The sequence below is a fragment of the Engystomops pustulosus genome, chromosome 7, assembly GCF_040894005.1.
Source record: "Engystomops pustulosus chromosome 7, aEngPut4.maternal, whole genome shotgun sequence".
NCBI lineage: Eukaryota > Metazoa > Chordata > Amphibia > Anura > Leptodactylidae > Engystomops > Engystomops pustulosus.
Window position 1 is genome coordinate 78,214,876 of NC_092417.1, and position 144,179 is coordinate 78,359,054.

At 43.2% G+C, this 144,179-nt stretch overlaps 4 protein-coding genes across 4 annotated transcripts in view; all 4 read right to left on the reverse strand.

The window, feature by feature from the left end:
- Positions 1-27,049: 27,049 nt before the first annotated feature.
- GLG1 (golgi glycoprotein 1) lies at positions 27,050-54,964 on the reverse strand. Its single transcript, XM_072117008.1, has 27 exons — positions 54,625-54,964; positions 47,086-47,118; positions 45,611-45,697; positions 45,315-45,530; positions 44,549-44,752; positions 44,331-44,402; positions 43,416-43,599; positions 39,402-39,616; positions 39,171-39,292; positions 37,973-38,074; positions 37,735-37,888; positions 37,160-37,297; positions 36,979-37,065; positions 36,630-36,692; positions 36,220-36,333; positions 36,035-36,123; positions 35,792-35,909; positions 35,586-35,678; positions 35,371-35,508; positions 35,156-35,279; positions 34,928-35,070; positions 31,662-31,763; positions 31,446-31,553; positions 31,191-31,311; positions 30,303-30,409; positions 29,177-29,340; positions 27,050-27,435 (listed from the first exon to the last, which is right to left on the reverse strand). Exons 1-27 carry the CDS (start codon positions 54,898-54,900, stop codon positions 27,414-27,416), a joined length of 3,396 nt encoding a protein of 1,131 aa, XP_071973109.1. The 5' UTR covers positions 54,901-54,964; the 3' UTR covers positions 27,050-27,413.
- Positions 54,965-66,401: 11,437 nt separating this feature from the next.
- On the reverse strand, positions 66,402-81,050 carry RFWD3 (ring finger and WD repeat domain 3). Its single transcript, XM_072117009.1, has 13 exons — positions 80,866-81,050; positions 79,881-80,243; positions 79,576-79,805; positions 78,515-78,633; positions 77,180-77,374; positions 75,920-76,011; positions 75,131-75,245; positions 74,595-74,823; positions 73,375-73,525; positions 73,112-73,288; positions 72,782-72,993; positions 72,484-72,701; positions 66,402-66,707 (listed from the first exon to the last, which is right to left on the reverse strand). The coding sequence occupies exons 2-13, from the start codon at positions 80,231-80,233 to the stop codon at positions 66,564-66,566; spliced, it is 2,235 nt and encodes a 744-aa protein (XP_071973110.1). The 5' UTR covers positions 80,234-80,243; positions 80,866-81,050; the 3' UTR covers positions 66,402-66,563.
- Positions 81,051-87,777: 6,727 nt separating this feature from the next.
- Positions 87,778-112,672, reverse strand: LOC140070460 (mixed lineage kinase domain-like protein). Its single transcript, XM_072117010.1, has 11 exons — positions 112,474-112,672; positions 102,491-102,977; positions 101,812-101,880; positions 98,323-98,506; positions 98,133-98,230; positions 93,478-93,613; positions 93,290-93,374; positions 93,047-93,192; positions 92,783-92,832; positions 92,266-92,412; positions 87,778-89,213 (listed from the first exon to the last, which is right to left on the reverse strand). Exons 2-11 carry the CDS (start codon positions 102,933-102,935, stop codon positions 89,167-89,169), a joined length of 1,407 nt encoding a protein of 468 aa, XP_071973111.1. The 5' UTR covers positions 102,936-102,977; positions 112,474-112,672; the 3' UTR covers positions 87,778-89,166.
- A 12,385-nt stretch (positions 112,673-125,057) lies between these two features.
- Positions 125,058-144,179, reverse strand: part of LOC140070461 (mixed lineage kinase domain-like protein) — a 22,066-nt gene continuing 2,944 nt past the window's right edge. The window contains exons 3-11 of the mRNA XM_072117012.1: positions 131,088-131,168; positions 130,369-130,528; positions 128,678-128,775; positions 127,933-128,068; positions 127,737-127,821; positions 127,326-127,474; positions 126,845-126,894; positions 126,638-126,763; positions 125,058-126,157 (exon numbers count right to left, since the gene is read on the reverse strand). Of these exons, the coding sequence (XP_071973113.1) occupies positions 126,111-126,157; positions 126,638-126,763; positions 126,845-126,894; positions 127,326-127,474; positions 127,737-127,821; positions 127,933-128,068; positions 128,678-128,775; positions 130,369-130,528; positions 131,088-131,168 (932 nt within the window). The 3' untranslated portion in view covers positions 125,058-126,110. The remainder of the gene's footprint in view (positions 126,158-126,637; positions 126,764-126,844; positions 126,895-127,325; positions 127,475-127,736; positions 127,822-127,932; positions 128,069-128,677; positions 128,776-130,368; positions 130,529-131,087; positions 131,169-144,179) is intronic.

Below are 144,179 nucleotides of genomic sequence, written 5' to 3' on the forward strand. Positions count from 1 at the left end.
TGAATGTACCTTTCCCTTTACTCCAGAGATAATCTTTTTGGAAAAGTCTTTGCTGGCCTCCATATCTTGGAGAATCCCCAGGGGGGTAATGACTGCCATAATGGCTTTTCGGGCACTGCTTCAGGATTGCTTAACATCTGTGGAGAAGATCGCATTCATCAGCAGACTATCTTCACCTATAACTCTGCCCTTTAGCTTGCCAAACAGGTCTATTTCACCAATATAATATCCTTTCGCTCTCACGATCCTAAAAGGCTCTTTGATACCTTTCACTCCTTATTAACACCAAAGATGCAGTCACCTGTCACAGGCCTTGGGGCTGAAGATCTGGTCACATACTTTAGAGAATAACTGTAATTTATTTTATTTTTTTTCCAACAAATCAATAGCTCTTGGGATGTAGAACAACTTTTCCTAATATCTTTGTTACCTACTGTATATTCAGCAGTTTCTTTGCTATACCCCTTAGATTATCTCCTTCCTCTGCCTGTGCTGACAAGCCCTGGAGTTCGTCCTGTAAACAAACTAGACGGGCTCCCGGGAGGGGCTGTTGCTCTCTGCTCACAGAGCATGAGGTCATGTGACCGCATGTGGTCTCTCTGTGTATTTAACAGAGCTGTATGTGTACAGGAATGTGGACATGTCTCCTACACAAAATAGGTACAAGATCTCCACTGTTCCCTATCGGTCCCTCCATCCCAATCTGTGATTCTACAGAACTTTCTCTGCGTTTCTCTTCACCTCATGCTGCTCCCCTTTCCCACCTTGTACTTGGCAGTATGAGCTCTGTTCAGGAAATCTATTAACCCTCAGTGATCACACAGCACAGGTTATACACTTCATGTAACTGTTTTACTTATGATTTATACCACTTATTACATGTTCCATGCGCCTCCATTTGATTCATTGGATTTACTTGTGGGATTGTAAATGGATTTAATGCCAAATTATTTTGATAGAGAACACAAGGCATCATTGGATCTGTGGGCAGACTGAAATGGACTCAACTTCAGGGCAAGTACAAGAAGAGCTAGGTCTCAACTCACTTTGGAAAGAAAAGGACGAGCAGCACAATATGGACATTGTTCTGTATGGGTATCACATACGATAATTTGGTAAAACCATTATAACTTTAACAGTAACAGTCAATTTTATCTTTAAAGTGTATCCGACAGGAAGTCTTCCAATCCACTCCATTAAAACCTTAGTGCACCAAGACAAATTATTTTGTTCTCCTGCTTCGCAGGGTGTATGGAGAGAGCTCACGGTGCTGGCAGTGATCGTGGCAGTCGAACTCAACTGCGGCACCTAACTCACTGTTACATGGTAAAAAATTAGATAAAAAGTGATCAGATGCTGTACAGTCCTCAAAATGGTAGCATTAAAAATGTCAAAAGTTGCAGAAAAATTACACCATCCACAGTTCCATACACTGAAATATGAAATGGTTATTAGTACCAGAACATGGCAAAATGAAATTTTTTTTTTTTTTTTGTACTGGAGGTTTTAATTTTTTTTCATTCATGAAAACATTATAAAACCTATATAAAGACATATCATTTAGGGTGCACAGTGAAAGATGTAAAATCGAAGCGTACACACAAAAAAGTTGCAAATTTATTTTTCCATCAATTTCCCTGCATTTGGAATTTTTTCCCGCTTCCCAGTACATGCATGGAATATTAAAGTAGTTATCCAGGTTTTAAAAATTACTGAGGGCCGGGCTGGGGAGGGCTATTTAAAAATAATAAACATGTACTTGCCTCGTCCGGAGCCGCTGATGTCCCGCACTGCGGCCGGTCTTCTATGTGCGCCGGTTTCATTACAGGGGCGCACAGGGAGCTTCCGGCCGGCTGGAAGCTCCCATCCAACACCATCTCTCAGTACTTAGAACGCTGAGACATAGGGACGGATGGGAGGAGCCGGCCACATTGCAGACCGGAAGCTCCCTGTGCGCGGCTTCCGTGCCCCTGTAAACAAACAGGGGCACGGATTGAAGGGACCGCGGTGCAGGACATCGGCGGCGCCGGAGGAGGCAAGTACATGTTTATTATTTTTAAATAGCCCTCCCCAGCCCAGCCCTCAGTATTATTTGAAACCCGGATAACTACTTTAACCCCTTAAGGACGCAGCCATTTTGTAGCTTAAGGCTCAGCCCGATTTTTTGGATTCTGACCTGCGTCGCTTTATATGGTTATAACTTTTGAACACTGTTACTTATCAAAACGATTCTGAGATTGTTTTTTCCCCACATGTTGTACTTCATTTTAGTGGTAAATTTTGGCTGATAAGTTTTGCGTTTACTTACAAAAAAAAAGCAAATACGATAAATTTTTTGAAAAATTTGCCATTTTCGAAATTCAAAATCATTGCGTTTTCAGGCAGATAGATTTACCACCTAAATAAGTTGCTGAATAACATTTCCCATTTGTCTACTTTACATTTTCATAATTTCTGAAATGTCTGGATAATTTATTTTGATGTCACGCGGCTTACAAAAAGAATATCGCTTTTCCGGATTTTCAGAATTGACTATTTTGGGGATAAATACAGTTTTGAATGAAATTTTACATATTTAGCATCAAAACCCCCTATATAACCAACCCATTTTCAAATCTGCACCCCTCAAGCTATCAGAAACCGCTTTTACGAAGATTGTTAACCCCTTGAGATCTTCATAGTAATTGAATCAAAATGGAGGTGAAATTTAGAATGGTCAAATTGTTCCCTTATACGTTCATTTAGCACTAAAATTTACACATTTCCAAAATATAAAAAGAGAAAACCCACCATACAATTTGTTCTACAATTTCTCCTGAGTACAAAGACCCCCCACATGTGGCCATTACTTGTGTTATGGGGGCACAGCGAGACGCAGAAGGGAAGGAGAGCCCTGCAGCTGCCAGGATTTTAGTTTCCTCATTGGCCCCTTTTGAAGGCTATAAAATTTTCGCTTTTTCGTTATTTGGGCCATGTGATGCCATTTTTTTTGCGCGATGAGATGCTTTTTCCATTGTTACCATTTTGGGGTTAGTATCACCTATTGTTGAAAATTTAGGAACTTTTTTTGAGGGCAGGAGTAGAAAAGCATCAATCCTGTACTGGATTTTTTGCTTTTTTTTTTTTTTGTGTTCACCGTATAGACTAATAATCATATTATCTTCATTCTATGGGTCGATACGATTACGGGGATACCAGACATGAATATATTTTCTTACGTTTTACTAAATTTGTCAAACAAAACCCTAATGTGGGGAAAAATCTATCATTTATGTATTGCCGTCTTCCAAGTGGCATAACATTGTTACTTTTTTGGCTACGGAGCTGGTTGATGGCTTATTTTTTGCGGGACATGTTGTACTTTGCACCAGTATCATGTCGGAGTACACATGGTTTTTTGATCACATTTTATAGCATTTTTTGTGGGATTGAATAGCTAAAAATCATAATTTTTGGAAGGTTTATAGCAGTTTTTTTTTACGGCGTTTATCGTGGGGGTTCAATAATGATTTACTTGTATTCTACGGGTTGTTACGGACGCGGTGATACTATATATGTGGGGTTTTTGTTATGATTTAGACTTTTTTGGGGTTATATGTCTCTTTATATGTTATGGGGCTTATGGGCATTTTTATTGATTTATTACTTTATTTTTTATTGAATAACATTTTTTTTTTAACTTTTTCACTTTTTCCACCATGGGAAATGACCAAGCAATCATCTGATTGCTTGTTCATGATAATACTCTGCAATAATCATGTATTGCAGAGTATTATCAGTGTCAGCCTATGCACTTGCATAGGCTGGCACTATGCCAGTAAGATGACGTCACAGACGCCATCTTACTGGCAGTGCCTGCAGGCTGTGCTGGGGACCAGATCGGACCCCAGCACATCCATAGCAGCGATCGGTGCCCCCCGAAAACGGTTCGGGGGGGCCGATCGTGGGGGAAAGACACCCCAGAGACATGTTAGATGCCGCGGTCGTGCTGACCGCGGCATTTAACGGGTTACACACCCGCGATCGGAGCCGACTCCGATCGCGGGTGTTACACTGGGGTGCCGGCTATTAGTTACAGCCGGCACCCCGTGTTTCCCCATGCCGGTTCGGCTCTGATCCAGAGCCGAGCCGGCATAAGCGCCGTGGCGGATATATCCGCCACTGAGCGCTAAGTCACTGCGCTCCGTGGCGGATATATCCGCCACGGAGCGTGAAGGGGTTAAATACCGTCACTATGAAGTGTTGTTTGTTACGCAGAAAACAAGCTCTCACACAGCTCTTTACATGGAAATATAAAAAATGTATGGATTTTTGAATGTGAGGAGTGAAAAATGAAAACACAAAAACGAAAAAGGGCCTGGTCGTTAAGGGGTTAAACCCTTCTCTCCGGTACCTCTCCCTGTTTGCGCTCTTCCTTTGAGCTAGTTACAGATGAAGAAGTATCCAGGTTTCTTTCCTCTGCTTACCCCAATTCCTGCATCACTGACCAGTGATTGTAACATTATGTCCTCTCTCTTCTTGAAACTTAATCTTTCTAAGACCGAACTTCTTGTCTTTCCCCCATCTACTAAAAGACCCAACCATGACCTCTCCATTTCTGTCTGCAATATTGCTATAACCCCAAGACAACAGGCCCATTGTCTTCTGATTATGCTGGACTTGGACTTCTCCATTGCACTATATATTCAATCGCTTTCCCTTGCTGCATGTATCTCTAGAATACACCAATTTTTTACAATTGAAAACTTCAAAACACTAATAGATGCACATAGAGGAACCAGCACCAGGAGTGGCACATATTTTTCATCTCATCACACCTTTTATTTTGTACTTGGAATCATCTAATTTCATTGGCTTATTTATTTAGCTATCTGTTTATTTATTCATGTACATACAACGAAATTTCAGTTTTAGATCTACTTGATCACTAAAAGTTGAAAAGTTCCGTTGTTAGGGCACCTTTGTCCTAATCACGGTTCTTTCTCTGTACTTTCATCTATTTTTTTTATTTTTCATTTTTTAGTTTTGTATGTATTGACATATATATATATATTTTTTTTAATATCGTGTATCTTTAGTTATGGCTGACGAAGGGTCTTCCCGAAACGCATTGGAGTTTGGATTTTATATTGTTGAAATAAAAGTGAATTGGTTTAAGTTTTGCATCAAGTCTTGATGCAATTGGTTACAATTGCACCCATCTGTAGCCCCATTTTCTCCTCCCTATAAGTATATGCTTACGGTTCCTTCGGTTACCTGTCATTGCAGCACTGGAGAGCTGCTGAGGTAACCACTAAAACAGGTCTCCCAAAAGGAGAAGGTCACCCTTTGCTTGATTTTTGATTTTCGTATTGCATACATACAAGTGGCTATAAGGTGAGCACCTTTCTACAGTTACCTGGACTCATACCCACTATCTTTTCATTCTTCTAGTCATGTATAGGAGTATCTCATACATACAGGCTGCAGGGGCCGTAGAGGAACAAGCACCAGTAGTGTACCATCATTATACTGCGTGTCAGTCATGTGTATAGGAGTATCTCATACACATACAGGCTGCCGGGTGTGCGTCCGCCAGCACCAGGAAGTACATAGAGGAGCCAGCACCAGGAGTGTCACATCATTATACAGGCTGTCATTCATGTGTATAGGAGTATCTCATACATACACACACACACACACACACACTGGCTGCAGGGGGCGCCAGCACCAGGAAGTACATAGAGGAACCAGCGCCAGGAGCGTCACATCATAATACAGGCTGTTAGTCATGTGTATAGGAGTATCTCATACACACACAAGCTGCAGGTGGTGCGGCCGCCAGCACCAGGAGTGTACCATCATTTTACAGGCAGTCAGTCATGTGTATAGGAGTATTTCATACACACATAGGCTTCAGGGGCTGACAGCACCAGGATGCACATAGATGAGCCAGCACCAGGAGTGTCACATCATTATACCGGCTGTCAGTCAAGCACTGGGGGTGTGGCTGTGCCTCCCACTCATGAATAAGCTGGACTGCTAAATATGATTCATTGGACTTCTCTCAGGTCATGCAAACAGCTTTAGGACCTGATTGTTTAATTTTACAAGCAGGTAGAGGGACAATGAAGGGATAGGGGCAATGCTTTCTTATAGCAGTTTATGAAAATATATTTAGGTTCGGGTGGTTAATTTGTCTGACAGGTTCTCTATAAAAACCCATCTCATTAGGTAAGCCTATCACATACCTTAACTGCATGAAAATTAAACTATCTACCGTATTTTCCGGGCCATTAGGCGCACCGGAATATAAGGCGCAGGGTCAGGGGGTGTGGCGGAGGTCCGGGGGCGGAGCGGAGACCCGACGGGACGCGACGCCAAGACAAGACGCGGAACGCGGGGAAGGTGAGGGGGAGGTGGAGAATGGCATACTTACATAGGTCCCCGCTACCGGAGACAGCAGATCTCCAGCGGGAACTGCAGACCGACGCGGCAGAAGTTGTTCGTGCCGCGTGGTCTGCAGTTCCCGCTGGAGATCTGCTGTCTCCGGTAGCGGGGACCTATGTAAGTAGGGTCCGCTGCCCTCCTATAGGGCGCACCGGACTATAAGGCGCACTTTGGATTTCCAAGGAAATCCAAGGCTTTTATGTGCGCCTTATAGTCCGGAAAATACGGTATATTAAACAATCCTTTGTCCTCATCTCTTCTGTTACTCAGTAGACACCAAATATCAAGCTACATGTTTCTCTGCAGTTCTACTAACCTGGGACTTGTATAAAAGATTATGGCTGATGACTGGTTCAAGCAGCAGCATTTTTATTTATTAAATTAATTTATTCTGTGCCTTGTAAAGAATGGCTGGACCATTATATAAGCTCTTGTGTCACCCATTAACCCTCGTAGACTAGGGGACCACAATATGAAGAAGATGGAGGACAAGGGGCCACAATATAAAGGCAGAGTGCATTGATACTACACTATGCTTGTATGTGGAGCAATGGGCTGAGTAGTGGGTGTGGTTTAGGAACACCTCATGAAGGATATTTATGGTGGGCCCTAGGCACCCCATTCCTGAGCAGGAGGAAAGAACAGAGCAGGAGCAAAGGGGGATAAGAAGCTGATTGCAGAGGTTTGGGAGAAGAAGAGGCAGTAATGGGGGGAGTTTGAGAAGTGGCGTAAGAGAAGTCAGTGTTGGTGGAGGCATATAAGGGGTGTAGTAGAAGGCAGTGTTAGAGGAAGTATGGGAGTAAGATGGTGAAATCATTGAGGATGAGGAAAGAGAAAAAGGCAGTAATGGTAGGTATGAAAGGGGGAGAAGAAACCAATGATTGCAGAACTTTAGGAGAGAAGGAAATAGTAATGGAGGAAGTTTGAGAGGAAGAGGTGGCAGTTATGTAAGAGGTAATGGAGGAAGCCGTGTTGAGTCATTGGGGGAGTAGAAAGATGCAGTGATGAAGTAGTTTGGTGTAAGAAGGTGGAAGTCATGATAGAGGAGGCATGAGAGGCAGATGGTGGAATTGGTGAGGAAGGCATTATAGGGGAAAAAGAAGCCAGAGATGGCAGAAATTAGGGGAAAGGAGGCAGTAATGAAAAAAGATTTGGAGAATTAGGAAGAAGTGGAAGTGTTGAAGGAGGAGGCAGATTAGAAGGAGGTATGGGGGGACTTTTTTATCCATAAATATATGGATAAGCTCCCTGGTAAGGCCCATAGTGGCGGCCCTAGGTTCCATTATGAAAGCCCTGCCCCAATACACTAATTGGCTATTGCGGCACCTGTTACATTCCTTGGCATCCTGTGTAGAAGACACAAATGACTTCCTTTGGATTATTAATTAGGAAGATTCTAATGTTGGCCGGCAAGAGTGACTTGTTTATACACTTTGTTTGTGATGCACACAGATTTATTTTGACACACAATGCGTTTTGATTTGAGAACATGTGGTACGGCCAGAGAGAGGGTACGGCGTACGGCGATGGGGACCCCAGTCTCCTGTATGCCAACCTCTTTCTAAATAAATATGCTAGGTACATCCACACTTATACGTGGATGACATTTTCCTTGTATGGACAGGTCGAGGAAGAGTTGTTTGTTGTAATGGTAAGTTTGGAATGCCTTGACGTGTTTTTGGAGGCGAAAGAGAGGCAATCCCAGGTACAGTGTCCAGAAAACCAACGGAGAGGAATGCACTCCTCCACTATGACAGTTACCATCCCCATTATATTAAGCAGGGCTTACCATATAGGTAATTCATATGACTAAGAATCAATGATACAGATAATGGGTTCCGAGTACAGGCAGATGACTTGAAAGTGCGCCTAGCCAAGAGGTTACCCCCTTCCCCCTTGATTGAAGAAGGCTTTGATAGGGCAATACAAAAAGATAGAAATGCAAACATGAATAGGATAGGTTCATGTTTTCTTTGACTTTTCACCATTGGCTATCTATTAGGACAGCCATAAATAATAAATTGGCACATATTACAAAAAAATCGCTGATGAGAGAAACTGAGTTAGTGAGTAGCACAATGCAAAAGAAAGAAAAGTAAATTTGGTTGCAACAAAGCACCCCAACAGGAGATCACCCAGGGTCGAACTGGGGTGCCTGGGGCCTACCAGAGAAATTTATTCTGAGGGCCCACTCTACTGCTACCTAGAAATGTTCCCTATTTCACAGTGGCTGCAATGGTGATTTTATGCCAGGGCTTAAATATTAGGAATGTAAGTAACTTACCATTAAGAATAACTAACAATACCCCTTCATCTCTTCCGTATTCTCGCTGTACCACATAAAGAAGACTAGGCACTGACATTAAGGAGATAGTCTAGATAGTTAGTCAGTGGGATTTAGAACTTCAAATGTGACATGTCTTCTCCTTTGGGTAGTGAACTGCTTCTCCCTGTTTTCACTCATCACTGGAGAATTTTGCACCAGATATCTTCAGCTCCGGGCGGCACATCTCAACACTGTGCAACTAAAAATGTCACTGCACTACAATATAAAATCACCTGGATAACAATATAAATTCTAACCTAAATAATATTTACCCGTCACAACACAACTGACCACATTGTGCACCCCACAAATATCAAATATACCCCCATAACAAAACCATATTGCACCCTCTACATAAATTAAACATTACATTGTGACTCCTCAGTATATTACAACGCACACTGTAGCCCATGAATAAATAATACTGTACACCTAACAAGTAGAGATGAGCGAACATGCTCGTCCGAGCTTGATGCTCGGTCGAGCATTAGGGTACTCGAAACTGCTCGTTGCTCGGACGAATACTTTGCCCGCTCGAGAAAATGGCAGCTCCCGCCGTTTTGCTTTTTGGCGGCCAGAAACAGAGCCAATCACAAGCCAGGAGACTCTGCACTCCACCCAGCATGACGTGGTACCCTTACACGTCGATAGCAGTGGTTGGCTGGCCAGATCAGGTGACCCTGGGATAGACTAGCCGCTGGCCGCGCTGCTCGGATCATTCTGTCTCTGGATGCCGCTAGGGAGAGAGCTGCTGCTGGTCAGGGAAAGCGTTAGGGTGTTCTATTAGCTTACTGTTAGGCAGGAGTGATTCTCAAAGAACCCAACAGCCCTTCTTAGGGCTACAATAACGTTCTACTTTTTTTATTTTAATTTGCATCTTTTACCATTTTGTGAGGAATTAGCAGGGGGACTTGCTACCGTTGTGTTTAGCTCTTAGTGGCACACATATCCATAGCAAAGACCGAAGTGGGAAAATTCAGTAGGGGTTGGATTTCTATTAGGCAATAACTCAGTGTCATCTCATCTGGCATAGTAGTGTGCTTCCTTTGATACTTGGCTAGAAAATAGCCATAGGAGAATACAAACAGCTTCTTGAAGCCTACAGTAGCGTTCTATATATTTGATTTCTGGTTGATCTGCTGGTGGCTTTAGTTTCTGCAGTGCATGTACTTGCCAATTCTGAGCAATTTGTAGTGAGACTTGCGACCGCTGTGTTCTGCGCTTAGTGGCGCACATATCCATAGCAAAGGCTGAAGTGGGAAAATTCAGTAGGGGTTGGATTTCTATTAGGCACTAACTCAGTGTCATCTCATCTGGCATAGTAGTGTGCTTCCTTTGATACTTGGCTAGAAAATAGCCATAGGAGAATACAAATAGCTTCTTGAAGCCTACAGTAGCGTTCTATATATTTGATTTCTGGTTGATCTGCTGGTGGCTGTAGTTTCTGCAGTGCATGTACTTGCCAATTCTGAGCAATTTGTAGTGAGACTTGCGACCGCTGTGTTCTGCGCTTAGTGGCGCACATATCCATAGCAAAGGCTGAAGTGGCAAAATTCAGTAGGGGTTGGATTTCTATTAGGCAATAACTCAGTGTCATCTCATCTGGCATAGTAGTGTGCTTCCTTTGATACTTGGCTAGAAAATAGCCATAGGAGAATACAAACAGCTTCTTGAAGCCTACAGTAGCGTTCTATATATTTGATTTCTGGTTGATCTGCTGGTGGCTTTAGTTTCTGCAGTGCATGTACTTGCCAATTCTGAGCAATTTGTAGTGAGACTTGCGACCGCTGTGTTCTGCGCTTAGTGGCGCACATATCCATAGCAAAGGCTGAAGTGGCAAAATTCAGTAGGGGTTGGATTTCTATTAGGCAATAACTCAGTGTCATCTCATCTGGCATAGTAGTGTGCTTCCTTTGATACTTGGCTAGAAAATAGCCATAGGAGAATACAAATAGCTTCTTGAAGCCTACAGTAGCGTTCTATATATTTGATTTCTGGTTGATCTGCTGGTGGCTGTAGTTTCTGCAGTGCATGTACTTGCCAATTCTGAGCAATTTGTAGTGAGACTTGCGACCGCTGTGTTCTGCGCTTAGTGGCGCACATATCCATAGCAAAGGCTGAAGTGGCAAAATTCAGTAGGGGTTGGATTTCTATTAGGCAATAACTCAGTGTCATCTCATCTGGCATAGTAGTGTGCTTCCTTTGATACTTGGCTAGAAAATAGCCATAGCAATAGGATAGGATTGTTTGGTTCTAAAAACTCAAAAAAAAACAAAAAACACAAAAAAACACAAAAAAAAAAAAAAAAAAGTAAAAAAAAAAAAAAAGTTATAACTCTCATTTTAAAAATGTTTAACCCCAGGGCTAGGGGTAGAGGACGAGGGCGGGGACGTGGGCGTCCAACTACTGCAGGGGTCAGAGGCCGTGGTCCTGGGCGGGGTGAGACACCACCTGCTGATGAGGGAGCAGGGGAACGCCGCAGAGCTACACTCCCTAGGTTCATGTCTGAAGTTACTGGGACTCGTGGTAGAGCACTGTTGAGGCCAGAACAGTGCGAACAGGTGATGTCGTGGATTGCTGACAATGCTTCGAGCAATTTGTCCACCACCAGTCAGTCTTCCACGCAGTCCACCCATGTCACCGAAATCCCCACTCCTCCAGCTCCTGCACCTCAGCCTCCTCCCCCCCAGTCTGCCCCCTCCCAGGAAAATTTGCCATTTGAACCGGCATACTCTGAGGAACTGTTTTCTGGACCCTTCCCACAGTCACAAACCACTTGTCCGGTTGCTGCTGAGCAATTTTCCGATGCCCAGGTTTTCCACCAGTCACAGTCTGTGGGTGATGATGACCTTGACGTAGTGGAAGTGTGTAAAGAGGTGTCCGACGATGAGGAGACACGGTTGTCAGACAGTGGGGAAGTTGTTGTCAGGGCAGGAAGTCCGAGGGGGGAGCAGACTGAGGGATCGGAGGATGATGAGGTGACAGACCCAAGCTGGGTTGAGAGGCCGGGTGAACACAGTGCTTCTGAGACGGAGGAGAGTCCTCGACCTGAACAGGTTGGAAGAGGCAGTGGTGGGGCCAGACGGAGAGGCAGGGCCAGAGCTGGTGCATCAGCGCCACTGTCAACTAGTGAAGCTCCCGTGGTGAGGGCTCTTGCGGCGAGGGCTAGATCTTCAGAAGTGTGGAGGTTCTTTAAGGAAACACCGGATGACCGACGGACTGTGGTGTGCAACATTTGCCAAACCAGGCTCAGCAGGGGTTCCACCACTACTAGCTTAACTACCACCAGTATGCGCAGGCATATGAATGCTAAGCACCCCACTCAGTGGCAACAAGCCCGTTCACCTCCGGCCGTGCACACCACTGCTCCTTCCCCTGTGTCAGCTGCTAGTCAGCCCCCTGCCCAGGACCCTGCCACAAAAACCCCATCGTCGCCTCCACGATCCTCCACAGCATCCACCAGCGTTCAGCTCTCCATACCCCAGACGCTGGAGCGGAAACGCAAATATAGTGCAACCCACCCGCACGCCCAATACCTTAATGTGCACATCTCCAGATTGCTTAGCCTGGAGATGCTGCCCTATAGGCTAGTAGAGACCGAGGCCTTTCGCAACCTCATGGCGGCGGCCGCCCCTCGGTATTCGGTCCCCAGCCGCCACTACTTTTCCCGATGTGCCGTCCCAGCCCTGCACCAGCACGTGTCAGACAACATCATCCGTGCCCTGACCAACGCCGTTTCTGACAAGGTCCACCTGACCACGGACACGTGGACGAGTGCTGCCGGGCAGGGCCACTATATATCGCTGACGGCACATTGGGTTAACTTGGTGGAGGCTGGGACCGAGACTGACCCTGGGGCTGCTCATATACTGCCGACGCCGAGGATTGCGGGGCCTACCTCGGTCCAGGTGTTTCAGGCCTACTATGCCTCCTCCTCCTCCCACCCCTCCTCCACCTCCTCCTCCGAACTACCATCCGTGGGCACGGCGCCATCAGTCGGTAGCTCTAGGCACAGCAGCAGTGCCGTCGCTAAGCGACAGCAGGCGGTGCTCAAACTGCTGAGCCTAGGCGACAAAAGGCACACCGCCCAAGAGCTATTACAGGGCATCACGGCGCAGACTGATCTGTGGCTGGCACCGCTGAACCTCAAGCCGGGAATGGTTGTGTGTGACAACGGCCGTAACCTGGTGGTGGCTCTGCAACTCGGCAGACTGACACATGTGCCATGCCTGGCCCATGTGTTAAATCTGATAGTGCAGCGTTTCCTCAAGACATACCCCAATCTGTCTGATTTGCTCACGAAGGTGCGCCGCATCTGTGCGCATTTCAGGAAGTCCAGCCCAGATGCTGCCACTCTCAGGGCAGCGCAGCGCCGCCTCCAACTGCCCGCTCACCGACTGTTGTGCGACGTGCCCACGAGGTGGAATTCAACACTGACCATGTTATCCAGAGTTTACCAGCAGCGCAGAGCGATTGTAGACTGCCAGATGTCAACTTCCACCAGAACTGGTAGTCAGGTCAGTCAGCTTCCTCAAGTCTACAATGAGGAGTGGACGTGGATGTCTGATATCTGTCAGGTGCTGAGTAACTTTGAGGAGTCAACACAGATGGTCAGTGGCGATGCCGCCATCATCAGCCTCACCATCCCGCTGCTTGGCCTGTTGAAAAACTCTCTGGTCAGCATGAAGTCGGAAGCTTTGCGCTCGTCACAAGAGACGGGGGAAGAATATTCCCTTGTTGATAGCCAAAGCACCCTGAGGTCTGTTTCTCAGCGCATATCGGAGGAGGTGGAGGTGGAGGAGGATGAGGAGGAAGAGGAGGAGAATGTTGGCGAGACACAAGAGGGGACCATTGTTGAGTCCTTCACTGTTCAGCGTGTATGGGCAGAAGAAGAGGAGTTGGAGGAGTTGGAGGAGGAGGAAATGGACAGTCAGGCCAGTGAGGGGAGTGAATTCTTACGCGTTGGTACTCTGGCGCATATGGCAGATTTCATGCTAGGCTGCCTATCCCGTGACCCTCGCGTTCAAAGAATTTATTCCAGCACCGATTACTGGGTGTTCACTCTCCTGGACCCACGGTACAAGCAAAATCTTGCCACTCTCATCCCTGCAGAGGAAAGGAGTGTGAGAATGCATGAATACCAGCAGGCCCTGGTGCACAAGCTGAAACAGTATTTCCCTTCTGACAGCGCTAGCGGCAGAGTGCGTAGTTCTGCGGGACAAGTAGCGAGGGAGAGTAGGCGAGCAGGCAGCTTGTCCAGCACTGGCAAGGGTACGCTTTACAAGGCTTTTGCCAGCTTTATGTCACCCCAGCAAGACACTGTCACCTGTCCCCAGTCTCGGCAGAGTAGGGCTGATCTTTACAGAAAGATGGTGAGGGAGTACGTAGCTGACCATACCATCGTCCTAAATGATCACACAGCTCCCTACAACTACTGGGTTTCAAAGCTGGACATGTGGCACGAACTGGCGCTGTACGCCTTGGAGGTTCTTGCCTGCCCTGCCGCTAGCGTCTTGTCCGAGCGGGTTTTCAGTGCAGCTGGTGGCATCATCACCGATAAGCGTACACGCCTGTCGACTGACAGCGCTGACAGGCTGACGCTTATTAAAATGAATAAAGGCTGGATTTCTCAGAATTTCCAATCTCCACCAGGTGAAGGAAGCTCAACCTGAATAATTGATCCACTCCTCCTCCTCCTCCTCATTTTCCTCCTTCTCCTCCTCTTTGTACAGTAAAGCAGAGGAAAATGGCTATTTTTTGACAGGGCCCACTGGCTCTTGCTATACTTCATGCATTTAATTTTTCTGGAGGGCCACCTACCCGGTCCTCTGTTTGAAACAATTTTTGTGAGTGCCACATACAGGCACTCAATCTATTCCATTTTTCTGGAGGGCCACCTACCCGGTCCTCTGGTTTGAACAATTTTTGGGACTGCCACATACAGGCACTCAATCTATTCCATTTTTCTGGAGGGCCACCTACCCGGTCCTCTGGTTTGAACAATTTTTGGGACTGCCACATACAGGCACTCAATCTATTCCATTTTACTGGAGGGCCACCTACCTGCTCCTCTGGTTTGAAGAATTTTTGGGACTGCCACATACAGGCACTCAATCAATTCCATTTTACTGGAGGGCCACCTACCTGCTCCTCTGGTTTGAAGAATTTTTGGGACTGCCACATACAGGCACTCAATCTATTCCATTTTACTGGAGGGCCACCTACCTGCTCCTCTGGTTTGAACAATTTTTGGGACTGCCACATACAGGCACTCAATCTATTCCATTTTACTGGAGGGCCACCTACCTGCTCCTCTGGTTTGAAGAATTTTTGGGACTGCCACATACAGGCACTCAATCTATTCCATTTTACTGGAGGGCCACCTACCTGCTCCTCTGGTTTGAACAATTTTTGGGACTGCCACATACAGGCACTCAATCTATTCCATTTTACTGGAGGGCCACCTACCTGCTCCTCTGGTTTGAAGAATTTTTGGGACTGCCACATACAGGCACTCAATCTATTCCATTTTACTGGAGGGCCACCTACCTGCTCCTCTGGTTTGAAAAATGTTTGGGACTGCCACATACAGGCACTATCCAAATTAAATTGTCTCCATAGCAGCCTCCACACGTTGTCTCCATTGCTACCTCCAAAAGTCGTCCATATAGCTGCCTCCATACATCGTCCCTTTATCAAACGAGGTGTGTCAGGCAGAAATTTGGGTTGTTTTCATGGATTCCACATCAAAGTTGTTAACTTTGTCGCCACCCTGCTGTGTTATCCACAAAATATACTGGCAAACTTTTACCATTTAGGGATATTATTTCAGCGCTTCTTGCGCATCTGTTTACATTCCCCTCACCCGGCATATCCTAAACTTATAAGAACGCTACTACACTTGATCTTATACAAAAGGTTCTTAGAAGTGCTGTTTGGGGAGTAGCCTAGAGACAGGGGCTTGGATTGGCGAAAGCTCGCCTGGCAGCGGAACGCCAGCTCCATGCGCATCATGCGCTTCTTGCGCATCTGTTTACATTCCCCTAACCCGCCATATCCCAAACTTATAAGAACGCTACTACACTTAACTTGGTGCAGGCTGGGACCGAGTCTGACCCTGGGGCTGGTCATATACTGCCGACGCAGAGAATTGCGGGGCCTACCTCGGTCCAGGTCTCAAAGGCCTACTATACCTCCTCCCACCCCTCCTCCACCTCCTCCTCCTCCGAATTACCATCCGTGGGCATGGCGCCATCAGTCGGTAGCTCTAGGCACAGCAGCAGTGCCGTCGCTAAGCGACAGCAGGCGGTGCTGAAACTGCTGAGCCTAGGCGATAAAAGGCACACCGCCCAAGAGCTATTACAGGGCATTCCACATCAAAGTTGTTAACTTTGTCGCCACCCTGCTGTGTAATCCACAAAATATACTTGCAAACTTTTACCATTTAGGGATATTATTTCAGCGCTTCTTGCGCATCTGTTTACATTCCCCTCACCCGCCATATCCTAAACTTATAAGAACGCTACTACACTTGATCTTATACAAAAGTGCTGTTTGGGGAGTAGCCTAGAGACAGGGGCTTGGATTTGCGAAAGCTCGCCTGGCAGCGGAGCGCCAGCTCCATGCGCATCATGCGCTTCTTGCGCATCTGTTTACATTCCCCTCACCCGGCATATCCTAAACTTATAAGAACGCTACTACACTTGATCTTATACAAAAGTGCTGTTTGGGGAGTAGCCTAGAGACAGGGGCTTGGATTGGCGAAAGCTCGCCTGGCAGCGGAGCGCCAGCTCCATGCGCATCATGCGCTTCTTGCGTATCTGTTTACATTCCCCTCACCCGGCATATCCTAAACTTATAAGAACGCTACTACACTTGATCTTATACAAAAGTGCTGTTTGGGGAGTAGCCTAGAGACTAGGGGCTTGGATTGGCGAAAGCTCGTCTGGCAGCGGAGCGCCAGCTCCATGCCAAGATCCAACTAACATAGTTTTAACTGCAGCACCTTTAATCTACTACTAGTTCACTGCCTCCATACATGGTCCCCTTATCAAACGAGCTGTGTCAGGCAGAATTTTGGGTTGTTTTCATGGCTTCCATGTTAACTTTGTCGCCACCCTGCTGTGTAATCCACAAAATATACTGGCAAACTTTTATCATGTACCGATATTATTTGAGCACTTCTTGCTCACCTCCTTTGGTTCCTCTCTGCCACCCATTGGTTTGAAGCCTGAGTCCATTTAGGGTATGTCGCCATGACACTCTCTAGCCTGCTGCCGCTGCCTCTGCATGCCGTCCCCTATAGTGTCAGGGTCAATTATTGCATGTTTTAGATACTATCTAGCTTCATTCTGTCACTCTGTCATGGCCATGCTGTTGCCCATAATTTTGGCATAATGGTGCGATTAAGCAGCCTCAGAGGCATCCATGCATGCTGCCCCTGCTGTTTCCTGTCCATTTCCGTGGTGTTTCCATCCTTTTCTGAGGTTCCCAGGTGTTTGGCCAAGCTTCCCTGTGCAGAGCCTTGGTCCCCTTGAAAAATGCTCGAGTCTCCCATTGACTTCAATGGGGTTCGTTATTCGAGACGAGCACTCGAGCATCGGGAAAAGTTCGTCTCGAATAACGAGTACCCGAGCATTTTAGTGTTCGCTCATCTCTACTAACAAGTTAAATTGGACATCATTCCCATAATTTATTACATAATATATAATTTCCAAATAATCATTTCATCTACACAGTCTTACAGTGCTCCTACTTATTATGTTTTATATAATGCTCTCCCTAGTAATTCTTCTTAATTCTATATTTAGTGCTCCTCTTATCAAATAGTTTATATCAAAGTCCTAATAAATGTTATACTCCTATTCTGTATATATGGGTAGAACAGAGTACTGGTATCCGGTATATGTCAGTACAGTACTCTACTACTAATCCTATCCAGCATATATGGGCACAATACTACTTTCTTCTACCTAGTATATATTGGCACAGCATAGTACTACTACTCCTATGCTCTATATATGGACAAAGCAAAGTACTACCACTCATATCCAGTATATATGGGCACAGTTCTACTAATCCTATCCTTTATATATGGGCACAGTATTACTACTCCTACTCTGTATATATGGGCACAGTACTACTACTCCTACCCAGTATATATGGGAACAGTACTACTACTCCTATCCTGTGTATATGGGCACAGCACTACTACTCCTATCCTGTATATATGGGCACAGCACTACTATTCCTATCTTATATATATATTCTTTTAGTGGCTCTCTTATTGTAAACAGTCCTGTAGTTAACCCCCCCCCCCTTCTCCTGTTCCGGCCCGTGAATAGTTAACAAAATAATAAAACTGACTCGCCTATAGCAGAGCTCCCTTGTCCTCAATCTATCTTCTCACTGCTGCGCTGGAACTGACAGGACCGCGCATCAGGGTTCGTACGCGAAGCCAATGCTCAGCGATGAGTCGGCAATGTACCACAGCAGTCGCCAGTAAGCGTAACTCAGCGGTCAACGGCGCTGCCGTTTACTCTGTGCCGCACAAGGTAAATGGCAGCGCCATTGACTGCCGAGTTACATCAGTGATAGTACTTGAGCGGCCGCATCAAGTTTCAATGCTGTCACTGGCAGGGCCTCAGATGGGGATGGAGGCCCCTGCCGTAGCAGTGGTATCGGGGGCCCACCAGAGCATCCACCGGTGCCCCAGTCCGACCCCGAGATCACCGTTGTGGTAATTGCAGCTTTTGTAGTCAATTCCTCAGGAACATATTTTTAGAATTTGGAGACCAAAGGGTCTGAATTAACAATCCCTTACATGCAGAACTGAATTTGTAGTATATTTAATGTATGTGTAGGAGTGAATGTGCCACAGTGGGGTCTCTGCCACAATATCAGCAAAGTTACCAAGTTGTCTGGCTGCTTTCTATACCCGTCTAGTCAGGCTGTGTAGTGGTAACAGGCATAGTGTGTTAAGGCCCAGATATTGCTGCAAATGATGTTCTGAATTGGCTACGGTCTGGCCCTCCATCCAGTGGTGTAGGTACCCGAGCTGTCCTGCCATATAATAATGATAATAAACAGGGAGCGTCATTCCGGCCTCTTCTTTTGGGCGCTGTAGAGTGTTAGCTCAGCTTAGCGCTGGATGTGGCCCATACAAAGACTCCTGTCAGCGAGTGCAGTTCTCTGAAGAATTTTTTTAGGTAGCGGGATTGCTGTATGTTGTAATTGTTTTAATGTTTCTTGGTATAGTTTGGTGGTCATTATACCCAAATATTTGAATACCACCACAAGACCCTCCACTATGTGGGATGTGATTGCTTCCGAGAGAAACAAAATCATATCGTCGGCATACAAGCCAACCCTATCCTCTCGCTGGCCGATTCCTTGATAAGTGGGATCTTGACAGAGTTGGGCCGCCAAAGCCTCTATAGTGAGGCAAATAAAAGTGACGAAAGTGAGCATCCCTGACGTGTGCCAAGATGTAAGGGGAAGGGTGGGAGGAAGCGACACCGATCTAGAGATTCTAAAATCTTCTGAGAAAGCGGGATCCTGCAATCTAGACTGGTCTTTTCTCTGTTCCAGGTTTTCAACATGAATAGTTGTAAAGGTCTTACATGAAACATTGCCCAAGGCACTGCTGGAATTGCTGCCGTGAAGAGACCCAAAATCCTCATCATCTCTCTTATTGTAGGGGACGATTCTCTGAAATTAAGAGCCTCGGTGGAGAGGTTGTACAGAGCCTCCTCCTGTGGAAGGAAGGATCTTTAGTAATTGGAATCCAACTGGATACCTAAAAAGATCTTTGACTTGGCGGGTATAATGGAGGACTTCTTCAGATTCACCATCCAACCTAGGCGGTGTAAAAAAAAAAAAACACTTTTATCTGGACCTCCAGTTTCTTCACAGAGCTTCCTATCAGTAGAAAGTCGTCGAAGTATGGTACAAAGATGCCTTGATGCTTTCTTATATAGGCTGCCCCTTCGGATTTTAACTTTGTGAAAACTCTTGGAGCTATGGCTACTCCAAAGGGCAGTGCCCTGAATTGAAGGTGTGCGAACCTGCCATTCAATACTGCCGCCACTCTCCGGCTGTCTGGATGAATGGGGACGTGGTAGTATGCATCCGCCTGATCTATAGAAGCCATGTAACAGTCCTGAAAAAGCAAGTTTACTGTTGATTTTATGGACTCCATCTTGAACCTATCTATCCGCAGGTATCGATTCAGAGGCTACAGGTTTATGATGGTATGGAGGGAGCCATCTGTTTTTTTAATGAAGAACAGGGTTGAGTAGAATCCTGTACCCTGCTCCTGAAGTGGAACTCTGCTGAGCACATTTTTCTCCAACAGGGACCTCACCTCCGCCTCTAGAGCCTGTTGAGCCTCCTGACCAGACACAGATGTTATCTTGAAGGTGTGTAGGTGTGTGTGTGTGTGTAGGTGTGTGTGTGTGTGTGTGTGTGTGTGTGTGTGTGTGTCCATACGAAGAGTGATCTGTAGACGCATGTTGCAGCAATATTAGGTTTAAACGTGCCTGTGGCAGCCTACCAGGAACGTCTGAGAAGGCTATCTGCCTTTTTTTTCCCATGGGATCCTTGAGTAAGCCTGAATCTTCCATTGAAAGTGTGCTCTTTCTGGAGACTTTAGATATAGCAACACCCATATAGCTTTGGGGCTTTATCCTATGCTTCTGTTTCCTTTTCCGGGAATGGATACTTCCCTCTTCAAAGCCTTTTTTCTTGTATTCCGCCTTGATAAGGGAAGAAATGTTCTCATGAACGGGAAAAAAATCTTTTCTTCTTTTCTCCTAACCGTGACGTCCGTGACTGACTGCTCCTCTTTCTCTTACTCTAACTCCATAGTTGCCCTCACCAGTTTTATAAGATGGTCAGTATCCTCTGCTGGGAACAGAGGCCTGCCTGACTTGTCGTCCTCCTCAGACTCTGATGACCGATCCTCTTGGCTTGAGTCCGAGTTGTCACATTCTCTAGAGATGCTCGGGGAGTTCCTGGTTCTGAGGGATTTCTTCATCTCCTACATGGAATTACGCACCTCTTGTTGAATTAGCGTGCGCATGGATTCAAATAAAGCCGACTGATCCTGGGCTAACATACGCTGAATACATTGGTCACAATTTGGCTTTAACCCCTTAACGCTGAAGCCACTTTTCACCTTCCTGACACGGCCCATTTTTTAAAATCTGACATGTGTCTATTTAAGTGGTTATAACTTTGGAACGCTTTAACATATCCAGTTGATTTTGAGATTGTTTTTTCGTGACACATTGTACTTCATGTTGGTTGAGAAATTTAATCAATATGTTTAGTATTTATTTATGAAATAAATGGAAATTTGGCAAAAATTTTGAAAAAAACAATGTTTTCCAAATTCAAAATTTTCTACTTTTTGGAAAGTTGGTCATATCACTAAAATAACATTTTCCATATGTCTGCTTTAGCTTGGCATCATTTTTCAAACATCTTTTCCTTTATTTAGGATGTTAGGAGGCTTATAACTTTAGGTGCAATTTTTCAGATTTTCACGAAATTCATCAAAACCTACTTTTGGAGGGTCAATTTAGTTAGAAGTGACTTTATAAGGCCTACATGACAGAAAACCCCCACAAATGACACCATTTTAGAAACTACACCCCTCAAAATATTCAAAACAACCTTTGGGAATTTTGTTAACCCTATGAGCGTTTCATGAGGGTGAAAGATAAATGAAAGTGAAATTAGAGAAATGTAATTTTATCTTACTATAGATTCATTGAACACTAAAATTTGCACCTTCACAATGGGTTAAAAAGGAAAATGCATTTTACAATGTTTTGGGCAATTCCTCCTGAGTATGCCAATACCCATTTTGTCACTGTACCCTGCTGTACGGGCTCAGGGGGGCACTTGGAATGGAAAGAGCGTTGTTTCGATTTTGGAGGGCAAATATGGCTGAAAAAGTTTTCATGTGTCAGGATGCATTTGGAGAGCCATAATGGTACCAAAACAGAGGAAAGCCCCAACAAGAGACACCATTTTGGAAAGTACACCCCTTGGAGAGTGTAGCAAGGTGTAATTTGTGTATTTGCCCCAACAGGTGTTTGATTCAATCAGGCCCCAAAAGGGAAAAAAGGTGAAAATTATCTCAAAAAAGTCACTTTTACCCCAAATTTTTGTAAGCCACAAGGGATAAAATATGAAACAACCCCCATAAATGTGTAAAACTATTTCTCCTAAGCACAGAATTGCACCACTTTTGCATATAAAGTGTTGTATGGGTGCACAGTAGGGCTCAGAAGGGAAAGAGGGGCTTTGGCCTTTTAGAAGCCAGATTTGCCAATCATCCTTTACATGTGTCAGGATGCATTTGGAGAGCCCTAGTGGTACCAAAACAGAGGGGAACCCCAACAAGTGTCACCATTTTGGAAAGTGCACCCTTTGGAGAATTTAGCAAGGTGTAATATGTGTATTTTCCCCTACAGGTGTTTGCTTCAATTAGGTCCCTAAAAGGAAACATATGAACATTTTCCCAAAAAAGTCACTTTTACGGCTAATTTTTGTATCCCATAAGGCATTAAAGATGAAACAACCCAAAAAAATGTGTACTAGCATTTCTCCCAAGTATAACATTGCCCCACACATGGAAATAAAATGTTGTATGGGTACGCAGTGAAGCTCAGAAGGGAAAGAGGGGCGTTGGCCTTTTAGAAGCCAAATTTGACAGACATCCTTTACATGTGTCAGGATGCATTTAGAGAGCCGTAGTGGTACCAAAACAGAGGGGAACCCCAACAAGTGTCACCATTTTGGAAAGCACACCCCTTAGAGAATTTAGCAAGGTGTAATATGTGTATTTGTCCGTAAAGTTGTTTGATTTAATTAGGACTTAAATAGGAAAAAGGTGAAAATTTTCTTATTAAGGTCATTGTACCCCTAATTTTTTATAGCCACAAGGGATAAAAATATGTAATAAACCCCCAAAATGTGTAAACCTATTTCTCTCGAGTGTAGAAGTACCCCACATGTGTATATAAAATGTTGTATGGGCGCACAGTAAAAGGGAAGGGGGATGTTTGCCTTTTAGAAGCCAAATTTGACAGAAATGTTTGACATGCATTTGGAGAACCCTAGTGGTATAAAACAGATAAGAATCCGAAAAGTGACCCTAATTTTTTAACGCACACCCCTTAGAGAATTTTGCAATGTGTTATATATGTATTTGCCCGTACAGGTGAATGATCCAATTAGGCCCTAAACATTAAAAAGGTGAAAATTTTCCTATAAATGTCACTTTACCCCTAATTTTTGTAAGCCACAAGGGATAATATATTAAATAACCCCAAAAAAGGTGTAAAACTATTTCTCACAAGTGTAGAAGTGCCCCACATGTGCATATAAAATGCTTTATGGGCGCACAGTAGAGGAAAAGAGGGATGTTTGTCTTTTAGAGGCCAAATTTGTAAGAAATCTTTCACATGTGTCAGGATACATTTGGAGAGCCGTAGTGGTACCAAAACAGAGGAAAACCCGATAAGTGACCCTAATTGTTGAATGTACACCCCTTGGGGAATATAGCAAGGTGTAATATGTGGTGTAGTGTAATACACTTGGTGAAATGAGCATTTTGAACATATAGGTGATGTGCAATGGAGTCCAAGATGGAAATTGCAATTATTTCTGGAAAGTTCAGTGCCCGTTATGTGGCACCCCTTATGAAATAATCGAGGGGTATAGGGAGCAACGGGACATAACAGTTGTTACAATTATTCATTTTACCTAAATGAATTCACAACAGGTTGGGGCGTAAATTGTGAATGTGTTGCGTATAAGGAGATGGAATATACCAAGGGACCAACTAAACGTTTGTCACTCTGGAGGTGTCGCAGGTCTCTTAGTAGTATGTAGTGTCCATCCTAACTCCTCTTTTGGAACAGACTCTTTATTGAAGAGGGGCCCCGTCCTTCTTGTCCCAATATTAGTTTCCTAATACCTTCCTCTTGAAAACGGAGAAATGATACGGCAGGACCTGCACATTGGAACAGCACGTAAGAGTTGTACAGCATCATCTGAACAATGTGCACGGCCAGCGCTTTTGTACCATATCTTCGTTTTCCGTAGGGAAATTATCGCCAAGTGTTGCTCTTATTCACCCTAGCGATGCCCATTGTGACGAATATTGCTGCTTTTGGCTGGACCAAATCGACCAGCCAATAGCAGCAAACGTGGACAGAGGGGGGCAACAAAACCCCTCTGGACCGCAAGGCAAAATTGGTGGCTGTCAGGAACAGCCGCCACCCTGCCCCGATCACCGTGTCTACAGACATGGTGACCGGTATTACTGACGTCATAAGTAAATTCGCTGCTATTGGCTCGTCTGAATTGATGAGCCAATAGCAGCGATAATAAACTGGGGGTGTGGGGGGGACGTAACCCTTCTGGTCCATGGGGCAGGATGGATGGCTGTCAGGAACAGCCGCCGTCTTACTCTGATCAGTGAACAGCCGCCGTCTTACCCTGACCAGTGTTGGAAAGTCACTACTCGCCGCGCCGTTCTATAACAATGCGCGTTGGGAATAGGCTATACAATCTTTATTTATTTTTTAAGCAATTTAGACAAATAAGGGCTTATTTTTTGCGAGACGAGATGCACTGTAAAACAACCTTCATTTTAGTGGGTTTTTAGTTTGTTGAAGCAATTTTATTAACTCTTTACATGAGGAGGAAAATAAAATCATCAATTCTTGTTTTGGATTTTTAGCATTTTTTTTGGGGGGGGGGGGTGTTCACTGTAGCATAACAATAATATATTATCTTCATTCTACAGATCACTACGATTACGGTGATACCTCATTTATATAGTTTTGTTTATATTTGTCCAATTTTATTGAAGGAAAACTAGAATAGAAAAAATTGCATTTGTTTTAGTATTGCCATTTTTATAGCAGCATAACTATAGTAATTTTTTATTGACGGAGCTGGTTGTGAGCTTATTTTTTGCGTGACAAGTTGTTCTTTTCAGTGGTATCATTTTGGTGCTTGTAACTTTTTCGGATCACTTTTTAGAACATTTTTTGTAAAGCAATTTGATGAAAAGTTTTAATTTTTGGCACGTTTTTTGGGGTTTTTTTCTACCACGTTCACCGAGCGGGTCCAATTATGATTAGGATTTATTGTACATATTGTTAAGGACGCAGCGATACCAAATAAGTGTTTTTTTTTTGTGATTTAGTGTTTTTTTTTATACTTTATTACTTGTGTACATGGAAATGTGGTGTTTGGGGGGACTTTCACTTTCTTTTATTATTTATTTTTATTTAAAAAAACTTTATGTTTTAACTTTTTTTTACAGTAATTGACATCTTAGCTTGAACAAGTGATCTTCTGATCACTTGTTCAAGCTCTTTTACAGGTTACACAGTGCAATACAGAAGTATTGCACTGTGTAATGTAAGACACTGAGCATGCTGCGCATGCCCAGTGTCTTACAGCCGGGTCGTGCCAGGAGGCACGGACCCAGCACCGGGAGGAAGATCTCGCAGCCCCGGGCACCGGCAGTCCCGGGGCTGCGATCGGAGCTGCGGACCCCCCCGGTAAGCGCCGCGGGTGGGTCCGATTGACTTAAAATCCTTTTTAAATGCCTCTAACACGCCGCGGTCAGCGCGACCGCGGCGTGTTAGGGGTTAACACCCGCGATCGGAGAAATCTCCGATCGCGGGTGTTAGAGGCGGGTGTAGGTTATAATATGTAGCCGACACCCGCAGCTTCTGGCGCCGGCTCCGTTCAGGAGCCGGCGCCAGAAGCTTGACGTAATAATACTGCATTTTGCGGTAACGCACCTCCCGCCATGCAGTACTATTACGTCAAATGTCGGGAAGGGGTTAAGTACGAGTCAGGCAGATCATCTCAACAAATCCTACACACATGATTTTTAGATTTTACAGTGGATTTTCCCCTATGCGACTCTTCCCTCTAAAATAAGAAATCACATAAAACACCATCAGAACCAGTTTAAGGGCATGGTAAGGCCGCACTCACCAATCAGCGGGCTATCCCTCTACTGCATTTACCGTAGCGGTGACCACCGAATCTCTACCACCTTCGTTAGAACTCATCTCGTCTGGTGGAGAGGAGCTGACTTTCCCCAGCGTCTTCAAACACAAATAACAGCAACAGACTGGCTGGAGTAGATCCTGTGGACGGCTGCAGGTGCAGAATTACATACAGGACTCCTGTGTGGGATCTCCAATTTGAATTTCCCGCCTCCTGACGTCATCCATAACGTGGGACGCCATCCAGCGCGGCACTTCCGGTCCCCGCCGGAAGTGGGACTGGCTTCATTTTCCCGTCTCGCTCTCAGCCGCCGTCGCTCCTCCGCACGTCTCCTTTCCATGACCGGAGAAGCGCCGGAGTCCATCCGCCCCCCACAGGCTATCGCTGCAACTCGCAGCATCAAACTGATCTACCCCGCCGAGGCATTTAACCCCTTCGGTAAGCCTCGTGGGGGACTTGTACGGCCACAATGGGGTAACTGGGAACTCCCATTCCCCCTCTCACTGCTATACGGAGCCACACCGAGGTCCCCTGGCTCCCCCGTCAGGAACAGGAAACCAGTGAAGGAGATGGGGCGGACCGCACCTTTAAAGTTTCGGATTTCCTGTCCCTGGAGGCGGATCCCTCTCTCTGGTTGGGTGCTGTCGTGGTGAGAGGGGGAAGGATTTTTTTTTTCCACAAAAGATTTGATTTTGTTTGTATTAAATCATAATAAAACCTATATAAATGTGGTATCACTGTGATCGTATAGAGCAAACATATAAAGGTGAGGTCTTTTTGGACTAAACAGGAAAAGAAACAAAAAAAAACAAAACACAACACCTTTTTTCTAGTTTTCCTATACAATGAACTATTATAGAATTGGTTTGAGGAAATTGCCCACAATCAGGATGGAAGAGGACCTCAACAACACGGTGCCCCATGGCTCGATTTTTGTGGCTCTCCTGAATATTGAACAGTTTTATAAATTTACAATCTTACTCGCTGTTGCATAACAGACATGTGGCCCAATGAACAAGTTAATTTGGTCACATTATTTACAGAGACCACATATTGATTCCTAATTAGTGCCCTCCAAGGCAATCATGCACAAATTGTAATTTTGGTAAATATTTCCAGACTTAATCTGGGGTCAATATCAGATGCATTGAGGCAACATATGCACCCATGAAAACAGGGCCTATAGGTACACCGAAGGGGTCTTCAACATTGTATGGTAACGCATGAAGAGAACCATGTAGGTAGCATTTTTGTTTTTTATTAAATCTTCCCATTTTCTGTACAGAAAAAAAATGCACATTTTGCCTTAAACATTGTTAACATTTCAATATGACACAGCATGAACAGAATGACGTTATCTATACACAGAGGGAAAACAATTTACAGAAAGAAAATGTACGCATTGTGTGTGGATGTGACTTGTCCCCTGTGTGCGGAGGGGAGGGCCTAGCTCCAGTGTATATTGCACAACCAGTATGGCAGTACAGGACTGAAGAAGTTAAAGCCGATTATGGGGTTTGGGGGGTGGTCTGTGGTTGCAGTCCTGGCTTTAGCGAGAAGGAGAGGAGGGGGTTGCTTGGAGTGTATGCTGCAGTCTTGAGTGCAGTTATCGGTATAATTTCTTGTAGCTGATAAAAGAAGAAAACATTTTGTGAAAGATTTTACAAGCTAATAATGGAGGTGACAGCACCCCGGAGCACACCATATCATAAAGCAGCAGGTATCTGGGGGGTCAGGTCCCCAGTACAATCCTGCAATACACAGGACAGGATATGAAAATGGTGGCTTCATCTGCAGCAATACAGCCACAGGGCATGCTGCTTGTACCCTTTACCCAGTATTACAGTAGGTGGAGAGCTTGTCATTGTTGGATGTAGTACCTACACTGAGCAAATGGAATGCTTCCTGAAAATCTTTACTAGTAGAGGGTATAAAGCTAGGAAGACCCTCTGCTGTTGTGGGGAACAATAACAACCACAAACCAAGGACTATCCTGGAAGACAAAGGGTAAAAGTAATGCTCTGTCGTCGGAGGAAAGCGCACTTATAGAGTCCAGCATGAACGCACAAGCCGCAATAACCGTCAATGCTTAAACAAGTCACATTCAGTCAGCAGCCACAGAATCTAAAATTCTTGTCCACCCCCTTACCCCACAGCTATATAAAGTGGTACCAGCTGTACTTCTACAAAGGCTGGGTGGTTTCATTCACATTTTTGTATGGGGAACATACTGCACCCCAACAATGCTTTCTGCAAGGATGATGCAAACCGTAACACTCGGCATCCCCTGCTGTGTAAAGCTACAGGTCACCAGTAATGAATGTGACTTTTCAGGGAATAAATCCTGTATGCTTACAGACGTAACCCTTACATCCCCTGGCAGCTAGCTATGAAAACACTGCTGTGGAGGAAGGGGGAGACTCAGTCATTAAGTGGAACCAAACTATGGCACCACAAGGAGCAAAACTAGATATATAAAAAAAAAACAAACCCAGAAAAATTGATAAATATTAGACATTTCACACAATGAGAGGAGCAAGAGAAACACAACTCAGATTAAGACAAAGCAAGGTCATGATTAAGAGCAGATGCTTCTGGAACAATTGTGGGCTCATTTTCTTTTGGCATTGAGGAGAACCAGTCATGGCCATCTCCTCCCTGCTGGAGTCAATAATACTTTCTGTGGAGGCGATGAGAAAGTTGGGCTGCATTAGTAAAATCTCACGGAATCAGCTGGAAAAGGTTTGGAAACTTCTGCGCTGTCATGTGTTCATGGTGCTGGGAAGGAGAGTTTTGGCAGCACGAGAGCCGGGCACTAGGATCCCTCTTTGCAGACCTCCAGGCTCAGTCAGCTTCAGAAAGTGCTCATTCTCCAAATCCCTTCCGCATCTCAAGAAAGGTATACAAAGTGGCTGAGGCACTGCTTCAAACTCGGGAGGCTTATTGTTAAAATAATATCAGTTCTCTCTAACCCCCCACCCAAAACAAAAGGGGAATAAAAAAAACAAAACAAAAGAAAGTCCACATAAAGCAACACGGCACTAGGAGAGAAGGAGCTGTGCAGCGACAGAAGACCTGCAGTCTCTGGTTAAAGTAGCCATGTTTCATAGGTCTGGATCAGGGCAAAATGGATGGAGGAAGCAGGGGAGATGGGATGCTTGAAGTAAGAGAATTGGGGGAGGGGACCCTGCAATTGCTTCCATCTGTCCCTCCAGATTCAACAACACTGGAAGGAACGGGGAGGAAGAGGAAGATGGATCGGGCTGCATGAGAGTTGTACACATGGATACAGGGTCGCCTCCCTCCCCAGAACCCCCTGCTTCTCAAAGCTGTTGCTGTGGGGTGAAGGAGGGGGGTCTTCTGCTCTACCTGTCCTTCATCTCTCTTGTCACCCTCTTGGTGATGCGCCCACACAGAAGGCCCCCAAAGAATAGGACACAAACTCCAACCATAATGACCGACAGGATGTAGTTCTTGGATGGAGAGCTCATCACTTGCATTGCCAAGTCAGAAAACCCATCGGCTGGAGCCACCTGGAGGAAATAATAAGAATTAGCTCTTAACAAGCTTCCAGAGCATTAAAAGGAAACTCAGTCAAAGAGCTCATGTACACAACTAGTTTTATCAGACATATTTTTATCATGTTGCATCAGTCCTCATTTTATTCTATGTAGCCATGCTCATAGACGTATTTTCCACCGGTCCTTAGCTGCAAAAAATGCATTGCAAGAGTTATTTTTTTTCAGGAGGGATGGCTTTAAAGTGATAGTCACCAGCCCTTCAGCACGGTATTCCAGCATTCCCACTTGTTTTTGCTACACACCCCCTGATATATATGATGATCATCCATAGATGAACTTTCATGAAACTCCATCTGATCATATCCTGCATAAAGCAAGAACACAAAAGAATGGAATAGTGTAGTAAGACTGCTGCAAAAAAGTATACACTAGGTGACCACTATAGTCTATAGCGTATACACTGATCGAAGCCATTTAACTAATTAGATGCTTTGGATGCCATACATCACTAGCCTGACAGTAGCATCTAAATAGTTAATGGCTGCAAATAGCATTTACACTGGCCTCAGTCATCAGTAGAAGACCAGCAGTCTGTCAGTGCCTGGCTCCTGCGCAATCTCACCGCCGCCTCAGACAGACAGTTACGTCCATATGCAGCAAGAGGTTATGGGGGATCAGAAGTATCATAGCAGAACTGTTCTAGTTGCCCATGGCAAAAATAAAAAAGCTCAGTTTTCATTTTTCCTGTTTATAAAATAAAACCTGAGCTCTGATTGTTTGCCATCAGCAACTAGAAAAGTTCATCTATAAAGAAAAAAAAAAACCCTCTGATAAAACTCCCCCATGACTGATATCAGTCATCATATCACCCACAGCAGAAAACATTACATAAAAAAAACACATAAAACGTCATAAGTCTCCCATAGGTTGTCATTAATAATCGTCTATGTCGTCTGAAGGAATATGTTCCATACCTTGGCTGCATAACTCCACATTTCCAAACGGTCTTGCAGCCTCTTCTTACACTCCGGCTGCAGCCGAACCATTTTATCTTGTAATGCTTCAATTAAGCAGGACATTTCTGTGGAAGAACTCAGTAGTTACTCCACTGCTTTGAGAGGGTAATCAAAAATGTTATGCAGTAAGCTAAATCTACAGGGCTTGTAGTGAACTACTTGAAATTCTAAGTATAACGGAAGGAAGGCAAATATGCCATGAATTAGGCCACAGCATACAGAAAAATAGACTCCCCCTCCACAAAAAACAAACATGACATTTTTCCATTTAAAAAGGAAATCCAACCCCAGGATCAAGCATTGTAAACCACGCATTTACTTAAATTGCTGGTGTGCACCCCCTCAGACAGGATCCACTCCATTTTTTTTTAGCTACTTAGGCCCTTGTTTTCATTTAAAAAATGTTTCAACAATTATGTAAATGTAAAACAAAGGCATAAAAAGCTTCAAAAGTAAAAACAAAACAAAGTTGATCATGCCAGATGGGGCGCACATCAACACTTAAGTGTACTTTTTTGACAATCCCTGATCCTGGTGGTAGATTTAATAACAGTCCACAGATTCACACAGAGCAGATTTGGGCCTTTCTAGGACTGACCAATGACCATTAAGGCGAGAGATAGCCACAACGCCACAAGCCAATATTTAATGCTGTGCAAAGAAGCCAATCAAAATCAGACCTGCAAGGATATAAGATGCTCCTTGATTTGCTGTCAGAGTCAGATAGCAGTGTCTGGTGTACCCGACAAGCAGATATAGTTCCGTAATGTGTGGATGATGCTACTTATTGAAAGAGGTGATGGAAGATACAGAAGCCATTTAAAAGGAAAAAAAAAAAAAACTTACGTCGCCCTTTGCCTGGAGGGATGGCGGCACAGTGATGTTTAATGTCCAGTGCACAAGCCGTATGCAGGACTGGATCCACAAAGATGTCAGCTTTACTTTCCTTCAGCATGTTCAGCACCTCCTGCCAGAAGATTATCAGAAATATTAATTCACAAGTGCATGAAATTCTACCAAATTGTGTCAACATCTGATATCATTGTGATAGTGACATGGGTATCCCCCCCATACATAAATGCAAAATCATAATGAAATTACCTTCTTACAACCTGGAGACTTAATTTTAAGCAGGTTCATCTTTAGACATTCTTCCACCTGACCCGTTGGTTCTTGGGCTGCAGCCTCTTCCCCGCACAACGCATTTATCTGCAAAAACATCAAAAAATTTCATTTAACAATGGTAAAGGAATAACAATCAGGATAACACATACACTTATGACTTGCTGTTCACAAAAAGGAGCTTTAATAATTTACCTCTTCAGAACACTGTATTTGCAGCTGAGGATCAAGGCGATAATCTAGTGCAGTTTCCTGGATTATTACACGAATCTGATCCTCACAGTCAGGTGACAGACGCTGTGCAAAATAATATTACAATATAGAGATTTATGATGGATATGAAAAAAAGCAATAGGAAAGTGACCATGAATGACCACATAAATATCCAATGGCCAATTCTGTGACAACCTCCTAGAGCGCATCCATTACATCACTGAACTTCTATGTACATAGCACAGCATTTCTGTCTATCATCTCATTTCTGCTATCATCAGACACCATCTTCATTATTGGTCCTTTCCATCTCTGAGCTGTTATTTCTCCCACAAATTTCTCACATTTGCAACTACAGAACAAACCATCCCTGCCTGCTGGGGGACAGACATTATCCTTCTCACTATATTCTCCATGTAGGATACCATAACAGGAGGCTTCACTCACATCTCCATTATTATCTACTTTATGACAGAACTTTTTAGAAGTAGCTATGATAAGTTTTGTACACCTCTCAGTGGAGAGAGTGGTATATAACACCTGCAAGAAGTGAGAAAGAAACCTCCGGTCAGATGTACAAATATAATACCTGCCAGGTCACAGCGAGATCACAAGACCTAAGGGACATGCAATTTTTATATAAGATGCAATAACTCCATGAGAGAATAGTCAATTACTTTTATATAGTGGAATACTAGGGATAGTTTCATAGTTTCATAGTTTATACGGTTGAAAAAAGACACTTGTCCATCAAGTTCAACCAAGGAAGGGAAGGGATTGGATGAGGAACGGATTTAGGGGAAACAATTCTATATAACATAACCATCAATGTTATTTAGGTGTAAAAAGGCATCTAGACCCTTCTTAAAGCTCTCTGCTGTCCCTGCTGTGACCAGCGCCTGAGGCAGGCTATTCCACAGAGTGACAGTTCTCATAGTAAAAAAGCCCTGTCGCCTCCGGTGATTAAACCTTGTTTTCTCCAGACGGAGACAGTGCCCCCTCGTCTTTTGATTTGATCTAATCTGGAACAACTTACCACCATATTTTTTGTATGGACCATTCATATATTTAAATAAATTAATCATGTCCCCTCGTAGTCGTCTCTTTTCCAGACTAAATAAATCTAGTTGTTTTAATCTTTCCTCATAACTAAGACCCTCCATACCCCTTATCATTTTTGTGGCTCTACGTTGAACCCTCTCCAGCTCCAGGGCATCCTTTTTATGGACCGGTGCCCAGAACTGGACAGCATATTCCAGGTGAGGCCGAACCAGTGCCTTGTATAGTGGTAATATTACATCCCTATCACGAGAGTCCATACCACTTTTGATACACGACAAGATCCTACTAGCTTTAGAGGCAGCTGATTGACATTGCATGCTGTTATTCAATTTATGATCTACTAGTACCCCCAGGTCCTTCTCAACAAGGGACTCTCCCAGATTTACTCCCCCAAGGACATATTTTGCCTTTGGATTATTGGCCCCCAGGTGCATAACCTTGCATTTATCCACATTAAACCTCATTTGCCAAGTGGATGACCAAACATTCAGTTTGTCCAAGTCACCCTGCAGCCTATGAACATCCTCCATAGACTGTATTACACTACACAGTTTGGTGTCATCTGCAAAAATAGACACAGTGCTATTAATTCCTACCTCTACTATTTAATATATTTATTAATGATATAGTGGGCCAAGCACAGAACCCTGAGGTACACCACTCATAACGGGTGACCATTCCGAGTAGGAATCATTGACCACAACTCTCTGGATACGATCCTTCAGCCAGTTTTCAATCCAATTGCCAATGATTTCTGCCAAACCAATAGCCCTAATTTTACCCATCAGGCGTCTATGAGGAACAGTGTCAAATGCCTTTGCAAAGTCCAAGAACACAATATCCACAGCTGCTCCTCCATCCAGGCATCTGCTCACCTCTTCATAGAAGCAGATCAGGTTAGTTTGACAACTTCTATTCTTAGTAAACCCATGCTGGTTATCACTTATTATTCTATTTGATGTCACATACTCCAGTATGTAGTCTTTTACTAACCCTTCCAATACTTTCCCCACAATGGAAGTTAAGCTTACAGGTCTGTAATTGCCTGGCGAAGTTCTAGAGCCCTTTTTATATATTGGCACCACATTTGCCTTGCGCCAGTCACTTGGCACCACACCAGACATTACGGAATCCCTGAAGATTTTAGACAGTGGTACAGCAATAACAGAACTGAGTTCTTTAAGAACTCTGGGGTGTAACCCATCTGGTCCAGGAGCTTTGTACACATTGATTTTATTGAGCTTAGATTGGATAATGTCTACATTTAGCCAGTCTAGTATATTACAGGGTGCATGACCCGCACTGGCACCACCCAAGTCAGAAGTTCTCTCTTCTATTGTATAAACGGAGCTAAAAAACCTATTAAGTAACTCCGCCTTCTCTTGGTCTACAGTCAATATAAAAAAAAAAAAAAAAAAGAAGAAAACCACCAGAGCGTTTCTTTAAAAAATAAAAACGCAGCCCTTCTGGATCTTAAAGCGTACTTTCCCTACTAGTGTTTTTTTACAGATCAACAGCTCTAGACATGTTCTTTCATTGCCTATAAGGAGAAGTGCTATACTCAGTGTAGCCAATCCGTGCTGAATACTGTGGTCTCTTATCACTTTAACCTGTGACGTTATCCTTTTTAGACTAACCTTCCCTACACAAAAGAGACTGGATGGTAACCCAGTTACCCTCACTTGCTCACTTCTGAGGGATACCAGGAGCCATGAGCAATTAGAACAGTTTTGCTCTCAGACTCTTGATAAATCTCTCCAATACTTCATGTAACAATTTCACTGCTGGTATACAGGTCTCCCATTTTCATACAGGAAAGTTGGTATTCAATTTCTCCCGCAGATATCCCATGTGTGGTGGTAACCTGCTGTATGGGCACAGGACTGGAAAAAGGAAAGAAGGAGCGGCAGGGTGTTCGGTAACTGTGGGCAATGTGCTGCTATCCTCTTACATGCCAGGGTCATGCTTGACCAAGGCGTGTAAGGTGCTAACACCAGCGATTGGCAGATGTCTGCTGTCAGATGGAGGCTGCCTCCACTTCCACTCATGAGACGATGCCTAGAAGCCGGCTAGTCACTCGCAAATTGGATGTACATTTACGACCCATTTGCATTAAGGGGTTAAATAACACCACTAAAATGTATGTCCTGTCGCAGGAGACAATAAATGTACCTTTCCTCACTCACCTGGTCAGCATATTTCAGCTTCAAGCAAGAAATGACTTGTCCCTCCAGTTCGGTGTCATCTTTGGCATTGTGTAGAATAGATTGGCAAAATTTGGGAATATCAGCTTTGCAGGATTTGCGGAGTACAGGATTCAGGCGATAATCTGTCATGGAAGGGAAAATATAAGGAGAGTCAGAAAATGCAAGACAGAACCAGCATCATCAGGAGGAGGAGTCAGTGAGACAAACCTGTATTCTGGGTTATTTGCCTCTTTGTTATCATCTGTTTACATTTGGGGTCCATAGTTTCTGTGTTCTTGTTCTGTTTAAGACACAGCAGGATGTTCTTTGGGTCTGTGTCACTGCAAAACCTCTAAACAGACAAGCAGAGACAAGTTAACAGGAGTGTTCTTATCCCTTTACAGGGTCACTTTTCCCGAATCTTTTGCCACATGCCATATTACCTTGATCATCTGTTTGCAGACCCTCATAAGCGTGTAATCAAGCTCTGGGTCCATCATCTCTGTCTCCTGGAGCTTGAAGATTTTCTGATGACAAGTAGAACTCAGATGCTTCTTATTTTCTTTGAGACACTCAATTATCTAAAAAAGGTTTAAATGTCATTTATAAAAACTGAAAAAAAGAAGCATTAACTACTAATAGCAGAGGGCAATCTTACCTGAGCATTTCCAAAGGGCACATTTGAGCAGAGAGAGGTTATGTCATTTTTACAGGAATCATACAGTTTTGGCTCCAAACGAATATCCTCTGACTATGGAAAGAATCACAAATGCACTTAAATACCATCATAAAATCATGTTCACAGAAATTTCAGTAAACCTCTTTAGGCATGGAGGTTAATTCTACATTACATAAGAGCCTCACCATTTCCAGCTCTTCAACTCTCAGTTGTTTTCGGCACTTTAAGGACACCCTCTGCTCCTTTAGGTCTTGAAGTGTATCATTACGGACTGTGGTGCTGAGACATATGACCACATCCACCCTGTATGAGGAAAAACGCTGGAGCTTAAATAACACTTACATTGGTGTATAGTAGACCAGACAACATTTATAGGAACACAGAATAAATATAGAAAGGGCATAGGGCATGAATGCTGAGACACTCACTTTTGCTTAATATTGGGGCACAGTTTTAGCACATCCTCCTTACAAGCCATTTTAAACTTGTAGGAGAAACGGAAATCTTTCATTTGTATCTAAAGATAAGAAAAGGAATAATTACATTAGGTCAAAATACTTAGAACAAATGCAGTTCTTTTGCTGATGACAGCATCATTATCAAGGTTACTTACCAGCTGAAAGTGGGTGACACCCACTGTGCATTTCTCATTCATCTCTTTCTGGTGCTTGTTCTGAATTAGACATTCCATAAGATCCCCTGAGTCAATCTGATTGTCAGCAACCTCCTATGCAGATAAAACATGAATGAAAAAGTGAAAAACAGCACTAGTAGTATTAGACTGGGTCATTATAAAGCCACTATCAGTTACAGCTACAGCATAAAAATATAAAATACTATTTTACCCTGTATACCAGCTGTGATTTCAACAAATAGCATACTGAGACTTTGTCTATATGGCTATTTTTTCCCACTGGAAAAATTACACTATTTTTATACGTTTGAAGACAATGCAGCTACATCAATTTAGATAGAGGTAAAAGCACATCTAAAGGCTGAGCTGTCAGTTAGGAGACAACTTACATGGCAGTATCCCTGAATGATGGGCTCACATGCTCTCATTAGAAGGGCTTCTATCTGGATATCCTAGAGGAAGCAAATATAACACACAGGTTTTATAACGCAGGTTTAAGGTTTTGGAACACATTCTAACTACCGTATATACTCGAGTATAAGCCGAGGTCCCTAATTTTACCACAAAAACCTTGTAAAACCTATATATTTTTTTACTCGAGTATAAGCCGAGTTTGGGTTTTTCAGCACATTTTTTGTGCTAAAAAACTAGGCTTATACTCAAGTATATAAGGTAAATGTTATATGTGAAAAACAAAAAAAAAAGAAACATTTTTGAATTTTTTTTTGGTCTGCTTACCTCCGACTCCAGTTCTGTAAGATTCCCCACAATCTCTCTGCATTCCGGAATCAGTTCTTCCAGGTGATCTTGCAGACACTCCAGTTCCTAATAGAAAAAACCCAAGATAAGCAAAAACCTGCTCCAACACTGCAATTCAGTGTATTGTAGGCAGCTCAGTGTTAGTTCATTTATCCCTTACTTGTCCCGTTTCAGTCTTTTCATTACACCATTTCCCCAGCTCAGTCATACATTTTGCCTGCATGGCAGGATCCAGCTTCACATCCATTGCTCTTTGATGTAGAATACGCTGCACTTCAGCGCGACATTCACGTGATAACTGCAAGAATGGAAATCAATAATATTACAAAAAAAAAAAAGGTTTGGACCAAGTATTTATGGATTAAATAAGAATTATAGCTACACTGTTTATTTGCACAGCCACATGTCCTAATACTAAATGTACATATAGAAAGATAGCCTTCATTTACCGCTACAAAGGTAAAAAACAGTATATGTTGTTTACATAGAAGGTCCATTGTGAGGCTAAGGACTGTATATCTTCACCACAAAGCTTTATTTGCCCTGTAACATAGCGCTTGTCCTTAGGGATAACAGCTATTGGAGTGTTTCACAATTGTACATCTTTCAGAATATATCTGGCGCAATTATGTAACTTCCAATCCTTTTGGCGTTTCAGAGAAAAGAATGTTGACTGGAACACTATTTCTCATCAAATAATTAGACCATCCAATGACACAGCCTCTCAGTACTCACCCTACGCCCCTGCTCCTCGGTGCGGTACGCATGCCGGTACAAACAAGAGAAGATGGCTCCTGCTGGCATATTCTCACTTGTCTCATTCCAGCCATGGGCATAACACAAACGTGATGCATCTCCCTGACATTTCCTATATAAAATAGGATCCAGCCTGGCAGAGACACCAAAGATTAGTTTCATCACTCCTAATGCAAATATGTAGAGACCTTGCAATACCCACATCCAGACAGCTTACTTCCAGTCCCTGGAGATAAAATACTGCAGCTCCAGCAGCCGGTGCTCACACTGCTCCACCATCTTTTCTGTATACAAGTGCTCCATAAGACAGGACAGGATCCTGGAGAAGAGGTTAAGCATAAAACAACATCTTGCAGCTTCTAATCTTGTCTCATGACCATTTTACAAACATGGAAGGTCCATTTTACAATTATAGGTATATAGGGTTGGACTGATACCAGAATTTTGAGTGCGATACCATACCCAGAAAAGTATCACGATACTCGATACCAATACGGTAGTTTTGACATTTCTTAAAACTATTATCTCACTGTTTTAGTTGTGGTCACATGGGGCGTTCACATTACATTTATAAATGAATTGCAAACATCTGGGGGCGGGGCTCAGCCTGATCACATTTGCATTTCCATAAAAACTTGCGATCAGTAACAATCAACCAGTGATTTGCCAGGAGGCTTTAGTGATTTATTACTATATGTATTCTAAAGGTTATCCAGGTAACTTTAATATAAAATAGTATACTAAATAGTATAAGTTAAGGCTCATTAAGACAGGCATTTTTGATGTCCGTAAGCCATCCTTCTTTTGCAGATGGCAAACTGACCCATTGTTTCCTAGGTCACATGTCCATTTTTTTTTTCCACAGATGTGCAGACAGCGAAAAAAAAAAATAATTGCAGCAGGGGTTAATTTGTGGACATGCATACATGTGGACATTCATAGAAGTAAATGGATCCGGAAAAAAATAGATGGCACATGCATGACATCTGTATGCAGACTTTTTTTTCTCAAATGTTGCTAGACAACCAACTGGGCAGGGCAAGTAGATTAGAAACCCATCAGTTTTTTTTGCATATATGTTTAAAAACTGGATGGCGTACGGACGTAAAAAAAACAATGGATACAAACACAGGCATCACGTCTACATTTTTTTGCAGATGCGCAGCAGACACACCCGTCTGAATGAGTACTTTTTTGTCTTATACATTTTTATTAATGTATATAATTTTTACTGTATAAACTAGTGCATTAAAATCCCCTGCAGACAGATACAAGGATTCTGTACAATAGTAGAAGGCTTTCAGTACTGCAACTAACACTAACCCAGTACTGAACTGTTCTGACTTTGAAAGTATCTCACAAGAACCAATATTTTAATGCATCGTGTAACCCTATAGATATATTAAAGTACGTACATTGGATCCCCAGAGCGGATGTGCTTGCAGGCTGTCTGGATGACAGATTCACAGGCTTCATTCAGGGCACGGTCAATACGATAATCTGAGGCAGGATCTGTCTCCTGCACCAATGTTTGCAACTGTAGAGATGAAAGAATGCCATATCAATGTACAGGATAGATACATTTAGATATATGCATACAAAATCATAGATGTTCTATGCAAGTTTAAATGACAAATCATACTCACCGCCTGCTGACACTTTTCTGCTATATTCCCCTTTTCGCCACGCACAACCTTCATCAGGCAATGCAGGGTGCGCCCTTTCCGGTGCAAACCAGAGCAGTGGTGCTCTATTTCCCCACGACAGCTCAAGATAATCTCTGGGCTCAATGAAAAGTCCTCCATTAACATGCGTCTGTAGTCAAGCATCTCCCCTTGGCACTCGCTGCTTACTTGGCGGCCTAAAGAAAAAAAACAACAGAAACTTACCAAAAACAGTACGTGGGAAACCCAGCATCATGTGTGTTTAGGTTTATCATTAACCCCTACGGGACTCCGCCTCTTTTGGTCTAAAGGACGCAGCCCCATTTTTCAAATCTGGCCTGTGTCACTATAAGTGGTTATAGCGTGGGAACGCTATGAGATATCCAGGGGATTTTGAGATTCTTTTCTCGTAACACATAGTACTTCAAATTAGTTTAAAAATTTGGATAAAATCTTTTGCGTTTAGTTATGAAAAAAACCAAAATTTGGCAAAAATTTGGAAAAATTCTTTATTTTCAACGTTCTAAATTCTCTACTTTTGATGCAGATAGTCAAAGCACCCAAATAAATTTGTAACTTACATTTCCCAAATGTCTGCTTTATGTTGGATGGTTTGTTAAGATTCCACATATTTTACTAGAATGTTATGAGGCTCAGAATTTAGGTATCATTTTTCACATTTTTTGTAAAATCACCAAAATCCGTATTTAGACGGACCTGCTCAACTTCTAATTGACACTGAGAGGCCTAAATAATAGCTAAACTCATAAATTACCCCATTGTGGAAACGACACCCCTCAACATATGAAAAACCACTTTTAAGAAGTTTGTTAACCCTTTAGGTGTTTTATAGGGGTTAAAACAAAATGGAGGTGCAGTCTGCAAATTGTAATATTTTTTCACAATACACATTTTGGGTGGAAAACTAAACATTTACAATGGCTTAAATGAAAAAAGGCTCCACAAAGTTTGTTACCCAATTTCTCCTGAGTACACCGATACCCCATATGTGGTGGTATCCTGCTGTATGGGCGCACAGCCGGGCATAGAAGGGAAGGAGGCGCCATCCAGATCAGATTTGATATGTCACATTGTACAGGCTATCATTTTTTTCTTTTTTTAATGTGGACCTATAGGGGCTTATTTCTTTTGCCACATGAGATGCACTTTTCTGGTACGTAATTTTGGGGCATTTATAGCTAATTGGTGAGATTTAATTAACTCTTTGTTGGTGGAGGAAATGAAAATCCTCAATTTTTAGGAAAATTTTTATGTGTTTTCTTTTTTGGCCGTTAACCATACCATAAGAATAGTATATTATTTTTATTCTAAGGGTCGCCACGATTACGAAAATACCTCATTTATATAGATTTTTTTTTTTCCCATTTTTACTGAATAAAAAGTAATTTGGCAAAATTGTCATTAATTTTAGCATCAACGTCTTTCATATGTATAACTTTTTTTATTTTTCACCTCACAAATCTGTTTAAGGGCTTATTTTTTGCGAGAATGATTGTTCTTTTTAGTGGTCTTATTTTAGATTGCGTAACTTTTTAAAATCACTTTTTAGAGAATTTTTTAAAGGGCATTAATAAAAAATCATCTTTTTTTCCAGAGTTTTTTGAGGTTGTTTTTTTACGGGGTTCACTTTGTGGATCTAATAATGATTCTGTTTTATTATACAGAATGTTACGGATGCAGGGATACCAAATATGTGGGGGGTTTGTGTATTTTATTCAATTGTACTGAATAAAAACTAATTTGGAGAAAATCGTATTCATTTTAGCATCACCATCTTTTCATATGCATAACTTTTTTATTTTTTGGCTGACAAATCTGGTTAGGGGCTTATTTTTTGTGAGAACAGTTGTTCTTTTTAGTGGGCTTATTTTAGAGTGCATCAAATTTTTTAAATCACTTTTTAGAGCATTTTTTTTTATAGGGTATTCATTAAAAATTATCTTTTTTCGGAACGTTTTTTTTGCGTTTTTTTCCTCCGGCGTTTACCGTGCCGGTCCAGTAATGATTCTGTTTTATTATGCAGATTGTTACGGACGCGGCAATACCAAAAATTTATTAAGTGTTTTTATGGGAAAGTGACATTTTAGGGGCTTATAATTTTATGTATTTATTTTTTATTTATTATAACGTGAAGTGTTTAGTGTTTTTACTTTTACTTACTTGAACTAGCAATGCTCTGATCGCTGGTACAAGTTCCATACACTGCTCTACAATGCTATTTTATTGTAGAGCAGTGTAAACTGTCTGAGCAGGCAGGCGCATGCTCAGACACTTTACAGTCAGACCCGGAAGGGGTCTGACTGAGAGGGAGAGCGGGCAGCTCCGGGGCACATGCCAGTCCTCGGAGCTGCCCAAAAGAGGATCGGATCCCCCGGTAAGCGGCGCGGGGGATCCGATCCATAGGGGGAAGACCCTTACACGCCGCAGTCATGCTTGAGCCGACTCCGATCGCGGGTGTTACAGCGCGGTGTCAGCTGTACTAAACAGCTGACAGCCGCGGCTTCTGGTACCGGCACCGTTCGTGAGCCGGTGCCAGAAGCAGGACGTTAAAGTGCGTCCTGGTGCGCTAAGTATCTAGGGGTTAATTACTTTAATTAAATGGGGAGGCCAAAAAACAAAAACATCTCTACAATTATCCCTAAACAACATTTGTTTTTATTCTAATATATCTTCAAAAGTTCATCCTCTGCTGGTACGTAGTACAAATCTGTCACACCAAGGAAGTGACAATTAAACCTGCATCTCAGTTGTTAGAAAGGACTTCAGTTATTCAGTCTCACAACAAAATTGTGGGGTGGAGGGGGTTTATCATGCGACATGGGAACCTTATGAATACTGCCAAGCTTTAAACTACTACAAAACAGGTGTTAGGCACAATACAGAAGTGTTTCACAAGCAATTCAACCTTAAAGGAGTTGGGCATGTAAAGTAAAGCTTCCAGTCTTTCACTTCATCAGCCAGACATTCCGGTTCATAAAAATGGCCACAGATGGAAGGTCATGTGATCTCTGTCTATGAACAATTGCTCTGCCAGGACCTTATGATGGTATTTATAAATATACGAATAGGGTCCTGGCACAGCGAATGTTCATGGACAGATAGAGAAACAAAAACAAAAAAAAAACAAAAAACACACACATCACACGTATTAGGTACAATGTCTTGCAATGTCCACACTATTCCCATAAGGGGAATGCGATGTGGAATGAATAAATCCACAAAGCCAAAATTACTAATTGATTTTAAGGGGACCTATCACCAGACTTTACCCAATTAAACAGAACCATTACCAGAACCATTCTTAAATTCCCTATGCCCTTGGCAGTCTTTCTATTGTTGTCGCAGGAGCAGCACTCACTAATTGTGCCACAAACAATGGGACCGTTGTTTGCAGCCCAAGCGACTAATTGTGAACAGGAAGCCTAAAGGTTGGAACAAGAACAAAAACAATATACCCGAACCATGAAGTCATGTGCAATTTGGCTGAAGAGTGATTTCCTGTATGACCAGAATGAGAGGTTGGAGGGGGGAAGGGTCATTGCAGACAGCCAAAACGCGAGTCCAAAGCACCTTAAACCATGCTACTGGTTTCATTTTAAAGATTGGAACCAAAGCACAGTTTTTCATTGTGCTGTAGTAGATATGAGCAGTTAAATACATATTTGCTGCAAATACAGAACAAATTCCCAACTAGGTCTCTAATCAGCAGAATCTCCACTGTTATAGTTCAAAGAAACATTGTAACAAATCTGTGACTATCACACAAAAAAAAAAAAATAAAATAAAATAAAATAAATATATGTATATGCTGTAGGTGTTTCACCTTTAAGAATTTCTAATCTCTGTAGTGAAGATTTTAACTCTACTGTGGTATAAAGTAACCACAAACATAACAAAACTGCAGTGTTGAGAGCCAAAGTTCAGCAAGTCAGTAACTCCCAAGTGCTGAAACCCTCACCATTTCACTACACATACCTCTATGCACAGCAGACTCTAGGCAAAGCAACAGATAGGAGAGACGGGCTTCCCTGGAGCGAGGATGATTCTCCACATTACAACGATACTTCTTCAAATCTGCCTTACATGACTTGGCCAGCGAGTAACTAACCTTGTAGTCCTGAGCGATCAGTTTCTGGCGAGTGGTGAGGGCATCACGACACTGCATGAAAATAAGGGCTTTAGTCAAACACACAAAGGACACCTGTCATCAGGTCTCTGTCACGAGTCCTGTCACCACTACCTGTTGTAGCAGCTTACAAGGATTCCTCCAAGCGTCTATCTAGTCAATTCATACATCAATCTAAAGTCTTCTTTATTATGTAAATTATTATGTCTGCTAATATTCAACGACAGACATATAAAGCTCTATGTACAGATGGGAAATATTATGTCAATATTTTTACACCGTGTCTTGTGTTACATTCGTGACATGTGACAGCATTACAGGTCCTTTAGTCTTCTAAGAATAGCAAACTGTACACCATGTATGTGATTGCATAAAATCACAGCAGCCTCCATGGAGGAAGAAGAGAAGAAGTCCATGAAGGCTCCTGTGACTTTATGTGGTCAGATACATGCATGGGTACAGCTTGCTATTATTAAGAGGCTAAATGACCTGAGATGATGTCACTCTGGTCCCATGACATGAACTGTGACCAGTAAGGAGGCATAAGGTATGGGGAGGATTAGAGATGGGAGGGGCCGGCAGAGCAGGACACGTCCCCCTCTGATTCCATGTGAGAAACAATTTTTAGCTAAAAGAAGGGTGTCAATTAGTTAACAGAGCTCTATAGGAACCTGTCACTGGCTCTATACGTGCAAATTTGGTGACAGGTTCACTTTAACAGCCCAAAGCCCTGCTGAGTAATGAAAAAAGTGCATTAGACTCACCCGCTCACTCATTGATTCCTCAAACTTATGGTTAAACAAACACTTGTAAACCCTTCCTTCTCCAGCTTGGACCTATTCAGATAGAAAATTAAATTAAGAAGCAATGGATGAGAAGTTAGCTGCTGAACTCTATATAGCAAAAGTCAACAGAGAAAAGGCAGGAATGGCACAAAACTGACCTATACACTGCCACTGTAAGATAAAGTATAGGGACTTACGGTTTCACAGAATCTCTCCCTATCATCTCTACAGGCAAAGTAAAGATGTCTATCAAGATGGAAGTCATCTGATGAGAGCTCCGCCACACGTAGTATAGATTGTTTGCACTTATCAGATACTTGGTTCGGGGTATCTGTCTCCTCTGCTTCCTTTACAATGGCCTTTTCCAGACATGCGACTACCTCCCCTTGAGAGTGAGGATCCTAGGTAAAAAGATAAGAAATGTTTTTAATAGGTGACAGCTGTTTGAGTTCAAATCCTGAAGCAGCCACTGCCATTTTTGTCCATAATATAGCACATCTATTAAAGGAAACCTACCACTTGAAGTGGCAGGTTTAAGAAGAAAACACCGAGCACCAGCTCTTGGTGAGCTGGTGCCAGAGCTTATTTTTGTTAGTGTTTTAAACCGCTGTATCGCGGTTTCAAAACACTTTTTAAACTTTATAGCCGGCGCAGGGAGGTACGCGCTCGCGCGTACCATGCGCGCGACTCTCCTTCACTTCCTATGTGGACGCGCGCATGGTAAGCGCCGAGCGCGTACCTCCCTGCGCCGGCTATAAAGTTTAAAAAGTGTTTTAAACCGCGATACAGCGGTTTAAAACACTAACAAAAATAAGCTTTCTTCTTAAACCTGTCATTTCAAGTGGTAGGTTTCCTTTAAGCAACGGTCAGACATCAACACAATCACTATTAATAACTCACACATAAGATAGGTCATTAATAATTTTTGGTCCAGAAAACCCTGTTCCCAGCCTCAGTTCTCACCTTTTCTCCAGGTCGGATACTGCCACACTTCAGAGAGTTTATCTCAGTCCTGCAATCCTCCATAAACCCACAGATAAGGCGGTAATCGCTGTATATTATAGCTGTCATTTTAGTGATGTACTGATGACACTGGAATTCTGTAATATTTGCACGATGATCTACCAAGCAGGAGACCACGTAACCCTTTCCAGGAGTCTCCTCTGCACATTCTTTCAGCTGAAGACAAAAGAAAGAAGCCGATTATATCACAGATTCCAAATCCCATCTCTATCCTGGTAATGGAGGACCACACTTACCCCAGACAGAGTAGACTTGCAGATCTCTTTGGCCACAGACTCAAACTTAATATCTTTTGTCAGGTTGAGTTTAAAGTTCCACAGTAGCTAAAAGGAGAAATATAAATTATAGCAATATAACCAATAACCTGGAAGTTTATTGAACAACAAAACCAGCGCAAACCCAACATGACAATAAAACATATTACAAAGTGGCTGTAAAGCCCTCATATTAATATAGGGATGCTCCAAGAAATAAGAGAGCCATAGCAGCAGCTGAAAAGCTACACTATCATTCACTATCATTCACTATGAGATACCATCGCTCTTGTGGTTCTGTGAGCTACAAAACTGGAGGCAATGAAAGACATAGTTGGAAACATGAGGGCCAATTAAAATCCAATTCCTGCCTATAACTCCGGGCCTGTATTATTATCTTTAAAGAGGACCTGTACCCTGTATAAGACCACTAGCATCTGCTTACTAAAGTAACTAGCTCCTAGCGCTTCCCCAGATGTAGCATTTGTTAGGCCGCATTCACACAAATGTATGGAGTACTTGGGTATGGCCGCAAGATTGTTTTAGAACAATAACAATATCTAAAACTGTAATTTCATCACAAACTGTGGCTGGATTGAGACGCATGTTGGTCGTTGTAATTTTATTGCAGCTGGAATGACTGAAATTAAAGGGGTAGTAGCAAGTATAGGGGATAACAATATGATAAGTGGGGATCCAATTGAGGGGATCTCATTCTTGCTAATTGAATGAAGCAAAGGGTTTAGCATGTATCCAGCTGCATTAGTCAATATTATGGCAGTGTCAGAAATTGCAGTTGGATGAATTCCCAACAATCAAACACAACTGATTCTGTGAAGTCTGCTCCTACTCCCAGTACAATGTAGTTAAACTGCATGGTGGTGGGAGGGCCAGGATTTATTTGCATTAAAACTCCAATAAGGTTTAAAATGGGGTGCAAACAGGGTGAAGTTTGCAGCCCATTTCGGCCAGGTAGAGATAGTGGAGGTTAGGAGAGTACCAAGTGCAGCTCATCCCTACCATCTCAATAGGAGCTGAGAAGTAGCACATGCTAATTATAAAGCAGAAATAGGACTTTTCCTATAATTCGCGTTGCCGACTGCACCTTGACCATGCATAATAGAAGTCAATGGCTGCTGTGATCTAGCTGCTGTTTTGGTGGTTAGTTCACGTCCGCCATTTATGGTACTGTGAATGAAGCCTAATTCGGACTCACAGAATCTGTCACAAGATGCTCATAAGATATGCTATAATTATCAGTAAACGTCAGATGGTAAACCCCCATCCAGTAGTTGTAATAGGTCTTTCCACCAACTAACGCAGTTATGTCTAGGAGTCCCTAGTCCTGAAGGAGAAGAATACAATACAACACAATGTAATGTACCTATGGTGGGAAAAGCACAATGCATGCAGTGCTTAGGCCTCAGATGCCACATCCAAAGTCACAAAATACTTACATGGTTACAATCTGAGGAAATCTCATTGTCTGCCTGCAAAGAAAAAGAAAACCCATTAAAAGAAAAACATCACACACAATGCTAGTGCTCACTATAGAACCTGTCATTACATGTGGTAGCAATGCAGTATTACATTATAGTACAAAGCTCTGTAATAAACATCAGAAAAGGGTAGACAGCACACTTAATGGTAAACATGCGGACGGTGCAATCCTGTATACTCCACTGCCACCACAGCCCAAGAGGAGATGAAGCTCAGTGGAGGGACTTTATTCCCCAATGCAATGTCTCGTCTGTCATGAAGTCTTGCTCAAGCATGTGGCTGCCGTGGTTTCTATCCTGCTTTATATAACAAAGTTCTATAATAAAAGAAATAGGATCTGGGTAGAATATGGACAGGTGCTTTATGCCCGACAATATGCTGCCTGTGCATCTAGCACCTGTATACAGCATACAATACAGACCAGAGCCTGTGTACACAATTAACCCCAAGCTTAATGATCCAGATTATTCTTATAACAGGAACCGCTTATATTTAGATGTATTGTTAGTACAACAGAGCAGAACATGTGCAATATCAGGGACAGAAGGAGGCAACCCAATTGCCGAAGGCTGACAAATTCCAATAAGCCAAACTTTATGGGATAAGCTTTGTACCAGGAACTGCTGAAAACACAGAAAAGATACAACAACGTATTGACTTTATAAAAATAAAAATTACCTCAGAAAAAATGAGATTATGTGTGCTCACAACTACATGATGTTTCTTTAAGGTTTCTCTCATTACATAGGCAGCAAGAAAGTTATTAGGTGCAATTTATTAATTCCCTCACCGGAGTACTGCCTCTTAGTACCTCCGGGGGTGTGCTTGGCTGCTGGTTATGCAGGGGAGATGATAGTAAATACTGCGCAACAGGGCATCCACACACCAGCTCACCCTCTTTCGCAGTAAGTGGCTTGCGTGTGGAAAACCAACACAAAGTCACAGCTCCTGGTAAAGCAACAGGAATTGCGACTATTTTCATGCCTTTTCAGAAGGGCAAGCAAAGCACATCAAATGTTCCACACTGTATTCAACATTTATCCCATTGTGTACACTGAACTCTAGGGCACAATCATTCGTGGGGCTTTATTCATCCACCATTACAGTAGTATGCCTCACCATGCAGGGAAGTAGAGCGAGTTGCATTTACCAATACAGCTGGCCACCGGATGGGATGTTCTAAGTAGGCATATAAAGTATGTGTCAGGATGGATTTGTAAAGAGCTACATAAATAAAGATTATTATATACCTCTGGTATACACCACCAATAACTGTACCATCATATACAGTCACAATATTGGCTTTGTGCAAGCTGAACTAACGATCCACAATTGACTCCACTATATCATTGATCAATAATTATTATGGGGATGAAATTTGTATAAAAAGAACCCCAAAAAATAAGAAGCCAAGGTCTGCCCATATCAGACAGCTATAAGCAAGAGGGGGCAGCAGTTGAGCAATATAGGAAGTGACTTGAGGCATAGCTGGGTGGAGCAGGGGCATTGAGGTCAGCCTTTTATAACACAGGACATGTAAATGCTTGGCAAGAATGTTCTGTGTATTAAACCTCTAATTTCAGGAAACTAGAGAGACACAGCAAATGCAGGGGGTCCTAATGTGTGCCCTGCAGGCATAACAACAATCATACCCCCACACATGCTGATTATATCTATAGGCCCTAACAGGCCATGGATTGACCACTAGCAATGTGATTGAGGACTTTCAGCAGTCACAAGATTCACTTGTAACTTTTTATGGACAGACAACCTTGGAGCTGGAAGTACAGCTAGTCCTTGTGTTACAGGCAGCAATCCCGCTCTTTGGATGATGTGACAATAGGGAATTGTTTCCTTCATTGATGTTGTATTAAGAGCAGCACAATCCACTAGAATACCTTATGAAGCTGATCCACGTGAGCTACAGCACAGCACTTTACTTCTGTAGTGCCCTGACTGGCAAATATATGTATGGGAATGGAGAAATTACTAACAAGCACCATATTTTCTACATATGTCTTTGCTTACAATGTAAACATAAGTGTTGCAGTTGTCAGTCAGTGCTCACAGCAGCGTACACTCCTCAAACCACAGGGGAAGGAGACAATTCACAAGCTCCAATAAATGCTCATTAATGCAATATGTTGTTGTAACTGCCTGAAGTGGGGCCTTATAACTTCTTCATAGTCCTACATAGCACCTTGAACATGAAATGGAGTGGTGCAATACACCCAAGCAACATGGTGAACTAAAGCCAAAACTACTGAGACTGAAGCAGGTAACAAGGCGCTATTGTAGCATAGAAGTTACAGGCCTTCTTTCCATGTGCTGAGGCGTCTTCTCCGTCCTGCCAGTCACAGCGCATCCTCCAGAAATAACTCGGCTGTATAATTACCAGCTCTGCCATTTCCCTCTGGTTTCTTTTTCTGTCAAATGTAATTTGAAATAACTGCAGCATCCAGACAGCACTGAAACCACCGGCAGTAACATGTCGCAGTTTCCTCATGACTGGAATAATCCTGGGTGCCGTGCGGTGTATTAAATGGGCCAAAGTATTAAAGAAGTCTAATACGAGGAGAGGGAAGTAAAAAATAGTTTTCTTTCTTCCAGAAACAGCACCATCGGTGTGCACAGGTTGTGTGTGGTATTGCAGCTCTGCATTACCAGAAACAATTTGGGGCTGAAAGAAAACACCAATATTAGCAGACGCTGTGACATTATTATAAAGAATGTGGACCATAGCTTGAGGATTCAGTGACAAAGAAAACAAAGTGAAGTTATATCCCAGCCGCACTGGGCAGGGATTGAAGGAGTGGTATAACTCCCCCTACACCACATACAGGTGCAGGTGATAACAAGACCCTGTGACCTCTGACACCAGCATGGTTGGAAGCTGTAATATCAAACACTCCATACAGACTAGACAGAGCTGCAGGTCTCAGCAAGTCCCAAGATATAAAATTGACCAAAGAAAATGCAGCTTTGCCCTGGGGCATGAGATGGATGGGTGTGTTCTGCATCTCATACAAGGCTGTGGGGATAGTAGATGGTACCCTGATCTATATCCTGTGAACATCCACTGGTTTAGCAACACACAGCTATGGGTTCAGATAAGTTGCTGGGCAGACAGACACCCGACTGGACCCCATAGCATAGGGTTATTACTGATTTAGGACAGTGGGGGTTAAGGGACACAATGAGGAACCTTCTGTATATATTATTTACTAAACCCACAGTTGTAGTGTGACCCTTTAGAGAAAGAATTTCACACCACAGTGCAGGGAAGGGAGTGTATCACAGATCATATGGGCAGCATGGTGGCTTAGTGGTTAGCATTACAGCCTTGCAGTGCTGGGGACCTGGGATTCGAGTCCCAGGGTCAACATCTGCAAAGAGTTTGTATGTTCTCTCAGTGTTTGCATGGGTTTCCTCCGGGTCTTCCAGTTTCCTCCCACTCTCCAAAACATACTGGTAGGTTGATTAGTTTGTGAGCCCCATTGGGGACAGGGACCGATATTGCAAGCCCTGTGCAGCGCTGCGTAATCTGTGTGCACTATATAAATAAAGGAATTATTATTATATAATTTTTCCAGCCATTCTCATACTTACAGAAAGAGTCAAGCAATGAACACTTTGGTCACTTGCCTGACACACCAACCAAAATCAAGGTTTTCATCTACCACATCCTCCATCAAGACAGACAACCTAATGCCCACACTTCACCTTTCTAGCTGGTCAGGAATATTCTTCTAATATTTGCATTGATGACAACAAGATATTCCACCCAAGAGAAGAGAGCCCTTAACAGCAAAAGGAACTTGCAATTCTGACACACCCCAGACCATGTTTGATAGTAGCCATGTCCTTACATGGGGAATACACAATGTGGCCTTCACTATCCCATGTAAATTCCCACACTGGAAGTGAAAACGGACTTTCAGGAGCTGCACCCATTTGGGATGGAAGGTACTTGCCAGACTGATTTCACCATCTTCAAATGCTGGCTTTAGACTGAAGGACAATGCTTATTTGTTCAAGACAATCCTTTAAAGCAAACAGGGTACAGAGTGGGAGATTATCCTCTCCACAGCCCTATTATCTCATGATGGCAGCCTTTAAGCAGTCAAGACAAACAAGAAGTTGATCAGTAACTATCTGGATGTATTTATTAAGCTGAATATCTATAAAAAAATTAAGTCTATCTGCATGGCTAAATCCTATACTGTTAAATCCCATACTGATAAATCCAGGCACTTTGACTGTGGTAAACATCTTATATTTGTTATCTATGGCCCCATTCCTTCCACTAAGTCTACTCTTAAAATTATGCTAATCAGCCTGAAACGCTACTGGGGGTGTTACCAGAGACCCTCCTTGTTGTTATACAGTCTCCCCCACTCCCCCACCACTTCCTCCTTATTCTGACTGATGTAATCTGACTGCACCACAGGAAACACAGTGAAAGGGAAAAGTGCTCCTCGTACAGAATAACAGCTTGCGAATCTGTAGCCAAGGGGGGCTCTGGTAACCCAGTTGGCTTAGTTTCATTAGCATAATTTTAAAAGATTACCACAGTCACAGTGCCTGGACCTATGAGCAAGTATCCCTGGTTTATCAAGGTTTGAATTTGATGGTAGATTCTTTAACTCTCTCTCTCTTTCTACAGAGGAGAGCAGAATGGAAACACCAAGCTTGCAAAGTTATCAATTCCAATCCTTTGTTCACCAAAGAACTTTCTGCCTCCAATCGCTGAGGATTACTTTCCTCTCACAATTTAAAACGCATGCAGTCTGTGCGCCAATTGCAGAGTTGGTGGTAAGGAGAATAAGAGGGAAAACAGAGTACAGAAAATTTCAAAATACATTTTATAACTTTCCTCTCAATTCAACATATTGACGTATTTTCTTTGGTTCTCGCAGCAGTACAACATAAACTCACTATGATACGTATGGGGGAAGTTTTATTTGACAATAAAATTATTGGTGTTTATTAGGCTTTGATCCCATAGATTACAAATGGGTATTATTTTGGCTTTTCTAACTGCCATAATTTCAGCTGTGGCCAACAAAACATATTGACCAAAAATAAGGTCCAGAGTCTGCTGTCTATTTTTCCTCTGGGGGGAATAATTCCACATTGGCTGAGGGTGTGCAGTTTACCATTCTCCTGCAGATGCATTTCAAATAAAACCTATTGTCTTAGTTAACCCAGGCTTGTCAACCTAGATTGGAAGTTCATGCTGCTCCTGACATCCAAGGGAATTATTAAGGTAATACCATGAGTCGCTTAAAGTTTAACAACTTCACTTTACTCCTTAGAAAATAAGTGTTAAACTCCTAACTATTCAAAACATAAAAGCCCATGTGCAGTAGATGGGTTGAAGTCTGTAGTATTCTTCAGTCTTGGGTCAGAACTCACTTAAACCTTCTATTGACTTTAATATCTAGAACAAACCTGTAGTCAAACTGATATGATGTGAATTTCAAACTCTACAGAACAAAAATCTGAGATTTCATAAATATCACAGACTTGGATAGTGCTGTAATAACCTGTGGCACATACTACTATCTGTGACCACTAAAGGTACATTACACCAGCGTTCACAGTGTTGTGGAGTTTGTGAAGATCTGCAGTCATCTCACCTGCTTGTAGGTCAGAGATTCTCCATGTGCTGCGATACTGATGGGAAAACAGACTATGAGGGGGACACTGTACACTTGTGGGTAATAATGTATAAACAGGAGTGTACCAGAGTACAGTATGAGAGATGACACTGTACATACAGGAGTGTACCAGAGTACAGTATGAGGGGTGACACTATACGCAGGAGTGTACCAGGGTACAGTATGAGGGGTGACACTGTACATATGGGATTGTACCAGAGTACAGAATGAGGGGTGACACTGTACATACGGGAGTGTACCAGAGTACAGTATGAGAGGTGATTCTGAACACACAGTAGTGTACCAGAGTACAGTATGAGAGGTGATTCTGAACACACAGTAGTGTACCAGAGTACAGTATGAGAGGTGATTCTGAACACACAGTAGTGTACCAGGGTACAGTATGAGGGGTGATAATGTACACACAGTAGTGTACCAGGGTACAGTATGAGGGGTGACGTTGTACATACGGGAATGTACCAGAATACAGTATGAGGGGTGACACTCTACACACAGTAGTGTACCAGGGTACAGTATGAGGGGTGATAATGTATACACAGGAGTGTACCAAGGTACAGTATGAGGGGTGACACTATACACACAGGAGTGTACCAGAGTATAGTATGAGCGGTGACACTGTACATACAGTATGGGACCAGAGTACAGTATGAGCGGTGACACTGTACATACAGTATGGTACCAGAGTACAGTATGAGTGGTGATAATGTACACACAGTAGTGTACCAGAGTACAGTATGAGTGGTGATAATGTACACACAGTAGTGTACCAGAGTACAGTATGAGTGGTGATAATGTACACACAGTAGTGTACCAGAGTACAGTATGAGTGGTGATAATGTACACACAGTAGTGTACCAGAGTACAGTATGAGTGGTGATAATGTACACACAGTAGTGTACCAGGGTACAGTATGAGGGGTGACGTTGTACATACGGGAGTGTACCAGAATACAGTATGAGGGGTGATAATGTACATACGGTATGCTACCAGAATACAGTATGAGTGGTTATAATGTACACACAGTAGTGTACCAGGGTACAGTATGAGGGGTGACGTTGTACATACGGTAATGTACCAGAATACAGTATGAGGGGTGACACTCTACACACAGTAGTGTACCAGGGTACAGTATGAGGGGTGACACTCTACACACAGTAGTGTACCAGGGTACAGTATGAGGGGTGATAATGTACACACAGTAGTGTACCAGGGTACAGTATGAGGGGTGATAATGTACACACAGTAGTGTACCAGGGTACAGTATGAGGGGTGATAATGTACACACAGTAGTGTACCAGGGTACAGTATGAGGGGTGATAATGTACACACAGTAGTGTACCAGGGTACAGTATGAGGGGTGATAATGTACACACAGTAGTGTACCAGGGTACAGTATGAGGGGTGATAATGTACACACAGTAGTGTACCAGGGTACAGTATGAGGGGTGATAATGTACACACAGTAGTGTACCAGGGTACAGTATGAGGGGTGATAATGTACACACAGTAGTGTACCAGGGTAAAGTGGGGACAATTTATACACAGGAGTGTATCAGGGTAGAATATGAGAGATGACAACATAGACAAAGGAGTGTATCAGGGCACAGTAGGAAGGGTGACACCGTACAATGGAGTGTATTAGAGTACAGTATACAGGGTGACACTATACACAGGTGGGTACACTATGGAGGGTGACCCCGTATTACAAAGGAGTATATCGGGTGTAGTATTTGTGGGGTGACACTGTATATAGAGAAGTTATGCGGGCACAGTAAGAGCGGTGTCACTATATGATGGGGGCTCATGACTCACCTCCCTGACGTCCTGCAGACACTCCAGCACGGCCAGGTTGTTGTTCCACGAGTTCTTGGGGCAGATGCGGGAGATGTCTTCCCGACAGGCCTCTTCTTCTATCAGTCGGATGCCGGGGAGCCTGCGAGGCTGGGAGGCCGCAGGCTGGGCCGCTACTGCTACGGCCACCGCCTCCTGAGCAGCGCCCTGAGCCCTGGCTCCGGGACATATGAGCAGAGCCAGAACCGCACTCGTCGCCAGGCAGCACAAGAGCCGGACACGTCCGCAGGCCGCCATCTTGGAATCAGCCAGTCACGGAGCTACATGCGCGCCACTGTGAACCGGGCACTACGGTGACGCGCACGTCATGAAAGCTTCAAACGTCACGACGTCACCTCTCTGTTACCAGCGCCCCACGGTCTCTGCCCTTATCCAAAATGGCGTTCGCTTAATGGCAACGTCACTGAGCGACAACTTCTAGAGTACGGCGCTGTATTTTCTTTTCTTTTTAGTTTCCAGAAATGCTGCACGCGGCTGAGGACTTTTTAGAAATGGTGACTAGGCAGGCAGGGGTCAGAAGGAATGACGTTGTTACAAGCAATTCTCGTATAACAGAATTCTTTAGGGCTGGATATAAAGAAGATAACTCCAAAAGAATAGTCCTAAAATACAAAGGCGGTGACGACTTTTTAGCCTTAAAGAGAACCTGTAAGGCAAGCATTGCCCTCTGTTATTCCACTAGTGAGCCCACGAGCTAGTTGGCCCCCCAGTGGCTGCATAGGCTTGTTGCTATGTGGGCATGTATTCTCGGCACTCAGAGATAAGGCCAAGACAAGAACCAGTCAGCGAGCTACTGACAGGACTCCCGGGACCATAACAATCTGACACAAAGGCTAGGGAGGACTACTCTGCCCGTTTCTACCGGGGAAGCATCCTTCAGTGTGTGGTAACCATAGCTTACTTTCCCTGAAGATCATTCACATTGATCAGGTGGGGTTCATGTCCAGCAGGGAGATTAGGGATAATACACTGAAGGCAGTTTCTCTTGTGCCCTCTGACCAATTCGGGGAGATCCCAATGTGCCTCCTATCAGTTGCTGTTGAGAAGGCACTTGATTATGTGGGATATTTTCTCTGCGGCTCTAGAAATGGATAAAGAAAAACCCTGCCATGGTGTGTGGTATTATGGCCTTCTATTGTTCCTTCTGCACTGGTCTGCCTGAAAGGGATCCTTAAAAGACCTTTCCCTTTTTTAATGGTACCCCACTTATCTTCCTACTCTTGGACATTTGTCAGTAACATTTGCAGTCATCTCAGGCTACCCTGATGCAAGAACCCTTTATGCAGACAATTTAGTAGGTCACTACGTAGGTTTTGACTTTTTGAATAAATAATTACAATTCAGAACTTAAAGCATAACTATGCGAATCATTTTCTCACAAACCAGTAATGCGTCACATAGGAAAACTTTACCTGTTACTTTCATCACCTATGTCCAGCAGCTCCTTTGCCTTATCAGTTTAACTTGTCCTTGTATTGTTGTCTCATCTAGCCTTGCAGCTTCTCTGTGAAACAATAACTTGTCCAGTGGTGAATTCTACTAGGCTGGCCACTATATAGATCCTGTATTTGTTTGTTTTGAAAAGGGGAAAATTACATCAGAATTTAGTAAACATCATTAGGAAATACACTTATATTATATTTCCATGACTGTAGACTGGAATTTTAGACAGATATAATAGCCTTGACCCTGAAGTTAAAATGAAACCCTCTCCATCTCTTGATTTGGCTGTATGTAGACTAAGGCTACTGTAATTTTTAGCTTTGATTGCTGGTGATCATGTTCATTTGGAGCAGTCAGCACCAAAAAAGTAGGTACAGAGTTCTTACTAGAAATACATTGGGAAAATGGAGTCATGGAGGCACATGTATCATACCGCAAGTCCAGCTTAGTCAGTTTGTTTTTGGAGACTTTTCTGCTGGCTTTCCTGCTGGTCAGAGGTATCTTAGCCATTTTCTTTATTGATACATGTGGCATTTGGTCTGTAGTGAATTAGTGACTTTTTAAAACAAGTCACAAACAGTTTCCCAGCTAATTTCTACGCCTGGTCAGGGGCAGCCATATATATGCGCAAAAATCTTAGACATTTGGATTAAAGGGAACCTGTCACCAGGAGACCCATTTTTAGCACTCCCCTAGTCCCCACAGAGCATAGTACATACACTGCCAAAGTGTTTTTGTATTAAAAAAAATAGGTTTTACAGAAAAAAAGATATGTTATATTGTACCTTTGATTAGCATGTGCTGTGTGACTAGGCAGTTGCCAATTGGGAGGGGCTGGAAAGGAGCAGTTCCCCCCCCACCGTTGGGAAACATGCAACCTTTTCAAATATATGAAAAACAGTAGAATGGCACTCACCCAAAAAAACTTCTTATTTCATTCCGGTTTATTTGAGGTATACTCACAAAAAGGTTAACAATTCCAAAGGAAACACATGACGCGGGGAGGGATGGACGTAGGGACTCACAAAAACAACAAGGTGACAGCTGTTTCGCGCCGCAGCGCTTCGTCTGACTTGCCTGTTCAAACAATTGTAGGCATATGGCCTTTTAAACTTCCCGGGGGCCCGCCCCCCATCCACTAAAGGCATCCCATTGGTGGAAGTGATCCCAGATGAGAGCCTGATCACGAACTTATCACATTTGAAATTAGAGGACACACACATTGCCGTTCTGGAAAAGGGACTTAATTACTGTCTAACAGACAGCTTCAATGGCGTAGACTTTGAAATTGATTTATTTAAGGGCACCAGGAAAATAGCTTTGAAAAAAATGTTTGCACAAAAAAATGAGAATAAATCAGATAGATCACCCAAACTAGCTGAGGTCCCCACACAAATAGGCCCTTTAGGGTTCTTTATAGCACAAGAGTTGACAGAGATAGAAAAAGAGTGCTTACTATTTCTAGCAGATGAAGAAGTTCATGAGCCCACAGACATGACAGGCCAACATTTCAGAGGAGGTTTGACATCTATATTTACCCCCCAGACCTTACCTAGCAGTACCGTAGAGACCTTCAAAAGACAAGTTTTAAAGGATGTAAAAGCTTTGATATATAAGCAAGAATCTCACAAGAGAAGAGTGGCGAGCCTTGAAATCATTAAAGATGGATGAAAGTCTAGTAGTAAAGCAGGCAGATAAAGGGGGCGGCGTAGTTCTCCTTACTAAGGAATACTATAAACAGGAAGTCATGCGACTACTTGGGGACACACAGACATATGAGAAACTCACACGGGACCCCACGCAGAAATATGTGTCCCAATTGAGATCCTTCCTGAGGGAGAGTGTAGAAAAGGGACTATTGTCCACGAAAACAGCAGACAAATTGTTGCCACTACACCCAAAAAAAACCAATTGGTACTTTGTGCCCAAGATTCATAAAAATGAACACGCCCCACCAGGCCGCCCCATTGTGGCCGCCATAGGATCAGTCACAGAGCCATTATCCCAGTACGTGGATTGGCTCCTCAGACCCGCCTTACGCAATATTCCATCTTATATCAAAGACACTAACCATTTCCTTGATATAGTACACCAACTGCCATGGCAAACAGACTACCGACTAATGTCAATAGACGTTGAAAGCTTATACACTCGGATCCCCCATGATAAAGGGATACAAGCCATTGAAACTTTGCTCACACAATCAGGTAAACATACTGACTACATCAGATTCATCTGTGAGGCTCTACTTTTTATCTTAACACATAATGCTTTCCTACATGACAATGTCTGGTATGGCCAGAGAGAGGGTACGGCTATGGGGACCCCTGTCTCCTGCACCTATGCCAACCTCTTTCTGGCCATATTCGAGGACAAATACATCTTCTCTGAAGAGAACCCTTATCTTAAATATCTACAAGCCTATAGACGTTATGTGGGCGGCACGGTGGCTGAGTGAGTAGCACATCTGCCTTGCAGCACTGGGGTCCTGGGTTCGAATCCCACCCAGGTCAACATCTGCAAAGAGTTTGTATGTTCTCTCCGTGTTTGCGTGGGTTTCCTCCGGGTACTCCGGTTTCCTCCCACACTTCAAAACATACTGTTAGGTTGTTTAGATTGTGAGCCCCATGGGGACAGGGACCAATTTGATATGCTTGTGCAGCGCTGCGTAATCTGTGTGCGCTATATAAATAAAGAATTATTATTATTATTATTATTATGTGGACGATGTCTTCATCGTGTGGACAGGCTCTGATGAGCAATTTCAAAACATGGTAAACCACCTTAACACGCAAAACACCATGAATATGCTGTTCACGTACAATATAGGGGGTACCTCCCTTGAATTCCTAGATGTTCTAGTAGAGGTCAAACACAATAAACTGGAAACACGTGTTTTTAGAAAGAAAACAGCAAAAAATGCCCTTTTGCATTATCACAGTTATCACCCGCACCACGTGAAAAAAGCTGTGCCCTACGGCCAATTTGTTAGAATATCACGCATCAACAACACAGAAGCGGGCTTTCTAACGCAAGCACAAGAACTTAAGATTAGACTCTCAAATAGAGGTTATCCAGAATTCCTCATAGAGGAAGCCTTCCAGAGGGCTAAGAAATCTAGAGAATTTATACAGAGTAAAGATAAAACCCACAATAAAAATAAAACCCACAATAGAAATAAGTCTAATACATGCAATGAAAGGTTCGTATTCTCTTTTAACTTTACACCGCAAGCTGAAATAATCAAATCAGCCATAAAATCCAACTGGCATATAATAGAAGCTGACAAAGAGCTTAGTGAAATTGCGGCCAGAGGACCTCTAATTACCTTCCGTAGAGGCAGAACAATAAAATCTGAATTGGTCCGTAGTAGCTTTAACCCCACTGTCGACAACTGGTTAGAGAAGTCAGTACCGAAAGGAAATTACCCATGCGGAGACTGTAACCACTGCCCACAATTTTGCAGAAACAAAGAGGTGATATGTGGAGATCAAAAAATTAAGATCAACCAACTTATAACATGCAAAACTGATTTCGTGGTTTACGTAATATTCTGCACATGTGCCAGGTTCTATATTGGGAAAACCATAAGAAAATTGAATATTCGCTTTACTGAGCATCTCCGATCCCTTAGAACAGGCCATGGGGCTCCTAGGCTAATTGAGCACGTCAGAGTACACCACAACTCAGACCCCAAATCTCTAAAGTTCGCTGGTATTGAACGGGTCCCCATCCCACGAGGAGGCGGCGATAGACAGCGCCTCCTATTGCAAAAAGAAGGGAGGTGGATTTTACAAACAGGGGCCCTAGGACCAATAGGACTAAATGACAGAATAGATATGAGTGTTTTTCTTTAATGGATTTCACCTTAGCATTCCACTTCTTTCTTAAACTAACACATGCTTAAAAAATTATGTATTTCCTCTTACGTATAGTCGCATTGTGTATTGGTTCAAATGTTGGGAACGTCTCGCAGAAAAATATCAGTTTCTGGAGACATTGTCCCAAACTCTTGTTGTCACTATCCCCAAGTGACACTTTTTAAACCCTTTACCTATGGCCATTATCTCCCTACAACACCCGCCCCACCTTTGCCTTACCCTCTTTACAGCGTCGATACTTATTATCAGCTAAATTGAACCAGTGACATGTTTCCTAACGTCACAGTGTTCCCATAGCTACCTGCTAGCAACTGCGCCCTAGCACCACCTCGGCTGTCGCGATACCGGCATCTTTACTCCGGAGCGCAAGCCGCTTGGTGAGTGGACCCGCGGCTAGCCAGGCCCCTGGAGGTGCGGCTTGACGGCGTTTGCCTTGGAGTCGGCGCCATCTTGGGGTTGGCACTGCCACGGCCATCCACCTCGAAAGGTGAGCGTCCCCCGTGAGTGGACTGCCGGAACGCGATCCACTTGAGGTGAGTACTAATACTTAGGCGCTTCGTTCTTTCTATAAAGACGCATTCAGGCGGCGTTTATGTTATTATACATAGGAACCACATGGTTCCATAAGCACCAATGGGATGCCTTTAGTGGATGGGGGGCGGGCCCCCGGGAAGTTTAAAAGGCCATATGCCTACAATTGTTTGAACAGGCAAGTCAGACGAAGCGCTGCGGCGCGAAACAGCTGTCACCTTGTTGTTTTTGTGAGTCCCTACGTCCATCCCTCCCCTCGTCATGTGTTTCCTTTGGAATTGTTAACCTTTTTGTGAGTATAAAACAAGATTTTGGAAAACAAAAGATCAGGCTAGTTGTTCAGAAATGACGGCGCAATGAGAGAAGGGAAGGAATGGGAGTCCAGTATTCCTTATAGTCACAAATTGTCTAAGAAGCTTTTCCCTCTGCATCAACGTCTTTCAGGTATTCAATGTAGATGTGGGACAGTACCTTAAGTCTGGTAAGCGATGTAATAACAAGGTAAGATCATCAGGTTCTCCATGTGTCACTGGCTCTGCGATGTTCACGTGGATCCCATGTTTCCACTTGCGGTATGCAGCGGGCGGCTGTGTGAGTTACTATTTCCTCCAGATGGAAACTCGATCGCAGCCCTTTTGGTTCCGCTTTACTCCGTAGTGGTCCGTATAGGAAAGAAAGGGATACGGAAAAATAGTGCAGCAGAGCTTCTATTTAGTGAAGAAAATGTTTTAATATTATACTCACAAATATAGATAAAAAACAGGCCTTAAAAATAAATTGTGGTGCACGTTCGGCGTCAATACCCGACTCGAGTTTCGCCAGTAGCGGCTTCTTCCGGGGTGAGTATACCTCAAATAAACCGGAATGAAATAAGAAGTTTTTTTGGGTGAGTGCCATTCTACTGTTTTTCATATCCACTTCATGTACCACTTCAGAATTTGAGTACCACCACTCCGGGTTACCTCTACCTTGATGCATACTCCACAATAGTCTGATCCATAGAGACTGACAGCTTGAGAATATGAAGTAGTGCCCCCTGCTTTTTTCTTTTTCCTGTTTAAATTTATTCTTTTCAAATATATGAATAACTCCCCACACTCGGGATTGGCTGTAGAGGAGCAGGGGGCGTCGCTAAGCCAAGTGATGGGTGTTTTCATATATTTGAAAAGGTCACATGGAGTAGCTGTTTCCCAAGGGTGGGGTGGGGGGACTGCTCCTTTCCAGCCCCTCCCAATAGGCAACTACCTAGTCACACAGCAGATGCTAATGAAAGGTACAATATAACATATGGTTTTTTCTGTAAAACCAATTTTTAATACAAAAACACTTTGGCAGTGTATGTACTTTGCTCTGTGGGGACTGGGGCAGTGCTAAAAATGGGTCTCCTGGTGACAGGTTCCCTTTAAGGTGATAACTCAGGGAACATTGCAGGAAACTAGACAATGGTAAACTTTGAAAGGAGTGTTAAGGTAAACCAAGCTGATGGATCAAATCCTGTCATTTCTACTTGCATATTTTCCAAAAATATACTGTAATAGAAACTATGAACTCAAGATGGCACAGAGATCTTAGACCGCACCTAAAAAACTTCCAGGCTAAGGAATGTGAAGTCAACATGAGACAGAAGAAAACTCTCCAATCAAAAGAAGATGTCTGATATGGTTATGCTTTATACGCTCCTCCTTTCCTACTTTTTCCCCGCTTTTCTATATAGACTTGTGAAACCAAATAAACTTGCACAGTGCTGATTATTGATTGTAGCATGAGCAAGTCTTGCATCAGCAGTGGTCTGATTCATTTTCTTGTGACTGTGCACACATGCTTAAATAATTTGAATCACACAATTGAAGCACTATAAAGAGGATATCTTAAATTCTACCCTAACAGTTGGAGATACTGCTGAGCTCACCGTAAGCAGGACCAGGGCACTCCCTCGTTCCGCCACTACCTGCAGCCTCGGGGTAACTGTTCCCCTACCGGGACTGATCGACCCACGATCACGGTAAGTTTCAGATTACATATGTTAACCTGTCGCTTGCCTGTGATTCGAGGGGGTGGTAAAACTGTGGTTGTAAACAGCCGGTATTGGAAGATAAATATATATAGCCAATATATATAGTGTCCTGCGCTGGGGTCCGAATTGTTATACAACTCTGCATGTGACATTCGATGGTCAGACAAGATACGGAAAGGAGTACAGCACGCAGGCCGCCAGCACAGAGAGGAAAATAGGACAGGTGTCTAGGTATTAGGCATAGGCCGCCAAAACAGTGGAACTAAAAAAAAAAGGACAGATCGTTAAGGGGGGCCTTCTGATAAACCTCTGTAACCAGTGATCGGGGAGCTTGAAGGTCAGCTCTTATGCCGGTGAGCAGCTACACTGGTAAGGGTCTCTGACAAATTATGCTGCGGCTTCGGAAGAAAACGAACATCGTCCCGAAGGGAACCACTGGTGTGCTGGTGATAATTCAGTGTAGGGAAGGGAAAGATGCATAGACAGAAGGTTGTTGTACGTAGACAGTTGGTTGTTGAGTTAAGTGGAAAAGTGCAAAGTTGATATAATGGAACATAAGGGCTGGTAGCATTGTGGTGAAAAGAAAAGTAGTAGTGAAGGTTTGAAGGCTTTGGGATGTGTCAGAGGATCTGATGATTGTACAAGGGAGAAAACTTGATCAGATTTGCAAAGACACTTGGAGCCTCTGGCTTTGACGGACGGACCAGGACAGAGTGACAGGAATCCTTCAGAGTGCCCATTGAAGAAAGAGACAGGCGTTTTTGATGTGGAGAGAATTTGAGAAAAAAAAAAAAAGATTTTATTATATTTTCCTCGGGAGGGAAAGATGGCGTCTAGAATGCAGACCAGTGCCCTCTTAGACTCCACCCCTGTATCTGGTGGTTAGAGAAGATGACACGCCCTACCATATTTCAGTGGCGGCCATCTTAGAACATTAAGATGTGCCTGAAGTTAAATGCCTAGGACTCTACTATGTTGGCAGCCAATAAGGCTGGTTGAGGATAATAGTTGTAGCAGATAAGACACCCAGTCCTTTGACTTATGTCTAGATGAGATAAAGTGGAGATGTAGACGATCATGGAAGAGTTCCAGGGGAACGGTTTACAGCTTTTGGAAACATGGGGTATGACCTGACAGTGTAGTATACATCTAGTGCACCCTGCCAGCTGTTTTGTAACGGTTTTTACCAAAGGTGTTAATGGACTAGAAACGTCTCTGCCAGACTTGCGTACAGAGGGACTGATAAGACTGACAGGAGGAAGAGACCAGGGTTCGGCAGTTTCACAGACCACGCAAAAGTGAGACTGACAACAGTTCCAGTGCTGTGAGGGGCCAGACCCAAGTGGGCATGCTTCAACTAGTGGGGAGGAGACATTACTGAAGTGACTAAAGGGAGTGGTCACATTCTAAGAAACAAAGACGCCCCTGAAAGGACGGGACTAGGGAGGTGGTAATGGACAAGGACGTCAGCAAGTACACTCCCCCAGACAGAGTTAGCTCCTCTTGTAGAACTGAAGCGGGACTCCTCCCCTGCTAGCCCGATGAAGATTTAACGCTTTCCCAGTTAAGAGAAAGACCCAGAAAGAACTGCTGGATACATGTAGGATGATCCATGACCTCCAAGCTGCCAATGAGCTGAAGCCCAGTGGATCATAACCCACAAATATCACTGGCAGCAATCCTAGAAAGTGACATATTATTCACGGTCATTGATTTGGCAAACGTTTTCCTCTGTGCCCCTACATGAATATTGCAAGTACCCATTTGCCCTTACCACTTCAGTACACTTTTAGTATACCTGGTGCAAATTTCCACAAGAGGGGGGAGGGGGGATAAAACTAGCCCTTACTGTATGACGTTCTTTCACAGTATGCAGATAACCTACTGTTTCTGTGCCTGTATTTTTCAGGTTTGCCAGGATGCATCTATTGACCTTGTGTGTTTTCTGTTCCAGAAGGGTTGCAAAGCTTCCAGAGACAAACTCCAGTACTGCTCAGCTACAGGCAGAAACCTGGCAGAGGCAAGAAAGCTAGCAGTCCAGAATATACCCCTGTCCTGAGGCCCTAAGCATCTTCACATGTTTCTAGGACTGGCCAGCTCCTGCAGGCTTTGGATAAGGTCTGCTGCCTCCAGCCTGATGCTGCCCCTTTCTGGCTGCATTGCCTCTCCCCCATTTGCCCTTAGTCAGGAGGCAATTAATGCATTCCATATCCTTAAGCTGTGGCACACTGGACCAAAGCTTTTTTTTTCCCACTAAATATCTAGGCCACGCCACAGGTCTTAGTCCAGGAACGTGGTGGCCTCCCCGGCGGCCCACTATTAGGCCCGGTTAGACTCAGTCGTGAGGGGAGCCCCTCAAGTGTCAGTAGCTGCAGCCAGCAATCTGCTCAGCAAGGCCAGTGATTTGATCCCAGATCCTAGATCACTCAGTTACTGTGTAAACCCCACATACCTTGCACATTGTCCTCGCCCTAGTACAGCCCAAGCATCTGAGCATTTACCGGATTTCATCAAGTCATCAAAAGGATAGACATTAGAAGGACCGCATTGGGGAAGACAAAAGATACCTTCTGCATAACAAATAGAGCTGCAGGTGAAGCATATGCCTTGCTGTTCCACAGTAAACATCAGTCCAATACAATTTCCAATCAGTTTTGGTAAAATTTATACACATCAGAAATCTTTTGTGTTTTGTTACAACAATTAGATCAGATCACCAATTCACTAACATCAAGCAAATATTTAAAAAATGGTCTGACTTGGAAAAACATTGGGACAGATTTACCAATGTGTGTACAACACTTTCTAGTAGTCCTGAACAAAAGAAGAAGAAGAGTCGGGTCACTCACCAAAAATCGTGAAGGTTTATTGAAGCTGGTTAAGGCAGGTAGAGAATTGCCGGACACGCCACAAACGACGGACCGTTTCGCGCAACAAGCGCTTTTTCAGGTCTGTGACATCACATAGTGGGCAGGACCTCTGCTTATAAGCAGGTTCCGGCCTGGTAACCATAGATACTGTGAATACATCTACCACCATGTGTTTAAAATCAATAACTGCATACACAATAGTACCATATGTATCACTTAGTAAGTGATACATATGGTACTATTGTGTATGCAGTTATTGATTTTAAACACATGGTGGTAGATGTATTCACAGTATCTATGGTTACCAGGCCGGAACCTGCTTATAAGCAGAGGTCCTGCCCACTATGTGATGTCACAGACCTGAAAAAGCGCTTGTTGCGCGAAACGGTCCGTCGTTTGTGGCGTGTCCGGCAATTCTCTACCTGCCTTAACCAGCTTCAATAAACCTTCACGATTTTTGGTGAGTGACCCGACTCTTCTTCTTCTTTTGTTCAGGATTTATATGTTGCTTAACGTTTTTTGCTATAGTCGGAGAGCACCACCTAGTGAATATTGCAGACTCAGAGCATGACAAGGTGCAATATATATGTGGAGAGGACGTAGTAGCCTGCCATTTCTCACTTTATTTGAACACTTTCTAGTAGCACTGTGCGGCAGAGACAAGCATAAGTAAAGTAAGACTAGACAGCCAAACTAGTCCAAATTTATCATCCAAACTGTGCAGTCTAAATGGACACTCAGATCTGCTGACTTGTCTTTTAGAAGGCACCCTTTTTACTTACTACCTACATGACTGGATGAACCCTTTCACAGTTAAAATCTCAAATGTTCAACTCGGACCCTCACATTTTTATACTGTTGGCATTTGCAGTCAGTCATGTTGAAGAACACAAACTGTATCATTAAAATGCACTTCTTATACCCATGTTTTATTGACTGTGATATGGTAATGACCATTTTTTTCAGTTTTTTGCTTAGGAAAAAAGTTAGAAAAACAGATTGAACATAAAATTTACTTTTTATTCAAAGAGGAAAGGAAGAAATACAGAGGAATATGTACAGTGACAAAGAAAATATGTACAAGAACCAAACAATATACACAGATAACAATACAAATCACAGCTATGAACACTGCGCCAGTCCTGCTCTCATTACAGCATCTCACTCCCATCTGTAGATTTTCACCATCTTCTCTGTTAAGGTGGCCAGCAGGCTGCTCTGATTCACCTCCATGGGGCAGATGTCAAGAACAGGCTGATCAGACTGAAGTTTCTGGATAAGGGAACCACTTCCAGAGTGCCAGAGCTGTAATAGAGGGGGAAGAGTTTATTTTCAGAAAAGAAGGGAGGGTCTACCTAATTCACATTTCAATTTCAGCAGGCACCAGAATGCCAGATTGTACTTCTTACTGGAGTGAGAGGACCTTTTTGTCCATTTTCCCATTATCAAACTTAAAGGGTTTTCTAAGATCGAAATATTTCTACTATTCGCTCCAAGTGGTGTAAAGATTGTCCTAATAATTCCAGAGACTAGAGGAGCCTCACTAAAAAGGCGAGGACCACGGAAAGAGTTCGTTATTATTAAAAGGAAAAACAAAAAAATTCTCAAAACCCATTTAAAGAGCCTCTGTCACCCCCAAAAAATACCCCTACCAAATATGTCCCCCCTAATCCTCTCCCCAGACCCTTTATTTATGCCATTTTTATTAAAATTTACATTGGCAAAGGTGGCTTTAATCAATCCGACCTATTACTAAGAAAACGCATCACAATAAACCTGCAGAGAGCGATGTAGATTGGGAGGAGCAAACTGGCTTCAAAAAGATACGCATGTGCGTTGCCATCAGAAATGGACGGATAGTGACTCGGAATAGAGGGCAGGGCAGAGGGGCAATATGGTTGGGCGTTTAGCTGGTTATATGGCAGGGAGAGCTTCACTGCATCGGAGAGCACACCCCGCCTCCTTGACTGGATACAGAAGTCAACTGAGGAAGAACAAAAGAGGTTTTTACGGCACAGCAGAATTGTACAGAAACATTGATGGAAAGCTTGTATCCCCGTCTCTTGTGTGAGGTTTATTATGCAAGTTTGTGGTGACAGGTTCCCTTTAAGTGACGCAACAGGTGTCATACTATTGGCTTAAACAGGTGATTTGTCCATACAGCAAAAAATGCTTAAAGGACACCTGTCATCAGGTCTGTGTCACTAGTCCTGTCACCTCTACGTGTTGGATCCCATCCCAGCCTTTATCTAGTTATTTCATACATTAATCATTGTAAAATCATCTATTCTTTATCATGTAAATGAGGCTGGTCACATGGTCAGAGGCAGTGATGTCACCCCTGTTACCCCTCCCCCTGCTCATGTCTGTGTGTAATGTATAGTAAAGCATGGCTAGTGTGTGTCCTGCATCTGCTGACATGCTGCATCCTCCTAATATACAGGTGAGAGACACAGACATCAGCTACACATGAATCTGACATGTTCTGCTGTAACATGGCTGCCTGGAGCTGCTGTATCCCTCCTAAACACACACACACACAGGCTGCAGGGGGTGTGGCCACCAGCACCAGGAAGCACATCATTATACAGCCTCACATCATTATACAGGCTGTCAGTCAAGCACTGGGGGTGTGACTGTACCTCCCACTCATGAATAAGGTGGACAGCTTGAATATGCTAATGCTTCATTGGACATTTCACAGGTCATTTGCATACAGCTTTAGGACCTCATTGCTTAGGTTTACAGGCATGTAGAGGGACAATGAAGGGATAGAGGCAATGCTCTCTAATGGCAGTTTATGAAAATATATTTAGTTTAGGGGGGTTATTTTGCATGACGGGTTCTCTTTAAAAGGAAACCTACCATTTCAAAATGGTAGGTGTAAGCTGTAAGTACCGAGCACCAGCTTACTTTCGTTAGCGTTATTAACCGCTGTATCGGGGTTTTAACACTTTTTAAAGTTTATAGCAGAAACTGCTTCCGCGCGCCTACATAGGAAATGCCGGAGACGTTGCACGCGCACGGGCGTGCAGCGCCGAAGCAGCTTCTGCTATAAACTTTAAAAAGTGTTAAAACCATGATACAGCGGTTTATAACACTAACGAAACTAAGCACCGGCACCAGCTCACCCTCAGCTGCTGCTCGGTACTTACAGCTTACACCTACCATTTGAAATGGTAGGTTTCCTTTAACATGTAACAAGTGCTTCACAACATTGGAAAACCGAATCATACGCTTTAACCCCTTAAAGACCGGGCCCTTCATAGTTTTTTTTTCACTTCCATTTTTCACTCCCCAGCTTCAAAAATCTCTAACTTTTTTTTATCTTTCCACGTACAGAGCTCTGTGATGGCTTGTTTTCTGCGTAACAAGTTGCAATTCATAGTGATGGAAAAAAAATTCCAAATACAGTGAAATTGGTGAAAAACCGCATTTGCGCCGTTTTCTTGTGGGCTTAGGTTTTACGGCTTTCATTGTGCGCCCCAAATGACATGTCTGCTTGATTCCTTGTGTCGGTGCGATCACTGGGATACCCAATTTTTATATTTTCATTTAGAAAAATGAAAACCTCCTGGAGAAATGTTTTTTTTTTTTTAAATTTTGATCGTCTGGCGCTAATAACCTTTTTCATACTTCGGTGTATGGAGCTGTGAGTGGTGTCATATTTTGCGACTTTTGATGTCGTTTTCAATGCTGCCATTTTTAAGACTGTACGACTAGTGATGAGCGAGTATACTCGTCCGAGCTTGATGCTCGGTCGAGTATTAGCATACTCGGACCGGCTCGTTGCTCGGACGAGTATTTGCCCTGCTCGATAACGAGCATTTAATTTAAAAAAAAAAAAAAAAGTGAAGAACAGTAAAAAGATACAATTAAAACATTTAATTTAATTGTTTAATTGAAGAAAACAGTGAAAGAACACAGTGCAGAACAGATTGCAGATGTTCGGGAACATCTGCAATCTGCTCCGGAGACACGCGTGCAGAACGGTGTTCTCCGCAATAGTATTTGAAGAACAATATGTGTGAAGAACACATTACAGATGTTAACAACTTGCAGATGTTGCCAAACATCTGCAAGTTGTTCTTCACACATATTGTTCTTCAAATACTATTGCGGAGAACACCGTTCTGCACGCGTGTCTCCGGAACAGATTGCAGATGTTCCCGAACATCTGCAATCTGTTCTGCACTGTCTATTTTCACTGTGCTCGTTAAGTTTATAATTTTACTGAAAAATGCTCGGGTCTCCCATTGATTTCAATGGGGCTCGTTACTCGAAACGAGCACTCGAACATCTGGAAATGTTCGGCTCGAGTAACGAGCACCCGAGCATTTTAGTGCTCGCTCATCTCTATGTACGACCTTTCGATCATTTTAATAGAATTTTTTGTTGTTTAAAATGGCAAAAAGTGCCATTTTCAACTTTGGGCCCTATTTTCCGTTACAGGGTTAAACGCAGTGGAAAACAGTTATTATATTGTGATAGATCGGGCCTTTTCGGACGCAGTGATACCTAATGCGTTTATGATTTTTACTGTTTACTTATATTTCAATTAGTTCTAGGGAAAAGAGAGTGATTTGAAAATTTTTTTTTTTTTAACTTTTTTTTAATTTGTAATTTTACTATTTTTTCAGACTCCAAGGTACTTTAACCTTAGGTTGTCTGATGAATCCTATCATATACTGCTATATTACAGTATGACATGGGGATTTTCCTCCTCATTTATTACAATGTGCGGAGCAACGATCATCGGCAGGATGGCGGCGCCTATGGCTTACGGAAGCCGCCGGGGTTGATCGATGACATAGCACCGATCTCTGATGTTACTGGCAAGTCTTTGCTGCAATATGCAGGGAATACGTATATACGGCCGATATAAGTCCCCCATACACTTCTATGGGCTCATGGCACCATACTGCTCCATAGCCTGGGAAAAGATGGGACATGTCCTATCTTTTCCCGTGTTACGCACCGTGCGCCATATGTTCTTATGGAGAGAGGCGGGGTGAGCAGCGCTCACCTCCTCCTCTCCCCACACACTGCCGGGAGTGTGCATGTAGCCTAACCCTGACTTCTCCATCTCGATCTGTAGGATCACTATAGCACCGAGGCAGCAGGCTCGCTGTCTTGGGGGTGGTGTTGGACTCAGACCTTTCCTTTGCACTGTATATTCAATCTCTTGCTCACTCTTGCCGCATGCATCTCAGAAACATCTCCAGAATCCGACTAAAATGCGAAAGATTGCTAAATTGCTCAGATTCACTCTTGACTGGACTACTGTAACTCCCTTGTAATTGGTCTTCCACTCACTAAACTCTCTCCTCTACAGTCTATTCTTAATGCTTAGTGCTCTTCGATCTGCCAGTGATATTAGATTAATCTCTATCTTAATTCGAACCTCTCATGCTCGTCTCCAGGACTTCTTCCAAGTTGCACAAATTCTCTGGAAAGCCCTCCCCCGGACTCTGACTAATACCCGCCCTCCAAAGTTTCAAACATGCTCTTAAAACCCATCTTTTTTAACTCTCTTCACTAATCCATCTGACACCAGATAGATAGATATATATCTATCTATGTAAAACCACCATTTTTTTTCACCTATTTTTGTGGTGCTTTTTCATCATTTGAGATATATATATATTTTTTACACTTACTGGCCACTTTATTAGGTACACCATGCTAGTAACGTGTTGGACCCCCTTTTGCCTTAAGAACTGCCTCAATTCTTCGTGGCATAGATTCAACAAGGTGCTGGAAGCATTCCTCAGAGATTTTGGTCCATATTGACATGATGGCATCACACAGTTGCCGCAGATTTGTCGGCTGCACATCCATGATGCGAATCTCCCGTTCCACCACATCCCAAAGATGCTCTATTGGATTGAGATCTGGTGACTGTGGAGGCCATTTGAGTACAGTGAACTCATTGTCATGTTCAAGAAACCAGTCTGAGGCGATTCCAGCTTTATGACATGGCGCATTATCCTGCTGAAAGTAGCCATTAGATGTTGGGTACATTGTGGTCATAAAGGGATGGACATGGTCAGCAACAATACTCGGATAGGCTGTGGCGTTGCAACGATGCTCAATTGGTACCAAGGGGCCCAAAGAGTGCCAAGAAAATATTCCCCACACCATGACACCACCACCACCAGCCTGAACCATTGATACAAGGCAGGATGGATCCATGCTTTCATGTTGTTGACGCCAAATTCTGACCCTACCATCCGAATGTCGCAGCAGAAATCGAGACTCATCAGACCAGGCAACGTTTTTCCAATCTTCTACTGTCCAATTTCGATGAGCTTGTGCAAATTGTAGCCTCAGTTTCCTGTTCTTAGCTGAAAGGAGTGGCACCCGGTGTGGTCTTCTGCTGCTGTAGCCCATCTGCCTCAAAGTTCGACGTACTGTGTGTTCAGAGATGCTCTTCTGCCTACCTTGGTTGTAACGGGTGGCGATTTGAGTCACTGTTGCCTTTCTATCAGCTCGAACCAGTCTACCCATTCTCCTGTGACCTCTGGCATCAACAAGGCATTTCCGCCCACAGAACTGCCGCTCACTGGATGTTTTTTCTTTTTCGGACCATTCTCTGTAAACCCTAGAGATGGTTGTGCGTGAAAATCACAGTAGATCTGAGTATTTCAGAAACTGCTGACCAGCCCTTCTGGCACCAACAACCATGCCACGTTCAAAGGCACTCAAATCACCTTTCTTCCCCATACTGATGCTCGGTTTGAACTGCAGGAGATTGTCTTGACCATGTCTACATGCCTAAATGCACTGAGTTGCCGCCATGTGATTGGCTGATTAGAAATTAAGTGTTAACGAGCAGTTGGACAGGTATACCTAATAAAGTGGCCGGTGAGTGAGTGTGTGTAATATATATATGATATTATATATTGTCTAAACAGCACTATTATTCCCCAACAAATATTGGAAAAATATGCAAGAAGAGGTGCATAGCTAGAAGTGCACGTTGTTGATAAGATTAGCAGCACTAAGAGTGGCAAATTTTATAGAAACTATAAAAATTTCTGTAGGACAGATGTGGATGAAGAATAAAAACAGCTCTTACCATCGCTGAGTTGGAGGCCTCGTCCCCTGCGCACACAAGGATGCTGCCATCTCGATCTGGGCTCTGGAATATGGCGTTCTTGGTTAGCAGTTTACATGTTGGCCCAGCATTGAAAGTCTGGACAGGATAGCAGGAACAAGAGTATTCATTCTCTGAGTCTGTGAGCCGAGAGCTGGTCAACTCCATCATTACACAGCGCAGGTAGTTATGAGTCTTACCTGTGAATAAAAGAGCTCCTTCTAGTGAAAAGGCGCATTATTAGACTGATTTTATCAATTCTGATGTTATCCATTCTTACCAGGGCGATAGGTCACAAGACAGTGCCTTGTACTACTCTCAGTCTGTATATCTGTGCATCCTCCAGGTTCTAAGGGAAGAAGATGAGGCTTGTACTGGGAATCACTCATTTCCCAAAAGCAAGCTCCCTCAAGGGTTCCAGCCAGTATGCCTCCACAAGGGAAAACCTCTGATGCAGCTCGGGGGACATAGGAGAGAGACACCACTGGACAGCTACAATACAGAAACAGGTGGACAGTCAATCTGCTTTCTGTCACAAGGCTGGAGCATGACAGCCCCAGCCCTGACTTACATCTCAATTTTAATGGGTATGTATTTTACAGTAACCTACCGAGAGCCAAGTGGCACCAGTTCCTTCACATATTGGCTGGTGTCTCTAAGGTCATAGACTAGCACAGATCCATTGATAAGACCAGCGTACACATAGTTGTTATCATCAGAACACCAGCTACAGCTCCACACCGGCCGCCCAGTGTTATAGGTTTGTACCACAGTGTTGGTCAGCAAGCTGTAGAGACAGTAGAGTCAATCACTAACATTTCATCCTACATTATAGAAGCCGATCATCTTGCGATGTGCAGGTAGAAGCCTCACCTGGTTAACTTCACAGTGTTATCTAGGGCAGCAGAGAGAAGAAGCCCATCTGAGCGGTTACTAAATGCCAAGCCACGGATCTGCTTGCTATGCATAGGCACATATTGGCTACTTTTCATATTGGCTGCACTCAGCTTCTTGATTCCACAACCTGCAAAGTAAAGAACATTGATTAAGGCAGACAGTAGTGGAAAGTGAAACCCTAGCAGCCACATAGTCAGGAAGCAAAGATTAGACAAATTCAAGGATCAAGATAGTTAACCATGTCCATTCTGCCATAAGGCAACACAAAGGTAGGAATTAAAAAAGGTATGCATAAAACGAGTGACAAGGAAAATAACAATCTTGCACAGTGACCAGATAGTTCCTCAAAAATAATGGACAAATAGACCTTTAACCCTACCAACTGCTATAGCCTTTGTTTTATCAACTTTTGATACCAAGATTTTTATTTGATAATATGCACAGTAAAGTATATTTGTGTATGCAGACCCAACAAGCACAAGAAAAAACAAAAGACAAAACACAACCTGAGCAAAGCAAATTAAATACTGAACAAAACAGAATACTCATTTCTCTCCTGCCCTAACCCTCCCACTGGGGGAGATGTATTAATTTGTCTTTAAACCAGTGCAGAGCAGAACTAGACTGTTCTCTGCTGTGCCAGATTGATCCAGCATCAAAAACTAGTGAGTCCTACTTTGCACCTCCTTTTAGTTGGTCTAGTTTGCTGCAACACAATATTGAATTTTCTGGTGCATGGGTTATTTTCAAGCGAGACCAAGCTTCCTTTTACCACGGCCAAGCCACCGTTTCAGACAGGTTGGAAAACAGTCCGTAAACCCTCAAATATGGTGCACTGCATTTCAGGTGCAAATTGCTTCAGTATTCTGGTGTAGATAGACTGATACATATCCACCATAGTGTACATTTTCACAAAGCCTTAGGGGTCCAACAATAGGTTATTGGAGTCTGATGGCAGCAGGCACAGCCCAACTGTTTCAAGCGTTACCAGACATAGGGCTAGTAGTAGTTTGCAGAATAATCTGTTGCATCTTACTGGTTCCCAGCTAAATCACAGTTTTTGGTGTAGATTTAGCTTTTTTTCTGTAACCAATAGTATTGTGTAGCGAGGTAGGCACCCCTTTGGAAGGAGTCTTCAGAGAAATTAGGTCCCTGGTAACAGGTTCCCCTAAAACAAACATTAGAAAGCATCTTACCAGGGACAAGAGTGGTGTGAGAGGAAGGTTGAGACACCACCAAGCAGCCAAGTCGCTCACAGTAGGCCATTACACGACAGTTCCCTCCTTGGTTGATCAAAATGGCTTTTTCAAAATTGTACTTGTGCTGTCCCTGACTAGATGGCAAGTTGCTGGAAATTCCAACCCGAGAGCTGGACGATAATTGTGAAGAGCCACTTCCATGCTGAGCAATAAGCATCTTCAACTCCTGCCAAAGGAAGAAAAAAAAATGTCAACTTCAGACACAACAGAATGAAAGAATCATGTTGGAGGCCATAATTTAACATTCTTAGAAACTAGATGCCACTTAGTGGTCATGCTCAAAAGGCACTGGGCCAGGAGAAAAAGATGAAGACCAGTGAGACTTCAGAGGCAGGAAGTCTTATGGATAGAAGTGGCCATTCAATAGACAGGCATGGAAAAAGCTAATTCTAAGAAACCTTGCAGTTATGTCCATCTTTTACTATAAGATGGGACCCAGCTGGACCACAATAGTCCCTTTTCACTATGCCCACCTGGACTTGTTTGCGAAGCTTCCCACACTCATCTGTCAGGACCTGAACCTGAAGACGACATTGTGCAGACTCTAACTCTGCCTTCCTGCGCAGCGATTGCTCCTGCTCTAGAGAGCTGCAAAAAATTAAAAAAAGAATCAAATCATCGGATACCAAAACTGTTGGACTGAGCAATTAACCAAAATAATTAATTTAATCCACCAGAGGCACATGTTTACAAATTTTTACACACTGCTGGGGAGAAGGCAATCATGGAAAGGGGGTAGAGCTAATTTTAGGGAGCTCATCCTCAAGCTCCTGGAAGCTGCTTGTTTTCCAAAATGAGATGGGTGTGCACAGAGAGCAAAAATAATAATAAAAGTTGGGGGTGGGGGCAAAGTCCACATTTACATTTTAGACAAAATCCCTGGCCCAAAGAAACAGGCACAATTTAATCACTATGTTCTTTTGGGGAAGGTTGGCAACAGAACACAACACACAGAACACATTTCCTGTCTGAATATGATCTTAAATAGACACTTAAATTGAGCTTCCATAGTGAAAAACATCTGGTGTAGACATATCTCTCACAATTCTTCGTGGCAGTGTAGAATCTCTACAGAAACAGCAATGACACAAACCAATTTTGAATACACGACCTAACTGAAGAACTGAGAGTGCAGCTCTGTATGTGACTACATACATATGTACATTTTATATATAAGATGCACATATACACTTTTCTGGCAATAAAATAAGACTATGCATACTTTGTCCCTAATAAGAGAATTTCACATGGAAGGAATTTACCTTTTCATACGCTCCTGCTCACTAGTGTCAAGAGCCTTTAGTGTGCGGGCATAGAGAACCACAATGTCAGAACGTTTTGCCTTCTTGTTGCACTAAGGGTACAAAAAACAAAATATGCATCTAATACAAAATACATTAATGTGCACATTTTGAAATCCTGTAGCCAAAAGCCACAGGAAGATTTTAGTGAGGACAGCAATGACCGCATCATGTCACTAGGCTTCCTGAAAGTCATGCTTTATGTTAAGAGGGCTGACTTAAAACGTCCTTATCCCATCCGGGAAAACTTATTTCAATATTTCCCACATTCAAAATTTATGGGCCAAAATCCTATAAAGACATGAAATGGTAGTGCAAGATGCACACAATCCTCTCCTTCCCTGTGGTTAATGCCTTAGAGGTCATGGTCATAGCCACCAAGGAATTGCAATAGTCTAGTGCCCGCTTTCTGAAAGAACAGCTGGGGGCTTAATGATGGCTCTGAGGTCTGTCCTTAGCATACCGTATATACTCGAGTATAAGCAAAGTTTTTCAGTACAATTTTTGTGCTGAAAAAGCCCCACTCCACTTATACTAAAGTATATATATAAAAAAATAAAGTTAGTACTCACCCTCCGCCGCTGTCCATGGGTTCCGCTGGCGTCCTCTTCTCCCTGCACCACCTTCTAGGTCTATACGATCTCCCAGCAGAGAAACGAAGCCTGCTGACTTCATAGTTCAGTGCTGGCAGATAAACATGCGCATAGACTTGCATTTGCTGGCCCAGCCAGGAACCGTAAGGAAGTGTGGGAGGAGGATTCCGGGGGACAGCTCCGGAGGTCGAGTACTAACTTTATTGTTTTTTTATGGAGCACTCTGCTGTGGACATTGTTATTGATGAGGGGATAATATGAGTCAATACGTTTTCCCAGTTCTGTGGCAAAATTAGGTACCTCGGCTTATACTTGAGTATATAGAGCATGTTCATTTGGCAGTCAAAGAACTAGCCGTCAAAGAAAATCAAATGAACACATATTCAGGTCCTCTTAAGGGACTAAAAAAAACTAGGCATGCTTGGGCATTTAGGCCAAAGGTCCACTAAGAAGCTAACTATAATTAATAATGTTGAGACCTTTACCATCTGTTCAAATCTAGTTTCAGACATGGGAAGGAATTCTGCAGAAATGCCCTCTGTCATCATCCCATTGTCAGGAATAGCAGCTGCCAGGCCATAGGTTGCTAGATAACATTTAGATTCAGTGACAAAATACAAGTATTAACCTGTGGACATTTTGCTGCTCCTCCTTTCAGCCAACGATCAATGCAGGTAAAACCAAACAAGTGGCCGCAGCGTAAAGCAGAGAGACGGTGTTGACCGGCATTGGTCCAAGACTCAAAGCAGATGGCACAGGTGTCTCCTTCGTCCTCTTCTGCTGCGGTAGTAGTTGAGGATGTCACAGGTTTCACTGGTGATGGCTGGAAAATGAAGGCAAGTGATAGTAGGCACATGGGATTATTCTGCAAATAATACAGGACATTTGATACACTTATGGTAAAAGGTTATTTGAAAAATGGAGGCGTTAATGTTTAAAACCTAGCAGCTTCTTCTTGGGAAGCTGCTGTAACCTGACCAACTATGCTAACAGCATGCGTCGTGTGGCACATCAAATTTATGTGGTAGTCCTTCATGGTTACTCTGCCAGGTTCCCTATGCAAGTTGTCATCTCTGGATCAGCAAAGGAGCCACAAAAAATCACACTCTCTCACACATGATTGAAAATTGGAGACATATCCTTTTACCATAGACTTTCTGCTGCTTGGACTAGCTAAGTTTTTTTTTGCACCATAGATTTAGCAGTAGCTTTTCTTAGGCCAAGTTCACACCATTATGTTCAGCAGGTCAGTTATTAATTGTGAAAAAATATCATAAGCTTACATACATAGGCATAACATAAGGTGGTAAACCTCTGTTCACAGAATTCTATGGGGAACAACAAGTGAATGGAAGAGCCGTTTTTTTATTTTGGTTATGCTCTGTTATGGAGAATAACATGTACACCCATGACGTAAGTGTGAATTGAGCCTAATTGATATATGACATGTAGATGCTGCAAATAGAAATCTTCCCTTCACAGTTGAAATGAAAACATAACCTTTTGTGTAATTGAGTGCTGATCATGCAAACTTAACTCGCAAATCTTAGTATCCAGGTGTAATGTAGTCTGTTCAAACACTGGTTATACTGTACAAGATCAAAGGGTCTGAAAGTAATGTTGAGAAGCCTGTTGGGAAAGTTCTGTTCAGTTTTGAACCATAGTTTGCTTTCTGTGCTGTAGAGCACCCTGTCCTTAAGTTTTTGGCTAAAAGGAAAACTTGAAGCCATTTTTTGTACTAATCTTGTAGAAGTAACAGATACCTGGAAAAATTGTGCAGGAATGCACAGCAGTGTTTTATAGCAACAAAATAAAGTGGGTGTGACAAGCAGTAACGTGAGAATTTACTGCAGCTTTGTGTACAAGTCAGATATAAAAGTAGAAAACAGACTTCAGCTCTAGACATAAATGGCATACAAGACCAGATCTAAAGCATAAGGAATTTTCAGCGTTGTGACTTTACCTGTTTAATAGGCTGTGCAGGGACAGGCAAGACATTTTCATTTTGAGATGAAGGGCCTTGAGATCTCTCTGGAGCATCCGATTCAGCTGCAACAAGGTTTATGAACAGTTCTTCAGGGGCTAAATGAAGGAAAATAAAAAATGAGCTAGTGTGTTTGCCTCTAGCCTCACATACTTTCTATCAGAATTAGACACCTGTACCCCTTTGTCAAAATTTGGAAAAATTATCGATTTTGAAATTAAAAATTTTCAACTTTTCTGAAACAGTGATAACACCAAAATAACTTGATAACTAACATTTACCAAATATCTGCTTTGTGTTTTCTATGCGTCCTCTCACATTTGTAGGATGTTGTGAGGATTAGAACGTTAAGGTGCGATTTTTTTTACATTTTCATTAAAAACGCAAAATAATACTTTGTATGTCACTTTGAGAGGCCTAAATGATAGTAAAACCCATAATTAAGCCATTTTAGAAACTACACCCCAGAACGCATGTAAAACAACTTTTGTGAGGTTTGTTAACCCTTTAATTGTTTTAAAGTGGTTAAAACAGAATCGGGTACAATTTAAAAAAAAAATAAAATACCAAAACACTCCACAAATTTCTCCCAAGTATACCAATACTCCATACCAGGTGGAATGGTGGTAAATTGCTGTATGGGCACACAGCATGACACTGAAGGGAAGGTGCGCTATTCAGGGAAGATTTTTGGGCAATTTGGACATACAAGGACTTATTTTCTGCGAGATTAGATGCACTGTACAAATACATCATTTTAGTGGGTATTTAGGTTATTGATGAGATTTTACTCCTGAATGTATGGAAGAACCATAATTATAATAATATTATGTTATGTTTATTTTATGGATCACTAGCATTAAAGTGATAAATTGTTAAAATATAAAAATGAGGCAACTAAACGTAATTGCACCGTAATCTGGTGCAGCCCAATCATGCCCACAATAACTATCCAGTGCATGTAGCAGTTTGAATTAAACCAGACTGGTAGGACTCCTTAGTCCCATCTCTGCAGTTAGGGTAACACAAGCAGCATGTACCTGGTTCGGCTGGCTGAGCCGCCCTTGTATCACTAGCTCCTTCATCCACTTCAGTAGAGCTCCCATCATCGTCATCACTCAGCTCCACAGTCTCGTCAGAGCTGTCACCCTCGTCTGCTGGCGCTGCCCTTGTTGATCCGGTTTGCAAAACCCTATTTGCTTCTTCTATACCCACCGACGCTCTTAAGTTTCCAGTTAATTGGAAAAGGTTCTGGAATGCTTGGTTACGGCTGAAGACATAAAATTAATGAGAACCACGTAACTGAAAATAAGAAGCAGTATCTCAAAAGTTAAATGTAACCTACCGCATACCACCAACACGCTGTGATGATCCTCGCTGGCGGCTCCTGGCACCCATTCTGCGGGTTCGCATCTGCTGTGAGGCTGTTCGATGCTCTGCTGCTTGGCGGAGCTGGTCTAATGCTCCTTGGAGCATGTGCAGTGCACTAGAAGTGTGAGACTGTACAGGAGAGTATATGGGGATGAAGTGGCCCTCACCGGTGCTTGTACCACTTGCTTCATTGGTCGAAGCTGCTCCTCTTGCAACTGGAATGTTGCTAAAAACTAGTGTAGGACTAAGGGCAATACTGGACAACAAGGGGTGCTCTGGAAGGAAGTTTGCTCCAGCAAGATCCACATCCATATCCTCCTGTGCCATTTTCTCTGGCCTTCAATTAAAACAAGAATTAAAAGTTGCAAAATAAACTGAAATATTAGAAGTATATAGAGAAAACATACCGCTCGAATGAGAGATGACAAGCAGAGACATTGTACAGAGCCTATGCACTACCACAGAGTGATGACATGTAACTGCAGTTTATATATAGGTAATATACTCTGCATTGGAGGACTGACCTATGCCTGCAGTATATAGAAGGTAGTATATACATGACATATGCCTGCAGTATACTGGATGGGAGGTAGCATATACACCGCATAGGAGGGATGATCTGTAACTGCAGTGTACAGCGGTGTTGTCCCTAGTACACAGTGGGCTTACATAAGCTTGGGACACTCAATGCATAGGTCACATGACAGACATTTTCCCTATGTAAACAAACATCACATCTTCCTATCCTGTGCGGATGATATATCCCACGCTTGATTTTTTTTTTTAATGGACTACTTCAATCCATCCACCGATAACAACCCCACCCCATTTTTCTTTCATGGAGCATGCCAAACCAAAACCAGTGCACAGGGGAAGCAACCACTGCGGCATCAAAGGAGGGGGGAGCAAGGTAACATTACAAAGGGCTTCCTGCACATTTAAGCGGCACTATAACCTACCGGAGGACCGGTACAATGGATACGGGGCCTGTAAACCGCCCACTTTTTTTCCCGACTGTTCAGATCATTCTCCCCGCCAACCGCCTGCGCTCCGCCTGCTCCTTCCGATCCAAATCTATTGGAGAATCCCTCCTGCTCTCCCCAGCAGGCGGGCCTGTTACCAAGACAGCGCCCGGAAGTAAGCTTCCAGCTCAGTAATTGGTAGAAAGCTGCTGTCAATCAAGAAGGAAGTCATGCTCCTGTCACATGACGCATCGCTTGTATAATTTAGGCGGCAGATTATCTTGGTCTACAATATCCCAGAGAAGCAGCGAGGTGTCTGCACGTGTGGTCACCGGTACTCAGACGTCAGAACTTTGATTATCCAGGAATTCTGGGAAAACATTTAGGGGAAGGGGTGACAAAAAATACAAGGCCCTGTACTCACTCTTCCCCGGCTGTCCCGTGCAACAGTTCTTACACATAGGGGGCGAAATAGGTCCAGTGCTTACCCCAACACTAATGGCAGCTCGTACCCCAAAGAGGTTTTACAGAATATGAAGGGAACCTGTCTCCAGTAACCTGCTCAATAAACCCGGTCTGTCTAAATGGGTTTTCTGTGCCTCCTCTGCATTGCTGCATGTATCCAATTATTCTTTTAATAATAAATCTTTATTTATATAGCGCACACAGATTACGCAGCGCTGCACATGCATATCAAATTGGTCCCTGTCCCCATGGGGCTCACAATCTAAACAACCTAACAGTATGTTTTGAAGTGTGGGAGGAAACCGGAGGAAACCCACGCAAACACGGAGAGAACATACAAACTCTTTGCAGATGTTCTTTTGGTTATCCTCTAAATTTCCTGTCGAGGAGACGAGAGAGCTCATGGATCCAGTCAAGCTCCCCACCTCTTCACAGGCGCTGCAACTCACGGCACCACGTCAATGGGGTAGATTTACTTACCCGGCCCATTCGCGATCCAGCGGCGCGTTCTCTGCACAGGATTCGGGTCCAGACGGGATTTATGAAGGTAATTCCTCCGCCGTCCACCAGGTGGCGCTGCTGCGCTGAAAATCATCTGAATGCGCCGGAATACACCGAGTTGGACCAGGTGAAGGTAAGCGCTTCCCAAGTGACACATTTTCGGGTTTTAAATGCGGCGGGTTTTCCGAATACGTCGGGTTTTCGTTCGGCCACGCCCCCCCCCGATTTCCGTCGCGAGCATGTCGGCGCCGATGCGCCACAATCCGATCGCGTGCGCCAAAATCCTGGGGCAATTCAGGTACAATCGGCGCAAATCGGAAATATTTGGGTAACACGTCGGGAAAACGCGAATCGGGCCCTTAGTAAATGACCCCCATTGTGTCAGGTCAGGTGTGTAAGGTGGCATTTTTATGCGAGATAAGAAGACGTTTTCACTGCTACCGTTTTAAGGACTGTACTGCCATGGACGTGTCTCTGCCGGCTGTTACAGGAGAAACCCTGTTAGGTGAGTATGTAAGTTTATTTTTTTATGTGCTGGGGCTATACTAGGGGGCAGGGGCTGGCTATATATTGGGCGGCTGTGACCAATGTGTTTCACACACTCGGCTTATACTCGAGTCAATAGGTTTTCCCACTTTTTGGTGGAAAAATTGGGGGCCTCTATATACCGTATATAGAGGGAAATGGGTGATTTTTGTGGTGTTATCATTTTTTTAAAATTATTATTTATTTAATGCTTTCAGCATGAACCTATCACCAGATCTACCTAGGTAGATCCGTGGTGGTAGGTTTTCTTTAACATAGAGGATGCAACACAATTCTGTCAAACACTGCATGATAAATGTGGCACACGGTCCGACTGTGCAGAACACATTTTCAGTGCAAAAAAGGGACACTGTACAAATACATGTGCAAGCAGTTTGCACCGAAAAGACCGTGCAAAGTCAGCCAGAAAACTGGTGCAGGGGCTTTAATACATGTGTCAATGTCTCTGATTTGGGGGTGCAGTTTGTCTCTAATGTCTGGAGAGAATTTTGTGGCTGATTGGGAATTTCTCTTTTTTTTTTTTTTCTTCTGAATTCCATACTGAGTCCAATGGGTACGCAGAAATACTCGGTCCAAAGCTAGAGCAGTTCTTAAAGGGGTTTTCCACAAACAAAAGTTAGGCCCTATCCATGGGAGAGGGGCTATGTTGCTGATCAGTGGGGGACTCAGTGCTGAGATCCCCACAGATCAAGTAAAGAAGGGGTCCGATGGGGTCCCACGTACCTCCTTTGGACCCCTCGTCGCTTCATCAATCTAATGACCTTTCTGCTGCCGAGCGCCTCATTTTTGTGATCTGTGGGGGTCTCCTCACTGACTAACTTTTGTTTGTGGGAAAACCCCTTTAAGGTTTTTTTTACTTCCGATACCCAGGAGAAATGCAAGTCTAAGCTGTTGCTCTAAACAACAGCACCTCAACTAAGGTATCACAGATCTTTTGTAATTATGAGTTAAATTCCAAAGTTTCAACTTGTAGGGACATTGATTTGGTTAACCCATTGCCAAAATGATTTTCCAAAGTCTGAGCCCAGGGTGTTTGCAACCTGGCTAAGCTCAACAATGTCAGGCCAACGAAAAACAACCTTCTGGTCCTGAGTATGTTTTGGGGGAATGAGGTGGATATCTACCAAGAACATGTGCCTCAAAGTTCCATCTAGCAAATTTGCTCTACGATATATCAGTCCATATGTTATTAGCAAAATCATAAATACTGTGTCCTTCAAATTACAATTACCCTATGCACTCTGTATTCAGAAGCTTTTCCACAAAACCCTTCAGAAAAAAGATATCCTTGTGCTACCTGTGACTGACCTGCCCAGCTCCTGTTGTGGTCCAAGGTGAAGTAGAATAGGGAGTTAATAGATTAAAAAGATTCTAGCCTGTCGCCCTGGTTCAAAATTCTATCCAGTACATGGTGCTTTGGAAGGGTTATAGTCCAGTGGAGCATGCGCGAGTCACTGGCAAATAGCTCAATTCCCCACTTCTCAAAAAAATATCCTAGTCAGAATTCTTCCAAACCTAGTAGGTCCTAGAGCATCCATGTCAGTGTCTTCCTCTGTCTGTAGAATGCGGCTTAGGATGCTTTGATTTTCTGTTTGTGTTTTGCTTAAACCACAGTTCACACTAGGGATGTTATGTTGCTGACTGTGTTAAGACTAACTGAATTAGAGCTCCCCTGCAGCTCTGCTCTGGTCCCACAAGAGTTAACCTGCTGCGATGGACAGACCTTTGCTCCAGTCATTGGGGCTGAGGCTCTCAGGCCACCTATATAGATCCTGTTCACGGCTAGTTTCTGCTGATTTAGTTTTCTGCTGGTTTGGTCCGTACTGCTCTTTCTATACTTCCTTACGTCAGGTTTTCAGATTTTTGGCTATTGTTCTGAGACTATCCTTTTGTATCTGTGATTTTATGCCTTATATGCGATCTCTATTGTGCCATGGAATGCTTCTTATTCTTTTGTGTTATTTGTTTGTGAGCCTTTTTTTTTTTGATTACCTCATTTTGGCGCAGTAGGGGGATCAGCGCCCAATTACTAACCACTGGTTAGGATGAACCCAGTAAGTAGGCAGGTGACAGTTTGGGGGGCTCACTGTCCTGTTTGAACCTTTCAGAGTCCAAAGTCCTTATTACAGTGGCCCTGCACTATAGCAGCAAATGAGTAGAAAGATCCAGTTCTTCAAGCAGCTTTGAAAAGGACAATTTATTCTCTGTACCTTTTCTCCCTATCTGCCCTGAAAAATTACAGTTCTTAACTATCCTTAAAGGGGTATTCCCATCTGGGAATTCACATTAAATTTAATTCATTTGCCATATGTGAACATTTGTTCAACTGGATATTATTAAAAAAATGTTCCTGTGTGAAGATAATTTCTATTAAATGTAGCCATGTTGTCCCTTAGAAACAAGATAGCTTGGATACGACCACCCCATACTCTGGCAGTAGTGGCCAGACATGCGTGTTTGAGTCCTGTCTGACCTCCTGGATTCAGGGTTCAGGATTAATTACCACAGGACAGCTGTGGGACATGCAGTATCTCCTGGAAATTTCATATTCAAAAACTTTTTTTGTTTCTTAATGCAATCACTCCAGCAGGGGTGGCCCTATCCAAGGACATAGTCTTGTTTCTAGGGGACAATATGACTACAATAATAAGAAATTATCTTCACACAGGTAAAAAATTTGTAATAACATCTAATTGAAGAAATGTTTATATATGGCAGATTAATGAAACTGAATGTGAATGCCAAGATGAGAATACCCCTTTAACTTCCCCTGCTGCAGTAAGCTTTCCCTAGCTCTCTCCTGACTGTAATTGGCTGCTTAGCTTGGAGCAGCTTGGAATGTTACTTGAAGCCCATGCCCAAAGCCTAAATGATTTGTGCCAAATACCTCAAATTCAGTACAGACCCGACTTTGGCGGTCTGAGTTTGTTCATCACTACCTACCACTGTAACGTAAAAAATGACCTCATGTCACTTTGTCTCCTTTTTGTATATTCCTAGAATGTTCTCCAACCCTTGTTTCGACTATGTGTCACGTTCTACCCACATCCCCCAAACCCTAAGGACAGATAAACTACGTTGGTGGTGTCCCAAGTCATAAAACTATTAAAAGCTATCCTTTTTCCATTCATTTCCACAGGTCCCCTTGCAGTAAGGGGGTATATTCACCTGGGCATACACATTTATGTGATCCCTCTCCATACAGTGAGTTTTTTGGCAATACAACTAACAAATCCCTGTAGACAAAATGACAATGTTTTTGGATAATATTTTTTACTTTCAAAGCCTCTTTAAAAGATTTTTACTGTCAAAAAGGCGCCAGAGAGTGAACATTGCTTTTCTTTTGTTCCCTTATAAAAAATGGCTGGACCATTATACAAGCTATTATACCTCTTGTGTCACCCCCTGCAACTTCATGGACTGTAAGCTCTTGCGAGCAGGGCCATCTCTCCTATTGTTCTATATGACTGTTTGTACTCTGTAATGTAATATTATATTTGTATATGTCCCCTATGATTTATAAAGCACTACAGAATATAATGGCGCTATATAAAGATTGCTATTTATTATATTAAATTGCCTTTTGATGTCTACATAAGACATAACAAGCATCAGGGCACATTCTTCCACATGGTACGGTTTTGTCAGACTTTTAGGGTAAATGGGGCCAAATCCATTCATTAATCACTACCAGTGATTTTTCCATGTTCTGTCCCCTGGGTATAGAGGGTATTTGCAATTGTAGACTTCTTTCGTCGTCTTGCATCCGAGCTTGAGTATCCGCCATCCACATGTTTTATATTGTCTTAATGGTCCCATTTTTCGTGTATGTAAAAAACGTACTGCAGACTTTCCTGTGACGTGGAAGATATTTGTTTCAATCCCATATATAATGCTTTGCTACTTCTGGAGAACACTTCATAATTTTCACCTGCAATCCAGGTCACCAAAGTCCACAGCATATAATCCTGCATGAACAAACCATTAGGTTCTATGCAGGGAGGCAGATTTTTTTCTATAGCGCATGCTTGAGGCTTCTTAACCCCTTATCACCGACACTAGTTTTCAGCTCAATGACCAGACTTGATTTTTCAAATCTGCCCTGTCTCACGATAATTGGTTATAACTTCGGAACGCTTTAACATATCCGGGTGATTTTGAGAATGTTTTCTCGTGACACATTGTACTTCATGTTAGTTATAAAATTTAAGTGATAAGTTTTGCGATTCGTTCTGAAAAAAAGTGAAAATTTGGCAAAAGTTTGTAAAAATTCTTCATTTTCCAAGTTTGAAATGTTCAGGAAGTAAAACTACCCAAAAAGCTTGATAATTAACATTTACGGAATGTCTGCTTTATGTTGGGAAGATATTTTTAGCTTCCGGTCATTTTTCTAGGATGTTATGAGGTGCAGAACTTTAGGTGCCATTTTTCTCATTTTCATGAAAATTGCCAAAACTCACATTTTGAGGGAATACTCAGCTTCCAAGTGACATTGAGAGGCCTAAATAATAGTAAAACCCCATAAATTACCCCACTATAGAAACTTCACCCCTCAACGTATGTAAAACAACTTCTACTCAGTCCATTAACCCTTTAAGTGTTTCACATGGGTTAAAACAATATGGACCTGCGATTTAGAAACTATGGAATTTTTTTGGAAAATACATTCATTTAGGCCAAATTGACAGTTTCAGAATAAATTAAATGATGAAACGCTCTGCAACGTTTGATGCCCAATTCCTCCTGAGTTTACTGATACCCCATATGTGGTGGTAAACTTCTGTACGGGCGCACGGCCGAGTATAGAATGATTGGAGGCGCCATTCACAGCAGATTTGTATTGTCACATTGTACGACCTATAAATTTTTTTTTTTTGGTAATGCAAACATATGAGGGCTTATTTTTTATGGGATTAGATACAATGTATAGATAATTTATTTTGGCAGTCTAAAGCTTATTCATGAGATTTTATTAACTATTTCAAGGGGGACACAAACAAAATCATCAAATTTTCTTTTGGATTTTTAGCATTTTTTTTCCCCCCGCTCACCGTAACATAAAAATAATATTTTATCTTTATTCTCTGGTTCACTACGATTGCGGTGATACCTCATTTATATAGTTTTTCTTATCTTTGCTCAATTTTCCTGAGCAAAACCATTATTGGAGAAAATCGCATTGTTTTTACTATTGACAACTTTTTAGGGCCATAACTTCTGTATTTTTCTGTTGTCAGACCTCGTTGAGGGCTTATTTTTTGCGAAAAGAGTTGTTCTTTTCAGTCGTATCATATTAGGGAACTTAACTTTTTTTGATCATTTTTTAAAACATTTTTTGTGATGGTGATTGATGAAAAATTGTATATTACGGGAAGTTTTTTTTTTTTACGTCGTTCACCGAGCGGGTTCAAGATTGATTTAGATTTATTGTACAGATTGATACGGACGCGGTGATACCAAATATCTACGTGTCTTTATGTTTTATATACTTTATTTGCATTTTATGTGTAATTGGGGAGATTATGGGACTTTTATTTTATTTATTTAATTATATAATAAAATGATTTCTTTTTTTAATTTTTTTACTTTTTTTACATTTTCTACTTCTTGGCTTGAACAAGCGATCGTCCGATCGTGCTTAGCGGCGTGTAAGGGGTTAAACTAAGGGTGTTAGTGCCGGGTCTGGGCTGTAAGATCACAGCCCGACACCAGCGAGGAAGTACCTTTAATGACCGCCGTAAAAAGCCGATAGGGCGGTCATTAAGGGGTTAAAATGTTCTATTTTCTGCTGACACTAGGATATGCTATGGATTATCTACTTACAAATCTTTGTGGACCTTTGTGGATGTCTCAATGATTACAGAACATCTATTTGGTTTGGACTTCCATCCTTATTTTAGGTTTACTTCATAGTAAATGATACAGTCCAAATAATAAGGAATACTTTATGTATAACAGCATATAGAATGATATTAGGACACGTGCAGCTTTGAAATGCCACAGTAAAGGGATCTCAGAATCCAAGGAATAAGTAGTATCTCTGCTGCCACAGGCATTGCGGTATGTGTAGTTTTAAAGAGAACCCGTCAGGCAAAATAACCCTCCTAAACTAAATATATTTTCATAAACTGCCATTAAAGAGCATTGCCTCTATCCCTTCATTGTCCCTCTACATGCCTGTAATCCTAAACACTGAGGTCCTAAAGCTGTATGCAAATGACCTGTGAAATGTCCAATGAGTCATTAGCATATTCAAGCTGTCTGGCTTATTCATGAGTGGGAGGTACAGCCACAGCCCCAGTGCTTGACTGACAGTCTGTATAATGATGTTCTTCCTGGTGCCGGTGCCCCCTGCAGCCAGTGTGTGCATGTGTATGTGAAAGATTCAACATCTCCATGCAGCCATGTTATAGCAGAACATGTCAGGTACTTGTGTAGCTGATGTCTGTGTCTCTCACATGTGTATTAGGAGGGAGAGCATGTCAGCAGATAAAGCACACACACTAGCAATGCTTTACTATACATTACACACAGACATGAGCAGGGGGAGGGGAGGGGTGACATCACTGCCCCTGACCATGTGACCAGCCTCATTTACATAATAAAGAAAAGATGATTTTTGCAATGATTAATGTATGAATTGACTAGATATAGGCTGTGATGGAATCCATGTGAGCTGCTCCAACAGGTAGTAGTGACAGGACAAGTGACACAGACCTGATGACAGGTGTCCTTTAAAGGCCATGAAATTATATGTAGCACATAGTGGTTACAGGCACGGGCTTTCTAGGTCTCTGTCCGACTCAAGTGAGCAATCAACAGATCTGCAATCTCTGTAAACAATACAAAATATATGGTCAGTACAAATACGGATTTTAGCTTTCCTTGTCACTGGAGTAAAAGACATGATGTAACATTGCAGTACACTACAGTGATTCACTGGATCTCTGCATGTGACTTAAAGGAGTGTTATCTCCTGGGCATTGACAGTTAATTTAATTCACCTGCCATATACATGCATTTCTTCAACTGGATGTTATTAAAAAAAATGTACATGTTTACAGCTAATTTCCAATAAATATAGCCATATTGTCCCTTAGAAAAAGGATTTTTGTAGTTGGATACGGCCGCCGCTGCTGGAGTTATTGCTCAAAGAAACGAATAATTTTGCACATAAACTGGCCAGGTGTTACTGCATGTCCTGCAGCCGTCCTGTGGTAATGAACACTAAATCCTTATGGTCAGGCAGCTTAAATAGTGCATGTCTGGCCACCTCTGCCAGGGTGCGGAGGTTGTTGTATCCAAGGAAGCTATCTTGTTTCTAAGGGACTACATAGCGACATTTATGGGAAATTATCTTCACATATTAACATTGTTATATACGTCCCCTCGTTCCATATTGAAACAGTCATGAGTAAGATCACAGTTGTTGATGTAAATACGCTTTGGATACCATGCTAATTTGAAATAAAGGCTTTGGATTCCTCCATTGAGCTGGATCTGTACTTCTTCACAGCAAAAGAATATCTGTGCAGTCCTTAAAAGTGAAGGACTATCTTGTGTCTTATGCAGTCACGACAAAAGGCTGCCACGAACACTTCTTAAATATTTGTGCAAGCACCAAAAACATTCATTTTAGTGCAAAGTAGGAACGAAAACTGGCACAGCCAGTTTAAAGGCAACCTATCACCAGGGACCTCATTTTCACTGAAGACAGGTTGAGGAAACCCATTACACCTGCAGTTCAAATATGTCTTTCGGCCTAAGCATTTGCATTAGAGTAAAATTGTGCGTTTTAACTTACCTTGCATCCTAACAGAATCCACTGGTGAGTCCCAGGGTTTGCTTTGGATGCATTTGAAATAAAAACATATGACTTCTGCTTCCTACGTGCTGCTCGGTCACTCCTCAGCTCGCAGTCCCCACCTTTGTGCTGCTGTACAACTCCAACCTCCTGCTCCTTCATTCATAGAGGAAAAGAGCTTACTGTGTGGTGATCTGATGAGTGGGGGAGGGAGGAGTTGTACACAGGCACAAAGGTGGGGGCTGAGGAGTGAGTGAGCAGCACAGAAAAGTCAATACAATTATATTTTATTGTTAATGCTTAGAGAAAGCATCTTTGCAATGCATCTCTAATGGACTTCTATAACCTGTATTTAGTGAAAATGAGGTCTCTGGTTACAGGTTCCCTTTAATACATCTGCAACATCCCCCACCGGGGCCTAGCCTTTTCTTCTGGGGCCTGGAGGCAGCCAGGGCTCAGAATACCGGAGTGGCTGGCGGTTGCGGCCTAGGCACGCTAGTGTCACGGTGCTTGGTATGGGGTACGGAGGGCTGTCCTACAGCCTGGCAGGTCTCCAGCAGGTGGTGTGTGCAAGAAATTAGATGAGGTAGAGGCTGATGTACTGGTTCTCCCTGGGGCAACCCCTTAGTGTCTATATTCTGAGTCCCTGGATGATAGATGGGGGAGCCCTTGATGGTGACAGCAGTAGCAGGGACCAGACGGAGGCAAAATTGTGCAAAAATAACTTGCAGTTCTTTATTCGAACCAACAGCAGGCAACGTGCCAAACGATTCCTTACAAATGGTCGGGTTACTGAGAGTGAACCTCAGGAGTTTGGTTACCAGACTGGTTGCAGATACAGGCTGGGATGTAGCAGTGTCCAATGCTGGAAGCTACAGCTTTAGCCCCGGTTATTCTGTGTGAGCTCACTAAAGGTGTGAGGCACACTCTGTCTCTGGTCACTCAGTGTGGAGTTGATATGCCCCTCTGTCAGGGGCTGGGGCCTAAGAGCTGCTCATCAGGTGAGAGCTCAGCACTAACTCCTCTAACTGACTGTTAACGCTAACTAAGGCTATATTCACACGAACGTATGGGGGACGTATATACGGCCGACGTATATACAGCCGATATACGTCCCCCATACACTCCTATGGGCGCACGGCACCCTACGGGAGCGGTACGGTGCCGCACACGTGCGGTACCGTACCGTTCCGTACCCGGGAAAAAGATAGGACCTGTCCTATCTTTTCCCGTAATACGGGGCCGTGCGCCATAGGTTGCTATGGAGAGGGGCGGGGGTGAGCTGCGCTCACCTCCTCCTCCTCTCCCCGTACACTGCCGTTGCCCGCTACGGTACGGTACGGGCGGGCAACGGCAGTGTGAATATAGCCTAACTGTCACTTCTCATCAGCTCCTGGTCAGGTGGTCTCACCAATCACACTCCAGTTACAAAGGTGGAAGATCATTGGATGACATTAGTAAAACAGGTTAACCCTTGACTATCCAGCCAGTATCTACCGCTGCATATTACCTCTTGGTGTACTGAATGGTACAAGAGGCTTATTTGCAACCACTCCTCCTCCATGCGCATTGGCAGGGATATTTCACATCTGAGCCAATCTATCCTGATATTTTCTATTACCTCTAATACAGATAAAAGTTGTGTTCACACAATGGAGAAAACGTGGAGTTGCTCCCAATCACAAGCATTTCAGTGGAAATGCATCTGCAATCATTGCCAACCCCCTCCCTAAAACCAATGAATTGCATTTCAAAGCATAATTTAAATGCTGCTTGTGAACGCATTCTAAATAAATGCATTCTAAATGTATTGTGAATAAAGTTAGTCAATGAGATTGCAAATGGATTCTGTTGAACTCTACAAATTGTTCCTCAAAAACGACCCCTCATACGATTACAGAAAGTTAAAAAGTTATGGCTCTAAGAATATGACAATAACAGCTGGTCATCCTAGTCACTAGGATTTAGGTACTAGATGCTGCAACATGATAAGGTCCAAATGTACAATCAGTTGTATGTCCCATACAGATACTTAATATGGTCAGTAACATAATAATAAGAACATTTGCCGTAATACAAACCTCCAGCTGATGGACGGTTTCCTGGATCCTGCGCTTGACTTCTTTTAATGACATCACAAAGAACAGGAGGACATAAGGCAGGGAGGTCAGCATCAACGTTTACACATAGTTTCTGGTGCAAGCCTTCAAGATTCTCTGAAGAAAAGTCTAGAAGTAAAGTGGACTAAATGAAAAGGATATGCAATATTGGACACTTTGTATTCTTCCCCTCTTGTATGAAGTTGTCACATTTAGTGGTTCCCGAATCTCTTAGACAATATCATTAGGGTTAGTGTAAGCCATAGGGAGCCAGATTGAGAAGTGTTGAAGAACATGAACATGTTGGAGAATCTCTATGAATGTCATCAACCATTGCATATATTGCTGAGATCTAGGGGCTCAAAAAATCTGTCTGTATGCTGATACTCGAGCGTATACTGTAATTTATAAAGCACCATCATATTTATCTACCTCTGTAATAGGTGAGCATATAACAGGTGAGAATACTGATCTGTGCTCTGCAGAGCTGTGCACTCACGTTGTAATGAGAATCCACCAACAGCAATTTCAAAAATCACTACCCCTAAACTGTAAGAGAAAAAAGAGTTAATATAACATTTTGTAGAAACAAACATTCTCTCTGAAAGTTCGTTTTGGGATGGCTTAAAGGTTGCCTGTTTTTTTAAGATTCTCCACTAAAATCAGGAATTGCAGTGATTGAAAATAAAACAGGATCTGCCACATTTAAATGACATAGTTATGTCTGTATCACAAAGATATTTCTCCTCTGCTGGACTCTTACCTGTAAATTTCACTGCGCTTGTCATAGGCGTTGATGTCCTGCACGGTCTCAGGTGCGAGATACACCAGCTCACCAATCTCTGTTCTACTTTTTAATGGATTCCTTCTCATAGATGATTCAGTCTTAGAGAGCTCAAACCCTGATAACTGCAGAGAAATTCTGAATTTTTAGTCTGAGCAGTGAAATTAAACGTTATGCATGTTGTAGGGTTACATGATAAAAATTTCTGCAAGATATTGTTACCTTCAGACAGTATGTCCCGTCTACCAAGAATTTGAAGCTGCTCAAGCTACCATATAGGACAGTTTTTATCTCTGTTTGATGTAACCTTTAAAAATAAGAATAGATTTACTACCAAGAGTGTGATAACAATTCCAGCATATGTGCACATCATCTCTGGATAGAAGGCTCTGATTGATGAGATACAGCACCGGTACAAAGCTCTGGCTGCATCAAGAGACATTTGGATGCGGCGCTCCCATGACAGATGGGGCTCTTGTCTCAGCACTTCTCTCAGGGTCCCCTTCTCACAGTATTCCATCACAAGGGAGTAGCAGGGGTTTCTACCTGGACAAGAACAGAATATATATTGAGCACCAGAAGGTACAACAGTTAGAAAGAAATCAGAAGAAGCTCAAACAATGAAGAAAACAGTGAGCCTAAAAGAGGGAAGAGATAAGGAATTATCTTCAGGATTTGCACATAAGATAATCTTACTACCTCTGCCATCATTATTAAATCCTTGAAGCCCAACTGTAACTTTTTTCCCCAAATCAATAGCTCGTGGGATGTTGGGATAGCTCTTTGTTACCTATATCCAGCAGTTTTTTGCTATCCTCCTCAGTGTAGCTTTGCTCTATTTTAGTTAGGTCTTCTGTCATATCTAGTTACTCTTATGAACTGTACATTTGTAAATAGGAGTACCTACCATAAGATAGTATATCTGTTGCTAGATTCCTCCTGCCAGCCTTTGCCCTATTCTGTAATTTAATAATCCTGGAACCTAACCTAACTTGTTAAAATTTTTTATTTTAGTACTATGTAAATTAACTGCAGAGGCTTCTAGGATGTGTACTAGCCAGGCATGGCACTGGGAGGTAAGGCTTCTACACACCCAGAAGCCTCTGCTGATAAATGCTCAGATTTTCTAGAGATTTTTGCAGACCAATTTAGTTTGGCTTTTAGAGGCTTTAAACTCCCACAAGTGACACCATTTTATTAATATCTCAAACTATTCATACTCAAATGTGCCATTTTAGTGCCAAATATATTTTGCCCAGCTCATGCCACTGTTGGTAAACACCCCAAAAATCATTACTCTGGTTCTCTCAAGTAGGGCAGTACCCAATGGGGCACATTTACTTACCAGGCCACTGGAGTTCACAGAAAATGTCTGACTATAAGGCCCCATTCACACTTGCGGTTTTCATGCACGTGTTCTTCGCATGCTTTTGACGTGCAGAACGTGCATTGCACTCCGACCCCTTTGGTTTTTTCAGACTTCTTCATGCACACATGCACGTTTTTTTTTAATGCGTGTTTAAATCTCACCATGCTCTACTTTTGCAAGTCACGAGCATGAAAAACGCACCATACAAGTCTATGGACATGCATCAAAAACACATTGCACTCTGAGACACATGCAAGTCCAACGCAAGTGCAATGCGTTTTTCACTGATCAATTGCCATAGAAAAGATCAGTCCTGAGTCTTTTTCATGTGCGTTATCTGCGTGAAAGATGCATTGAAAATGCATTGGAAACACAAAAGAAATGTGCATGAAAAACTGAGACACTGAACAAACTCTGACTGAAAACTGATAAAACTCTGCTGAAAAATGTCAGTTTTTCACTGACCAAACCCTGATTGCACCCTGATCAGACTCTGACGTGATCTGCAAAGCAAGTATGAAAGAGGCCTAATGCAGCGTGCAGATATACACTAAGATCGTGCGCAGCTGTGCCAAAAAAGGGGTCACGTGCGCCGCAATCCCAGCACACACACTTGATTTCTCCAGACAGAGATAACGGTTTGATTTAATCTGGAACAACCTACCACCATATTTTTTGTATGGACCATTCATATATTTATATACACTCACCGGCCACTTTATTAGGTACACCATGCTAGTAACGGGTTGGACCCCCTTTTGCCTTCAGAACTGCCTCAATTCTTCGTGGCATAGATTCAACAAGGTGCTGGAAGCATTCCTCAGAGATTTTGGTCCATATTGACATGATGGCATCACACAGTTGCCGCAGATTTGTCGGCTGCACATCCATGATGCGAATCTCCCGTTCCACCACATCCCAAAGATGCTCTATTGGATTGAGATCTGGTGACTGTGGAGGCCATTTGAGTACAGTGGCCTCATTGTCATGTTCAAGAAACCAGTCTGAGATGATTCCAGCTTTATGACATGGCGCATTATCCTGCTGAAAGTAGCCATCAGATGTTGGGTACATTGTGGTCATAAAGGGATGGACATGGTCAGCAACAATACTCAGGTAGGCTGTGGCGTTGCAACGATGCTCAATTGGTACCAAGGGGCCCAAAGAGTGCCAAGAAAATATTCCCCACACCATGACACCACCACCACCAGCCTGAACCGTTGATACAAGGCAGGATGGATCCATGCTTTCATGTTGTTGACGCCAAATTCTGACCCTTCCATCCAAATGTCGCAGCAGAAATCGAGACTCATCAAACCAGGCAACGTTTTTCCAATCTTCTACTGTCCAATTTCGATGAGCTTGTGCAAATTGTAGCCTCAGTTTCCTGTTCTTAGCTGAAAGGAGTGGCACCCGGTGTGGTCTTCTGCTGCTGTAGCCCATCTGCCTCAAAGTTTGACGCACTGTGCGTTCAGAGATGCTCTTCTGCCTACCTTGGTTGTAACGGGTGGCGATTTGAGTCACTGTTGCCTTTCTATCAGCTCGAACCAGTCTGCCCATTCTCCTCTGACCTCTGGCATCAACAAGGCATTTCCGCCCACAGAACTGCCGCTCACTGGATGTTTTTTCTTTTTCGGACCATTCTCTGTAAACCCTAGAGATGGTTGTGCGTGAAAATCCCAGTAGATCAGCAGTTTCTGAAATACTCAGACCAGCCCTTCTGGCACCAACAACCATGCCACTTTCAAAGGCACTCAAATCAACTTTCTTCCCCATTCTGATGCTCGGTTTGAACTGCAGGAGAGATTGGGGTAGATTTACTTACCCGGCCCATTCGCGATCCAGCGGCGCCTTCTCTGCGCTGGATTCGGGTCCGGCCGGGATTTATGATGGTAGTTCCTCCGCCGTCCACCGGGTGGCGCTGCTGCGCTGAAGTCCGCTGGAATGCCTCGAAATACACCGGCCTATCCTGGATGAAGGTGAGTGAAATTTTCGCGACACATTTTTTAAAAAAATGTGGCAGTATTTCCGAATCCGTCGGGTTTTCGCTCGGCCACGCCCCCGATTTCCGTCGCGCGCATGCCGGCGCCGATGCGCCACAATCCGTTCGCGTGCGCCAAAATCCCGGGGCAATTCAGGTACAATCGGCGCAAATCGGAAATATTCGGGTAACACGTCGGGAAAACGCGAATCGGGCCCTTAGTAAATGACCCCCATTGTCTTGACCATGTCTACATGCCTAAATGCACTGAGTTGCCGCCATGTGATTGGCTGATTAGAATAGCAGTTGGACAGGTGTACCTAATAAAGTGGCCGGTGAGTGTATAAGTGGACCTAACACTTCTTAAATACGTGTGCAAGCAAAGTCTGACAGAAAACTGGTGCATCCTTAGTAAATGTGCCCCCTTAAACCTTATATCTAAGACCTTCGGATGACACGGCTCTGCCATTTTATTAGGCAATTATCCAGAGCAAATTTATATGAATTTTTATTGGATTAATTTTTTTTTTTTTGTAACTTTTTCATTGTCTTTTTACCTCACTATTGGTGTTACACATATATGGCGTTTATATGAAATTTATATGATATTAATTACTTTTTACCAATCATTTACATATTGCCATATCCACGAGAGTAGTACAGTTCACAGTAAATTGTCTAAAAAGATCTCTGGTTGCTGTCACTCTATAGAAAGCTTCTATGTTTACTTCCAGTGATTAGAAATCAGTCCATGGTCTTGTGATGGGCATGCAGTTGCACTCACCGTAAGAATTATACAAAGTAAGGCCCCTTCCACACTAGCGAGTGTGATGCGATGAACTCGCATCACACTCGCAACGCAAGCTGCCGGGAACGCACGGCCCGAACGCTGCACCGCGGGAGTGAACTGACATGCTGAGTTCACTCCCGCTAGTGTGGAAGGGGCCTAATGAAAGCTGTGTGATACTGAGGGTGTGTTTACGCATGGCATAAACATATGCTTTTTGAAATGCATTACTACAGCTGCGATTTGCCTGATTACATTGTTGTCAACATTGGGGCACATTTACTAAGAATGTGGGAAACTGCACTAAAGTGCTCTGCCTGTGTATAATGCTGGGTGAGTCAGATTCATTAAGATCATGCACCAGAAATCATGAATCTAGTTCTTCCCTGCACTGGCCCGACAGAGTTCACTAACTTTTTTGTGGTGCACCTTTAACATAGAGCGTGCAGTTTAGGACAGTTTAGACCTAAAAGAACTTGAAAGAACTTCCATCAGAAAACTGGCTCAAATCCTTTAGTAAATGTGCCCCATTGTGTTTCCAAAACACATGCGTTAATGCAATGTTAACACATGTGTTAGCACAGTGTTAACAAATGCATGTGTTAATGCATGCGTTTTGTAAACACAAAGTTGACAGCAATGTAATCACACCATTGCTTGTGGTTTGTTAACACATGCGTTAACATTCCGTTAACAAACGTAAACGGTAATGTAATTAGGCAAATTACCTCTCATCAGCTGTTGTAATGCGTTTCAAACGCAATGAAAACGCAACCAAAACACAACGTGTGAACGCGCCCTCAGACCCCGACCCACCTGCCCCGGAGAGGTGAGATTCATATGTCTGGCGTGGGAAGCCATAATGAATCTCCCCCAGTGTCCTGGAATGGAGGAGAAAGGGAAAGAAGAGAGATGAATTGTGTCTCACCAGAGTTATCAATACAGATGCCATACAGTCTTAAGATATTCGGGCTTTCATATTTCTTCATAGTCTGGGTCTCAGATTGGAAGGTTCTCCTTATAAAACTGGAAATAAGGACAGAGACAGAGCATGTCTGAAAATATTGCTGAAATGGTAGAATGTCACTGAGCTGACACTTCAATGCTTGTAAACTCACTCATCATTCCTGTTCAGCTCTCCCTTTAAGACTTTGATAACCACTTTGCTCTTGTGATATTCTCCTAAATACAAACTATGGCTGTCGTTTGTCATCATGCCAGGAATCTCCAGTAGTTCTCCACAATGTAGATCTGTAGATCGAATCTCTTTTATATCCCATGGTCGGACAATCTCAGCTTGCACTGTGAACAAAATGAATCATCTCTATAAAATAGGAGACTTAAAGTAACACTTAGATTATTAATTAATAATAAGATCTGGGGACAGACAGGTGACAGAGACAGAGATAATTGAGAGCTACCTTTCCAGATGTCCCTGTCTGATTGCATTGCCTACCCAGAACTGATCTGTCTCAAAGTGGGGGCTTCTGTGATGTAGACATTTTAAAAGACGATCTTCTCCAATAATGAACCATTGGAAGACAAAGAAGAAGTGATCCTATTTCAGGGGGGACACACCAGCATGTAAGTGTGCTTGTTGTAAAATACTGCATCCATGTTGTAATATGCTTTGTGTCATTATACATTTGGAATACCCATAGCTCCCAACCGTCCCGGTTTGGCCAGGACAGTCCCGTTTTTTAATACCTCTGCCCCGCTTTACGGGCAGCTGTGAGATTGTCCCGGATTGTCCTGCACTTGCTGGGGTTGTCCCGGCTCTGTGTCCCGCATAGTAAATACTTTCATAACCAGAACCTGCTATACCGAATGGCTTCTACAGACATCGGGCAGGGAATCCTTTTGAGAGAAGTGTCGGGTCAGTGGAGAACAGGGACCACGTCCTCAGGTTTAGATCTCTATCCATATATGGTAACATCTCTTCGGGTTCTCCAGAGCAGACATCGGGCAGGGAATTCTTTTGAGAGAAAGGTCGGGTTAGCGGAGAGCAGGGACCACGTTATCAGGCTCAGATCTCTGTCCATGTATGGTAACATCTCTTAGGGCAGACATCGGGCAGGGAATCCCTTTGAGAGATGTGTCGGGTTAGCGGAGAGCAGAGACCACGTCATCAGGTTCAGATCAGCATCTGTCCATATATGGTCTCCAGGGCTTCCCCAGACACAAGCTCTTATTTAAATTAATTAAATAAATTTACGCCCAGTCCAGGATTCGAACCCCAGACCTTCTGCAATAGAGAAAGGATCCTCTACTCACTAGGCTATAAGATGTCAGTGAGGGGATTTTTTGTAACTAAGAGTTTCACTGTTACATTGTGACACACAGATATATAGAGAGGGATCTTCTCAGAGATTATTATTGAGATAATGATTATTATTATTATTATTATTAAGATGATTATTATAATTGAGATTGTTATTGAGATTATTATTATTGATATTATTGAGATTATTAGTATTAAAATTATAATAATAATGATAGTCTTCATGATAATAATAATAAAAATAATAATAATAGTCGTCTCAGTAATTACAATAGTAATCTCTGAGAAGATGTATCTCTATACACCAGTGCATGGAGCCTGTGTCACTGTGTAACAGTAAGAGACTTAGTCACATAAAATCCACCCATCAACAATCACAGGGCCAATAGTCTAGTGCAGTGGTGGCGAACCTATGGCACGGGTGCCAGAGGTGGCACTCTGAGCCCTCTCAGTGGGCACTCAGGCTGTTGCCCAAGCACAGAATTCAGACAGGACTTGAGGGATCCTCCTGCAAGCCCAGGATGTTAAGCATCTGGGTCTATCTGGGATTGTAGGAAGAAAAGGTGAGGACAGTGTCAGATTATCATTGGAGCTATTGAAGTTCCTGCTCTTGGCCACAATTCTTCCTGTTCATTGGGTTGTCAAGGGAAGCTCCAATGGCAATCTGAATTTTCCCACCTTCTGTCAACGATATTGGTGTCCTCAGGACCCTTGAAAGCTGTAGTATGCACGGAGCAAGAAAATTTTCATAATTTAATGCTAGAATTGCTGTGTCGGCACTTTGCAATAAATAAGTGGGTCCGGTTTGCATTTTGGGCACTCGGTCTCTAAAATGTTCGCCATCACTGGTCTAGTGGATAGAGGCTCCATCTCTGTTGCAAGTAGAATGTAGAGTTCAAATCCCAAGCTGAGCAAATTTTTTTATTATTATTATAGTGATGATTATTATTATTATTATGAAGATGATTATTAGTAATAAAAAATTGGGGCATGGCCAGGGCGTGATTAGGGGTGTGGCTTAGGGGGAATGCTACGGGTGCCTCCATTTTGTCCCTCTTTGTCTTGCGGAAATGTTGGGAGGTATGGGAATACCCATTTGCATCCAAGCTTTAACTTCCTCGCTGCTATCTTCAGCATTGCCACATAATGTCCTTTACTCATGATGCCATCTATTTTGTGCAGTGCACCAGTCCCTCTTGCAGCAATACAACCGCACAACATGATGCTGCCACCCCCGTGTTTCACACCTGGATGGTGTTCTCAGACTTGCAGGTTTTCCCTTTTTCCTACAAACGTAATGATTTTCCTAATGGCCAAACAGTTCAATTTTAGTTTTGTCATACTACATAACATATCTCCAAAAATGAAGGTCTTTGTTCCTGTGTACATTTGAAAACATTAACCTGGCTTTTTAATGTTTCTTTTGGAGTAATGGCTTTTTCCCGGCAATGTGGCCTTTCAGCACATGGCAATACATTTCTCGTTTCACTGTGGATAATGAGCATCTGCACAAGGTCTTTTCCTTTGGTTCTTGTGTTGATATGCACATTTCGGACCAAAGCTTGTTTATCTCTGGATCACAGAACCCGTCTCCTTCTGGAATGGCATGAAGGCTGGACATTCCATCTTGATTGTACTTGCTTGTTATTGTTTGTACAGATGAACGAGGCACCTTCAGGTTTCTGGAAATTGCACCCGAGGATAAACCAGACTTGATATTTTGGCTGATTTCCTTAGACTTTCCTATGATGTTACACAAAGAAGCAGTGTGTTTCAGGTGTGCCTCAGAATACATCCACATGTGTTTCTCTAATTAATACATCCAAAGCCATGACATCATCATATAGACTGCCCCGAACTGTTTAAAGGCATAGGAATCTTAGTGTATGCAAAATTTTACTTTGAAAAGTGGTAAAAATACCTTAAAAAACGTATCCCTCTCTCTTTATTCTGGCATTTGGCAAACATAAATAAGTTTGGTAATCCTAATTGACCTAAAAAGGAAAGGTTTATTCTAATTTTATGTCAGATGGTAAGAAAAACATGTATATGTGTCTTCTTATATAGTGTATATGAAGTTCAGGTTTCAACTGTATATGTCACAATCTGGGCTGTGGGCAGCTTTGCCTAACCACTGGTGGCATTATATTCTGCTATAATTAATGATTATATGATGCACTGTATCAGTCTACAATGCTCAGTCTACAATGTCACATTGTGCTATGAGTTTTGCTTATATAATAGCCATGGTTTGGAAGCTATTGATATCGGGGATATCTATCCAATCTTGCAAAGCGGTGTATTGACAGAAGACAGCCATACTTACATAGTTGCTTTATCTTCAGTAACTGCAGATCAACTGAATATAACTTGTCAGCTATAGATGTTATTTCTCCTGCAAGAAGTCAGCATTGAGTGTTTAGACAAAATCATCACTACGCTGAACTCTAAATCAATTGTCTTGAACCCCATTTGTTTGTGGGTGTCTTATGGCTGATTTGCAAACAATTGTTACCCTTAAAACCAAAGCAAGTAGCATTAATATGTTTTACGCTATTTTGTTTATCATGTTAGTGTATAACTGGTAATTTGTAACAAATTGAATATCAAGAGAAATGTCTGCTGCTGATGTGTGCTGTAACACAGGATCTGGGAACAGACTGAATACACGGACAGTGAGGCTGTGAGACTAATCCCCTTCCTGTCTGTCCTTTCCTATTGCCCGGCCCATCTAGGCGGTGGGTAGACAACTAGTAGATGATCCCTTCCTGTGCCAAAGTGCAAAACACAGAGACAAAGAAAAGAGAGTACAAACAGATAAGAATAGTCTGAACCTAGGCCTAAAGTCAGAATACCAAGTGACAAAGATCAGAAAGACAAGATAATGTGGAGCTTGCTAAGAACCTCTTTAACAGGAAAAGAGTAAAGTGTAACTCGCAGAGATTTCTCAAGACCGGATGTAATAAACCCTTAGCTGTGAGTTGCGGCTGTTTCAGAGAACTTACTCTCTATAAGAGGCATCTGCTGGTCTTCTTCAATGTCTTTGAGGTTCTGCTTACTCAAGCTTTTGTTGAGAAAATGTTTAAGAAATTCTTCCCTCTGTTCCACGTGCAATAAAAACTGGAGGCTTTGGGCTGTGTTACCCAGCTGCTCATTGATGTGAATAAACTTGTTCTGTATGCTCCCGGCCTGTAAAAGCTGCCGCCACCACCCGTTTCTGGAATACTTCATCACCCAGCATTTTGCATTTTTCAGGTTAACCAACAGCTCAGACAAAGTCCTTTCCAGCTCTCTGGATTTATCGGGGTCATTTTTTAGTTTCTCAGCAGGAATCAAAAGAAGCTGTATTCTCTTCTTCAGACGATAGCAGCGCTTCTTATTGGTTTGGGCCTTGTCACATTGATCATAGATTGTATTGGCAACTGTAAAAATGGTTTTAACAACATCCATATTTTTTTAAGGGCGCTACAGAAGTGTGAAGGAGACCAATAACTGTAAAACAGTAAACAAAAGTAGAATCAATGTCTCTTTTAATCAGAAAGCTTCACACCTATTGTTAAAGGACATATACCACCAGGATCAATTATTGTAAACCAAGCACACTAATATGTTGGTAAGAGTCACTCTTCTTTAAGATTCTTACGCCCTTGTTTTTAAGAAAAAAAAAGGCTTTCAATTACGCTAATGAGCCTGGAGCCCCTCAGGCTAATCTGAGTAATTTTTAAAGCCTTTTTTTGTAAAAACAAGGGCAAAAGAAGCTAAAAGAAGAGTGGTTCCTGCCAGAATGGGCACACACCAGTATTTCAGTGTGCTGGGTTTACAATCCTGGTTGTAGATGTCCTTTAAACTGTACCTTCTAGCATGACAGTCACTTTCCAGCTGTTATGAAACTACAGCTCCCTCCATGACAGTGGCTTTCCAGTTGTTGTGAAACTAAAACTCCCAGCATGCCCTGGTAGCTCGTCTGTGGTCACTGTTGTGAATCCTTATCTCCCAGCGTGATGTTACACTGTACTTTCCAGTTATACAACTGCACAGTCTGTCTGAGGCTCTCCTCCAAGGCTAACAGCTGCAGAGCTATGGATTTGCTCTTCCATCACATAACAACTATTTGGTGGTGGTACAAGCAATTAATGGGAATTGGTTAATGTTTTTAAGTACAGATTGCGATAATGACTTTTCTCACACTCTGCACTCAGTGTGCGGTCACACGTCGCGTTTAACGCATGCGTTTAAAAAACGGCTTGCAACAGCTGAAGGGAGATTTGCCTAATTTACAAAACGCAACTGTTAACGCAATGTTAACGCATGTGTGTGTTAAATCTCTCTTCAGCGTTTTTAAACGCGACGTGTGACTGCACCCTCACAGCAATCAACCACCAAATTCCTTCCTTATTCCCCACCTTGTTTTAGATGACTGCTGTGCCATTGTCCGGTACAATATTTTGTGGCCACTAGGAGTAAATACAAGGTGTGAATGTTGTATATGCATAAGATATCCAGGGAAATTGCATAGGACATGTTGTTATTCCTATCTACTTTTTATATTTTATTTTAAAGAAAATCTCCACTCACATTATTGACACATGACAAGGTCTACCCCAATCTTGCCTCAAATAGAGCTGTGTGTATTCACATATCTATTCCATCATTTGTATGAGACAGACAATTCCACAGTGTAAAATACAGATGCTGAGCCAGATTTGCTTTTTCCACAAGACATCTACAGTGGAAAATCAGGAGACGTTTAATATGATTTATATTACAGACACCTTTTTTGTGCTGTAGATATACACACATCCACCTTTATTTTGTCTCTTCTGGCCATTAACCTGCATCATTTATTGGCAGACCATTGGCAGATGCAGAATATTTTACATTTAACAGATTTTAAAGGGAACCTGTCACCAGGGACCTCATTTTCACTAAAGACAAGTTGCAGAAGCACATCACGCTTGCATTGCAAATATGCCCTTTCTGCCTTTTATAAGCATTTATATTACAATATAATTTTGTGTTATAACTGCAAACATCCCAACTTTTGCGGAGGAGAAAGAGGGCCAAAAGGGGCGATTTTTTTACCCACAGAAGCCACACCCTAGCCATGCCCCCTAACCACATCCCCTGGCCACGCCACTGCTCATACCTCCAACGCATCCACTGGCACCAATGTATATTTATGTATATAATTGGGGGGCATATTCCACTCCCCCTAGACAACGAGCGTATCCCCCCTAGACAGCGAGCATGTCCCCCCCCTAGACAACGAGCATGTCCCCCCCTAGACAACGAGCATGTCCCCCCCTAGACAACGAGCATGTCCCCCCCCCTAGACAACAAGCATGTCCCCCCCAAACAACGATCATGTCCCCCCCAGACAACAAGCATGTCCCCCCCCAGACAACGAGCATGTCCCCCCTAGACAACGAGCATGCCCCCCCTAGACAACGAACTTGTCCCCCCAAGACAACGAGCATGCCCCTCCCTAGACAGCGAGCATGTCCCCCCCTAGACAACGAGCATGTCCCCCCCTAGACAACGAGCATGTCCCCCCCTAGACAATGAGCATGTCCCCCCCAAACAACGAGCATGTCCCCCCCCAGACAACGAGCATGCCCCCCCAGACAACGAGCATGCCCCCCCTAGACAACGAGCATGTCCCCCCCTAAACAACGAGCATGTCCCCCCCTAGACAACGAGCATGTCCCCCCCTAGACAACGAGCATGTACCCCCTAGACAACGAGCATGCCCCCCCCTAGACAACAAGCATGCCCCCCCCTAGACAATGAGCATGTCCCTCCCTAGACAACGAGCATGCCCCCCCTAGACAACGAGCATGTCCCACCCTAGACAACGAGCATGTCCCCCCCTAGACAACGAGCAAGCCCCCCCTAGACAACGAGCATGTCCCCCCCTAGAGAACGAGCATGCCCCCCTCTAGACAACGAGCATGTCCCCCCCCCTAGACAACGAGCATGCCCCCCCTAGACAACGAGCATGCCCCCCCCCATGGTTGCGTGCCCTTTTTTGTGTGTTTGTGTTATTTGTGTCTTCCAGGACCGTACCTGCTGTGGACTACTTCGGATTCAACGGATTACGTCAATGACCGACATTTCTAACAAATTAAATGGTCAACGAGGGTGTGTCTGCGTTCTTTGTTCAATTAAACTTATATTTGTTAAAAATGTTGTGATTTATTTTTTTGCGACACTTCATAGTTTGCCGTAGTAGTGGTGCCGGCTAGATGACGGTGCTCATTAGTAAGACAGCGAGCATGTCCCCCCCCTAGACAACGAGCATGTCCCCCCCTAGACAACGAGCATGTCCCCCCCTAGACAACGAGCATGTCCCCCCCTAGACAACGAGCATGTCCCCCCCTAGACAACAAGCATGTCCCCCCAAACAACGATCATGTCCCCCCCAGACAACAAGCATGTCCCCCCCCAGACAACGAGCATGTCCCCCCTAGACAACGAGCATGTCCCCCCCTAGACAACGAGCATGTCCCCCCCAAACAACGATCATGTCCCCCCCAGACAACAAGCATGTCCCCCCCCAGACAACGAGCATGTCCCCCCTAGACAACGAGCATGTCCCCCCTAGACAACGAGCATGCCCCCCCAGACAACGAGCATGTCCCCCCCCTAGACAACGAGCATGTCCCCCCCTAGACAACGAGCATGTCCCCCCCTAGACAATGAGCATGTCCCCCCCAAACAACGAGCATGTCCCCCCCCAGACAACGAGCATGCCCCCCCAGACAACGAGCATGCCCCCCCTAGACAACGAGCATGTCCCCCCCTAGACAACGAGCATGTCCCCCCCTAGACAACGAGCATGTCCCCCCCTAGACAACGAGCATGTACCCCCTAGACAACGAGCATGCCCCCCCCTAGACAACGAGCATGTCCCTCCCTAGACAACGAGCATGCCCCCCCTAGACAACGAGCATGCCCCCCCTAGACAACGAGCATGTCCCACCCTAGACAACGAGCATGTCCCCCCCTAGACAACGAGCATGCCCCCCCCTAGACAACGAGCATGCCTCCCTCTAGACAACGAGCATGTCCCCCCCCTAGACAACGAGCATGCCCCCCCCTAGAAAACGAGCATGCCCCCCCCCCATGGTTGCATGCCCTTTTTTGTGTGTTTGTGTTATTTGTGTCTTCCAGGACCGTACCTGCTGTGGACTACTTCGGATTCAACGGATTACGTCAATGACCGACATTTCTAACAAATTAAATGGTCAACGAGGGTGTGTCTGCGTTCTTTGTTCAATTAAACTTATATTTGTTAAAAATGTTGTGATTTATTTTTTTGCGACACTTCATAGTTTGCCGTAGTAGTGGTGCCGGCTAGATGACGGTGCTCATTAGTAAGGGCTGGCCTTAGTGTTTGTCTTAATTTTTTTGGCAAATTCACACTAACGCCCATACCATTACCCCGGTACCCACCTCCACCTTTGAGAGCGGTCTGGCGTTTCTAGGGTACAGCACAGCAGTGTTTGTTAGTGTTATGGGAGGTTTCCGGTAACGCTATCAGTATAGCACTAGGAGTAGCTTACTTTAGTAACATCGCTGGGCGCGTTCACACGGTGCGTTTTGCCTGTGTTTTCATTGCGTTTGAAATGCATTACAACAGCTGAGAGGCGATTTGCCTAATTACATTACTGTTTACGCTTGTTAACACATGCGTTTAGAGTGCGTTCTGTAAATGGAAACGTTAACAGTAATGTAATTAGGCAAACGCCTCCTCAGCTGATGTAATGCGTTTCAAACGCAATGAAATGGCAGGACATAACGCACCGTGTGAACGCGCCCTCCTAGTGCTGTTTTTCAGGGTGACAGGTCCTCTTTACACAGCTCCGCACATCGAAGTATAGAAAAGTTATTGGCCTCTAAGTATGGTAAAATTAAGAATTTTTTTTCTACAAAAGATTTACATTTTTTAAAAAAATCTAAAACACAATAATTCTTCTATAAATGTGGTGTCTCTGTGATTGTACCGACCAAAGAATAAAGCAGAGGTGTCATGTGGGGCGCAATAAAATCTGTAGAAACAGGGCACAAAAGAAAGCGGCGCAAATGTGTTTTTTCACTAATATCATTGCATTTGGATTTTTTCCCGCTTCCCTGTACACGGCGCGGAATATGTAATACCGTTACTAGAGGGGACACTTGGTAACACAGAAAACAAGCCGCACACTGCTCTGTAAAAATAACAAGTTATGGAACATTGAAAGTGGGGAATGCAAAACGGAAACGCAAAAATAGGGCCTGGTGGTTAAGGGGTTAAGTCTCATCTAGTTAAATAAAAGCAGTATAGCAGGCACTGGGGGGGGGGGTCCTATTTGGCAGGGGGTCTATGAGAGTTAAAGTATTTAACACTTGAGCTGCCTATGCAGACAGCAGTGACAGATACCTGACATCACGGCTGCTGCTGCTGCTGCTGCTCCAGCACACTCCCGGCTCTGCTACATCATGTGCTGTCTCCCGGGCTGTGAGAGGGGGGGAGGAGGGGGAGGGGTAGGGAGCTGATATACACTTACAGATAAGAAGATCCTCCTAGGCTGCTGCTGGGAGACGTTCAGTGCAGCCTGTGCTCAATTCATAGAACAGCCCTGGGGGAGGACACTGGGCTCTGATTGGTCCCTGGGCTGGGGGCGTTGATGGGGGAGGTGCCGGGCTGTGCAGGAGATTCCACGGACCTGAACACAGCAGGAAGACGGGGGTGGGACGGTTGGGAGGTATGTAACTGATCTTGCACCCTGACAGAATCCTCTGTGTTGGGCTTTGGTTTGGATGCATTTCAAAAAATAACATGTGACTTGTTACTCACTGCTCAGTTTTTGGCCCCAACCTTTGTGCTCCTGTACAGCTCCTCGCTTCTGCTCCTTCACAGAGGTCACAGCCTGGTGAGCTAACATTAGTGGGGGAGGGAGGAGCTGTACAGGAACATGAAGATGGAGGCAGCCTGCAGTACAGACAAATCCATTACCCATTACCCCATCCACACCCATTGGATTACCTGTCCCTTTGTGACATCTATCAAGTCTGCAGCCAACTTCCTATTAGCTATAAATGAGAAGAAGAAAGATGAAGAAGGAAAAAAAAGGGCAACTATCTCCCACATCATATCCATGCCACACCTTTTTCTTCAGTTTTCATTCTATATTCATATGCTTCTTACAATATTCTTCTGCCACTTAAACATCATTAAACAACTTTATTTCACAGTCTTCTTGGAAAATATTCAATGTTACTGGTATTTGTAGTCTAAATTTTTTCCGGTTCTAATAAAGTTTGGTACATAAGAGAGAAAACTTTTTTCTCTTTGAGCATGTGTCTGCTGAACATTCAGGAAACAGTCAGGTGAGTTCTCTTTTTTTCTGTCCGTCTGAGCTCAAAATATCTACTTTATCCATGCAGTCCAAAATTTTCACTATTACAACTGTCGATTTTTGCCTCTCGTCATCTAGAGATCTTCTTGGTCCCAATCGATGCGCTCTTTCTACTTTAATTGATCTTCCTAGACCCAACTGTTCAGGAATTTCTTTAGAGATAAACCTTTTTAGGTCTTCTGAAGGTACTTGTTCTGAAATTCCATCTACATTGATATTAGTCTGTCTTGACCGATTTTAAAGATCTTTAATTTTCTCTTGATTCTGTTTTTTTGCCTTATGCATCGCTCCTTATTGAAAGTTTTCCACTTGATCTTCCATAGTAGCCAATTCATTTAACAAACGTTCAATTTTCTCCTGTTGCTGATCCAATTCCATGTTCACCTTCCGTATAGTTTTCTTTCAGCGAAGTCAATTGGCGTTTATAATGTGAGTAAGATTTCTTTAACCACTGCCTCTGCTAGCTCTTTAACATTAATAGTTTGAAATCTCTCTTCACTCTAGACCCCTTCACAGCTGGATTTTTTTTTGTGGGCACCATCTCCTACTTACTGGGGTCGTTTTCATTGATTCCTGCCTAGAAGTATCTGTCAGACCTCCTCTACCCAGCATAGCTGCAAAGGTGGTGGGACAGAAGGCAGAGGGCAAAAACAAACAAAACAAAGAAAAAGTAGACCTATTTACTACTCAACTTGGGTTGGACTGATGTTCAAATATGCTGGATCCGATACAATATAGTTACTCCAGAGCTACTTCAAAGAATAGCTGGATCTAAAGCGAAATATGGCCACTGTTACAAATATTTCAACTATACATATTTAGGTACAACAATTACAATAAAAACAATTCTCGCCCCTCCCTAATTGATTAGTCCACAACTTTAAAAAAAAGGTCTAAATACAGACAGTCCACAAATGTTCATTTCCTTTTCGTCCGTTCGGCAGCAAACATGTGGGGATTCTTCCCCTAGGTACAACTCAGAAGAGAACAGGTGACAAGCAGTAGTAGACAATTAAACAATTAGTGTCTTGGTGCTCCTCTATATAAACGCAAACGCAGACAAAGCCGCGCCTACCGGGGTTTCGCCTCCAGAAGCCCTGGAGGTGAAACCCTGGGTCGGGCAGCTTGGTTGAGCTAGCATCCCGCTATTAATTCTGATGTGCAATTTTACTTATGTTTGTTTTTTAATAAATTCTTAACCTGTTGAAACACACTACACCATTTGCGTGTATGTTCCTTTCAGCAATATCGTCTGCCAAGAATCAATTAAGAGACGAAAGGGGAACAAATGCGGTGGTGCTGGTCTGAACTGAGACATAGTTTCATCAGAAGGATCTGTCATTGCTAATGCTGGATTTCATTGAATGGATATCTAACACTATAGGAGAAGGATTAGAGGAACTCTGGAGCTCCGGCTAGAAGGAAAATAAGTTATTTTCTCTCAAAAAACTTCTGTATACCAGGCCGCTGGTCTCTCATACTGGAGAACCTTGATACCCGTGATATATGTTATACAGTTTTTTAACCTGTTTTCTCCTGCTAATGATCTGCATATTTTACATTTTTTTACACTGTTACCTCCTGTTGTACAGAGATTTCATACCCTGATATCACCTGACCCTGCTATCAGTTGCAGTACAGGGAGCTCTACATTTCGGCTCCTCGGATATAAATTGTGAGCACCTGGTTGGCCTGGACATTCTGGTGTTTCTTTTGCACACGTGTCAGCGATTGCTATGTGTTGGTATATTTTAAACCCTTAATGACCGCCCTATCGGGATTCTACGTCGGTCATTAAGGGTACTTCTTCTGACGCGACGCCTTTCTACGGCGCCGCGTCAGAAGAAGATTTCGGGACATCGGGTCAGTATAGTGCCGGTGTCGGGCTGTGATATCACAGCCCAGACCCGGCACTAACACCCGGGATCGGAAAAACTCAGATCCCGAGTGTTTAACCCCTTACACGCCGCGGTCAAGCATGACCGCGGCGTGCAAGTGTGTCCCCCGTGGATCGGACCCCCCCGGTGTGCTTTCCCCGCAAGAGAGCCCATAAAACATTCAGGCCCCCCCTTTGTTGCTGGACCTAGTGATTTTACATCATGATGCTACTCAGGATTTTGTCCATGCATGCTACCCATACGTCACCATTGGGCGCCCATTGCTATAATTGTTAAAGGAAATCTACCATCAATATCAAGCATGACAGGGACACATACTAATAAATCCAGGCACTGTGTCGGTGGTAATCTTATATTTGTTTCCATGGCCTCCTTCCTTCTAAAATCAACTTCTCAAATTAAGATACTGAATCCAAAGGGCTCCTGGAGGTGTTACCTAAGCCCCTCCATGCTGTAGCTTCACAGGCTGTTACACTGTGCAGGAGCACTTCCTCCTCCCACTGTGTACTGAAACGTCCTCTGTTGTAGTGAGATTACATCAGGCAGTTGAATGAGGATGTGCAGAGGGAGAGGGGGAGACAGAAAAACAGCCTGTGATCATGCAGCACAGTGGGGCTATGGTAACAACCCCAGAGGCCTTTAGACTATTAGCATAATTGTAAGTTATGCTAAATATAAATGTTGATTTTAGAAGGAAGGACGTAATGGATAACAAATATAAGAAGATTACCACCGTCACAGTGCCTAGATCTATGAGTAAGTGTCCCTAGTTTATCATGCTTGGTTTTGATGGTAGTTTCTCTTATACTTTCTCATATCCTTATAGTTTGCTACCATATATGAGTGCATGTAAAATATAAAGCCCCCTAGGTTTTCACCTTCATAGAGGATTATCTACACTGGATACATTTTAAACAACCACTTAGCTGTATGAATTCAACAAACAAAACTTGATTTAGTGAATTAGTACAGACAATGCACATTGGGGCTCATTTACTAAGACGATATTTCGACGATTACTGTTTTGCGCTGCATTTAAAAGGGGATTGTGGTGCACGCGATCGTATTTTAGCGCAAACGCGTCAGGTTTCATGCGACACAAACCGGGGGGGGGGGGAGCCGACGGATTCGGACTGAGCACGGGATTTAACATTTGAATTTGTGTCGCAAGCCATGCACTTGCATGCATCGGGAAGAAGATGTGAACTCCGGTGTACCTGAGTGGGGAAGCGACACAAGCAGGAAATCAAGCGGCACAATCTTAGTGAATCGCACTGGAGTCCATGATGACAACTTACAGCGGGGATCGCGCAAGGGACGGATAAGTAAATTTGCCCCATTGGGTAAGAGCCGGAAAATGCATCAGAAACTGATTTACCAGAAACAGATTTTTAGTATGTAATAAATAATCTGTAGTTACTAGCAACAAGAAGATATCAAGACTTACTTAAAATATGTTACAGAACTTTTGATTTTGACAAAATAGCTTCCTTAACCAATATTACAGTATGTATGTGTCTTTGTGTGGATGTTAATTGTAATCTGGGTGCTTGGTAAAGAGGCAATTCCTGACTGATCTGCCTGAGGCTAATCTTCAGAGACTTTGACATCATATATTAGTTTATATTGGCCTCTCTTTTGTATGTATGGAGATTTTCCTCTCACATCACGGTTGTTCCCTGAACTTACCTTAGTATAGGTGGCAGAAGAATAAAAAACTAATTTCGAGTTTTTCTACCTGTAGACCATTGCCCTCTCCAAGTTCTGCAGAAGCACATGCCCCTCGCTTCCTTGATACTAAGACCTGCCTCCTCCGGCTGTCTCATAGGCCGTCTCCTCCTTCTTTTCCAGCTCTGTGTCATTTGACTCCAATCCTGCTATCTGTAGGGATATGAGGTGATGTCTGCTTTACTTGATGTTCTTATTTTTCAAACAACTTCGTATAGATCATCATGCAGCTTGACTATTCCACTTTGAATTTCACTATCAAATTATTGAGTGGTTATAAAAGTTTATGGCAGATACTATGATATATATACAGGTACTTGTTACATCCTGTATTATACTCCAGCAACCATGGGACCCCACTACAACATGACACTATCAGAAGCACCTTTTAAACATTTTGATAGTAATAGACAGTATTGTCCCAGTATAGTAATAATACAAACGTTAATGGATAATACATAGTGTTGTTAAAGTACAGAGATATAAACTAACAAAAGTATAAAAATTCTCTATCAAATTATCACAAAAAACCTAGTGATAGACATATCAAATGCTAGTAGACAGATACATTAACCTTATACAGTATATGTCTTCAGCATCACAACTGGATCAATGCACTTTCAGTGGAAAAAAGTGTAAAGAACAAGTTTGGTCTCACCAGTCTTCAAACGGGGGTTCCAGGTTGTAAAGGATCCAGGTCAAGAAATATCCTAGTTTTCCCTACAATACCATTTTCCCTGACCCCACGTTATTTGCTCCCAGCCCTTACAAGGGCGGTCCCATTTATATCCCTAATCGTGGCTGTGCACCCTTTAGCTGAAGGAAATATTATATGACCTATTCCCTGCGTGTTTCGTGCATGGATCTCTGCACTCAGCAGGGGAAATACAAACAATATTTTATGAATTAAAGGGGTATTCCCATTTCGGCAAATTAATGTTATTGTTTGTATAAAGAAAAATTATACAATTTTCCAATATACTTTCTGTATCAATTCCTCACGGTTTTCTAGATCTCTGCTTGCTGTTATTCTCTATAAAGCTTCTGTTTCCTTCCAGTAAAGAGAAATCTGACAATGGTCACACAGGTGCACGGCTCGTTAGTATCGTAGAGAGTAATCAGAGCTGTGTGCTATAACGAGCCGTGTACCTGTGTGAACATGGTCAGATTTCTTTCCACTGGAAATATACAATGAAGTTTTCTATAGAATCACAGCAAGTAAAGATCTAGAAAACTGTGAGGAATTGATACAGAAAGTATATCGGAAAAGAGATTCCTTAGAGTCCTTATCAGTTGTAAAGGTGACTTTCATATTAACCCTTTCATGGCTCCCCAGTACCAGGAGGAGAGCACAAACTAAGACACACCAGTCTCTTAGAAGATGCAGAATTAACTCCCCTCTTTAGTAGCCCAGCATGACCCGGGCTAATAGTAAAATGGCGCTTGAACCAAAATTCACTAACAGTGTATAATTTTTCATCATAGAAACAATAACATTTATTTGCTGATCTGGGAACACCCCTTTAATGCTCAGTGCTGACTGGAGCGGGCAGTAGAGCGGGCAGTGGCTCATGTACTATTCAGTCTGTAAACCTGGTCACTAGTTTATAAGTTACCAAACGGCATAATGTGAGCTCATTGATTTTTAGAATTGATTTGGCATTGATTTTTGTAAAAATATGAAATTTCTATCCATCCATCCCAAAACCAAGAGGTGGACCTCTAGGTAAAATATAACAATCACCAAGTTGGCTAATCACAAGGTCTATCAGTTCTAGGGCAACAAACATGGCAGTAGGTGTAGCTTACATGCTTCATAATAGTGAGATCTCAAACATCCATGCAAGCCAATGTACATTACAGAGATCTGAATTGGTGGACTGAAGAAATCTGAAGAACCCTCATCTTCAACATCATCATAAGAAGCTTTGGCTGCATATCAATCCATCACTGACAAACCTGCCGACAGCACCCCCAAGGTGGCGTTGTTGTCCATACTCCCAGGCTCAATTGCAGCTCAGAAACGAGACGCTGTTGATTTCACGCCTAGAGGAGTTGTCAACAGAGGTGAGTTGTACACAGGGAAAATACCTTGAGGTTTGGCAACCCTGGCTCCCCTCGCCCCCTTCTGGTCTTCTGCTGTGGTCATGCATCTTGCATCACTTATGTTTTGTTCTTTACCCTCTATCTTCTCCTTAATTCTTCTTTTCTCTTCTTCTTCTCTTTTGTTAGTACATTTGTTTTTCGGGTGAGTTAGTAGATTCTCCAGGCGCTCACGACCTCACTATTATTAGTGGCATGTCTCAATCAAGGACGTTTGGATTAGTGTGGTCAGAGAGGTAGTAGCACTGAAATGGGGTTCTTTCACGGATGGAGTTGTTGGATACAGTATTGATTGTAGTCTCAGTGTTGAGCTATGCGTGAGTATCTTGCAATAGTACTGTGGTTGCTACCTACACTTTTTTTAATTCTTTTTTTCATTGCAAGTAACAGTTATGCATACAATAGTCATTGACATCACATACAGAGAAAATGAAGGGGAAGAAGGTATATATTATTATACATAATAATTAATTGCAGATATTATAATGCACAGTGGTTTATTACAAAATGACATAATATTGTGAAGACATTTTTCTATTTTCCCCCCTTCCTTCTCCCCTTATCCCTTCCTTCTGTTCTTTTTCCCCTTCTTACTCCTAACCGGTACTATAAATATAACAATTTAAACTGGCATAATACTACACCAATACCATCACATGCTTTTATTGTCTCATAACAAGTTACCTATTATCCTTACACGGTTAAATACACTAATACTTTTATTTTCTTAAAACCCCTTCCCTCCCCCACACCCCAAGAGGCTGTTCGCCAATTTTTTCTCCTGGATATATTAATTTGTTTCCTTAAACTACCATTCCCCATCTCTTATATCGCATTTCCGTCTAACCCACGGATTCAATCTTATCATAAGCTTCACTAATTACCATATACATTTTACTTTTCAAAAACGGGATGCTACGGTAGGTGGATTACTATTTTTCCATTTGTATTGGATTGCCTTGCATGCCATCAGCAAACCTTTCATAGCATTACATATACTACTATTACATCCCCTGACTCTAATCCTGGTGCCCAGAATACAGTACTTTGCTTCACATGGTATAGTACACTGATGAGTCACTCGTATACATTCTATTACTTCCTCCCAAAACTTTGGGTTTCTCCACTTTGGGCACAAGTATGGAAAAATTAAGTATGGAAAATGTGGCAAATGGAACGAGACATTCAACTATCATGTTCAGTGGAGTTAAAAGCCTGATGACATGGGGGTTTTTCACAGATAGAGGTGTTGGATACTTGACCAGCATTGATTGTAGTCTCAGTGTTGAGGCTGTGATCCAATTTATGCAGCCTGTGATCCGCCCCCAGAATCCTGTAGGAACAGGAAACCAGGCTGATTCATAAGAGCGACAGCATAAACTTCCCTAAATCGCATGGGTCCGCGCGCCATACATCCCTATGGAGAGGGGCGGGGTGAGCAGCGCTCCTTAGGCTACATTTTTACGAACATATGCCTGCTATTTAGTGCTGTCTGTGGAACTGCATTTCAAATCATTCCTGCATCCCTGCCCCCAGTGTTATATGCAAAGTCTATGTAAACTCTGCTCTACTGAGAATTATCTCACTGGTATATCATGTGTATAAACTGTGATCTTTACACTGGATTTGCAACTGTTTTTCTCTGCTCTTAGATGTAACAAATGAGCATGTACACCGCCTCAGCTGTGTAAAGAGCCTGTACTCTGCTTTAGATATGTGATGAGCATGGCCTGTGTGTACCCACGTCCTCTAGGTGCCTACGGCTTGTTGTATACCTAATTACCTCATACTGAGGCTGGCGCCACACGTAGAGCTTTGTCTGCGCTTGCAAATGGGAACGAGCCGCCGGTGAAGATGAATATGTCTGCAACAGTCACAAATGGAGGACAGCATGAAGAAGGAGGAAGTGATGTCACAGAAAGAGGAGGAGAAACTGGGCAATGATGCATGATGGGATAGCTAGCTTAACCCTTTCACGACCCGTGATGTAATAGCACGTCACGGGTCGGCCGCGGGTGCATGAAGAGGGCTCACGCGCTGAGCCCTCTCCATAGCCGGTAAGTCTTTGCTGCATATTGCTTTCCTATGATGAGGAGAATTCACCCCTGCAGTTGCCAGCGACAACCTACGAGAAAAAACCCGACCCATGGGCATGATACGGCAGGCAAAAACTAACAGGCCTAACAGCGATTGCACCTGACGCAGCAGCAGCTTCTTGGCACCCAGGCACACTGAAATGGCGTTGCGCAATTTTTGCAATTTTTCCTCAGGGAGACGGAACTCCACAGCCATCGAATCGATTTCAATACCCAGAAAGGAAAAAACTGTGCAGGGGCCCACCGTCTTGTCAGCCGAAAGGGGGACCCCAAAACGCTGCGCCAAAAACTTAAAAGAGCTAAGAAGAGAATCGCAATGGGAGGAGCCATGGGAGGAGGGGGACGACTCGTGGCGGCGCGCGCCACAGCTACGGGCAGCACCGCCAACCCGAGGACCGCGACCAAGATGACCGACACCGCCAGTTGATTCTGAGGGGCGGCGTCGGTCATCTTGGCAGCACAGCGGGGAACGAATCTTGGCCCGCTACCTGGACCACAGCCACTACAGATGGGGCCGTGGCGGTAGCCCTACCATCACGGGGGACAGCAGGCGCAGAGCGGTGGCGCGCGGCTGCTGCTTCCGAGGGGGACAACCGGCTAGGGGGGCGCGATAGCCTACCCGAACGGTGCTGCGCTGGAGGAGCAGGCGGAGGCATCGCCGGGGATCCAGGGGAGGCCTCATCCAGGAGGGCCTGAAGCCATGCAGACCCTTCGGCCCCAATTCTTTGCCGGACAGCGTCATCAGACATGGTGCCAGGAGAAAACGCAATCCAGAAAGAGGGTGAGTGACGTCTGCAGCTCCTATTTAAGTTATGCTCACTTCCTGTACCACCCACGACTCAAGCCCGCCCCTAGTCACGTAGCCCCCACCGCCTTTGCATACGCAGGGAAACAAAAAGGAAAGGAAAAACCTACAGGGCCTTATTCCTGTAATTATAACCCCGTTAACCAAGACACCCTTTGTGCAGTCATTAGCCCAACGGCTATACGCCTCCGGGCTTGCAAAATCGCACCGACCCAAAGAATAAAGTAGACATGTCATTTGGGGCGCACAGTGAAATCCGTGAGATCCAAGCCCACAAGAAAACGGCACAAATGTGTTTTTTTACCAATTTCACTGCATTTGGAATTTTTTTCCCGCTTCCCAGTACACGGCATGGAATAATAAATACCATCACTATGAAGTGTGATTTGTTACGCAGAAAACAAGTTGTCACACAGCTCTGGACATGGAAAAATAAAAAAGTTATGGATTTTTGATCATGGGGAGTGAAAAATGAAAATGAAAAAACAAAAAAGGGCCAGGTCCTGAAAGGGTTAAAGGGGTATTCCCATCTGAGCATTCACATTTAATTTAATTAATTTGCCATATGTAAACATTTCTTCAATTGGATGTTATTAAAAAAAAAAATTGAATGAGACTATGTAAAGTACCAGTATTGAGACTGACTGAGGAAGTTTCAAATGTTTGTATCATTTGATTAACTGTATCATCATCAATATTGTTACCACCAAATAAAAATCAACTACCGGTAATACTCATGATATTTGCAATTATTTTAATAAGTTTATGATGTTGTTCTAATTAATCTACTGCCATCTTCTATCTATAAAAAGAAAACAATCTTTGAGAATCTTACACCTGTGTGAAGATAATTTCTCATAAATGTAGTAGTTTTGTCCCTTAATAATGAGATAGCTTCCTCGGATACGACCACCTCACTCTCTGGCAGCAGTGGCCAGACATGCACTATTGAGTCTTGCCTGACCACCTGGATTCAGCAATCATTACCACAGGACGGCTGTGGGACCTGCAGTAACTCACCAACATTAAATATACAAAAACTTTTTGTTTCTTTGTGCAATCACTCCATCAGAAATGGCCGTATCCAAGGACACAGTCTTGTTTCTAAGGGACCATAAGACTACATTTATGAGAAATTATCTTCACACAGGAACATTTTTTAATAACATCTAATTGAAGAAATGTATATATATGGCAGATTAATGAAACTGAATGTGAATGCCCAGACGAGAATACCCCTTTAACCCCTTAAGGACGCAGGGCTTATTTGTGACCTGTGTGAGGGCTTATTTTGTGCGTAACAAATTTTACTTTCCCGTAATGTTATTTATTTTAACATGCTGTGTACTGCGAAGCTGAAAAAAAATTCCTAATGTGGAAAAATTGAAAAAAAAACGCACGTCACGTTCTTGTGGGCTCAGTTTTTACGACTTTCACTCTTCACTCCAAATAACAAGCCTACTTTATTCTTTGGTTTGGTGCGATCGCGGTGATACCAAATTTATACAGGTTTTATTGTGTTTTAATACATTTTCAAAAATTAAACGAATGTGTACAAAAAAGAAAAAAAATTTTTTGTCATTTTCTGAAGCTAATAACTTTTTCATACTTTGGCGCACGGAGCTGTTTGAGGTGTCATTTTTTGTGAAATGAGCCGAAGTTTTCATTGCTACCATTTTGAGGTCTGTGCGACATTTTGATCATTTTTTAATTTCATTTTTATGTGATATAAAAAGGTGTAAAAGTTGCATTTCGGACATTTGGGCGCCATTTCCCGTCTCGGAGGTCACCGCCGGCCATAACCGTTTTTATATTTTGATAGATCGGGCATTTTGGGACGTGGCGATACCTAATATGTTTGTGATTTTTACTGTTTATTATGTTTTATATAAGTTCTAGGGAAAGGGGGGTGATTTGAATTTTTAATATTTTATTATTTTTTTTTTATTTTTTAAACTTTTTTTTTTCTTTTTTTCCCCACTATTTCTTAGACCATCTAGGGTATGTTAACCCTAGATGGTCAGATCGCTCCTACCATATACTGCAATACTTCTGTATTGCAATATATCGCATTTTTGCAGGTCATTCATTACAATGAGCCACTGGCCTACCATGGCAACCGATCGCCGCCTCCCGATGACGTTCGGGGGCGCGGCGATCGTAATAAAGATGGCTTTGCCGGCGCCATTGAGAGGGTTAATAGCCGCGGTTAGTAGCGGTGGGGGTTTCCGCCAAAATGCAAAAACCCCCACCTTTGTATGAAGAGGACTCAGCCCGTGAGCCCTCTTCATACACTCCTTATACCTTTGCGCTGTAAAGCTACGGCGCAGAGCGTTAAGGGGTTAAAGATACAGCAAGCAAATGATCAAACAATAAAAACTTTGACCACTAGGTGGCAGCATGCATAACATGAGAATGAACATATCATTGCAGACTGAATGTACAATACAAGACCAATAGCAACATGGGCAATATGACAGGCTGTCACAGCATAACATGTCTCCTTTTCTAGATCTCCACAAACATCCTCTACTGCGGATTCTCACTTATAGAAAGAAAGAATATATCACACAGAGATTAAATGACCCAGACCAGATATTCCTGCTGAAGAAGGAGAATGTAACCACCAGTGGAATCCACTAAAGATACTGAAAGGAAACGAAAGGAAAAGATGATTCTACTTTCCTATGATGTCCTTCCTAGTTACCCAGTCCAGTTTATATATCTTCAGGGTGGATGGACCAGACCTGATAACGGCATTACCATTAGAGGTCCCAGAGACCAAGGGATGAAATCCTACAGTCTTTGCCACTACTGGCCATGTATTGTGTAACAATTCCTCTTTGATGCTCCTATTACCATTATCAAGGATTCCTCTGCAGCCATGGTTGCTTTGGACATGTGGCAAGAAGAGCTGTTTGGATGAATCTCTGGAATAAGGTCGCTCCATTATAAGGATTATTTGAATATTCACCGTTTTTTGCCAGTCTAAAGTATTTATTCCATAATTAGACAAAATCCTGGCTACAGGCCCTGTCATTTTCAAGACATGAAAACTGAAAAAACCAAGAGGAACAGGAACAATTTGTCATTCCCTCACATCCAATTAGTACACAGGGACAGTTCTGAAACAGGCAATACCTTCCATGACTAAAGAAAAAGCTACTTGACTCAACCCGGAGAGTTAGTACAGCAGGTCAGACGCACTACCAACAATAATAAAGATTGACCAAAGTATTTATCAGACGCCTGGTGTCCTCAACAATACACTCGGTATACACATCTGTAACCTTCCGACCAAACAGATCCTGATCAGCATTTTGCACCCTGTATATCACTACCTCAGAGGTATCACATCTTCATATTCCCATCCTGTCTCCAAAATGGGAGAACGTCAGGATAGCGCTTCAGTCTAGGGCGCACTGCATTAACAGTCATCTCTACAGTTCCAGGTTCCATACCTGGATTACAGTTTTTTTCCATGGAACTGCTGTATCTTTGACATTTAAATTATTCCATACACATTGAAAAACTATGATCTCTTTGTCAGAGAGTCCTAGCTTTCTCAGGGTTGGAAATAAGACTTATCAGAGGAGTCTAAGAATAATGAAAACTAGAATGAATTTATGGTAATATTTCTCTGACTTCAGATAGCAAAGGTTAGTGAGTGACAAGAGCACTGGGCAAATTCCTCATCCAAATATGTGGTTCAATGAGCAAAGGAAATGCCATTTTCTTCACTCACACACTTTAACCAAAGGCTAAGCCTCTTCCTGAGGCTGGGGTCCCATGTAGGAGACAACTGGTTTCATAAGTCATGGAACCCTGAAGAGAAGATTCTGTCCTCTATTCATTGGGAGCTGTGAGCTAATCAGACTATCCTTACAATACTTCTATCTTGTCCGCAGCAATCACAATGTGCTGCTGCCTGCATAAGTAATTTACTGTAAGGAGGTTCCTAAAGTCCCCAACTTGCAAGAGAATGCAAAACATTGCCCTAAGAAGAGGTGAATCTTCAGCCTTAGACATTTGGGATCCTAAGTAACATTTCTTACACCCAGAAGACTTACTATTATTGCTGTGTTATGGACAGATTAACTATGAATGACTTGTTATGATTTTTTTCTTACAGGCTTTAATAAAGGCCTACTGCCAGGAGAACCCTCAAACCAGCCTATCATGTTTATGCTTGATGGCCTTGATATTGACCAGGAGGATTGCAGAACTCCAAGCACTGTCCTTCAAAAATGCCTACCTTCACATTCTGCCAAAATGCATCATGTTACTTACTTGTCCAGCCTTCATTCTACAATTTCTACAGTCGTCTGAACAATTTGTTTTACAATTTCATAGAATAGACTAATAGGTTCAAATTGTCCATATGGATCATGGACTCCATGAGATGCTTTTGAATCTCTCATAAAGATCCAGACCTGCGAAGAGCCGACTCTACATCACCATCTTTAGCTGAGCTATGTAATATCAGTTCTGCAGATTAGCCACTTGTTCCTCTCCATCCTCATCTATAAATCTCTGCAGGATGGACTTCTCTGCCTCCTAAGGTTTCAGCCTTACACAAAGTGGTGCTAGAGTAGGTGCTCTGAACGGATGATAAGGAAAGAGGAAATTTGCTTACCAAAATCTCCATTTCCTTTAGCACAACTTTCCTGGCCTAAAATGATGAAACATTTTTTCTATATATTATACAAGGATTGTGTGTGCGCTCCGGCCTTATATAGGTGGAGTCAGCGAAGACACTAATTGTTTAATTGTCTACTACTGCTTGTTACCTGTTCTCTTCTGAGTTGTACCTAGGCAAAGAACCCCCTATGTGTGCTGTCTCAGGGACTGAAGGAAATGGAAATTTCAGTAAGCAGATTCACACTCCAGCTACTGCAGAACTTCATAATACACACCTCAACTGGTGCAGAACATCATAATACATATCTGAGTTGCTGCAGGACCTTATGCATACACTTGCTTCCACTGTCTAGTACCTGTGGATATTCCATAGCACACATTACTCACACATATACACATTTCCTGCAAATACACACCACACACTTTTCACTCCTTACTTGCTCATATAAACATATGTACACATTGGGGCTTATTTACTAAGGATCCGCGGAAGCACTTTCGTTGTTTTTCCGCTGTTTTCTGGATTTGCGCCGCTTTGACAGGTATTTAACTGGGGATTGCATTGGATTGTGTCGTGGCTGCTCTGGCTTTCATGCGACAGACATCGGGGGCGTGCAGTCAGATGATCCGACTGTTTCGGACTGAGCGCGGGATTTAACTTTCAAATTGTGTCGCAAGACCAAGCACTTACATGCACCAGGAAGAAGGTAAACTTCATCGGACCTGAGCAGAAAAACGACACATACAGGATATCGGGCGCACAATCTTAGTAAATTGCGGCAGAGTGCATTCCGGTCGGACAATGCACTTTGGGGAACGCGTCAGGAGGGGTAAGTAAATATGCCCCATTATGTACACATATACTATTTAATGAGACATATATTTCCACATGTTCACAAATTCCAAATCTATACATTGTACAGCCAAATACACATTAGGCCTAGTTCACGGCTGAATCTGGACTTCCTGGTATACTTCCCTTAAAGTGTTCTATTCACCCAGGCCGGAAAAAAAACTAGCCCCCGTTGTATCAATTGTACCAGTGTTGCTTTAAGACACTGATACAAATGATCACCTTCCGGCTCGTGTAGTGTACAGGCTCTATGCTGCGCTCGTTACCCCGATGTGGCGCTCCGCACTGTACGTGCTGGCTTCATAGGGGGCAGTGTGTCTTATGAGGGGGACAGTGTGCCTTATGGGAGAGGAGACAGTGTGGCTTATGGGGGAAGGGGGCAATGTGGCTTATGGGGGAAGCAGCAGTGTGGCATATGGGGTAAGGGAGTAGTGTTCCTTAAAAGGGGAGGGCAGTGTGCCTTATATGGGGGGGGACAGTGTGGCCCTGGGGCGTCAGTATTCTGAAAAGGGGCTCACTCAGACTCTGTTGCTCAGGGGCCTACTTAAACTCCAAGCCCTCCATTCACCTCTTCATAAACTTTAATAGACCTCCCGTTATTGATAGTGGCAAAAGAAAAGATTGCTGTGCTTTTTGTTCCCCTATTAATAATGGAAGGTCTAACAGGACCTGCTGAATGCTGGGGTGAACTAAGCCTTACTAGAACATATACACATACATTCCATTTGTTGACAAATTGCATGTACATTTACAAATTGCACATGTAAGCACATTAAACATATACATTGCAATTGTATTTACACTAAAAGAACACAAATACATAACACATGTACACAGAAGCGTTATTTATCATAAGCCGGCACTTGTGTGCCAGCATATAATAATGTCACTGCCCCACCGGCAATGATGATTACATTGTGAGGCACCAGTATCTGGTGGGTGTCTGTGTAGTGTTTATTTCTTTCAGGGCCTCTATGTACAGGGCACATTTACTAAGGGTCCGAATTCCGCATTTTCGTCAGGTTTCGCACATTTTTTTCTGCTTTGCGCTGAATTGACACTGGATTTTGGCAAACACGATCGGATTGTGGTGCACCGGCTTGCATGCGACACATGGCGGAGGGCGTAGACGTCGGACAACCCGACTGATTCGGAAACCGCAGAATTTAAAAAGCAAACTGTGTTGCAAGATTAGCACTCACATGCACCAGGAAGAAGAAGGTAAACTCCAGCGGATCTCAGCAGGGGAAGCGACACATGCAGGAAATTGGACGTACAATCTTAGTGAATCGCGGCAAACCCGAATCCTCGTCGGACATTCCGGATCGGCGGCGTCAAAGGGCGGGTAAGTAAATGTGCCCCCATGTATCTTCTTGCAAGCTCCCAGGCTTGTGATTGGCTGGCACCTAAGAAAGTTCTAGAACAGAGAGTATATAAATTTGTTCTCTGTTTGGGTCTTAGGTCTTTTGTCTTAGACTTCTGACTTCAGTCTTTGTCATGATAAAGTGCTTCTCTACACCCATTGCTGTTGCAGCATGGCCAAACTCAGCATTCTTCCCAGCAAAGCTGACCATTGGTCTATACTGACATTCCTGCACCTGGCACTCTTAAAACCACGGCCAGCCAATCTACAGTTCTCCTAGTCTCAAATAGTAAAGAGTTATCGCCAGCCAGTTGTTTTGCTGCTGTTTGAAGCCTACCAATAAAAGCAACCATGAGTTGTTAAGAATCTCTGATCCTCTCTGTGTGCCCTGGCCTGCCGCCCACATATAATCTGGCAGGGAGATAGACCACGATACCAGGAGTGCTGCATGGGGATACCTTCTACACATGGCCTTCTCTTCTTCTTGCTTCACCTTGCTGGCCCAGACGAGTGTAGAAGAGGCCCACATAAGAATTCCAGGTTTGTGTGACACCTGCAGCCAACTGCCATCATGGCCAGCCAATCCTGGTTCTAGTCCCTGCTGCCCTCCAACCCCCCCCCCCCCCCCCACACACCTGACATGCTGATGTCCCTGGTGGCGATGTTGCACATACACAGATATAGTGAGAGAAACATGCAGTTTATTGGTTGACTAATGAGATAGTGTTTTGATGTTGAACTCATTTATTCATAGCATCATAGGTTATTGTATCAGCTGTTCATAAGCTTTTGGTAATAGAAAAAAATGCAATACATATACAATCATCATCGCCAAACAAATGACAGCATGGGATTACCATGGGATAGCTGAGGACATAGATAAAGGGGATGAAAGCTCTTAAGGGGGCAGCAGAGAAATTCAGAAATATTCCATCTGCTGGTCATTACAATAGCAGTGGGAAAAGCTTCACCATGTTTAAAAACAGAATCAATAACAGATAGGTTACCTTTAACATAATCTCCTGTCACCAGGGACCCCATTTTCACTAAAGACAGGTTACAGAAGCCCATCACACCTTCAGTGCAAATATGCCTTTCTGCCTTTTTTAATCATTTGCATTACAATGTAAGTGTGTGTTATAACTTACCTTGCACCTGCAACCTGTCTTTAGTGAAAATGAGGTCCCTGGTGACAGGTTCCCTTTATGTAAAATAAAGGAACTGTTAGGAAGAACATGCTGGTATCGATCAATTATGTATTTGCCGGTGCCTGCTAGTTAGTAGGAATTACCATTCCTTATAATAAAACCCTTTTAAGTTCAAAGGTTTAAATCTCAGCTAGCAGCGGAGACACCCAAAACTAGAAAAAGTTTTTTGATTCATAGCAAATTTGCCGCATCTATCCCTAGGCAATAGCAGAAAAGGAGCGGTTATGATTGTGGACAAACATTCATGGTAATGTCTCTCCCTAATCTCTTCCTAATTATTTCCTGCCCAAACACCCTGTATAATAGGGAGAGTTGTCATCAACTTGCAAACAGAAATACATCTATCATTACCCATTTCCTGTAGTAAGGTAAGAATGTCAGCCGAAACTGTCTCCTTGATAGCGCTGACATAATATTGTAGCACCGGAATTTGTTCCTTGGTACAGTCCCTTATGGTTCTTTAATATTTGTGGCTCCAAAACTTCTCAAAGACGTGAAAGATTCCCATTCTGATGTCAAAGAGGTGAATTCAGGACTCACATTGATTCAGGTGAGCAATGAGTAGATCTACAATAACTATAGAGTTAGGAGAAAAGAATTTAGTACTGGAGACAGTAAACATTCTCTAAAAAATGACATTACTAGAATCATCACTATAGCCATCTGACAGCAACTAAGAAACAGAGAGTATTTCAGGGAGTTTGCTGATTTTATAAGAGTTATCCCAAGGGTCTGCTCAGGTTTCAGAAGGCCCCTGGGCGACAGAGTCTCAGTGGGCCCCTTTGCAGTAAACTCAAATGGCGGCATTAAAAATTCAAAAATTACAACAGTCTACTGTTCCCTAAAATATTCCCTAGTTTATCATACCAAACAGCCTCCTTATGGTTATTTTATATAATGCCCCCTCACACCTTATGGATTCATTAGATACAGCCCCCCTGAACTCCATGGATTCCTTATGTACAGCCTCATGTGGGCTCTCCCCAGCAGATCTGGGCCCTGACACATGTCCGGGTAAGTTCACTGCTGGCGCTGACCCTGATTATCCATATTTACCTCCCGTTGTTGGGCGATCACTTGGATTCCTTTGCATGCAGCTTGTAATAATGCCATGTAACACAGGTGGGCAGGAACCAAAAAGCTCTTCATTCACTGTCGGGATGTCCTCAGTGGCTGGTGAGCCTACAAGAGAAAAACAAACTAGTATATAGTGCTAGCCTTTGTACTAAACTGTTGAAATTCCAACAGGCAGTAGGAACTTACTATGAAATGGCAATTTTCCAGTTGCAATCTCATGAAGTACCACCCCCAGACTGGAAAAAAAAAAAGAAACCAAATTTAAAATCCAGCAATGCTTTCTAAAATCCTTCACATATCTAGTAATTAATTGCCTTGATACCAATCCCTCCAGCTACATATATAGATATCTAGAAATGTAAGGTCTAGAAAATTGCTGCCGAATCTGACATCTGGAGAAATTGCACAAACCACCACGTCACAGGGACGAAGAAAAAATTTAAAGGAAGTTATTGCAAAACTGTTTTTTCAAAGTAAATTTTAGCCTTGAGAAGTTTTCTTCCACAAAGTAGTTATTCTTTATTGCACCATCTTCAAATGTCCAAACATATCAGTTTTTTTTTGTATTTTAAAGCTACAACTTCTCAAGTGCTAAAGAGCAGTCACAATCTATATACCGTACTTTTGATATGTTTGCTCAGCAGTAATAGTGACAGCAGCAACTGACCTGTAAATCTCGCTCCGTTTGTCATAAGCATTGATATCCTGCAAGGTCTCAGGAGCAATATATACCAGCTCACTGCTCCTCCTTCTCCTCTCTGCGTTAGATGGTCGTTTAAGGGATGACTCAGTCTTTGAAAGTTCAAATCCAGAAAGCTGTAGATGTCATAAAGAACAAAACAGCATGAATATATGACAACCCAACATATACTCTACAATAATGTATACTGCTGGGCGTAGTCTTATAGTCAAAGTCCTTTGTCATAGGGTGGTTGAATAGTCTGTCACGTATAATATAATGTCGCATACAATATAATGCCAAAAGGAGCCTAATTGGACAAATAATACAGTGTCATAAAATAGTAATGTCTGATAATGTCACATGTGAATATTATGTTCATCTGTCTACATCTGTTACCTTTACGCAGTATGTCCCATCCACCAGGAATTTACAGCTGCTCAGACTTCCATGTAGAATGGCTTTCATCTCTGTCTGATGTAACCTGCAAAAGTACAGAATGGTCACCAGATATTACACATACATCTTCCGGGAATCTGCGGAATACTCCCTCGCCAGGTTATATTATTCAGAAAGAAAGACCGAAAACACATACCGGTAGACGGCTCTGGCTGCATCTAAAGCCATCCTGACACGGCGCTCCCATGACAGGCCGGGCTCTTTTTCCAGAAGTTCTCGTAAAGTTCCTTTCTGACAATATTCCATTACAAGGGAGTAGCAGGGCATGGAGTCTAGATTAAAAAGCAGATAAGACACACTGAGAGGAAACCAAGGTTACTGCTACCAAAACGTGGAATGTAATGATAATTAATAATAATTCTTTATTTTATATAGCGCACACAGATTATGCAGCGCTGCACAAAGCATGTCAAATTGGTCCCACCGTGGCGCCCTATGATGCTGTAGTGGGACATTGTAGCTTCCAGATTTCATAGAAGTGGAGAAAACATTAGGCTAAAGAGGTTGTCCAGTTTTAGCACGTATATGTTATATTTTGTATGATGAAAAGTTATGCAATTTTGCAATCTAGAGCTCTGCCTGCTGTCATATAGAAATCTGCATGATTAGAATTCTTCATGGCCATGTGATACAGGTGCACAGCTCATTATAACACACAGGTTTGATTACTGTCTATGATACTGACCTGTGTGATATATATAAACATAGACACTTTCTATATAACGACAACAAGCAAAGATCTAGAAAACAGTGCAGAACTGATACAGAAAGTATAGTGGAAGATTGTATAACTTTTTATTATGCTAACAATACCAATTATATGCTGAAATATAGTACAATATAATACATCTGTGCAGCATCACATATGGACCAGGTCTTACCAGAATTGTCAACACAGATGCCATAAAGTCGTAAAATATTAAGACACTCAAATTTCTTCATAGTTTCACTCTCAGACTTGAAGGTTTTTAATATAAAACTGGAAAAAGAAATGTTTAAATCATTTTTGATACATTGTTACAGTGTAAAATATACAAATAGCTTTTTTTCTTATTGTGCTTGTTACACACCACATGAAAAACAAAAGTTGAAATGTTGCGCTTTTCACACTCACTGGCAGATCTTAGCACAACTGATTATACCTCAGACTGCCATGAAACCGTCCTTCTAGCTCCCAGGCTTAAAGTGGTATTCCGGGAATATGAATGTCTGATGAATGAATGAATATAACTCAATGGGGCTTATTTACTAAGGGTTCCGAGGCCGCATTTTAGTTGGGTTTCCAGACTTTTCGGGGATCGCGCCAGGGATTGTGTCGCATGCGATTGGATTGTGTCACAATCGCACCGGCTTTCACGCTATACAAATCGGGGGCCGGCCTGTCAGACGATCAGACGGATTCAGACTAAGCGCGGGATTTAACATTTAAATTTGTGTTGCATTCAATGCACTTACATGCACCAGGAAGAAGAAAGTGAACTCCGGCGCTCTTCACGAAGGTTAACTCTGCACAATCTTCATGAATCGCGGCAGAGTGTATCCTCGTCGGACAGTCCAGATCGGGGATTGCGCAGGGACTGGGTAAGTAAATGTGCCCCACAGTCATTAGTTACAAAATGGAGCTTAAATAGTTTGATATTCTGATTCACTAAAATTTATGGCCTCTCTATAATAGGTGAAGTTATAACCAAGATGGCCGCCACTGGAAATTTCAAGTCCCATGATCCTTTAGTTCTCAGTAACTTCTCCTCCCTCTTATGCTCTGCTCCCAGTGATGATGTAACAGACTTTCCTGCTCTATTACCATAGTAATTATATGTGTAACTGCCATCACTGCACATCACCACAACACTGGCCATACTGGATGCACTGTAGTCAAACATAGTGATGATCACATGACCTGCCTAGGCAGGTGCAGGACATGTGATGTGGACATGTGACCAGCGGCCATCTTCTGTCCTGTGTCTGCTCCGGGCTGAGAAAATGAACAGACTGATTGAAGCGCCAGTAGCATTTTAATTCTTCATTATAGTGTATGTCCACAGCGTTTTTCTGCTAAGGGGAGCAAAATTTTAAATAACAACTAATTACATATTAGCTTATATTTTACTCATTTGTATATGAATTATGCTGATTCCTGGAATACCCCTTTAAGGTTGCTAAGGAAGGTTGAATGTGTAGAGGTTATGCCCTAACTGGTAATTCTATATACTTAAAAGCAGCTCAAGATCTTTGCAGATAATATGTGACTTTACAGTGACTACTATGATGCTGAAGCAGGGGCGGGGGGGAAGGGGGGGTAGGGGTTGTGCAGAGGATGCGGTCATAACTGGGCCCAAGAGAACTAGGGGGCCCATATGGTGTCACTTTCGCATATGAGAAGACTGGTACAATAAACAATACATGATAGTCAGGGGCTTGACACAGACGTTGCAGGGCCCATCAGCTTCAAGTTACGCCAGGGTCCTGGCGCCTAGAGAGGCAGCTGTCCCACTGGCAAGACACACAAATCTGTACCATTTGTAGCCTATACAGCATCCTATTACTTATCTATCTTTTGGAATTTACTCACTCTTGGTTTTTGATCTGTTGACCCTTGAAGACTTTAATGGCCACTGGACTTTTGTGGTATTCACCAAGGTACAAGTCGTGACTGGGTTTCTCCAGCAATAGTGATCCTCGCTTTAAATCTGTGGCCCGAATTTCAGTAATATGCCAGGATGAGCGTTTACCTATAGACAAGACGTCAAGTATTGTTAGGATTATAAACTCCAGGTGACATGCTGCACCCACAGAGTTGGCACAGCTGCTCTCTTTCCTTAGTGACCTACCTGCTATAAACCTTTTTACCCAGCAATATTTTGTGTTTTATCGTTTTTCCTTATTAAAAGCCATATCAATTTTTAATTTTTTTATTTAATTTATGTTTTTAAAATTACACTTAACAGTTTGCTTTATAATTTCTATAATAGACTACAATATTGAATTGCAGTATACACTGTCCGGCAAACCATTAGACCCCTCCTCCTGGTCAAGCGTGGTCTAATAGACTGCACGGGTAGGCCACACCTTTGGCACCTTGTGTGGCCATTAGGAAATGTGAGCCACAAAGCTTTTTATTATTTGCACAAAATAAAGGAGCAACAATTGTGTATACCAGGTGAATGTGCTGGTGTAAATTGAGCACTTTATAGCTGTTGGAAAACCTTGGAGTTGGAGACCAGTGCTATAGCTACAGTATAATGGCCCAAAAAAACTATGAGTTGAGTGCATTATAGAAAAAGTACTTACACAATACTTTTAATTCAGCCATATCATCAAGGATTTTATTCATTCCATCCTCCACATTATCCATCTTGCTAGAAATGTTCTCTACATCAAACAAAATAAAAAGGATATTAGCGACTAATGGCTTCCCTTATCAACCTACCACCCCTTGTAGCTTGGTGAAAATCAAAATATCAGCACTACAGTTAGGGCTGATGCATGGGGCGGCTAACAAAGATATGTAACTATAGACCATGCTGTGTCTGGCTGTTTTCAAACAGATCCCCTATGAATAGCACGGTGGCTGAGTGAGTAGCACTTCTGCCTTGCAGCACTGGGGTCCTGGGTTCGAATCCCACCCAGGTCAACATCTGCAAAGAGTTTGGATGTTCTCTCCGTGTTTGCGTGGGTTTCCTCCGGGTACTCCGGTTTCCTCCCACACTTCAAAACATACTGTTAGATTGTGAGCCCCATGGGGACAGGGATTTGATATGCTTGTGCAGCGCTGCGTAATCTGTGTGCGCTATATAAATAAAGAATTATTATTATTATTAAACATCCATTTAACTCTCTATTATAGTTATAAAAGCCATGTTAAAATTCTATCTGACTGTATCCATGGCTAATACTGTTCATGGTATGGTTTTTGAAGGTAATGCGGAACCAGCATATAACCAGCTTTTTACCGTTTAAGACAAATGCAGTCCCTGTTTACCATAACACACAATGGGCCACATTTATTATTAGTGAGGCAAACTGCACTACGTAAATGTGCAGCGGGCGACACATTCATTAACACCGGATCTCGGTCTTCATGAATATGGCACATGCTGCACGTGCCAGAAATGCATAAACTTTGTGCTCCAGATTTTTTCCTGGTGCACTCAGTTTAAGGGGTGTGCGCCTCATTTCTGTCTGACTTGCCGACATAAATGTTCATGTTTGGAGTTCATTTTTAGCAGTAGTACAGTAAAATTCATTCTTAATATATACAAAACATTATACTGGACTAGAGGTATGAGAGTATAAATAATGGAATTAACCAGTGGCGTAACTACAGCCGTAGCAGCTGCTACGGGGCCCGGGAGGTCTGGGGGCCCGCGCTCCCGAGCCGACTGTGGCGCCACTTTGCTTCAGGGATCCACTACAGAGAAGAGAAAGGAGTGTATTTAGGTTCGCCGCGGCATCTGTAGCCCCAGGCAGAGGCAGTGATGTTCCCCTTTCGGGCCTCATACATTTTACTGCGGGGAGCAGCAGAGGAGGCACAGATCCGGCAGCCAGCACTGGAGTTTCTGCAGCCGCCGCTCCTCCCCAGGGTACAGGACCCGCTGGATATGCACTGTGTTCCCGGGGAAGGGTCTGGACTGCTCCCTGATGTCTGGTCTGGATACAGCAATGCTGAGCCACCGGGGAATGGCAGCAGCCACAGACACCTAGTGTGCAGCACAGGCTGGCAAGGCGCCATCCCGGGGACTGGGGAGCAGACAGACTAGGCCCGAAGAGAAGGAAGATCCCGAGACGCGATCATCGGCCGATCAGTGTGGAGGCTGCAGAGAGGATACATCTTCTGGTGAGTATATACATTTATATGTGTGTGTTTATGTATATGCTGTATGAGTGTGTATGTGTGTGTATATACTGTATGTGTGTCTGTATATGCTGTATATGTGTGTGTATACGATGTATGCTGTGTATATACTATATGTATGTGTGTATGATGTGTATATAATGTATGTATGTCTGTATATGCTGTATATGTGTGTGTGTATGGTGTGTATATACTATATGTATGTGTGTATGATGTGTATATACTGTATGTATGTCTGTATATGCTGTATATGTGTGTGTATATGATGTATGGTGTGTATATACTGTATGTATGTCTGTATATGCTGTATATGTGTGTGTATATGATGTATGGTGTGTATATACTATATGTATGTGTGCATGGTGTGTATATACTATATGTGTGTCTGTATATGCTGTATATGTGTGTATATGATGTATGGTGTGTATATACTATATGTATGTGTGTATGATGTGTATATACTATATGTATGTGTGTATGATGTGTATACACTCTATGTCTGTATATGATGTATGGTGTGTGTATATATGATGTATGGTGTGTATATACTATATGTATGTGTGTATGATGTGTATATACTGTATGTATGTCTGTATATGCTGTATATGTGTGTATTAATGATGTATGGTGTGCATATACTATATGTATGGTGTGTATATACTGTATGTGTGTCTGTATATGCTGTATATATGTGTGTATATACTATACGCATGTGTGTATGATGTGTATACACTGTATGTATGTCTGTATATGTGTGTGTATATATGATGTATGGTGTGCATATACTATATGTGTGTCTGTATTTGCTGTATATGTGTGTGTATGTTAAGGTGAACCTGCTGATAGATCAAATCCTGTCATTTCTACTTGTTCTATTTTCCTAAAATCATTGTAACAGAGACTTCATTATAAGATGGCGCCGGCCTCGTGATCATAACGAAAACAATTAAAGCTAAAGAATGTCAACAAGACTTCAATCCTGACGTCAATAAGCAACAGCAAGGAAGTTCTCCAATCAAGAGACTACACGAGCTGGGAATTCTCCGCCCCTTCTGCTTCTTCCATAATTTCTATATAGTTTTGTGAAACCAAATAAAGTTCTAGCAGTGCAGATTTGCCATGGCCATGATCGCATGAGTGAGATTTAAATCAGCAAATGTGTCTGAATTAATTTCTTATGATGTGCACGCATGCTTATTGATTAGAAACACGCAGCCAACGCACATTAAAAGAGGATGTCTTGAATCCTACCCTAACATTGGAGGCACTGCTGAGATTTCGCGATCAGGATGACCAGGACGCCCCCTCGTTCCAGCACCGTTTGCAGCCTCGGGGTCACCACTTCCCGACTGGGTCTGATCAGCCCACGATCACGGTAAGTTTCAGATAACATATGTTAACCTGTGACTTGCCTGTGACTCGGGGAGTGGTGATACCTGTGGCTGTAGACAGCTGGGATTGGAGGGTAAATATGTATAGCCACCTGGTGTCCTGCATCGGGGTCTGAATTGTTATATAGCTCTGTATGAGAAGTGCCTTGGCTGCTGTGTGTATGCGCTTTGCTGAGCCAGAACAGAAAGGGAGGGGGAGGACGTTCGAAGTTCATATAGAGAGGAGTGTAGCGAAGCCGCAGTGAAGATCAGACATATGGGCCGTTAGAATTAGGAGAAAAAGGACGGATGTCTGCACACAGACATAGGCCGCCAGAATAAGGAGAAAAAGGACGGATGTTTGCCCGCCAAACATAGGCCGCCAGAATAGGAGAACGGGTAAAGAACGGGTGTCTGGGGATTTTGACAGGAATTAGGAGAAAAAGGGAGATCGTTAAGCAGGGACCTTCTGATAAACCTCTAACCGACACGCAGTGAGCTAAGTCTCTATAACTGGTGATCGGGGAGCTTGAAGGTCAGACCTTCTGATAAACCTCTGTAACTGACACGCAGTGAGCTAAGTCTCTATAACTGGTGATCGGGGAGCTTGAAGGTCAGCCCTTAAGCCGTGAGCAGCTGCACGGTAAGGGTCTCGGACAAATTATGCTGCGGTTTCGGAATAGAAAGAACGTCCTCCCAGAGGGAACCACTGGTGCGCTAGCGATAGTTCAGTGCAAGGAAGGGAAAAATGAGGTAGACAGAAGATTGGCTTGATGTAAGTAGAGAGAAGGTTGCTGAGTCAAGTAGGATGAATTAAGTAGGACTGTTGGAAAAGTGCATTTTGATTTAATGGAACAGGTTTGCGGTGAAATAAAAAGTAATAATGAAGGTTTGAGAGTTTTGGGATGTGTTAGAGGATCTGATGATTGTACAACTTGTAAACATGCAAACAGACTCTGAGAACCTCTAACTTTGACTGACGGACCAGGACAGAGTGACAGGGATCCTTCAGAGTGCCGTTTAAGAAAGAGACAGGTGATAAGGGACATTTAAAAGTTTTTGATGTGGAAAGAATTTGAGAAAAAGAGATTTAATTATATTTTCCTTGGAGTGAAAAATGGCCCCTGTAATCCAGACTCCACCCCTGTATCTGGTGGTTAGAGAAGATGACACGCCCTACCATTCTTCAGTGGCGGCCATCTTAAGTCAGTTTATTTTTCAGTGGTGGCCATTTTAAGTTATATTCCCTTCAAGTCCCTGAAAGTTGATTGCTGTTGGCAGCCATAAAGGCTGGTTGTGGGGCTTTGTAGGATAACAGCTGACCATGCTTGGGGCGTCTGCTAGGGGTCTTGGAGTGAGGGATGTTGTTTATTTGAGTATTATTAAAATTTATTGATCCCGACAATTAGAGAAAAATTACTATAAAAAGTGTTACAATGTCTCTGGTACCTGCTTTCTGGCATTTAAGGGGTTAACAAAAGGGTGGGGGCTGTTGGAGCTGCGTTTTGTTTTGTGAAGACATGTACATGGCCTTGACGCTGAAGTTCTCCAAAAATCTAGGGCTCTGTCTGAGCTGTGTTATCATTTTGTGTTCTGTTCTGACCTTGACGCTACAGTAAGCTGAAGTTGTTTACAGAAGGGGGCAGATCGCTGCATTTAGACTTCTCCCTGACAATCTAAAAAAGACTTGAAGGAATGTATTTGGTTGTGGAACAGGGATACAGTATGATGTGATGTCCTCCCGTGTACCCCCATGAACAATCTAAGCAAGAACAAGCCCCCCGACTGTATTACAGAGACTAGGACTGACTTTTATTCCTTTTATGACTAAAAAAAAAAACAAAAAAAAAACAACATAAGTGTACCTGGATTTTGTTGAGATGTTGGAGTCTGGCCAGAAGTTTATAGATAGTTAAGAGAATCCTATATGTCTGGATGAGAAAAAGCACACGGTAATGCAAGAGTTCCATGGGAACGGTTTGCAGCTTTGGGACACATGGGGAATGACCTGACAGTGTAGTGTACATCTGTTTTGTAATGGGTTGTTACCAAAGGTGTTAACGGACTGGAGACATCTCTACCAGATTTGCGTATACAGGGACTCATAAGATTGTGACTGAAATCCAGAGGGAAACAGAGACCAGTTTCACAGACCACGGCAAAGTGACACTGACAACATTTCCAATAGTCTCAACCGACCGACCCAAGTGGGCGTGTTTTCGACGGTGGGGAGGAGACATTACTATAGTGAGTGGCGGAGACGCCCCCAACAGGGCAGGACAAGGGGTGGTGGTAATGGACAGGGATGTCAGCGAGAACAGTCCCCCTTCTGAACGGCCCCCCCAAACAGAGTTAGTGCCTTTCATTGTAAAACTGATGTGTGACTCTCCTCTGCTAGTCCGATGATGATTTTAGCCCGTTCTTTCTGGAAAAGACCCAGAAAGAACAGCTGGATACATGTAGGATGGTCTATGACCTCCAAGCTGCCAATGAGTGTACTTAAGCCCAGTGGTCCCTAGCCCAAACTGGCAGCAGGCCCTGAGAGTGACATATTATTCACTGTTATTGATTTGGCAAATGTTTTCCTCTCTGTGCCCCTACATGAGGATTACCAGGACCTATTTGCCTTTACCAGTTCAGTATTCCAGTATACCTGCTGCAGATTCCCACAAGGGGGGTAAAACTCACCCAGCCAATACCCCACGGCCCTACAGGGAGTAGACTGGCAGACTAGTCCCTTACTGGATACTACACGGCCCTACAGGGAGTAGACTGGCAGACTAGTCCCTTACTGGATGTTCTCCTTTTCAGTATGCGGAGGACCTACTGTTGTTGTTTGCCAGGATGCATTTATTGACCTTATGTGTGTTTTCTGTTCCAGAAGGGTTGCAAGGTTTCCAGAGACAAACTCCAGAGTACTGCCAGGAGAAGGTGGTCCTCCTAGGCCACTGCTTCTCAGCCACAGGCAGATATCTGACAGAGAAAAGAAAGCTGGCTATCCAGAATATGCCCCTGCCCTGAGGCCCTAAGCCTCTTTACATGATTCTAGGACTGGCCAGCTCCTGCAGGCCTAGGATAAGGTCTGCTGCCTCCAGCCCAATGCTGCCCCTTCCTGACTGAATTGCCTCTTCCCCATTTGCCCTTAGTCAGGAGGCAATTGATGCATTCCATAGCCCTAAGCTGGCAAATCCTGTCTGCCCCGGCCCTAGGCACATGCCACTGAACCAGACCTTTTATTTTATTTTGCACTGAGTATATAAGCCACAGGTGTCCTAGCCCAGGAACGTGATGGCCTCCCAAGTGGACCATTATTAGGCCCGGTTAGACTCAGTCGTGAGGGGAGCCCCTCATGTGTCAGTAGCTGCAGCCAGCAATCTGCTCAGCAAGGCCAGTGAGTTGATCCCAGATCCTAGGTCACTCAGTTACAGTGCAAACCCCACATACCTTGCACAGTGTCCTCACCCAAGTACAGCCCATGCATCTGAGCAAAGGCCAGACGGCTCAGACTCCAGTGTGCACTCCTGATGCCCCAGGACACACTGATAAGGTGCACAGCTCTGAATCCTTCATTCTATCGCCAGTCTTCCAGGATTCAGAGAGGGGGGAGAGAAGGGTGAGTAACCCAGATGTTGAGTTTTTTTCTCATAGATGGCTCCAGGTCTGCAGGAGAAGACAGACGGTTCTACACTGGATATACAGTGGTCCGTGGCGCACATGAGGTAGTACAAGCAGAACCTCTCCCTCCACACAGGTCAGCGCAGGAGGTGAAGTGATGGCACTCAGGGAAGCGCTACAGCTGGTGGAAGGTAAAAGGGCAAACATCTATACTCAAGGTATAGTTCTGGGGTCTAAACACGACTATGAACCCATATGGAAGGCTAGAGATTTCCTCACCTCTGCAGGGACCCCCTTTAAGCATGGCACGCTGGTTAAAGAGCTCATGGATGCTCTCTTACTTCCACAAGAGGTGGGGATAATAAAAGTAAAAGCACACACAATTTGGTAACTCCACAAGCCAAGGGCAAGTATGTGGCTGACGGGATGGCGAAGGCAGCTGCACAGATGGAGCCTGGAGACTGTCCTGAAGTCTCAGCGCTGAGTTCTGAGCTAAAAGTTTGATCCACAGGTGTTCCAGTCCCTGGTGGCCCGAGAGTCATCAGAAGTGAAGGGAGTGTGGAGGAAAGCTGGAGCCCAGATGCCGATGGGACCTGGATGCTGGGAGAGAGGGTGTGCCTGCCCAGAGCTCTGCACCTGACAGTAAGTCAAGTAGGCCACAGACACACACACACACACATCCAAAATGGCCATGCTAGTGCACATAAACCACCAGTGGTTTGCCCCGGGCGTTACTACCCCTGTCATTAGACTAGTGAAAGGCTTTATAGTCTGTGCCCGCCACAACCCGGGTAAGGTGGTAAAGACCCCACAGAAGGTGACACCCAAGCTGCTGTATCCCTTCCAAAGACTGCAGATGGATTTTATCCAGCTACCAAAAAGTGGTACGTAGGCGTACGTGCCTGTGTGCATTGATCTCTTTCCAGGGTGGCCACAAGCTTCTCCCATGACCAAGGCTACTGCCAGAGCTGAGGTAAAGAAGGTGGTGAGTGAGATTTTTTTGCAGGTTTGGACTTCCAGAGACCATAGAGTCCGGTCGCAGAACCAACTTCACTGGACAGGTAAAGACCTGAAACCTTGTCCCTCCTGGGTGTAGAACAGGCCCTGCACACCCCATGCCCTTCCCAAGTTGGTGGTGCGTTTGAGATACTTTAAATGGCACTCTTAAGTTAGAGATCCGGAAGGCCATGGAAGTAACAGGGAAACCATGGCGCGAGTGCTTTCCTGCTGCCCACCATTCAGTTAGGACCACACCCAACAGAAAGATGGGATTGTCCCCCTTTGAAGTACTTTTTGGCTGTGCACCCAGACTAGGCCCCTACTTCCCACAGACCCTATAACTGATGGCAGGAAACCAGGTGGAACATGCCACAGTTGAGCCAGGCCTTGGAAAAGGTCTGCAAAAGTGTTTCTGATTCCTTTTTCAGATCCAGACAGACCTCAGGACGCATACCCTGAAGCCTGGAGACTACGTGGTGGTAAAGAGACACCAAAGAGAGAGTCTGGAGCCTCGCTACGACGGTCCTTTCCAAGCATGCTGACCAGTGCCACGTCTGTGAAGCTAGAGGGAAGTCAGCACGCTTCCATGCTTTCTATTGCAGATTAACCTATTCTTCTTGCTAGCCGGTCTCTTCTGACTGACTGTATGCTCAGGGACACCCCAACCATGACTATCACTGTATCTATAGGGCTGACCAGGATGCCCCCAGGGTAGGAGACTTTACCTACGGTTGGTGCAACAAGACAATGACCTTCTTTAACATTGACAGCACAGGTAACCCTGTATTAGCAGTGTCTGATGTGTACTGGATTTGTGGGGATAGGAGAGTCAGGTCAGGCCTAGAGGCTGGGAAGGTGAGTGTAAGGTGATAACATTTGTGTATTCCTTCCTCGTGATCCCCAGGGATAAGGTTGATCAGACACATAAAGAAAAGGCAGAGAATCCCAAAGGATTCTGGAGGTCTGAGAGAAGCACCTAGATGACAACGTTTATATAGATACAGTGAGAGCACCAAGGGGGGTCCCAAATGAGTACAAGGCCCACAATCAGATATGGACAGGTATTCCCCATGACAGATCATTATTCCCCAGATAGCTATGAGCAAAGATGTTTGTTGGGTTAACTGTTTTTATTGTAATCAACATTTATTTGTGAATTATATCCGAGATGCTTCCCAGAACCGCATGATTTTGGACATGACCCTTGCTGAGAAGGGAGGAGTCTGTAAGATGGTGGGAGTGGCTTGTTGCATGTACATCCCAGATGACATCGCCCCCTATGGATCGATTACCCATGCTCTTGAAAAGATTGAAGGACTGTCCAGGGAACCCAAGAGAAACTCGGAAGTGGACGCTATATCCTTCACTTTGTAGTTGGGGGATTGGAAGGGTTTCCTGTAAGTGGGGGTGATATTGGGGATTGTGATTTTGCTCTTGTCACTTATTATGTGTTATGTGGTCCCCCTCATCAAGTCCGCCTAGTATCATGGGTATCAGTAGTTAGACAAGCCAAAGACCCCTTACTCAAGTTACCTAAATTTGCATAATGAAGATATCCCTCTAAGATCAACCACCCCTGAAACATATCAAACAGCCCCCTGGAGTAGGGAGAGGTAGAGTAGAGATTTGATTCCCATATGTGAAAGTCCACTAAATGGGGGCACACCCAACAGGGGTCTGCTGTCATCCAACTGGTGAAGAGGAGAGCGAAGCACATATGGGCAGATCTGTAGGTCCTTCTAGACTAAGAGTAGCTGAGAGAAATTCCAGGATTTAGGGGGGACTGTTAAGGTGAACCTGCTGATAGATCAAATCCTGTCATTTCTACTTGTTCTATTTTCCTAAAATCATTGTAACAGAGACTTCATTATAAGATGGCACCGGCCTCGTGATCATAACGAAAACAATTAAAGCTAAAGAATGTCAACAAGACTTCAATCCTGACGTCAATAAGCAACAGCAAGGAAGTTCTCCAATCAAGTGACTACACGAGCTGGGAATTCTCCGCCCCTTCTGCTTCTTCCATAATTTCTATATAGTTTTGTGAAACCAAATAAAGTTCTAGCAGTGCAGATTTGCCATGGCCATGATCGCATGAGTGAGATTTAAATCAGCAAATGTGTCTGAATTAATTTCTTATGATGTGCACGCATGCTTATTGATTAGAAACACGCAGCCAACGCACATTAAAAGAGGATGTCTTGAATCCTACCCTAACATGTATATGATGTATGGTGTGCATATACTATATATGTATGTGTGTATGGTGTGTATATACTGTATGTGTGTCTGTATATGCTGTATATGTGTTTGTATATATGATGTATGGTGTGCATATACTATATGTGTGTCTGTATATGCTGTATATGTGTGTGTATATGATGTATGGTGTGCATATACTATATGTGTGTATGGTGTGTATATACTGTATGTGTATCTGTATATGCTGTATATGTGTTTGTATATATGATGTATGGTGTGTATATACTATATATGTATGTGTGTATGGTGCGTATATACTGTATGTGTGTTTGTATATGCTGTATATGTGTGTGTATATGATGTATGGTGTGTATATACTATATGTATGGTGTGTATATACTGTATGTGTGTTTGTATATGCTGTATATGTGTTTGTATATATGATGTATGGTGTGCATATACTATATGTATGTGTGTATGGTGTGTATATACTGTATGTGTGTCTGTATATGCTGTATATGTGTGTGTGTATGATGTATGGTGCGTATATATACTATATGTATGTGTGTATGATGTGTATACACTGTATGTATGTCTGTATATGCTGTATATGTGTATATATTTTAGTGTGATATTTATATATATATAAAGGGAAGGGGGGCCCCATGCAGAAATCTGCTATGGGGCCCAACCTCTCCTAGTTACGCCACTGGAATTAACACAGCTCAAATAAAATACTTATGAGTAAACGTATATAGATTGACTTTGATAATATTATAAATATGCCAAATATTTAGCTTAAGAGTATTAAATTAGATAATAGGAACAAACAGCCCTCATTGTAGCAAACCTGTTAATGGTAAACGGCCATGGTGGCTGGCTGGAATAATATAGTGATCTCAAAAATTGCGGTACCTACATATAATGGCAGTTTCGTCAACGTGCAGCATTCTGAGTCACTATAGACGGCGCCGCTAGGTATTGCTTGTCACTGGAAGTAACATAGCGAAAGGTGAATTCACACCATCCCAGTTACCTACAGAACTGGGAGCGCACAGCTATGCTAGCTTTCCTAATTCCCTGATTGCCGTGAATTCACAGCTGAGCTATTACTATGAAAGGGGATATGCTAATATTATTATTAGTAGCAGAAATCGGACATTAGGGTTTGAAAAAAATGACATAAAATTAAATAAAGCAAGTCTTACATGTACTAAAACTGCCATAATTATAAAATGAAGAGGGACTAACCCATAAAATACACATATACTGATCAATGAGGGATATACTTGTGTATAAGCCGAGTTTTTCAGCACAAAAAATGTGCTGAAAATCCTCAACTCGGCTTATACATGAGTCAATAAAGCCAGCCCAGCACTTAAGAAAAAAAAAAAACTTATATACTCACTCTCCGGCGGCCCCGATGCACAGCACTGCTCCCCTGATGTCATCGCGGTTCCTCTTCTGTCTTCCGACTTCTTCTGTCTTCGGTAACATCCTGCAGGGCGCGGCCATGTTTCTTCACGGCACAACATAGGCGCGCATCAGGGCCGCCGGAGTATATAGTTGTTTTTTTTTAATGCTGGGCTGGCTGTATACTACTGGGGGCAGGCTGGGCTGGCTGTATACTACTGGGGGCAGGCTGGGCTGGCTGTATACTACTGAAGGCAGGCTGAGCTGGCTGTATACTACTGTGGGCAGGCTGGGCTGGCTGTATACTACTGGGGGCAGGCTGGGCTGGCTGTATACTACTGGGGGTAGGCTGGCTATATACTACTGGGGGCAGGCTGGCTATATTCTACTGGGGGCAGGCTGGGCTGGCTGTATACTACAGGGGGCAGGCTGGCTGTATACTATTGGGGGCAGGCTGGCTATATACTATGGGGGGGGGGTGTCTGTGATTAATGCATTTCCCACGCTGTGCTTATACTCGAGTCAATAGGTTTTCCCAGTTTATGGTCATAAAATTAGGGGTCTCGGCTTATACTCAGGTCGGCTTATACTCAAGTATATACAGTATGTGTGATTACTAAAAAGTCAGTTAAATATAAAAAGAAAAAAATAGAAAGAGAAGAAGCACGCCCTGCAGGATGTTACCGAAGACAGAAGAGGAGCCGCACTGACATCGGGGGAGCAGCGTTGCGCATCAGGGCCGCCGGAGTATATAGTTTTTTTTTTAATGCTGGGCTGGCTGTATACTACTGGGGGCAGGCTGGGCTGGCTGTATACTACTGGGGGCAGGCTGGGCTGGCTGTATACTACTGGGGGCAGGGTGGGCTGGCTGTATACTACTGGGGGCAGGCTGGGCTGGCTGTATACTACTGGGGGCAGGCTGGGCTGGCTGTATACTACTGGGGGCAGGCTGGGCTGGCTGTATACTACTGGGGGCAGGCTGGGCTGGCTGTATACTACTGGGGGCAGGCTGGGCTGACTTTATACTACTGGGGGCAGGCTGGGCTGGCTGTATTCTACAGGGGGCAGGCTGAGCTGGCTGTATACTACTGTGGGCAGGCTGAGCTGGCTGTCTACTACTGTGGGCAGGCTGGGCTGGCTTTATACTACTGGGGGTAGGCTGGCTATATACTACTGGGGGCAGGCTGGCTATATTCTACTGGGGGCAGGCTGGGCTGGCTGTATACTACAGGGGGCAGGCTGGCTGTATACTATTGGGGGCAGGCTGGCTATATACTATGGGGGGGGTGTCTGTGATTAATGCATTTCCCACGCTCGGTTTATACTCGAGTCAATAGGTTTTCCCAGTTTATGGTTGTAAAATTAGGGGTCTCGGCTTATACTCGAGTATATACAGTATGTGTGATTACTAAAAAGTCAGTTAAATATAAAAAGAAAAAAATAGAAAGAGAAGAAGAGAAAAAGGGGCTGGTGTATAAATTGAAATGACTATTGGGGATGTTCTATAGACTCATTTAAACCATCAGGGGTTAGCGTTTTTAATTTAAAGATTCAGAACATCTCACGCTGCCTTAGCCTACTGTATCACTGGTGCCATATCTGATCTAAAGGCATAATCGAGAAGGCTTCAATTGTTAGGTATGTACAGCAGCGTGTCTGGATACACTGTGTAACGCAAATCCTTTCTGTATATTGTTCCTGTGGTTGTTCAAATGCCTTTTTAAAGGTTGTATAGTCCTATTCACGTATTGTGTGGATCATGTGCTTATTGAAAATTATTTTGATTAACGAAATCTGTTTAGAAAAGGTAGATATAAAGTTCAAATTAAATGTATTGGAGGATGGGTTGGGTTCATTCTTACCCTTTTGGTTATTAAGGCAATCACTTTGGTTTAGTTTTAGTGCCCTCAACACCGATGTGAATTTGCC

Excerpts from the sequence above, each read along its gene's own strand:
- GLG1 (XM_072117008.1), bottom strand. The coding sequence starts at position 54,900 with ATGGCGGCCTGCGGACGTGTCCGGCTCTTGTGCTGCCTGGCGACGAGT. Across the intron at positions 31,764-34,927 it reads AGCTGAAATATGCTGACCAG|CGTCTGTCACCTGACTGTGA; the intron begins GTGAGTGAGGAA and ends TATTTTGCACAG. Across the intron at positions 31,312-31,445 it reads AGTCTCCAGGTTGTAAGAAG|GAGGTGCTGAACATGCTGAA; the intron begins GTAATTTCATTA and ends ATCTTCTGGCAG.
- LOC140070460 (XM_072117010.1), bottom strand. The coding sequence starts at position 102,935 with ATGGATGTTGTTAAAACCATTTTTACAGTTGCCAATACAATCTATGAT. Across the intron at positions 93,614-98,132 it reads CATCTGTATTGATAACTCTG|GTAGAAACCCCTGCTACTCC; the intron begins GTGAGACACAAT and ends GTTCTTGTCCAG. Across the intron at positions 92,833-93,046 it reads AAGCGCAGTGAAATTTACAG|TTTAGGGGTAGTGATTTTTG; the intron begins GTAAGAGTCCAG and ends TTTCTCTTACAG.
- RFWD3 (XM_072117009.1), bottom strand. The coding sequence starts at position 80,233 with ATGGCACAGGAGGATATGGATGTGGATCTTGCTGGAGCAAACTTCCTT. Across the intron at positions 73,526-74,594 it reads TCACACCACTCTTGTCCCTG|GTTGTGGAATCAAGAAGCTG; the intron begins GTAAGATGCTTT and ends TTTACTTTGCAG. Across the intron at positions 72,994-73,111 it reads CTGGTGCCACTTGGCTCTCG|CTGTCCAGTGGTGTCTCTCT; the intron begins GTAGGTTACTGT and ends TCTGTATTGTAG.